This window comes from Amborella trichopoda, chromosome 5 (genome assembly GCF_054954075.1).
Source record: "Amborella trichopoda isolate Santa Cruz 75 chromosome 5, AtrichopodaSantaCruz75HAP2 v2.0, whole genome shotgun sequence".
Lineage (NCBI taxonomy): Eukaryota > Viridiplantae > Streptophyta > Magnoliopsida > Amborellales > Amborellaceae > Amborella > Amborella trichopoda.
In genome coordinates, this window is record NC_142340.1 from 3,009,505 (window position 1) to 3,126,955 (window position 117,451).

At 35.6% G+C, this 117,451-nt stretch overlaps 6 protein-coding genes across 43 annotated transcripts; 4 read left to right on the forward strand and 2 right to left on the reverse strand.

The window, feature by feature from the left end:
* Window positions 1–4,112: 4,112 nt before the first annotated feature.
* LOC18443361 (nuclear pore complex Nup85-like protein) lies at window positions 4,113–15,453 on the forward strand. The gene is made up of 18 exons (XM_006853553.4): window positions 4,113–4,816; window positions 7,413–7,515; window positions 7,899–8,009; window positions 8,120–8,203; window positions 9,340–9,411; window positions 9,542–9,598; window positions 9,722–9,841; window positions 9,918–10,118; window positions 10,980–11,090; window positions 11,180–11,217; window positions 11,443–11,599; window positions 12,601–12,702; window positions 12,828–12,884; window positions 13,331–13,477; window positions 13,671–13,741; window positions 13,835–13,946; window positions 14,714–14,770; window positions 15,096–15,453. Exons 1-18 carry the CDS (start codon window positions 4,440–4,442, stop codon window positions 15,288–15,290), a joined length of 2,172 nt encoding a protein of 723 aa, XP_006853615.1. The 5' UTR covers window positions 4,113–4,439; the 3' UTR covers window positions 15,291–15,453.
* Window positions 15,454–20,097: 4,644 nt separating this feature from the next.
* STT3A (staurosporin and temperature sensitive 3-like A) lies at window positions 20,098–39,805 on the forward strand. Of its 3 annotated transcripts, none has more exons than XR_016055591.1 (22): window positions 20,098–20,363; window positions 20,532–20,594; window positions 21,254–21,309; window positions 21,404–21,475; window positions 21,818–21,923; window positions 22,041–22,091; window positions 23,660–23,755; window positions 23,987–24,046; window positions 24,198–24,311; window positions 24,462–24,548; window positions 24,707–24,810; window positions 25,162–25,257; window positions 28,171–28,291; window positions 34,456–34,536; window positions 34,645–34,776; window positions 34,894–35,132; window positions 35,647–35,790; window positions 36,081–36,267; window positions 36,420–36,517; window positions 37,268–37,347; window positions 37,693–37,870; window positions 39,451–39,805. XR_016055591.1 is itself a non-coding variant. In XM_088866856.1 (22 exons), exons 6-22 carry the CDS (start codon window positions 22,089–22,091, stop codon window positions 39,511–39,513), a joined length of 1,887 nt encoding a protein of 628 aa, XP_088722982.1. In that variant the 5' UTR covers window positions 20,098–20,363; window positions 20,532–20,594; window positions 21,254–21,309; window positions 21,404–21,479; window positions 21,818–21,923; window positions 22,041–22,088; the 3' UTR covers window positions 39,514–39,805. The 3 variants fall into 3 exon arrangements, 2 of the variants coding, with proteins under 2 accessions (XP_088722982.1, XP_006853616.1); XM_088866856.1 differs by having other exon boundaries at window positions 21,404–21,479; window positions 34,890–35,132; XM_006853554.4 differs by having other exon boundaries at window positions 34,890–35,132.
* A 764-nt stretch (window positions 39,806–40,569) lies between these two features.
* On the reverse strand, window positions 40,570–48,854 carry LOC18443363 (elongation factor Ts (DUF810)). The gene is made up of 5 exons (XM_006853555.4): window positions 48,181–48,854; window positions 45,174–46,043; window positions 43,949–44,404; window positions 42,684–42,873; window positions 40,570–41,987 (listed from the first exon to the last, which is right to left on the reverse strand). Exons 1-5 carry the CDS (start codon window positions 48,652–48,654, stop codon window positions 41,065–41,067), a joined length of 2,913 nt encoding a protein of 970 aa, XP_006853617.1. The 5' UTR covers window positions 48,655–48,854; the 3' UTR covers window positions 40,570–41,064.
* A 19,008-nt stretch (window positions 48,855–67,862) lies between these two features.
* Window positions 67,863–72,191, forward strand: LOC18443365 (F-box protein SKIP2). Its single transcript, XM_088866857.1, has 2 exons — window positions 67,863–69,920; window positions 71,735–72,191. The coding sequence occupies exon 1, from the start codon at window positions 68,617–68,619 to the stop codon at window positions 69,697–69,699; it is 1,083 nt and encodes a 360-aa protein (XP_088722983.1). The 5' UTR covers window positions 67,863–68,616; the 3' UTR covers window positions 69,700–69,920; window positions 71,735–72,191.
* Window positions 72,192–77,191: 5,000 nt separating this feature from the next.
* Window positions 77,192–87,032, forward strand: LOC18443366 (YebC-like protein). 35 transcript variants are annotated; one of them, XR_016055595.1, is made up of 9 exons: window positions 77,192–77,320; window positions 77,605–77,762; window positions 79,035–79,130; window positions 80,846–81,002; window positions 81,135–81,412; window positions 82,415–82,535; window positions 82,975–83,091; window positions 86,313–86,531; window positions 86,692–87,032. XR_016055595.1 is itself a non-coding variant. In XM_088866868.1 (8 exons), the coding sequence occupies exons 4-7, from the start codon at window positions 80,937–80,939 to the stop codon at window positions 83,065–83,067; spliced, it is 558 nt and encodes a 185-aa protein (XP_088722994.1). In that variant the 5' UTR covers window positions 77,192–77,320; window positions 77,605–77,762; window positions 79,035–79,130; window positions 80,846–80,936; the 3' UTR covers window positions 83,068–83,091; window positions 86,313–87,032. The 35 variants fall into 35 exon arrangements, 23 of the variants coding, with proteins under 23 accessions (XP_088722994.1, XP_088722995.1, XP_088722996.1 ...); XR_016055600.1 differs by lacking the exon at window positions 86,313–86,531 and adding an exon at window positions 82,613–82,652 and having other exon boundaries at window positions 79,069–79,215; XR_016055593.1 differs by adding an exon at window positions 82,613–82,652 and having other exon boundaries at window positions 79,069–79,130; window positions 86,313–87,032.
* Window positions 86,194–92,979, reverse strand: CCD8 (carotenoid cleavage dioxygenase 8). Of its 2 annotated transcripts, XM_006853559.4 has the most exons (6): window positions 92,558–92,979; window positions 88,091–88,834; window positions 87,770–87,963; window positions 87,370–87,559; window positions 86,764–86,866; window positions 86,194–86,598 (listed from the first exon to the last, which is right to left on the reverse strand). In XM_006853559.4, exons 1-6 carry the CDS (start codon window positions 92,906–92,908, stop codon window positions 86,453–86,455), a joined length of 1,728 nt encoding a protein of 575 aa, XP_006853621.3. In that variant the 5' UTR covers window positions 92,909–92,979; the 3' UTR covers window positions 86,194–86,452. The 2 variants fall into 2 exon arrangements, with proteins under 2 accessions (XP_006853621.3, XP_088722984.1); XM_088866858.1 differs by lacking the exons at window positions 86,194–86,598; window positions 86,764–86,866 and having other exon boundaries at window positions 87,477–87,559; window positions 87,701–87,963.
* Between the last annotated feature and the right edge of the window lie 24,472 nt (window positions 92,980–117,451).

A 117,451-nucleotide genomic window follows, 5' to 3' on the forward strand; every position in this document is an offset into this window, starting at 1 on the left:
CAATAACAAATAATAATAAATATAACTACATGAATTACCCCAACATATTATCACTAATATCGATGATTCGTCTTTAGATCGAATCAATGAATTGTCAAACGAATTTAATCAATGGCACCAGCATGACCAATAAGAAGAATGACGTCGTTTGTCATTTTATTTTTAGATTGTATGCTAATAATTGTATGCTTTATTGTAGTCCATGTATGTTGATATACTTATTCTATGATAATTATATGTTTATCCTTTTGTGTGATGTAAATTAAATGGTAAATACTAGTTCATGCAGGGAAAGAACATATCAATATTCGCATATTCATGCAAAGAAATGAAAAATCTTAATGGAGTACCCTCAATTCTTATTGAATTCCTGAAAAATAATATTTATAATGAATTTTAATAATTTTTTCGGATTTTTTTGAAGCTTTAATCTGACCGATGCAGTCAATTTTCGATCTGGATCGCTGATTCATATATCCGGATCGATTTTTGAGGTGCCCGATGCGGGTCACCTATCAGCGTTTTAAACCATTGATCTAAACCAGTGGTTTAAAAAATGGATCGGTGACCCGGATCGGACATCCTAAAAATCAATCCGGATAGACGAATCGACGATCCGGATCGAGAATCGGGCCTAATCGCTCTAATCAAGCCTTAAAAAAATTCAAAAAAATTATTAAAATTCATTATAAATGTTGTTTTTTAATAATCCAATAAGAAATGGGGGTACTACATTATTAACTTTCATTGTTTTCATCAATTTATGAATTTTGAGATGTTATTTTTCTGTATGAACTTATGTTGACCTTTAAATTTACGTCGCACAAAAGAAATCATAGAATTATCATGGATTAAGTATATAATCATATATAGACTACAATAAAGAGTTGACTAAATCGATGAAAAATTGGCCACTAAAATCTCGAATTGGCGGAAAACCTAATCCGTTAAAAAAACCCAAATTATTACAACCTAACTAACTATAATATTATATACCAACAATATTTTATAATTATTTTATTATATAAATAATAACAAATCCAAAATATTTTATAATATCATCTAATTTAAAATGTACCATTGACAAATGTAATAAAAATAGTACACTACATGATTTATAATACAAAAATTAATAAATAAGATAAAAGATTTGGTTATCAATGTATAAATTATTACAATGCGTACCAATTTTCTTTAATTTTTTAGGTTTCTAAAATAAATTAGTGGAAGAGATTGTTAGTACTACTTACTAGAAAGAGAGATTTCAAATGGCTTCATTGTATGAATCCTATCTTTAAATTAATATTACTAAATTTATGTTAAAGACCATCATGTTATAAAAATAAAAAATATAATCAGACCATTTATTCCTAGGTTGTATTAAGAAATATTTTTTATTTTTTTGACAAGAAATACTTATTGTATTATCTTTTATTTTTTTTACAAGAGAAATATGATACTTGTTGATTATCTTTTTTTTTTTTTGACAAAAGAAGAAGATGTTGTGCTACTTTTTTTTTTGCTTGTTGTATTATTAATTTTTTTTTTTACAAGAAAAATAAAAAAATGATGCTGCCAAAATACATTTTATTTTTTTATGCCTTTTGTTTTATTGTTTGCAATAAATACTTGTTATATTACTTTGTATTTATTTTAAAAGAGAAATAAAAAAATGTTGTATTATCTTATTTATCTTTATCTTGAAAAGACTTTTATTTTGTATTTTTTCTATTTTTTTATAACATTATTTTCTGCTTTTGTTTATTTTTTCGACAACAAAAAACGCGAACTCGCGCGCACACTAAGGGGTTCGAATTCAATACTTCTCCCTTAAAATCGAAGATGTCAACCAACACTGCCACACCGCCTAATGTGAATGTATTAGCTTCTATAATAATATATATTCAATCGTATTGCTTTAATGATTTTTGTGGGAATTATCCCACATCGAAGGATGGGCTTTGCTTTGTTATCTATATATTCATGTGTAATGGATATTATATTGCACGTGTAGAAAGCGATGGGACCGACATGTGAGGTGAGTTACCATGACGACGTGTAAGACTCACGATTCACTGTTGGGAATCCGCCTGGTTCTCTCTAGACACGGGAGTGTAAGACTCACGATTCACTGTTGGGAATTCGTCCGGTTCCGTCGGGTTTTTTCTAGAAATGGGCATGTAAGACTCACGATTCACTGTTGGGAATTCGCCCCGTTCTCTATAGACACGAGCGACTCCCAGTTTTTTCGGGGAGTCGAATCGTAAGAGTTTTCAAACCCTGTTATAAACTTATCCAAATGCCAATCTAGCCATCTAATACGGAATTGTATGACCACCTCACGTATCCTAGTTTCAAGCGCTCCTTTTAACGGATCAAACCAATGGTTTAAAAAGCGGATCGGTGACCCTGATTGGGCATCTAAAAAACCGTTTCGGATCGGCGAATCGACGATCCGGATTGGGAATCAGCTGAATCGGTCGGATTAAAGCTTAAAAAAAATCCGAAAAAAATATTAAAATTCATTATAAATATTGGTTTTTAGGAATCCAATAAGAAATGAATGTACTACATTATTAACTTTCATTTTTTTCATCATTTTGTGAATATTGAGATGCTATTTCCCTGTATAAACTTATGTTAACCATTAAATTTGCATCACATAAAAGAAAAATCATAGAATTATCATAGATAAAATATATAATTATACATAGACTATTATAAAGAGTAGACTAATCAATGAAAGAATAGCCATTAAAATCTAGTTTCGGTGAAAAACCCTAATCCGCTAAAAAAATCCAAATTATTACAGCCTAACTAACTATAATCCAAAATTATTAAAACCTAACTAATTATAATATTATATAATGAAATTATAATTATTATTTTACATTTTATAATTATTTTATTAGACAAATAATAACAAATTAAAAATATTTTATAGCAATTATCTAATTTAAAATGTATTATTGACAACTGTAAGAAAAATATACATGATTTATAATGTAAAAATTAATAAATAAAATAAAAGATTTGGTTATCAATGTAAAAATTAATAAAATACGTACAAATTTTGGAAATAACACTTCAATTTTTCAAAAATTTATTTTTTTAGGTTTCTACAATAAATTTAGTGAAAGAGATTGTTAGTAGAAAGATGGAGATTTCAAATAGAATAAACTTTTTATGTTTTATTTTTTTATGTCTTTCATATTATTTAAAAAAATAATTATACCACTATATACAACAAAATTTAACTGTTATATAAAAAATTAACTTTTTTATTTTTTTATGCTTTTTATATTATTTACAAAAATATTTATACAATATATACAACACAAAAAAATAACACCTAAGGGAGGACTCCACCTTAAGAGGTTACATAAAGAAACAAAGGTCTTAACCACCACACCACCTCACCATACGTGATTATAATTTAATGATTAATAGAATATATTTAAATTCTTTTTTCATTTAATGATGTTTGGGAATTATCCGACATCGAAAGACGGGTATTTCACTTTGGTATATAAATACCTATGTAATATAGATTAAAATGCTTGTGTAGAAATATTAGGGCAACCTCACATGTGTCGCACGTGTGCCCGGAGGGAACCAGGCTGAACCGGACAAAACTGGATTGGAACAGGCGGTTCTCCTTTAGAAACAGGCGGTTTCCAATTTTGTATCGTAACCGGCGCGAGCTGTGCCGGTTTCCCAGCCGAATCGGGCGAGTCCAGTTCGGCTCGTCGATTTTTAAAACACTAGATCAAACGATGAAAAATTTCCTTTTCATTGCCACTATATGACTCCGTAGGACATTCAAATTCGGACAAAACCGGATTGGAACCGACGGTTCTCCTCTAGAAATGAGCGGTTTCTAGTTTTGTATCCGTAGAACATTCAAATTCGGACAAAATCGGATTGGAACCGGCGGTTCTCCTCTAGAAATGAGCGGTTTCTAGTTTTGTATCAGAACAGACACAAACTGTGCCGATTCTCTAACCGAAACCGAGTCCGGTTCGACTCGCCGATTTTTAAACACTCGATCAAATGATGAAAAATTTCCATTTCATTGCCACTATATGACTCCGTAGAACATTCAAATTCCCGCAGCCAGCTTCCCTCGAAATTATTTCCCAGACGGTAAAACCTTAGTCCATTTGCAGAGGGTGAGCGCTTACGGCTATGGCTTCTAAAGCTTGATAAAAGAACCGACTGAATCCATCTCCTGACCTCAAAACCCTAATTTCCTAAACCCTATAATCTGCCATTTTCTGGAAGAAGCCACCTGCTTTGCTATGCAGGACTGCATAATCCGCCATTCCTTCTCTGGTTTTCAAATCATTTTCCATAGCCTCATACCCAAACTCTAAAACTCAACAACAATAATACTGTATCCTGATTCTTAAACCCAAAGTCTTTTCTGGTCTCCTGAGATGCCTGGTAGAGCTTCAGAGTCGGCCACTACAGCCCTGGTTCCCTTTGTTCCAGAGGTCAAAGAACAATTGGTCTATCGCCTCTCTCATGGCGTCCAAACCCCAGCTTCTTCTCTCTCTATCTCGTGGTCGAGAGGGAACTCGCTGAGAGTTGCTATTTTTCGGCAGCCATCGCTAGAATCCAGCGAGGAAATGGCAGGAAACTCAGGCGAGGGGGACGTGGTGGAGTTGAGGATGGGAGTTGAAGATGGTGAAATCGATGAGGTCAGGAAAAGGAGGATTGCTTATGGCTCTGCTCCTGCTTTTGCTTTGTTGCAAAGCAGGAGGAACTTGGTCATGGCGTCTAATAGCTTTGGTTCTTCACTCCACAGTGACTGGTAAATGACAGTTTAATTTAGCTTGTTTGATTTGTTTTTAGTTTTGTTTTCTATGAATTAATTGTTTACTGGATGAGTGCAATGGTAATTGCTTTGAGTGGAGGGTCTGAGCTTTTTTTCTTTTCTTTTTCTTTTTAATTTTGATTTTAATGCCAAAGTCAATTCATTTTATTTATTTATTTATCTTGGATTTAGAGTTTATATCGAGTGCTTTGTACTGGAGCTATGAACTTTTAATAAATTTTCATTCACAATCACTAATTGTTCATTTGAACTAATTTCTAGTTTTGGGCTGTCGATGAATGGTAATCACGATGATACTGTTATTCCATTCTTCTTGTAATAATAAGTTCATTAGGTTTTCCGGGATTTGGTTATGGGATTGCATTTAGTCAGGGAATTCAAGATACACATTACAACCAAATGATTCTCATACATTTGAAATGATTTTCCTGAATCTTTGGTACTGGGATGTGTATTCTATCTTCTTTTTTTCAACCAAGGTGACATTATATTAGATATTAACTAGTATGTACAACCCACAGGTCAGGTGCTCACAAAAAGAAAACAAAGCAAAAGCTAAATAAGCCAAAAACGAAATAAAGAAAAATAGAAAAAGGGTTCTAACAGGAAAGGAAGAGAGAAAGAATGAGAGAGAGAGACGCTGGGATGAGAGACAGATAAAGAGAGAGCAGAGAGATGGTATTCTACCTTAAAAGAGTTTTTGGGTAAGTTTTAATAAAATGCTTACAAGTAATATTCTAGCAATGATGATCCTTACAATTCCGAAATTGTATCTGTAATTAGCTGTCTGGGTTTCAACAATTAAAATGGATGGCATTTTACACAATTCAGTATTTAAGACTGTAGCGTGAACACAGGTACTCAATTACAATTCCATAAAATCCATGGCTACAGATTCACACAACATTTAGAACCCCTATTATGTTCCCCTGAATTTCAAATTATCACCATGGTTATGAAATTAGCCGACCCAATTAGTTGGGAAAAGGCTTTGATGATGACGATAATCACGCTGATGAGATTAACTAGCAAGTTGGACTGATTTTATATACATTGCCATATATGTTAATAAGTGTGGTCGGATTTTACCCATTTTGGGATTTTAACTGGTGATACATTGCTCTCTGGCTTGAGTTTCTAAAAGTAAGCCGTAAATTAGAGACTGTTATTTTTTTTTAAAGTAGAAACGCAAAGTCACAACAGAGCTTCTTACAAGTCTTGAAGTTTGGGAACTGGAAAATGAGACTTGAAATTGCAATATTTGAAGTTTGGGAACTAGCATCAGCTGTAGCTAATATTTGAGACTTCTAGAGGGCTGAAATTGCAATATGAGCCACATCTCTATGTCTATGTCAATTTCTTTCTTAGGGCTGTTGGCTACCTCTTTTATTCATGTGAATTGGCTTTAATCATGTTATTCCCATCAAGTTAAAGTTATCTAATTGTGATGCAATTCAGCATTATCGTTTGTTATTTGCACTACAACATTGTGCAACACTACAGGAAAAGGCTTGAGTATGTTACATCTTTTTTCTCATTTCCTATTTAAGTGACCCATGAGTAGATCCTAATTCAAAGGAACAGTAAGATTTGGTTGGTGGGCAATCCATCACACATACACACACACACACACACACACACCCACCCATCCCCCAGACCGAAAAAAAGAGAACTGCATGATATTAACATTTTATTATTACTATTCAGTGTGATTCAGATTGGTACGGTGAGTGGATGATCCAAAACCTGATTCCAGGTTTCTATATATGGAAGGAGAAAATGAAGGTCTGACTCAGTTATCTATAAGAAAGTGCTGTAGTTCTCCACAATATGTGGAAGACAGGGCAAATTATAGGATTTGTTCTTTTACCTCAAACAGAACAGCATTAATTCCTGAATTGAAAATGGATGTATTGCATAAGAGCGTTATCCTTGAAGTAGCCTACCTTAAGAACATCAAATTCCAGAGCAACCAGAAGGAACACACGTATTTATTAAAAGAAAAAGGATTTACATTCTTACCCTTGAGTATAGCATGATTTGCTTTTTACCAAGAAAATTAAGAAAATGAAGAAATAGCATTTTGGCATTTCAAGTGATTCATTTTGGGTCCATTAAATGAAAAACCCTGTTGAAATTTTAGATCTTTATCTTATACAGTCGTGTGTCTCTTGTCAAATATCTGAGAGGTAGTTTGTGGGGTAATATGGTCCTCGTTTATATAGTAACAATAATCAATTGGGTGTCACCTACTGGTAAAACTTTAAAGAGCCACCTTGTTGATTGTGTTTTTAACTTAAAGTTAGCAACTGAGCATCTGCTGCCCTCTTTGAATTACATATGCACTTCTTGGCATCATTTTGTTATTTATTGATGGTACATTTTACTAGTTGGTTGCATGCAAAAATCCTACTTTATATCAGGACAAGTCAAGTGAGTTTCTATCTTCTATTTCAGTTTCTTTGGCTTACGATTTCTAACTTTTTTTTTTTAATTTCACCAATTAAAGTAATAAAGAAACTATTGGTTACTTTTCCTCTCGTGGATACGACATGCTGTCTAATGTCTACAGGTGGCAGCATGTTTTGGAGTACAGTAGACATATAAGGGATTTGCTGGGAAATTTGAAGTCTTCTCCTGTTTCAGTGATTGAAGATCCAAAAGCTCTTCTAAAGGTAATGCTGCAGCCTTTATTGGTTTTTTTTTTATTATTATTATAAATTTTAACCAAATATGAATCCACAACTGTACATATTTCTGGTTTGGATCTTGCACCAGGAAAGCTGTTTATTTGTTTTTGTATTGGGGAACCTGGTTCTATTGCAATATGCTTAAAATATGTTATTTTTTTGTTTATTTTGACGTTTGCAGATAATGGGTTATTGGTTAGCATTGTGTAAATTATACAAATCGATTGAACCTGAACCAGGCATTGTATTAACATTTGCTTTCATTTTAACATCAGAATGTTATACTGACAAGGGGCATTTTTTATTTCATATCTATAATATTTCCCTAGTTACATTCTATTATAAAATGAGAGGTTTGGTTAATGCAGTCATCTGAGAAACCGACCTCTTCGAAGGCTGCATGGGAGTTGATGGAATTTTTTTATGTGGATAAGCTCTCACTTTCTTGGCTTCCAGAGCGTCTTGTTGATTGGTTAGCAGTAATATTCTATCTTTCTGTTGTTTTTCCTGCACTTTCAGATTGTCTCTCTTTTAAAATGGAAAATGGTCATTGCAATTTCTAATAGCTAATTATGCGTTTTATTTGCAGGATTATGATAGTCTCCTTTCTGGGACAGATATGACTGTTCATTCAAAGCTTGCTTCTTTGCAAAAGAAACTTGTTGAGCTGCAGGTTTGACCCCCTGGTGATCTTTTCAGCAACTTCCGTTTTTTACATGGGCTACTTTCTGGCTGGAGAGTGCGACACATACAGTCCCCTATGTAAAATAGTAAAATGTTATGAACTTGCTTATAACATTGGGGTTGGGGTCGTGTTGGTAGCACCATTTGTACCCCAGCTAAGGTCTAGGCTTCTATTCTCACCTAACGCATTCAAAACCCCCCAGCTAAGGTCTAGGCTTCTATTCTCACCTAACGCATTCAAAACCCCTAAAGATTTAAAAAAACGGGTAGGGGCTCATCATCCCCACTGAATTATCCAAAAAAAAAAAAAAAACTCGCTCACATGCATGCATGGAAACTTGAGCAGGACAGGAAAGGACTTGAGACTCATCTAATTCCAGTTGGTTTGGACACCTGCCATGTTCTTGGAAGACAAATATAACTCTTTTCTGAGTTTAAGTGTTCGTAAAATTATTTTGAAAAATAGAATATAAAAAACAAAAATTATTTATTTAAATATTTGAGTTGGATAAGCCTCGGATGAGTTTGATCTTTTCAATTTTGAAGTGATTATTGATATTTTCTTTAATTCTGATGGGCTAAAATCAGTTAATTGTATGTTTGCTGCTTCATTATTAGTGTGTTACTTTATACTGTATGTGATATGGAGTTTTGTCTATTTTTTTTTGGGTGCGATTTGTATAGAGCCAATGCTTTAAACAATCAAAGTAAAGCGCACCTTCAAATAGTGTCGAGAAATGTGGTTTCAATACCGGAAGTCTTTATGATAGCCTTAAAATATATGTCCATCTTTAATTATAAAATTTAAAGCTTAAAAAATAGTGTAGATCGAGCAGATCTATGAAAACTTGAAAATCTTGAAACTTGGCGATCCAAATATGCGTTACAAGATGCGCCACTTCCAAAACTTGAAATCCATTTTTTTTCTCATGTCCATGCATCTTGATGTCGAGATGATCAATTTGAGGATATTTGGGCATTAAAACAACTCTTCTAGTGAATTTTTTTAAGTGGGCACTAATTTTATTGTTTTGAGCCTTGGCTCTATATAAACTTTTTTCTTGATTTTTTCCAGCTGTTGTGATATTTTCAAATATATGATTGTTTGATAACTCTGTTAAACAGTTCATTGAGGATTCCAAAGAGTACTGGGAAGCAATTGCATCTGCACTCGCAGTTGGATGGCTTGATATTGTGGTTAGTTTTAAAAAAAATTTCTAGTGTTCGAGTTTTTACTATTTGTTTTGTGAAGTGTGATCAGTGGAAAAAAATTTCAATTATGCAATGCTTCATTTCCATTTGAAGTTCCTGTGATGATTTCTTTTAGGTGAAATTGTTGAGGTTGCATGGATCTTATCAGCTTGATCAGATTGACAACCGCGAGGTTTGTACAGTATACTATGAAGCTGCAAAAGTTCAGTTGGAGTAACAAAACAAACAAGTATAACGTAAATTGGAAGAGAGGTGAACAAACCATCAATTTTCTGCTTGTGTATACTTGTAACAGATTGAAAATGGACTTGTTGAGGCCATTGCTGTTCTTGTTTCAACAATGCCACGTATGCGTCCAGAGTTACGAGCTGGGGGATTAGGACAGTGCTTTGATACTAAGCCTGATTTTGTAAAGGTATAAGGGTTTATGATGCTTGTGTGGCTCATACTTTCCTTTGTAAATGTTATGAATTTTGGTTGATGTTGTATAGGCTTGGGAGAAATGGCGAGGCCAAGTAGCTAAGCTTGATTGCAGTGCATTTTGGGTAAAATGTGATCATCGTCAAACCATGGATGGCTTGAAGAATTTGTTACAAATTATGCTGGGGAACTTGGACGATCTTTGTGCTGCCACTTACCAATGGATGGAGCTGCTTACATCACACTTTCTTTTCATCAGACCATTCACAATGGTTAGAGTGCCTATCAAAACCATGTTTCCCTCTTTTAACAATTTAGAGTTACCCGCCCAAAAAAATTCACATACGAGAAGGAACGTTTATGATGAGTGTTGTAGATTATTTTTGTACGTTTTCTCTGTTTAGGAGGTGTGGCCTTTCTAACGTATATATTTTATTTAGGCTTTGAGTTAATGTTAAGTTTCTTTATTTCATAGAACATTTGATTGAAGTTCTCTAAACTTATATTGTATAAATGTGTCAGAGATGAGGCAGATATTTGTACTCACCGAGATATTTGTTTAATCCTATACAATGTCAAAAACTCAAAATAAGTATGCAAAACATCAAAAACTCAAATTTGCAGTCTTGTCTTGTTATTTATTGATTGACCATTATTAATGTTTTGGTATGAAACTCATCCCTCAATAAATAAATGAATAAATATTTTGGTATGAATCCGTATCACAAGTATTAGAGTACTTTTAGTCCTTAAAATACAGCTTGCCATTAAGTAGAAGCCTAGAACGGAAATGCAACCAGCATACTTGGTTAATAGCTGCTTAACCACTCAGATATGCAACCAGTATACTTGGTTAATAGCTGCTTAACCACTCACATTGCCCCACTGTCTTGTAATTACAAGACCATTTTCACATTGAACATCTGTGCCGCGCTACACCCACCCTTCCCGAACGAGAAAGGAAGGAAAAAGAAAGAAGAAGAGAAAATTGTCTGGAGTTAGAATCCTAGAGCTTGTGAATGCATATTCTACTCCGTTGATGCTCAATTGTGTCCAGAGCCCAAGGGTTTCCTTTCATATTCTCATCTCCAAACTCTCCTCACTAGTGACTTTAGCTGCTTATTTTTTTCCAGGGTTTGGAAGCCATGCACAGTTTAGCTCAGAAGTGCATCCTGCTGAAACCCACATCAGATGGGAACCGGTTGATGGATCTTCTTCTTGGAATACTTGGAGATAATACTGAGGTAGTGTAAACTTTGATTCTTGTTGCTTCATGTGCATTTTATCAGGATTTATATGTCAACTAATGTGTTGATGTTTTTGTTTTCTTCAGGTTGTCTTAGCAGAATGCTCAAGAACATTTGGTCCTTGGTGAGCCTTTAGGTTCTCTTATAGCGGGCTATTTGCTTAGAGAGAAGAAAGACTGAAAGACATTTCCTAATGTTTGGGTTTATTTATTACAGTGAGTTTTTGGGGGTGCTGGATGACTGCTGTAACTTAGTGGTCATACAGATTACAAGCTTTATGTTAGTCATGCATATCATGTCTATTCAGAATTTATATGGCACTATGGTCTATGTGTTTTATGGTGTGCAGGATGGTGGTGCATGCCATAGAGTTGTTGACTGCCAAGAGCCACCAAGCAGAGGTTGTTTTGCATGAGCAGCGCTATAACTTGGGGGGAATTAGCATAGAGGAACTTCATCGCCTCGTATATGCTCAAGTTTTATCATCTCATGCTTTAACTTGGCAAGTGAGTATTCAATAGCTAGTGGCTAGGTTTGCATGCCGAGCCAACTGTCAAGTTGATGACTTGTGTTTTAAATGATGCTAATATCGTTCTCTTGCTCCTAGGAGCTATCCTGCTGTCTCTTGATGCTCGACTAGAAAACTACCATTTGTATTTGTGTATTAACTTAGGAATTCACTATATTTTTAATTCCAACAGGTGCGGCAGATAACAGAAGTGAATTATTTCCTAGTGTAAACTAGACCTGCTGCTATCCAGTTAGCATCTCTAGGTCTGCAATGCAGTTAAGCTCGATTCAGAGCCTTTTTTTTTAATCACTTATTTTGGAGTAGGTCATCATGGAAATCAAACCTGGAACATAGGTGTTTCTATGGTCAACATTGTAACCAATCAAGCCGGCGTCCCATATCCTAAGAAAGTGTAGGTTTCATGGGACAAACTTCAAGGGCTTGAACCCTTGACTTCCCTCACCAAACCTGGATGTCTACCAGTTGCACATGCACATCAGTATGCATGCATAACTGTACTTATATTTAAGAATTGGAGGTCATAGTTGATGAACTAACTCATCTTATCTTTTATTGATCGAGAAATGGCAATGAACATGATGTACTGATTAATGTCTTTAGCCTTACCTGTTTTAAACCCTGCATTATGCATTGTCTTATCATTTCTCTTACCTAGATGTTCCGCAAAATGATATTTACTTGTATGGGTTGGTATTTTTTAATCTGTGATTTTTAGATCTCTTAACATGTAAGTAGGTATAGTTCCTATTTATTTTGTCCATTGCAAGCTTTCTGTGGCATTCTTTGGTACTATTACAAAGAGATTATCCCTGAGAAAAAGATGTTTAGCGAAAATCTCAGCTGTTTGTTTTTGGAAAATCTTAACCACATTGAACCAGTGCCCCCAATTGCATACTTTGTTCATTATTTTGTCAATATTTTGGTCTCCTTCACCACTGAATGTCTGATATTCTAGGGTTGTTTATATCCATGCAGCTTGCTCCAATATATCTTGCAGCATGTCCAAAGCAGGGCTTGGGATTATTGGAACTTTTATTGTATAAGCAACCTATGCGACATAATCGCCAAATACTTAAGGTAGTTGTGCTTATAATAAGAGATTGGGCTAAGTTTCATCTTTCTTCTTTTCTCAGCTACTGCTAATTTATCTGTTTCTGCTATTTTTACAGTACTTAACTATGATGTGTTTGCTACTGGAACAGAATATTGAGATTTGCCGATTATATGAGCTTGGTCAAATCGAGTCAAGCATTATGAAGGTGCTTACTGTTCTTGTAGTCAAGTACTTACTCGCCCATATTGTGCAAAATGAAAAAGAAAAATATTCCTATAGGCAAGGACTGCAAGTTTGATGGGAAAGTATACGATGACCCTGTGGACTGTTGGTAAACCACAGTCCATTGGGTAATCAACCACTAATCATCGTCTATTCAAACGAATGATAATGGAGAGAGTTGGATCGTCCAGAACAGAACACAAACCCCATGGTGGGTCCAACTATCTCTCTGTTGCTGTCTACTTGATATGCAGTTATGACCACGGGCTGTGTTTTCGCATAAGATTATAATAAACTTCTCACAATTTGAAATTGTGGGCATTGTGTAACAATGGATGAGTAAGTGGTATATGCATTAATATTTTCAACTCCGAGTTTTTCTAGTGATCCGTTTGTTTTTGAACCCCAAGTTTTACTGCTCTTGGACAGATTGCTGGAATGCATCATTGGAAGCATGGCAGGAAAGGTGCTGGGATCTATTGGCTTCAACGAGCGGGTGATGAAGCTCGACTCAATGAAATTGCTCAGCAGCTATTTGGGCTTGTTGGGAAGTCATTTTCTGATGAAAGTTTTAGGGTAAATTCTTTTGGGTTTTTTATTCGATGTGTTACACAAAGTATCTTATCTTTTTTTCTTTTTCTTTTCAATATAGTTAGATGAGTTCCTTTTATATATACTGTCATTTATAATTAGTTATTCTATTGCTCTCAAGAGATTATGTGACTAGACTCCTACTCTATTATTTTAGTTTTTCATGTTGTTTTTACAGCAATGGGAACGATTGATTGAGTTGCTGGGTGTCGAGGGCGAAAATCTGGGAGGACTCGAGTTTCTTCATAAGTATTTACCATTGCACTTTGCTAGTATAATTTAGATAGTTCAGTAGGTTTTATTTCTATAGATGAGTAAATAACCTTTGAATGTAACTTTTAGGTACAGAGATTTCAAGAAATCACTTCAGATGATTCCAGATGATGTCAGCATTGAACCTAGTAATGAGAAAGCTGTCAATGCTGCTGTTCAAGCTGTGGATGCTCTCATACTTGTATGCTTCCTGAGGTTTCTTAGCCACAAAAAACTGCTTAATATAGTTTTTTTGCATTTCTACAAAAATAAAATGATTTTGTTTGCTTTTAAGTGAGATCTTGAGTATGTCAAAGATCACTTGCTTCTTTCAAGCTTGGTTCATTTGCCTGGTCGATTTTCCCCATTCAACATCCCCTAGCTTAGAACATTTGTAGAAATTCAGTGGTCTAAGCAACTGAGAGAGAAACTTATTTTCGTGGATCTATTATCACTAACTTTGGCAAATCAGTGCAAGATTTAGACTAAACATTTCTCAAATGTGATGTAATCACAAGGAAAATGATCTTATAGGCCCACCAGCCCATGTTTAAGCCCAATGGCTGGATTGAAGCATCCAGAAGTGACTGAACAATGTTGTACGTTTGATTTTTTTCTTTTTTTTTTCCTTTTAAAAGGTGGGCCTGTGGACCCCAAATTTTGCAAAAATGTGTGCATCGCATAGGCGCTAAAAAATGAAAAAATGGATACAAGTGCAAATGTTGGCAGAATGTGTGTGCCATTCTTGGCAGTCCATATCGCCCCTTCTACTTAAATCTGGGTTTTGAGCTTGTGCTACAGTATAAGCTCTTCAGCTCACAGAATCGATATCCTAATGACTATTTTCTTTTGTGGGAACAGCTTTGATTTAATCTCTGCCAGAATGTTTTTAAACTAATTTATATTGGTGGCTCAAATTTTAAACAAACTGTTTGGAATGCTTACTTAATCTGAACCAACTTTTTACAGCTCATGAAGAGCCCATCAACACCCCAACGCTTTTGGCTGCCTCTCTTACAAGATTCAGTGAGTAAATATACATGATATAGAAACTGTGTTAGAAATATATGCTTTTGCCATTCTCCTTTGAAAATGTCAGTGAAGCTTTCCCCATTTTGATGTGTAAGAAGTATATTCTAGATTACGAAACCCAAAAATGACCTTCTTTTCTTTCTCATAGCTTCCGTGTTGAAGATTATACTCGATATTATGAGATTTGTATCTTCTCAGGATTCTCACATTAAGATTTGATACTTTCTGTTTTATTTATTTTTATTATAAAAGCTACTATTATGACTTGCTCTGTCATCTGTCTGCTTTCTCCTGTCTCTAACATGAACACAACGTCCAGATGAAGTTGTTGAACTGGAGACACCGCCCTCTCCTCAATGTCTCTCAGACCAACTTGTTGCTGAACAAGCTTCAAGAGCTCTCTTTGGCGAGGCTACGCCCTGATTACTGTGATTCAGATCTTCCCCATCAGGTTCTGAGCTCCATCAGATTGGCACTAGCAATGAATCTTGGTCGAGCAATGATACAAGAGTGATAAAAATTTATTGGTGTCTTTAAATTAGTCCCGATGAGAGAGAGAGAGAGAGAGAGGTTTTTGCGGAATTGCAGTTTTCAGAAAGAAATGTGTTATGCATGTATTTTGTTGAAATAGGTGTTTTCAGATTCCTCTAATTTTATTTGAAATCTCTTTCGTCTTAGCTTTTGCTTTTCTTTGGCTGGATAATCTTAAGTACTGTTTGGGATGGCCTTTTTTGGCACCTAGAGTTGTGCCAACATGGGTGGTGTGCTTGATGAGTGTATCGTCATCATTATCATCTTAGCCTTATCAGTGAAGAAAAAATAAAAAACACTTTTACATGTTATCTAATGAAAATGTGGATATTGTCGGGGTTTGATTGGGCGTGTATTTTTACCCATGTCCTATAGGGTGAAAAAGAAGATGGAAAAAACTCATTATTGCTAGTATTGGGGTGTGGTTTGTATAAGGCTAAGGCCCGAAACAATCAAAGTGAGGCACACCTTCAAATAGTATAGAAAGATATTGTTTCATTACCGAAAATATAACTTTATTTTTATCTTTAGTTATAAATTTTAAAGCGTAAAAAATAGTGTAGATCAAATAGATTTATGAATACTTGAAAAACTTGAAAATTACCGGTATAAGATACACTATTTTCAAGATTCAAGGTTTTTTTTTAATGTCCACGTAACTCAATGTCTGGATACGGTTTAACATTGAAACAATCTCTTCTAGTGAATTTTTGAGGTGCATTTTAGTTTGATTGTTTAGAACTTCAACTTTATATGAACTTTGTCTTTATTGTTATATCCTCGCAGGTTTCGAGGGTTTGTATTTTGGGGCAAGCTTTTTATGCTTTCCCTACAACATAAAACTTATATATATTTTCCTTTATCCAACCCTCCATTTTGAATGGAGGGTTAAGATTGCCTCAATCACATTATTACGTTCGAACACTATTTTATTTTTAATTTTTTTTATATAAACTATTTTGATATCAAATTTTGTACGTCGAATTTTCTATTAAACTTGTACTACTAAAAAATATATAAAAAATATTCTCAATAAAATAAAATGATCAAAATACCCTTGAAAGTTTCAAGGGGTATTTTGGTTATTATATTTTATCTAAAAATTATTTTTAATATTGTTTATAGGTGCGCCTTAATGAGAAGATGACACGTACTAAATTTTATATCCATATAATTTTTCTAAAAAAAAGTTAAAAATAAAATAATTCGAGACGTCGAATTTAAGATCAAACGGTGAGTAACTTTTTGATCAAAATTGTACGGCTCGATGTTAGGGGAAGTATAAAAACCCTTGCCCACAAAAGTAAAGAAAAAGATAAAGTTGGAATGTAGGGGAAGTATAAAAACCCTTGCCCACAAAAGTAAAGAAAAAGATAAAGTTGGAATGTAGTTGTCATGGCATCCAAATGGGCCTTCAACTTCGCAAATTATGGGTGTATTCATTCGATATGCGTTTTTATAAGTAACATTGGCCACAAAGCATGCATGAACTTCTTCTTCGCTGTTTTTTTTTTTGGGTTTAATTTGAAACTTAGCGAGATTAAATTCTAGATGTCCCGTTGTGGCACTGTTTGACACAAATCCAATACAACACGAAGTGGAAGGTCAAAAAAAAAAAAAAGGGTCTGCCTAAAAGAACATAATTTCAAGTCGTAAAAAAATATATACAAATTTACAGTTTTATTGAGGTTATGCCCTTCACTATAATAAAATAACGAACTAAGATTCATATAGCCGATCCAAATTAGTTTGAAAAGGCTTCGACGATGATGATGTCACGTTGTGGTATTGTCACCCCGAATACTTCAGGGAGCCACATTCTCTCTTTGATTTTTACTTTTTACTAGGAGGGGGGGGGGGGGGGGGGGTTGTTTTAGGGATCCTTAAATCGTCTTGAGTACTTTGGGTTTTACATTTTGTTTTAGTTCTTACGTCTTAGTAATATATGGCCCAATCTAACTTGGGATCGGTGGAGCCAATCGGAATCCGACATCTAGTGTTTAGTGCCTGATTCCGATTTGCACCACTACAAAGCAACATGGTATGGTCTCGTTTGGGCGAATTGACATGCGTGATGTTAGAGAGGGAATACAGATGTTAGGGAGAGAGAGAGAGATGTTGAGACGCCATAAGAGAGAGAGAGAGGCACATTTTGAGCTTGAGACGCCATGAAAAAGATAGCTCGACTAAGTGGGCTTGAGATACCCAAGAGTACAAACAAAAGAAGCAATATACTCAGAGAGCTCCGCCTAGTGGGCTTGAGATACCCAAGAGTACAAACAAAAGAAGCAACATACCAAAAGCAAAGGAAAGTTCCATCATAAAAAGCTATGCGCCTGACTCAATTAATCTTAGGAATTTAAGCTCTTTACAATTATTTTTTCATTAGTTAATCTTTTATTTAAAAATAAATAAATTTAATAAGATATCTATTAGAGATGTATTATTTAACATTATATACGTTTGTAATTATTTCATATCACAATCATGCGTATTTTGATGGGTATTTCAAAGTTAAATTAGATAGGAACAGTATACCATGAGGTCATTTACCTTTAGTACAAGGTTGTCACAATTAATCTTGATCATTGGACGTGAAATTGGGTGGCATTTATCTCATTGACCTAAGCCCAAAGTTCAAAAAAAAGTTTCTCAAATTTAGGGACTATAAATTTGGATATGGTTTCTATAAGGTTGCAACCTTAAGCAATCCAATTAAGGTGCACCTCCAAATTTTATCATAACATATACTTTTGTTGTAAAAAATTCTTAGGATTATCTTAAAAACTATTTTCATATCTAATTATAAAATTATAAACTTAAAAAATGGTTAAAATCAAGTAAATCTATGAACATATGAAAATCTTGAAAATTGACGATCTAGATAATGTGTTATAAGATGCAATATTTTTGGGACTCAAAAACTTTTTTTTTTTTTTAATATTTATACATCTTGATGTCAAGATAATCAATTAGAGGGTTTTTTAACATTAAAACAACCTTTCTGATAATTTTTTAGGTGCATCTATGATTCTACATTTTAAGGTTGCAACCTTATATAAACTTTTCCCTATAAATTTTAGAATCCACTTATGGCAACTTGTTCAATATTTGAAAAAAAATAAGAAGAAGTAAAGTTTAGTTTATGAACTTTTAGATCTAACTACTAGAAATTGGATTATGTCATCATCATCGTCAAAGCTTTTTTTCAACTAATTGGGGTCGGCTACACGAATCATGTTCTGTCATTATGCTCTATTAAGGTTCATATCTCCAATGCGGTATAAGTACTTTCAACCATGTCCTTTTGGGGCTACCCTTTGTCCTTTTTGAGCTTTCAACGGGAACTAACTTGCACTTCTTAACAGATGTTGTACTGGGTCGACACCACACTTGGTCAGTCCACCGAAGTCTATTTTCGCTCATCTTATCACCTATTCATGTCATTCGTAATTTTTTCTAAATATATTCATTTCAAATTCTATCATTTCTTGTGTTGCCACTCATCCATCACAACATACTCATATTCGTTACATTTATTCTGTGGGTTATTGTTTTTTGATTGCTCAACATTCCGCTCCATTGAGAACAACTAGTCTCGCAGCTGTTCTATATAACTTACTTTTTAGCTTCATTGATATGTGGTGATCACATAAAATTCCAGTTACACAGAAATTAGAGTATGTCTAGGATGATATATTTTCAAGCACATACAAAGCGCAGCCGATTTTCTTTTTCAAGGCTGGTTGAAGAAGCTTCAGTCCATAGATAGGGTTTTACTTAAGGTAGTGAATGGTGGATATGCTCTTTTGAAATAATAAATGCTAACATAGGTTTTTCTGCACTTGCTAATTTGTTAAGGAAAAGTGCAGGATATGCGTACACAATTCCACATTTATCTCCCTGTCTATGGGACATCCATCCAAAAGATGGATGTGTAAAAATGGTGGTCCCATCAAAATTTGAAATAGATGGTCCTTAAAAAACATTAAAATATGAATCTTTATTTTTAAATTTTATTTAGTTTTTTATATTCGTGTTCTCCATGGTGGAGATTTTTAATCTTTAAAATTTTGAATCCAAAATCTATCTCTAAGATAGTTATTTGATGGGCAAACTCATGTAAATAGATGAGTCGGGGGACTCACTTAAAACTTATCCATTCTTCTCAATGAAATTAATGATTTTTTAATATTCCGAGTCAATTGTCCTATGCAATTATTCTTTTATTAATCAAGTTAGGGTTTGGAAACTAGGAATTTAGCACTCTTTTTGTGCACGACTTCACGTCCCACCTAACTCGCCCAAAAAATGGGGAAAAGTGAGAAGAAAAAGTAAGTTGGTGAGCGTTTTCATAATTTTTGAAATTATGTTTGGCGTCATAAAAATAAATAAAGCCTCACCTTAAATCCTTGTCAAGAAAGCACTTTTGGCAAATTAAATCTCCGTGAGCGAATTAAAATCAAATTTGAAAACCGACAATAACATTTCAAACTCAAAACATGATATAAAACTTGTGGATATATAATTATTTATTTTTAAGCTGAAATAAATGGTTTAAATAATTTGTTATAATATACATTATTTTTAGAATTTAAAGTCTTAATTTTTTCTCACAACCTTAATGTTCAAGCCGAGATGATTCCTGCAAGGTTTTCCGATGCTTGAATTCTAATTTTTGATGAGTTATGAGTTGAGGCTTTATATAAATTGATAAGGCGGCAGCCGTATCAAACCATTTTAATTATGTTTTGGTTTACATATGATATTTAACGTTTATTTCGGCCGTTGTCGACTCAGAGTCGCTTCCTCCATGACTTCTTCCTCTGCATTTCCCATGGAGTAAGGCAACCATGAAAACCCTAATTTTCTCTCTCTAAAATTCTAGGTTTCACCTCATTTTGTGCCCTAAAGGTTTCCTAGAAAACCTATTTCTTTGTCTGTCAAAGCTCTTGGATTATCAATGGCTACTCTCAGGGACGCCTTTGGGAACGTGCTCTCTGTCTTCATCCTCATTCTCATCGGTGTCCTTGCCTTCTCCATTCGACTCTTCTCTGTGAGCTTTCTTATTCATTTCATCCAGTTCTAGATCAGATCTACATTGACTGAACTTATATTTTAGTGGAACGTGAAGATTTTGAGTTGTTTCTGTCTGGCTGTTTTGTGAATTCGGATTATATTTTGGTGTAAAAATGCTTTTTTGGTTGCATTTTGTTGTTTTTAGGTTATCAAGTACGAGAGTGTGATCCATGAGTTTGATCCTTACTTCAATTACAGAGTTACTCAGGTTTGTGAATTCTGTTTCTCTTCTGTTGATTTTTCACTGCTAAGAGGTACAATAGATATATTTGAATGGCTAATGTGTTTAGTGATTGGGATGATTAAATATTTCTGATTGAAAATTTCAGAAATGTATACTAATTTGTGAAAAACAACATCAAGAAAAATTAGGACGATGAACATTTCTATTTAGAATTATTGATGATTTTTTCTTTCTTTCTTTTTGGTAACAACTGTTCACTGATCATTTTATAGTTAGTTGTTGGATTGCATATGCATCAGATATTATTAAAGGAGATATTTCCAGTTAATTTATATTGAACTTGTTAAATTGTAATTGCGTTTAGCCAGTGGATTTTGTGTGTAAGGTTCCTTATTCACCTGTTAATGTATCTATGGGATTGCAAATTTCTTGTTTATACGTGTTGAGTGATCTCTGCTTAGTTATTGTAGGTGTTGTTTTATGCTGGCATGCTTTTGAAATTAATGTGAAATTGAATCCAATTGTTGAAGCTCACACCTTCTGATGTTCCATTTGCGTAGCAGTAAAGCATGATTGACTCAGGCTAGTGTATGTGGGACTGCAATATATATTTGCTGCTATAGTGATGGAATTTTTACAGGTTTCGACCTAACCCCACATTTTCTTCCTTTTTTGGTGTCCAGTTTCTAACAAAGAATGGTATATATGACTTCTGGAACTGGTTTGATGATCGCACCTGGTAAAGTGATGTTGGAATAAGCTATATTTAATCTGGTTCTTTCATACTTTTGAGGTAGAGATTATTCAATTGCATTTCAATTTCTTCTCTCTAGGTATCCTTTGGGCCGTGTGATTGGTGGAACAGTGTACCCTGGTTTGACATTAACAGCAGGTTCCATATGGTGGTAGGTAAAGTTTCACTTGTTTTTCTTTTATTTGAGATTTTGGTAAATGTAACAACCAGTTTCCAGGGATCTGGTTTTTTAGCTGCTTGATGTATTCTGATCTCTTAGCATGGGAACATTTGCTTCCTACTTCTCTCTTGCTGGTGTTTGTTCATGGTGATGAATTTGTCTCTTATTTTCTTGCCTAGCATCCAATTAATGATTATCTAAGGATGTGAACCACATTATAGGTTTATTTCTTATTATTTTCATTTTGGAATTTTTTGCATGTGGCTATGGTTGGCTGTCAAGAATCTCAATTGAAGTTGCTCATTGTTGAGAAGCCTTGTTTACCTTTTTCAGGTTTTTGAATTCTCTTAACATTCCACTCTCGGTGGAAACTGTTTGTGTATTCACTGCTCCAATATTCTCAGCTTTTGCTTCTTGGGCAACATACCTTTTGACAAAGGTTTGTTCTTTACATTGATCTCTTACACTCTTTTCTGGCTCAGATATTTTTTTTAATTAACATATAATTGATGTTTTGTATCTTGACTTTTTTATTTTATTTTATTTCCCCATGTAGGAAGTCAAAGGTGTTGGAGCTGGCCTGACGGCTGCTGCTCTTATAGCAATGGTAACTTTCTTATCCTTTGTATTTCTATACATTTTTTCTCTATTTCAAAATCATACATCTTTTGGCAAGTTTGATAGGTCAGTTTCATGAAATGTTTAATTGCCTGGCATTCAGAGATTTTGATTGTAGCTCTTTAGCATGTCTGGTTTGATCAGCCTTGTTTCGGCTTGAGTATAGAATTCATTTCTATTTAAATATGATATTTTTTTCTTCCATGGTTTCTCCATTCAGATGGTTTTCTGCTACATTGAAAAAGGTTGAACTTCCCTCATACCCTTAAATCATCAAACTCTTTGATAAGTTTTTGTATTGATGGGTTGTCCCAAGTACTTATGCTTTGACCAATCTTATCTTGAATAATGTTGGTGACGTGCTATGGCTTTTGAATGGTGTCATACTCAAAATTATGTTTGGAAAAAGAAGTCATAGAGTTCTAAATTGCAAAAAATTACTAGAATTAAAATTGATTTTTAAGTGCTAAAGACCTTGCTGCCTGAATATCAAAAAATATATCTGGTTATTGCAATATTTTTTTTTGAAACTGTTTACTGCATTAAGAGGAAGAGGAAATACAGGATAAGACCTGGAGGCCCGCAGCCCGGGCCTCGCAGCAAAAAATTAGGTTAGTCTTTGGAGGGTAACCTGAAACCCTATACAAAAAATGATCGGGGCTTATATGAAATGCCCATTACAGAGATGTACAAAAAAGAGCCAGAGAATGGACGGGTCCTGGCGAGGGGACTAATTATCACCCCTGTGGTGGCCGAGAAGTACAGAAGCTCTGAACCATGCGGTCAGTGTTCCACCACCTGTGCGAGTTCTCCCTCTCTAGCCAATTGGTCTGCAAGGGTGTTGGATTCCATCCAAGTATGCCTCCAAGAGATAGGAATGTCCCTACGAATGTGAGAAATCTTGTCGAAGATCGAAGCAAGGTACCAAGGGGGTGTTGACACACCAGCAGCCCAAAGAATGATGTTTCTGGCATCTCCTTCTAGTAAGAGGGGGAGATCCCAGCCAGGGTTAAGCAATTTGAGCCCCGAGAAGGAGGTTTGGATGTTACCTAGGTGATCTCTGAATACCCCTCCTGTTCCGGAATGACTGACCCGTCAAAATTTTGTTTGACAAGGCCAGCAGGAGGAGACCAATTTTCTGCTCTCCCTACCCGATGTGGCTGGAAGTGGATGGCGTGCTCCCAATTGAGGACAAAAGACATTGCGGATACCCCTTTGAAGGCCTTATGATTTGTGGCCCAGAAAGTAACCAAGGAGGTGATTTTGTGGAATGGGGAAGGCAATTCATTTTTAACTCCTCTAAAAATCCTGGTTATTGCAATTGAAAATCTGAGGAAAGCAAACTTTTTTGAATGGTAAAAAATGTACTAATTATGGTTCCTCTTGACATGTGTTGCCCATAGGTGCCAATCATGTGCTTTTCTTCTCATGAAAATATCTCTTTTGATGTTTAATGATAGTGTGCTCTATTTCGGGTTCAGTGCTTGAAAGGGGTCTCTTGTCTTTGCTGCCATAGTCAACCTGCAATTTCCAATGACCATCATGTTTACTTTGCAGGTGCCGTCCTATATTTCTCGATCTGTGGCTGGAAGCTACGACAATGAAGCTGTGGCAATTTTCGCATTAGTTTTTACATTCTATCTTTACATAAAGGTTGACTTCATATATATATTATGTGTTTGTGTTTGTTCTCTTGTGTGTGTGTGCGTGTGTGCTCGCGTATTTGTGTGCATGTGTTTGTGCATGCGTGTGTTTTGCATTCTATCTTTGCAGACTTCTTATATTTTCTTTGTTTTTTGTGTGTTCACACGCGTTGAACATATGAAATATGAATTTTGGCTGTAGTATGAACTCTTGTTTAACAAAAGCTTCAAATGCATGCAGACTTTGAATACCGGATCTCTCTTCTATGCTACTTTGAATGCTCTCTCATATTTTTATATGGTAACTATTTCTTTTCTTCTTTTTTTTTTTCCTGACTTTTGTATATGCAGGGTAACTTCTGTTTATTGAAGACCTGAGGTTCAGGCTTTACGTCTCTTTTCTTCATAGTTTTTGAATGAGGAAATGTCTATTTTGCTCTTTACTGGTGTAGGTGTGTTCCTGGGGAGGTTATACATTCATTATCAACTTGATTCCCATGCATGTGCTTCTGTGCATTGTTACGGGGCGCTACTCTCCCAGATTGTACATTGCTTATGCTCCTCTTGTAAGTGTCTCATATCTTTAACTCTAGACTATATGGAATTTTCATTGTGTAATCGTTATTCTGGGGAATGTTCTCTTGATTTTGATTGATATATACAGCTTTCCATTGAGTTCATGTTCCTCCTTTCTGGTGCCTTTCCTGTTATTGTAGGTCATCTTGGGAACTTTGCTGGCCTCATTAGTGCCGGTTGTTGGGTTTAATGCAGTGCTGACATCTGAACACTTCGCGTCATTTTTGGTTTGTTCTTCCACACTTATATTGGAGACTTCATTTAGTTTTGATCAACTTGCACAAGAAAACTATAGTTTTTGTAATAAATGGAAAGCTTAAATAGTTTGTATTTTTTTGACATGGGTTATACTGTTCTCAGTTAGCTAATGCACTTTCTTTTGTAGGTATTTATTATTATCCATGTGGTGGCTCTTGTGTATTACATCAAAGGAGTTCTCTCTCCAAAATTGTTTAAGGTTGCTGTGACACTTGTGGTGTCTATTGGCATGTAAGTCATGTGGATATTTACCATATTACCATAGCTCTGACTAATGTACATAGAAGAAATCTTAGTTTCATAGTTGGTGTATTTGCATGTAGTATGGCGTTTCAATTTTATAATGTGACTGATTTTAAATAATGAGAAGGTTTACAACTGAATGTTCCAAAAATTGAAGTTAATTAGAGTTGGAAATTGGAATGCTGCATGGCTTTGTCAAAGGATTTGGTTCCTTACTTTTGAATGTAGCATAACAAAGTAACAAACTATAATGTTTTAATTGCTAATGGTTGCTTCTATTATTCTAGCTCATTTGAATCTCTATGTACGGTGAAATATGATTTCTGTATTCTCTTTCAGGGCTGTCTGTTGCATGGTGGTAGCAGTGCTTGTGGCATTGGTGGCTTCGAGCCCAACAAAAGGGTGGAGTGGCCGCAGTTTGAGTCTTCTTGACCCGTAAGCAGTTTTTTCAGATTCATTTTGCTTGATATTTTGTTACTTTCAAGTGAAGCTAATAGTTTCTTCTTGGTGGAAATGTGAAGTTTTGAAATATGCATTCTATTCTCACTTTCCTTTGTTGCTTCATATTGTTTAATTACCATTTGTTATTTGTCATATTTTTTTTGGGACTTTATAATTTACATTTATTATTTGTTTTTAATCAATTTTGATTTGCATTTAGATAACTTCTACTGTGTACACATGTTTTAGTTGAGGAATGTTGCCTGATACACATGGTTAATGACTTGTTTGCCATATTGGGTTTTTCTGTTTATAAATAAAAATTTAGACTAAACATAACATCAACTTGCTTATTAGAGCAACCAAGGCAACTTAACCCCATGGAGACAAAGAAAAGAAAAGAAAAGAAAAGAAAAGAAAAGAAGTAAGAAAGAAATATGAGAATAGTAAGTGTTTAAAAAAGGTTAATAGTTGGTGAGGAAATCCACCTTTCTATTAGCTTCCTTGAGAATATGGAAATATGAGATTCTTATCAAAAAAGCTGAAAAGGGAATCTAAGGAACGTCTCTTTAATTCTCTTGAATATTTCCTCTAGGGTGTTTTTCTCGGTAGGGACCCAACTAGTAGCGTTTAGAAAATTGCCTTCGACAACCATGGCCTGATAAAAAGTAGAAGAAAGCTCTGATGCATGTTAGCGAGGCCAGGACCAGTGTTTCAAAAAGCGTTGGGGGGCGTCCAGGCTGCCCAGCGCTTAGGCGGGTGCTCAAAACTTGGGCGGCCCAATAGGAATTTTTTTTTTGGGGTTTTCTCTCTCTAAAATAGGCTCTAATGGGTTTTAGGTTTCAAATGAACCTAAAACCCACAATTTTACCCCTTTAGTATTAAAAAAATGACCCAAAAATACCCTCAACGAGGGGCATTTCCGCCCCTTGGCGGGCACCTAGGCGGGTTCAGGTGGGCGCCTAGGCGGGTTCTCGGGTGCCGAGTTGGGCGCCCAGGGATATCTGCCTATTTTGGTCGCCTAGGCTTGGGCGATGCACCCAGGCCTTCTAGACCACCTGGGCGGCCGCCCAGGCATTGGGCAGTCTGCTTTTGAAAACACTGGCTAGGACTTCTGCCTCCGTTATGTTGCAAATGCTTACTAGCCTCACAAAAGTTTTGGTAGTCCTTTCTCTTGTTAAACCACCTGCCTCCTGGATTTTCCAGTGAGCTACTGCCAAAATGTTTCTTTCTACAATCATTTAGGGGCTTGGACTACAAGGGCCTAGGTTTTCTCTAAGGTTGATGATGTGAGCAACTGGCTTCCATTTGTAGGTCTGGTGTTCGAGCCATAAAAAATTTCTGCGACTCCAAGCCCACATTATAACAGAATCATAGTTGCCCTCAGTCTAATTTAAGCTGTCTTGCTCTTATACAAAAATTAATGTTTTCCTCTTTGTGAATGACCTAAAGTACGGCCAGGGATGACATACTTCAAGATTGTATCCCACTATTTGTGAGTACATTATTATCTTTGACATATTGTGTTACGTCATTCTATTGTACGTCAATTACATTAATAGTTCTTAAAGAATGCGGTCAAGATGGTTGTATATGAAATTCAGCTGGAGACTTGTGAACATGGTTGAAGATTAACGAAGTTCACTTTCCAAGCTTTGGTGCTCTTCTTCTCCTTTACGTTCTCTGATTCACATTTCATGATATTAAAGGGGCACCACTTACTCAGGGTGCTCTTGTCAAGAAAAAGAAACACGTACTCAGGGTGCATCTCAACAGACTAGTGTCCCTTCTGGCAAAACCCAAGGAATGGTAGATGAGTTTTGGAGCAATTTTTAATCCATGTTTTTTCTTGTGAACATTAATATTTAAGTCCTGTTGGCAGGTTACACAGTGAAAAAAAAATTCTCTCTTTCCAACATAAGCAAGCAGCATTTGGAATTTTGCCACTTTCATTAGTGAAGGTAATCTGCACTCTGCAGTATGGATCTTATCTAGCGCCTATCGTCCAAAGAAGGGGAAGTGAGGTGGGGCAACACCCTACTGTGCAAATGATTAATTGCATTGAAGGACCTATGTAATAGCTTTAATAGCATTTGTCCTAGATCATGTTTTGAATTTGGGTAACTAAAGACTTCGCTTAGCCCCTTATGTAATAGCAAGTAGGTTGCTTAGGAAGTGAATGCATTCCCTGAATGAATGATTTATAGAATTCATGTCCAGGATTTATACTACTTGTGGATATTTTTAATAGAAACGAATACAAAATGAGAAATAGAATCAGTTTGGTTATTCTTATGATGGTAACTCTTCTCTTGCCAAATGTAACGTAATTAAATTCCACTTGGAACCATCTTCCGTATCTTATTAATTGATGATTTGATTGATCTCTCTGAATTTTGAATGTCTGACAAAACATTGTTCTCTAGCAGAAATAATTGGCTTTGGGTGTGGTTGTGCAACTCCTTTTTTGTGATCTAAGTTGTCATAGTTTTACATAACTATGTTTTATTCTCATCATCACAGAGTGACGAATATTCAAAATTATCAATGAACTCATGTGGAAAATGACTCCAGAGACATGTCTTCCACAGTTGCAAGCGTCATTGTAATCTAATTTATTTTAATGACAGTTTGAAGCCATTGATGAGATTCTTTATGGCATTAGACACCTGGGCCTCATACGTGCTAGTTGGGTTTTTATGTTTTGATGCTGTAGGATTGATTATTCATTTGTTATTGTATCGTTATTACTTTTGTGATACTCAGAATGCTTGTCATTTGAAAAGCATTTCTTTTCAGCATTTGCCCGATGTTCTTGCATTTTTTATCTGCTAGATATAATTGACCAGTTGATGGAATCCAATTTCTTGCCTCTAACCTGAATATTCCTCTTTTAAAACTGAACAGAACTTATGCAAGCAAGTACATCCCTATCATTGCCAGTGTCAGTGAGCATCAACCCCCAACGTGGCCGTCATACTTTATGGATATCAATGTTTTGGCCTTCTTGGTTCCAGCTGGCATTATCGTGAGTAACTAGAACTTCGTATTTGCACATTAGAAGTCATACTAAATCCTTAGACCTTGATAACTTTGTAGATTGACCTTCTAAGTGTATATTTTATATATCATGGACCTTGGTTCTTTTCTCTGAAGAAGAGTGAAGAATATATTGGTTGAATGGAACTATTTATTGAGAGTTCTAATTATTGCCAGAATTTTGTAGTTCTTCAAATTTACAGATGTATATCACTGCCAAAACATGCTTACAACATTTTAGAATCTTCTGGGATGAGCTTGTAAGCTTGAAGCCAGAATCAGTTGCATAAGTATTAGCACTAGCCAAGAATGAGCACTTTGAATACACACACTCGCACAGAGGTATGCATAGAAATATATAACAAAAAATGGGTGAGAGTATTTATAACAAAATATATAACAACATTTTGAATACACACACTCGCACATTGGATTCATTTTTTGTTTTTTGTTTTTACCTTCATGGGAGTAGGATGCGATTAAGAATGTTTATGGTCCCTGAAGTCTGAGCTCTTATCAAGAACAGCCCTAGGCAGAGGCGGTCAGGAGGTCGGGAATCACAATGTGACATATAGAGTTCCATTCTCACTGAGGTCCTAGTTTAACATTCAATAAAGGAAAAGAAAAAGAAGAAAAAATAAAAAGAAAAAGACTGAGCTTTTATCTTATGATACTGGTTCAAAATAAAGAAAAGAGGAGAGTAAAGCAAAGTTATTTTCTTAGAAATTTTTACATCCTCTAATTTTTGCAATGTGGCTGTCCTGTTACCTTTTTTTTTCCTTTTGGAAATCATCTTGTGAATTCTCTACGTCAAAATTAGACTGCAGCATATTGAGTTTATATAAATAGCAACATATTTTGCTGTTTCTGGAATTGGCTCCTAGTAAGTTATACATGACTTGTGTTAGTTCTCCGAGCTCACATTTATGTACTTGCTAGAGTTCACTGAGTGTAGCCTCAGTATTTTTTTTCGCTCCGCTCCTGCAATGATCTCATTGAATTCAAATATGGGTATTTATTTCCTTTCCTGGCCTAAACCATTCAAATGCTTTTTAGGAGTTTGACATTAAAAGGTTAGTTGTGCCCTGGCATTGTTAAAAGGTTAGCAAATATTAGAAATCAACCATTTGTGCTGCCATCCAAATTAAAGAATCCTGTCTTTAACTGGGTTCTGGAAGTCATTTAGGCACGCGCAAGGCATGTTTCTATTTTGCAAAAGTGTGAAAAAATATTTTCTGAAAAAGAAAATCACAAAAAACAAAATCATTAATATTCAAAGAACAAAGTTCAGGCTTCTAATGAAGATAATAGTTCCCAAATTTGAAGAGAGCTTTTCTTTGTACATAATCCAGAACGCTTACTCTACTTTTTAGGTTTCTAATGAAGATTATAGTTCCCAAAATTGAAGAGAACCTCAAGACGTACATAATCCAAAGCATTTATTCTTTAGGTTTGGATGAAGTATTTTCTGAAGGGACTTCCTTTTCCCATCCGAATGGATTATAAGAAAAGACATGGATGAGTTGGACTAGGAGGTAAAATATCCTAAATTCCCACTCTATAAGGTTTCCTTGTACCCTATCCTAAAGTTTTTCACTCCACAAGGTCCTAGTCTAGTTGAATGCTAGGTGTTCCTGCCGTTTAACTGTGGCTTTATATTATTGTCATATATCTTAGTTTGATAGACTTTGTGAACCTTAGAGTCATTTCTTGTGGCGTTGCCTTCAACAGAATTATGGTCATATGATATTATCATCATCATCAGCCGAGGCTTATCTTATCTATTTAGGGTCAACTGCACGAATTGTGTTATGTCATTCTGCTCTAACAAGCACCATACCCTCAGTCTGACCAAAAGTCACCATACCTCTTCTCTCTACTAACATTCATGTTCTTTCAGGCTTTTGCCTTGTCCTTTTAGAGCCTTCACTCAAATTGCCCCTCGTAATTAGTGTTTTTCTAGGTCGACGTTGCACATGGCCAGATCACTTAAGTATACTTTCCCTCATCTTATCGCCTATTGGAGCCACCCCTAAGTTCCCTTGCATATGTTGCTTCTTTACAAACTGCAATCACTTTCTCCTTGCTTGGGTCTGCTCGGAACCTAGTTCCTCACACTCCTCCCCTCCCTTGGTGGATTCCATGTTTGTCGAAGATCTGGGTGCAGCACAGGTGACATACGACAAGTCCTCAAGGTCATGGGCTTTGAGTATGATGGTCTCGACGGCCCCTACCATACATGATTCAAGGTAGATGCTCAAACTCGGCTCAGGGTAAGTGAGAAAGGTAAAGATAAGAGGGAGATTTTCAATCTCTCCTGTGGCATCAACTACGATCGCCCTCGTTCAAAGCAAGCCCCCTACCTGCCATGAATTCTATCCCCTTGATAGTTTATACTGCTTCTCTGTTCCCCTGGCGGAATAGTTCTTCGACGCTCTTGGAGATGCGTCCCCTCTCTGAAATCCTCATGATAATTCTCTCATGGAATATCAGGGGTCTAGGACACCCTAACAAGAGCATAGCACCCTTCTATTCTCGCTCTCTCTGAAACGAAGCTTCCTTACCCCTCTCTTCAGCTCATCCATCTAGTTTGGGGTCGAAGACCTTGCCGTTGGGAAGCCCTGCCAGCTTCTAGGGCCTCCGGAAGCATATGGGTTATCTAGGATGCCACCCTTAATGACTTAATCTTTGCCCACTTATCCTCCTCAGTTACAGTGGTTTGGTGAAGAATTTCCAATGGTCTCCCTTGGAAATTCACTATGATCTGTGGCCCAAACTCTGAGAGTTCTATGGACCTCTTCTGGACAGAGCTTGATCTTGTTGCAGCTCTACCACATCCCTCATAGTGCTTAGGAGGGTATTTCAACATCACCCTGTGGTCATATGAATGCAATAGAAGCTCCATAATTTCCCGAGGATGCTCAAACTTTGTGAGTTCATCTCCAGGAATAACCTTGCAGACGTGTCCCTTCAAGGTGTCCAATTTACATGGTCTAACGTAGGGGTAGCAATGGGTCGGGTCCGGCTAGACCCTGACCGGGACCCAAATAGTATTCAGGTCCAAAATTTGAACCCATACCCGGACTCTTTGGGTCCCGGGTCTGATCGAATCCATTGCCACCTTGTGATTATGAGGTTTTTTTTTTTTTTTACCATCATATACTAATATACCTTATGACTGTAATCTTTACCTTTTATATAAAGTAAACATTTCTCAAAAACGATATACCTTATGACTATGACTTTCTTTTTTTGTCAATAAGACTATAAATGGTGCCAATATTGTCACAATATGAACACCTAGCACGCGCGCCTAAAGACACTTGATTGCCATCATATACCCTATGACTACGGGTACGGGTTGGGTCTGGCTGGACCTGAACCTGGACCAGGACCCAGACCTAAATAGTATTCGGGTCCAAAATTTGGACCCATACCTGGACCCGAGGTTGGGTAATACTCGTTGGGTCCCGGGAATTGTCGGGTCCATTGCCAGCCCTAATCTACCACTCCTCTCCCCTCTCTCTCTCCAAGCGCTCCCCCCTTCTCTCTAAGCTAGGTAGATTTCTCTTCAGCACTCAATGCGATAGTGTTTTTCCTGGCTCTCACTCGTCTGTTATCTCTAAGCCGACTTTCCGATCACTGTCCCATCATGCTTGATACTCACGTGCTTCTAGAGGCCCCAGACCCTTGGTTCAAGATGGCTTGGCTAGAGGAAGCCAACCTCCACGCCCTAATCCTCTTTGGTGGGAATCCTTTTCACCCTTAATACTAGGAAGGGCGGGCTTCTGACAACAACGAAAATTGCAGCTTCTCAAACAATCCCTTAAGAGCTGGAGTTGTCAACTCCCGAGGAAGTTCCAGTTCGTAAAGTCCCAGCTGCTTCAAGCAATCCAGGTCTGGGATATCCTTGAGGAAAATAGGGCTTTAGCCACCATTGAAAGCCACCAAAGGGCCCAGTTGAAACTCAATTACCAGTCTGTCCTCAAACAAGAGGAAATCTACTGGCACTAAAGGTTCAGGGTGAAGTGGCTCAAGTTCGGAGACTACTTAGAATTGCAAATTGCAGGAAATGAGATAATGCTATCACTCACATCATGGTCGGAAAGTGTATCTTTGAGTAACCAAAACATGTGGAGGATGCCATTATAGGTTACTTCAAAAACCTGTTCTTCGCTTCTAGTAGATGAAGCCTAAGATGGTAGACCTTTCTTTCCCCTCTCTAACCCACATTGGCTGGAAAGCCTGTCCTTTGAGAAGGAAATTCTCTGTGCAATTAAGGCCTTATGGCCGGATCGTGCCCTAGGCCCAGATGGCTTCCCCATAGCCATCTTCAAGACTTTCTGGCAGTCTTTTCGCATGGACTTCCTCTCCTCCTTTCAGGAATGTCACGAAAGGGTTGTCTTCCATAGGGCTCTGAATGCTTCATTCATTGCTCTTATCCCAAAAGTTGAAGGTGCTGAAGAAATGAAGGACTTCTGCCCCATTAGCCTAATTAACAACACCTACAAAATTCTTTCCAAGGTGCTTGCCACTTGGCTGATAGAGGTCCTCTCTTTGCTAATCTCTCTCCCCCTAAGGTGCCTTTGTGAAAGATCGACAGATTCTAGATGGAGTGCTTGTAGCCCATGAATGCATCCATTTTAGGCATTTCTCCAAATTCGCAGCCCTGGTTATCAAACTTGACTGGGAGAAGGCCTGCGACCATGTTGACAGGGCCTTCTTGACAAAACATTGTTAAGAATGGGTTTGACAATCGGTGGGGGTATAGATGAAAGGCTGCATCTCCAACCCATCTTTCTTGATCCTAATCAACAGTTCCCCTAAAGGTTTCTTCCCCTCCTCTAGGGGTCCCAGACAGGGAGACCCTCTTTACCCTTTCCTCTTTGCCATTGCAGTTGAGGTCTTCAGCCAATCCATTACTCAAATGTTCCAATTGGGATTCTTACATGGCTTCAAAGTGGACCGCATGGCCCAACGATTACATACCTCCAAAAGGTATCCTTTCTCAAAAAAAAAAAAAACTATTACATACCTCTAATACGCTTCTGCCCAGGTGGCTGACTCCCTCCATCTGTTTGTCAAGTGCTTCAAGTTTGCTATTGGTTTTAAGGTCAACAGGATCAAGTCCAAGACTATTGGGGTGTCCGTAGCCCCTCACTCTGTCCAAGAATTTGCGGATAGATGGGGATGCCAAATTGACACTTTGCCTTCCAATTGTCTGGTGTCGCTTTGCATTGATAAGCCCAAAAAGGGCAATGGGCCCACATCCTAGACAAGTTTGATCGCAGGCTTGCTAGATGGAAGGGTCGTTATCTTTTTCTGGCTGGTAGAGTTACGTTCATTAAGGCAACTTTAGCTAACATTCCCGTTTACCAGATGTCACTGTTTCATATGCCGGCTGCCGTGATACACCGCCTTGAACAACTCATGGGAAACTTCCTCTAGTCAAGGGAGAGTGACCAGAGGAGGTACCATCTCATTTCGTGGTCAAAGGTCTGTTTGCCCAAGAGACTTGGCGGCCTTGGAATCTAGTGTCTTTGAGAACAGAATTTCATCTTGCTTGGCAAGTGGTGGTGGCGTCTTGCCACCCAAAATAACCACCTTTGGATTGAGGTACTCCGACACAAATACCACATTCAACCCTCATTGCAGCTAACAGCAGATTCTCGGGGGCTTGGACATCTCTCCTGTCAACCCTCTCCATCTGCGGCTTAGTTATTCTGTTTTCAAATTTTTTTACGTGAATTTCTAATGAATAATGGCTCACTCCTTTGTATGTGCTCCTTAGAACCGTGCACATTGGTAATAATTTAGCTTTCCTGTTTGCATTTATATATTTAATGTGTCGTATGGCCATTATTCTGCCTTATGTAGTTAGCTTTACCTTTACCTCAATTTTCAGTGGATTCTGTTTGTTGCTCACAATTTATTCAATGCAGTCTTTATCTAGCAATATGCAGGATCTATGAAATTTTCTGTGGCATGAGTTCTTGTTCTCACAATCATTTACAATATTAGTTGTTGAATGGTTATAGTTTCAAAATAATGTTATTCATTTGTTGATTTTACTTTTATGACCCAGAGATAGTCCTCCCTTATTGATATATCTTTGATTTCTGTTTCCTGACAGTGGTGTATATGTGTTTTTAGGCATGCTTTTTACCCTTATCCGATGCCAGCTCGTTTGTGGTCTTGTATATAGTAACATCAGTTTACTTTTCAGGTGTCATGGTGAGCACCTCAAGCAATGGTTTATATCAATTATTGAGAAAGACTTGTTGTGTTATATGTTTTCTGTATTTTATTTTCTGTTATCATTTACAATGACCTGATTTTCAGGTACGTCTTATGCTTGTACTTGCTCCTGCTGCTTGCATCATGTCTGGCATTGCTCTTTCTGAAGCCTTTGATGTGCTGACACGATCAGTCAAATTACAATTACCTGAATTGGTAGAGGGCACCGCCTCCACTGTAAGCAAATCTTTGATGTGTGAACACTAGTATTCTAGAATAGACACTTCTCATGATCTAGTATTATTGCTTTTTGGTGAACATTTGTGGTTATGTTTATATAATCTTTCAAGGCAGAGGATACCCCTTCCGGCTATGGATCTGTCCAAAATGAAGCAGCAAAGTCTGAAAGTTCTTTAGAGAAGTTAGATGACAGCTTGAGGGAACGACCATCGAGGAAACACAGGAAGAAAGAAAAGGAAAATGTGGAGAAGGCTTCGTCGAAGCCCCGGAAAGAGAAGCGACTGCTTGTTTTGCCTTTGGTGGCTTCTGCTGTCGCCATTTTCCTACTCATTATGCTCGGGAGCTTTTATGTGGTATGTGATGACATCTTTACTTGAACTGATATACTTTGTTTTTGGAGAACATCATCTAATCCATCCAAACAAGAAAACTATATTATCCTAGAAGTTAGGACCAGATAATAATGGCCTCATTTGGATGTACCATTTATTCATGAATAATCCTGTTCTCCTTCCACTTCCCCTCATGTAAAAAAATAAAGAAGCAAAGAAATAAATAATTGTCTTTTCCATATTCATGAATTGTATCATTCATGAATATATTTGATAACCGTCCAAACTGTGCCTGTGTCCATGTACCTACTCCTAGGGCCACCTGAGTGTCAGAAGTTTATATCTGATAACCTGCATATGTAAATGATCTGTCTTTTTACTGTACGAGTTTGTAACATGTTGATTTAAGGAAGTACTATTAAGATGCAGCTTGGTTGTGCTCGTTCATATTTGCTCTAGAATTTTCCCCTGCATGTTTCAGCTAATGGGCCCTTTAAAGATTTTTGTAAAGGCTAAAAGAATATTGTTTATGCAGGTTCATTGTGTCTGGGCTGCAGCAGAAGCTTATTCAGCCCCTTCAATTGTCCTAACATCTCACTCACATGATGGATTGCATGTCTTTGATGATTTCCGTGAAGCTTATGCATGGTTACGTCATAATACCGAGGTGGATGATAAGGTCTGAATTTTTTCTTTGTTGCATTCTCATCTTTGTACACTTACATATATTGTGTTACCTGGAGGTCTATCTGCTTGTGATATCATGGTTCTCTTTGCTTTATATTTAGTTTATCTTTGGTCAAGTGCCATGTCTAAGAAAATTATGTGCATCACATTCAATACGTAGTTTCTTCCATATCTTGGGTTATGACTGATTCACATTATTAGTATTCCAAAGGCTGGTTATATTTGGGGCAAACCCAACATGAAGCATCAATGCTTAAAACTTACCATAGTAACTTCATACAGGTTGCGTCATGGTGGGACTATGGATACCAAACAACTGCAATGGCAAACCGGACAGTCATTGTCGACAACAATACCTGGAACAACACACACATTGCTACTGTCGGCACAGCCATGTCTTCTCCTGAAAAACCTGCTTGGGAGATTTTTAATTCCTTGGATGTCAAATATGTTCTTGTTGTTTTTGGAGGTTACCTTCTGTCCTCTTTTGTAAAAGAGCTGGACTATGAAACTTTGCTTTCCAAATTTTTAATGATTCTCAACAATAGAAGCTTTATGGAATGTAGAAGGTCTTACCAACCAAATTACGGTTTTCCTCAGAAGGTTTACTGTGATTTGCAGGTCTCGTTGGCTATCCGAGTGATGATATCAATAAGTTCCTATGGATGGTTCGCATTGGAGGAGGAGTATTCCCTCATATTAAGGAGCCGGATTATCTTGTAAGTGATTTTTAAGGTTTTAGCAAGAATGATGGGGGCATGAGGTGGTATACTGAAACTGTTCCCTGATCCATTATTATAGTGTCTTTTTTTGTAAGTCGTTTGTAAATTTTTTTTTCTGAACACTATCACAGGAAATGTGATTCTTCTCTAATTTATGATATTTCCCTTCGTGAATTTCTTATATTCTTCTGCAAATGGCTTTGGACAAAGCACTTTATGAATTTGATAAAATATTGGTTAGACCCTATGATAAATTAAATACACAACTTAGTTTTAAAAGAAACTGGATACGATATTTTTTTATTCTTCTTTTGCTACTATTTAATTTCTTTTCTACTTATTTTTTTAAGTTTTCCATTTCTCGTATGTTCTCCAAGATTTTTCCTAGAAATGCCAAAATTTTCATGGAAAATTTGTGATCTCCTGCTTTCTTCAATCTCTTATTGGGTATTTATAGATCTCTCATATGGCCTGCGCAACCATATATAACTTGGAGAGGTTATCATTGCCTCTCAGTTTCAGGCTTTCCTGTGGTCCTGCATTCGTGCATTGCCTCAGGGTCACGGAGCTAAAAATCCATATATTTTCAGCCCTTTGCTATCTTCTATCTCTGTTATAGCAAATTGCCCCTTTTTATTTTTCTTGGCAATTCTAGGTGTTCTTCATTTTCTCTTGGATTTTTCTAATTATTATTTCTTTCTTTTTCTTTGATTATTCTGATACGTTTTTTGATGTCGTTATACGAAGAGGGATGGGCAATATAGAATCGACTCTCAGGCCACTCCAACCATGCTTAATTGCCTGATGTACAGGCTTTCATATTACAGGTAACTAAAACCTTAAAGTATACTATAATCCAATGACTATGGTATGTGGTAATCTAAGGCTATATGCAGTCTACTCCACTGATGGTTATTGGTGTGTAACCATTCCATGGGTGAATATCTCCTTGGGACCCACTCCACTTGGTCATGAATAATCTAGCAGTTGAAACAGATAGTGGATGTATCCTTGGCTTACCATATGCCATAGTTTGTGGAGCATGGTATGCGTTTCCATCGTTATGGCTTTACATGGCTTCAATAATACTCTGACAAACCTTAATTTGACTTAATCTCTTAAAAAATGAGAAACCTTAATTTAGTGATTTTGATTTTATTTTTCTTTTTCAGATTTGTGGAGACAGATGGTAAAGGATTTGATAGAGTTCGAAGGACCGAAATAGGGAAGAAATATTTTAAGCTCACACATTTTGAGGAGGTTTTTACGACTCATCATTGGATGGTGAGGATTTACAAGTTGAAGCCTCCAAAGAATCGGATTAGAGGAAAGACAAAGAAATCAAAATCGGTGTGTAGCCATGCCTTTTCATTTCTCTCGACTATTTTATAGGGTATCTTCAATATTGACAAATTATCATCAAAGCCTTTTCCCAACTATTTGCGGTCGGTTTCATGGAAAGTTTTGGTAAAGTATTAAGTTGGTTGCCTACCCAACACAACCCACCTCCTTTACCCAAGCTTGGGATGGGTTAAGGGAAAATTTAAGGTCCTCACCCTTCTTAAGCCAATTGACAAATAGTCACGTGTCAAAATTTCTTATCAAAATATGATCTCTCCCCCAATTCCTTGTCCTTCTCTGCAACTTTTGAAAAAGAACAAATTATACCTAGTATATAAAGGGCAAGCTTCTATGCTTCCCCTATATCATAAAACTTATATACTTCTCCTTGTCCAACCCTCCGTTCGAATGGAGGGCTAAGATTGCCTCAATCACAATGTCACATCTCTCCACTATTTTATTCTTAATTTTTTTTCTATAAACTAATTTGACATCAAATTTTGGATGTCCAATCCTTTATTAAACTCGCACTAGTGAAAAATATTTTCAATAAAATAAAATGACCAAGGGGTATTTTGGTCATTATATTTATCAAAAATTTGTTTTTAATATTTTTTATAGGTGTGCTCCAATGAGAATATGGCACGTACCAAATTTCATAGTTATGCAATTTGTATAAAAAAACTAAAAATAAAATGCTTTGAGACGTCGGATCTAAGATCAAACGGTGAGTCTCTCTTGATCAAAATTGGACGGCTGGATGGTAGGGGAAGCATATGTCTTCCATGCTGTAGGGGAAGTATAGAAACCTTTCATGTATATAAAACCCTATTTAGTTTTCCTGTGCATGAAAGGCAAGTTACAATAATATTGAAGAAATAAAGTTAGGAACTCATCCTGTAGGACCAGGGCCATAACATATTCATATAAGTTACTATCTCATCCTTTGAATCTCTCTATTAAGGATAGTGGTAGACCATGTGTTGCTCAGCACAAAGTCCAACATCATCTGTTGTGTGAGCTAAAGGATCATCTCTTCCGTCCATGGTAGGTGCTGAGCGGTGGATATTGGTCCAACGAGATTTTTCCCTGCTAGTATATCTTGTGGAGCCGGGTCTTACAAGATAACTTCCCCACCTTTAATTCCCTCACTTTTTAATTTCACCACATTTTTTTTGTAGTTATTCTGTTTATTTATTTTCCTTGAGATCTTCTTGAGAACAAACCTCAGAAAATCAATCCTTGAAATTCCCTTGAAAAATTAGTCACTGAGGAATTCCTGAGAATGGGATCCCTCATTTTCTTTTGCTTCTTTTTGCCTACATAGTAATATACGATAGCTAAATTGATGAAGATTAACCATGGAAAGGTGTCAAATTGTTCCTGGTTAATCTACATCTAATCAATGTTTCACTGATTCCAAATTAGATATATCCAATCAGTTTCATTCTTTTAATGTGTACCCATGTGATTTCCTTATCCAAAAGCATTTCATTGCCATAATTAGCTTTTTCTTTTTGAGCTCTCATTTTATTGTAAGGATTTTTTGCTTAATTCTTGTATTTATATCACTATGCTCGTTATTGCAGAGTTCAAAGTCCAGCAAGTCATCCAGCATAAAGAGCACCACAAGGAGAAATCCTTGGCATTGATATATAAAGAGAAACAAATCATAGTTTTCGGCTTGTTTGATTATTTAATGTACGTGATATTAGGTCTTTGAACGAGGCCATGCAGTCTTGTTAAATGTTCTGCATTTTGACTCACCTAGAAGATTTTGCAGCTTCATTTTCTCTTGTGGAGGGGGAAGAAACAAAGAGGACAACGAATTTGTGCTGTATAACATGTTGAGCTCTAGATGATTCTAACGTGAGAACGGAAGTACATCTTGAAAAATAGGTTGAGGGATATGTTCTTAATGTATGCAAGAGAATTCTCTTAGCACATCTAGTTGTTAAAAATCTCTCTTCTCGCGCGTGCCTCAAATGGGAAGGAATTTGTCTTAATCACTCTGAATTATCCGTACATTGACTCAGTACCATACTTTATGAATGGGATCTGAAACTGCTGATTTTAGGTAAGTACAAAAGCAATACAGAGAACCAGAACCTCTCTCTCTCAAAGACGAACACATTCATTCATTTTGAAGGGATCCAACCTTTCTGAACGGTCCATTCATGACTCTAGTAGGATTATGATGGTTACTTTCTACAGCTCGAATCCAGAACCTCTATAAGTGACGTATATACCCCTGCATGGTTCATAAATGACTCAATAAGCTTGTGATGAATATACCCCGTTGCCCCAAATAACCCCCTGAAAGGTACTGTAAAGATCCCGATGCTTATTCCCAACAATTCAGGAACTCCTTCAACCTTTCCCTTTGTACTTCTGGTATTGAAAATAAGCCTCTCTCTCTCTCGCACAAATTTTCCTAATTCTCCCCCATGATGAAGCAAATTGTGCAACTTCCAACTACATGAACAGAAAAGCATCGGGGCAACTTTTGGAAACTTTTCTGACTCCCAAACATGAACCGATCAAAACCTGCTGAGTCATGACTCTGGAACAGCAATATGCAGAATAAAAGGGCATATGTGCTGTAGCCTTAATCAATAGCTTGCAGTGGTTTCCCTGACATAGGAACGTATGACTCATAATTTACATTTAGCATACTAAACACCTGCCCACAAAGCCAAGACCTGTAATGCAAAAAAATAATCCATCTCGGAGAGAGAGAGAGAATCTGATGTTATTTCAGAAAACTGTACACAACCACAAATGAAGAACTAAAAGCCGTCCAAAATCACAAGTTCCAGCGGCTCATACTCAATATCGAATTAAAGGACAGACAGCAAGAAGGTTATCCATCTCTAACTATACTGAGATAAATCGAAGGGATCCTCCAACCCAATACATTTCTAATTGAATGTACCTTACTAGTTCGTGAATAGGAGAGAGAATCCTTCCAAAGAATGCTGGCTATACTGCTTTCAAAGAAAATACTTCCAGAAGGGCACTCAAGCTTTCTACCGCTGTGGAAAGCCCAAGCTAAACACAACAGTTCAGGCACATGAAAAGAATCAAAAGAATCCACCACCCTAAGCCCCAACTAATATATTACACACACTCTCTCAAACACACACAATCTCTCCCTCTAAAAATGCACCGTAACCTAAAAAAACTTCCACTTGCTCAAAACTCTACAGCTTCTTGGGCAGACTGAAGGTCTTCTTGAGAAACTTAGAGGCTGCTTCATCATTCCGATAACACAGAACCCTAAGAATTGTGTTTGGTTCATTGGGGTTCCAATTCCCTGAAGTGGGGGGCAAAGGAAGCTTCGACTTGGCTGACGATCCAAAACTATCCATACTCACTCTCCTAAACCTCTCAATAAGGGTCTCTGTATCAGCTCTAAAGAGGGTCAAAACATTTGTTACAGGAGTTGCTGCTTTCTCTACTAGTTCTAGTGGCAACCCATCTCCATCGGCCACATAAAGATCCTTAAGAGCCCTAAAATCATCCTCTATTATCTGAGAATCATGACGAGTAAAAGCTCGACCAGGCCCCCCAGCTAAAAGAACCAGCAAGAATCCATCGAAGGACGCCTTCATTAGAGCAGTTATAACACGATTTCGCACCCTATTGTGCACTGTACCAGAGATTACCTCTAAGCTTGGCTCCAATTCTCTAAGAAAAGGCTCAATTCTAAAGGAATTTGGATCTCCCACATATAAGCTATCCCAATAAACACGACCCAAGTCATGAAAAATCACTTTGTAAGCAGTGGTCTCACAAAGGTACTGTATTCCATCTTGACAACTAGCTGCCGAGAGTTCAAATTTTGGAGTCTCACCATTTGAGGTAGAAGAGAGAGAAGATGGACTGTTTCTTAGACGAGTTGTTATACTTTTCTCCAAAACTTCAAGCTCAGTGCGAATCTGGTGTAGGGTGTTCATCCGCACACAGAGCTGAGGAAGCCCAAATGAGCCATCCCCATTCATTGTCCCGACCTGAGATTTCTTCATAAGGGAGATAGGAGACTTCTCCTTCTTCTTGAAGAACTTTGAGCCAGTTTTGCACCTGGTGAGTGGTGGGAGAGTCGGCATGTAACTATTCCTTGTTCCTGAAAGATTCATAAGAGAAACAAATCCATCAAGGAAAGGAATTTCCTACAATCATCTCTCTCACACTCATGTAGAGAGAATTCATGTCCGATTTCTTATATTTTTCAGATTCAACTGATTTGCATTAACCACAAACCGTATTACTCAGCTATCGTTCAAACTATACTCTCAATCTTCTATCTTCCTGTCCAGTCCAAAATGTTGATTAAGTTGGCTTATATTACAAAAAGTATATTAAATAAATTATGTGAAATTGGAATTTTATTATGTGAAATTCAAATTTCACAAATCAAAATCCAGCTGGTTTTGGCTCAAAGAAGCTGATTTCAAATCAGTTTGAATCATGCATCCACCAGAAACTGGTCAAACCATCCACGCTGAGGCAAATTATATTCACATTAGTAAAACACATTAAGGAAGAGTATTGAGATCACTATCGCTTTTTATAGGTTACCAAAAACCCATTAAAAATATTGATTTAAGATTCATGGAAAGTTTTAACAAAGCTTTATGTTGGTTGCCTACCTAACACAATCTACCTCGTTTACCAAGGCTTTGGACAGCTTAAAGGAAAGTTTAATGTCCTCACCCTACTTAGACCTCCATTAAGAATATTGATAAAGACCTAATATATGATATTTAGCAACCCCATTAATAATTAGATGGAGACTCTATTTAAGAATATTTGGACATACCACAACCAGATTTTGCCTTGAATATGTAATGTTGCAGGCTTCGATCGAGCCCAGTAAGCAAGTCTGGGAGTAGGTCCTGGTGCATTGATATTGGCAGCTGAAAGAAGGCATCCAATGTCTCATCCATCATTCGAAGAACTTCCACCACAGAAGGAGCATATCTCTCCAGATTTGCTCTTGGATTCCAAACCTGGAAAAATAAGGGGACGTTAAGCAATAACCTTTGCCATACTGCTACAAAGTAAACTATAGATGTTCTTCCATTTGTACCATAAACCTCTTGTTCTTTTTGTAATAAAGATGTTAAACACATGTTACCCCTGCTGAATGTTCCCAATGCTCAGGGACCATTTCTTTCTTTTCTTTTCCCTTAAAGATGTTTAAGGAACATTTCGTTAATGGGTTTTTTGAGAACCAATGACAAGTTGGGATGTGGTGCTTTCATATATGGTGCTTCCTAAATAGTCTTATCAGGAAATAAGAGCCCTGTTAACTCGAATGAATATTTTGAGGGACTGAAGGAGAATCTTGGCAAAATTAAATTCAGTAATATGCAAAGAATTTTATGTGAATAGCATTTTATTCTTTTTCTTTATTTTTTTAAAAAATTATTCCTCGTCTTCTGTAACTATTATTCTCCTATAACTTTAATGGTATGCATCCTGATGGTTCCTTGGAATTTTTACTGGGAAGAAAAAAGTAACAGTTTTAAAATTAAAGGCAGATGAAAACCCATAAACTAGCTTGATTGAACAACTTTCCGATAAGTTGAGCCACATGGGCCAAATCATTACTTTTGAAGAAGGAAGGCCAACAGGAATGATTCATGGATAGTTTTGACAAAGTTTTATATGGGCTGCCTCCCTAACAGAACCCACCTCTTTGAGCCGGGCTTGGAATGGGTTAAAAGAATATTTAAGGTCCTCACCCTTCTTAGATCAAGGAACCCTTCTTAGATCAAGGAAGGCCAACAGGGAAAAACCAAAATTTTACCACAAGCAACAAAATTCTCCACTTAGTGAAAATTATGTATTTCTTTTATAAATGTGTGTAGGACATGTATGTGAGCATGCAAGTACGAAATCACAGTGGGTAATTTAATGTGGGAGAATTTCAAATCTAATATTCAATCTGGCCTTTTCTAGAGAAACATTCTAACTAGCCTGATTTTATTTATAATACAAAATTTGGATCGCTATGATCTTTCAGCTAATTCAAGGACGAGCCAGGGCATATCATATACCGATGGCAAGAATAAAGCAAACCTCTTGTTGCAAGTTTCGATCGGTCCACTCCTTCAGTCTGTCTACTCTTGTTTTTATCCATATTTTGGTCAGGTCAGCCATTGCAGTTTCAGCCTCATAAGGGGGCATCTCACGAATTATGGCCTTTCCACCATCCTCACTATCAACTGAATCCTCTACAGCAATCTGCACAAGTTCTTTTTCTAACTTATCGGCAGATTGCAGTACTTGTAAAGCATCAGGGGTCATCTCGGAAATACCCAACATGAACTGCTTTAGCTCTCTTCCATAACATGAATGGAGAGTAGCAACAGCCACTCCTGCCGCAAAAGGGTGCCATCTCTTCAATATGGGACTGAATACTTCCTTTTCAGTTCTTGCGAGGTCACCAATATCCTTTGCTAGGATTGAAAGAACTGGAGGTGGGTTTGGCTGGTTTTTTAAGGATCGCTTCCTTGAATCTACTTGCTCCATTCTCTGTATTAAGATTGAACGGAAACATGAATAATGGCCCAAAAAGAAACTTGAACCTTGGCGTGAATCACTCCATAAGCAACAAAAAATATATAACACTAAGCATGCATTTTTTTTTTCTTCTGAAAATGAATACTAAGCATGCATATTCCTCTTTCAAGTTGTAGGGAGACCTGATGCATTCATCTCACAGGCTATATGATGCAACTACATTGCTCCCTACATGCACACTCATGCACACACAAATGCACATGGACAGACATGCACACTCTCTGTCTCTCTCACACATACACACCCCATTCCCTCCATCTCATTCAAAAAGTGACCAATTTAATATTAATTATAGGTTTCATTCTGACGGATTTGAAAGAATCAAAGCATCCAAATTTGTCTCAAATCACAGACATCCAGCAGTTTGGCACTTTGTCCAGTATGCTAAAGTCAAATATGTCTTCCATTCCAATTTTATTAAATGTTCAGTTAATTCTGGAAAGGAATAATAAACAAAAAGTCCCTTCTTTAGGTTAAGCATCAAACAGATACATGTAAAATGGTTTCTTTGTTGCATTTTCATCTTAAGATCAGATTCATGTGCCCTTAGTTCTTCTTTCCCCACTATAATTTACAATTTCTCTATTTCGTAATAGTATTCATGCAACATACATGCAAATGAACTCTAATAGTATTCATGCAACACACATGCAAATGAATTCAACCGAATGTAAAGTTTAAAGCATGATATCATGCGAAATACGCAACGGCACACACTTGCCTGAGCGAAAACAGTGCGAAGAGAAGACCGAATATAAGTGTCAATCCTATTCCGAGCCACATCAACTTCATCTTTCCTCTTTCGGCGATACTCATGAGATATGTCCTCAACCAATATCTTGGCAGCTGATACCCCCAAGGAGACAATGCTCTCCATGGAATCCCTATTTTTGGCCTCAAAGGTGTCATGGTAGGCAAGAAGCCTCTTCTCTGCCCAACCCAAAATTGAACTCAAAGTCGAGTTCAAGACCTTGCAATATAATGCGTCCTTAGTACTTTTTGCATCTTTTGCAACCTCGCCCAATTGGGTTTCGGCTGCCGACAACAAATCGATCTCCACCTGCCCTGTAACAACAAAGCGATGGAACAACACCCAAGAAAAACACAGATTATGGAGCATTTGATTCATTCCAATAATTATCCATGTCTTTTTTATCAGCTCTATGATCTCATCCACCTCCTCTATAACTGCAGTTTCTTCATTGATATCAAAGCATGCTTCTAGTAGCGTTTGATATAGCCAAAGGTTCAATGGTGGCCCATCAGCCCAATGGCAACTCTCAGAGGGAAACCCATCAAAAGAGCGGCATGCAAGGGTCATCACAGCGCTACGAAGTGCTTGCATTGATTCAGAATTTTTGCCAGTTTCAATGGGCCTTTGATAAGCACTTTGTATGATTTGTCGAAGCCTTTGTGACGCCAAATTCGTATCTTCCAAAGGCAAAAAAGGATGCAAAACAAGACCAGCCTCAAGAAGTTTCAAGTTCCTCCTCTGCCAGGCTTCATACTCTTTTGGATCGGAGAAATCAGAGGACTTGAACTGCTGCAATAGCTCTAAAGGCAGCACCATGGACTCGATGCGCTTCCCAAGCTGTGATAAAATAACCACCAAACTACAGCCACTTAATAAGAAATTCGAAACAATTATGAAAGGGAAGTAGAGTTACTTAATAAGAAATTCGAAACAATTATGAAAGGGAAGTATTATCCAAAGGCCGAATTCTTGCAATAAAGTCATAAGCAAGGAGTACATATATCAAAGAGAAACTATATTAAGTGCACCAAAATACAATAGACTATTGAAAAACCACAGTCCATCCAGGTCATCATCAAATGAAATGATGGGAAGGTGATAGAGATGGAATGGGAGGTGGTACAGGGCAATTTTCTTTTCTGCTGGGCTCTCTCTCTCTCTCTCTCTCTCTCTCTCTCTCTCTCTCTCCATATCACAGCCTACATGGGATAGTGATGATCCCAACAGACTAAGGGTTTATAGTCTGTTGGATTAGAAAATAATTTCCTAGAGTAAGGTATATCTATATCGTGGTTTGAACTTCTCAGAAACGAATATATCATGGAATCAAATTTTGGAGAGGCTTTCATCCACAAAAAGGTAGCCTCTCCTGATATCATCTTTTGTCCATCAAAGGCTAAATTTTATTAAAGACCAACCAAGAACCCTTTTTCATGTTTTGAATATGATATTCGGAAAAATCAAAATGTCCCTTTTTCCTTTTTGGTAAAATAAAGGAAAAAGTGTAAAAACTAATATTGGCATTTACTTGAGAGAAAGACGAGGGATCATCAGCATTTTGGCATTTGCTAGTTTTAGGTGTAAAGTCACACAAACCACGATCTATGAATAGATGATTGCAGTTTTGGCAACTGAATTGCCACAACAAGAAAGTACCATGAGTTGACACTATGTTACAATTCAATCATTTATGAATTTTTCAATCTTCAAAAATATCCCTAAAGATTTTGTCACACGTTTTTTTTTTTTTAGTAAGATTTTATCTTATGTTTTCTTAAAGGAAAAAGAATTATTTAGTCCATTCTTCTTGAAAACCCTCACAACCAAAACCATGGTATAGTCAACTACAACCGTTCTAACACGCAGATTATTATAAGTAAAGCTATTCACTTCTATCTTCCATTACTCATTGACTATTTTAATGAAGAGAATAGAACTGATATACGAAAATATAATCTTTAATGAAGATAAATGTTTTAGTTTTTCAGAGACATTCTCATAAAACAACTAGCATTTCATCTGATAGTTATCATGTACCCTAAATGTCAATTAATTTCCTTCAAGAAACAAACTCTTGCCATGGTTACTTCATGGATCAGAATCCCACAAGAACTCAAATTGAATATCTTTTCCAATCAAACACAACAGCATAAAGATTTCAGACTGTTGGCCAACTTCAACCAAAAATCTTCAACACTAACAATGAAACTCAATTTTATTTATTTTTAAAGTAAAAAAGAAAGTGGAAGGCTTTCTCACTGATACAATGACAATTCATATGCAAAAAGAAATAACCACGAATAATAAGTCCCTAACCCACAATCAATGACCTGGAACAACAGATCCATCAAAATTTAGATGCAAAAGAGCTCACCAAAATTAATATTACATAAAATAATTCATACTAAACTACGAGAATAAACAAACTAGCTCTTCATTATCCATGAAATAAATAAATTAGAAAGTTCACACAATACAGAAACCAGAAACTCAAAGATCAAAGCAACTTAACATTTTTGTAAATTTTAAAAATAATTTAATCAACAACCAACCCTAAATTCCAAGTCCCAATTGCCACCCCTTAAATAGCAGATCCACTAAAAGGTGACATCACAAGACACAAAATCTGTAGTTATATAAGCACTACCGAAAAACTAGTATAATCAAATAAATGCGCTCAAATAACAAGCCCACAATCTGAGTTGTAGCAACTAATGTAGAAAAGCCAAATTTCCAAAACACAGATCCATTGCAAATCCAAAGGACCCAATGGTTACACCTCTGTGAACAAAATGTACAAACAGAAACCAAAAAAACCACAATATAAAAAGATTCTGACTTCAAATAAATGAATAAAAAAAATCCAACAAAAACTAAAAAAAATGCTGAAAATCTCTAAAAAAGCCAAAAATCAAATAAAAACAAAATTAAACAAAAATTTCAGACCCAACAAAATTACTGAACAGAGACTCACATTCGTCGAAGCGATCCTGAGAAGTGCGCGCCTAACCAGACCATCAGTTTGCTCTGAGACGTCCATCTGAACCCTCATCAATTCCCCAACAGTCGCAGGCTTTCTAGCCTTCGAAGGACTACTATCTTTCAAAGGACTGTGTTTCTTTGTAGATTTCAAACCTAAGGCCTTCTTCATCTTACTAGCTGCACTCGAAGTAATAGACCTCTGAAGAGATGGCGATGAAGAGAGAGAAGGAGAAGAAGAAAGAGAATTCTTCTCTGGCTTATCCGCAAACCTCTCAGACTGAGGAACATAGGTTAATGGCTTCCCCCCACTTGGCCTACAAGCTGCTACGAAGATCTCATATGCTGTTTCTCTCAGTTCAGAGTCTGAGATTCCACAACCCAATTCACCAAATGGGGTTGGGAGATCAAGACACATCGTCTCCTTCTTGGGTTCAGCCATGGCCCTGACTTTGGACGAAGGAGCCATGGTGGGTCGTTTCAATCAGGGAAAAAAAAGGAAAAAAACTAATCTTTCTTCTTCTCTATCTAAGAAATCGTCTTCATACCCATTGCTCTCTCAATGGCAGGTATTCTCTCTATAAAAGAATTCATCTTTATCTTTTTCTCTCTCTGGGGAGAAATAAGCTTACCTCTCTCTAGAAAAAGAAATAGATGAATTAATCTCTCATTCTCTCTCTTCTTTTCTTTCTTTGATATTCGGTGGGTGTTGCAGAGGTGTGAAGGGGAAGAAAAAATTGGGAAAGGAAGACTGTGGAGGAGGGATGGTTAAAATAATGGTGAATGCGTAAGCACGGTGCAAGAGAGAGAAAGTGGGAAAAGTAGAGAGAGAAAGTGAGAAGGAAGAAGCACGGCGGTGGAGTGATGGTGCCAAGCGCGAATGACAGTGAACATAGGATTTCTCTCTAGGGCTTACAGTTTTACCAGAGCAGACTAGAGAGTCATTCTTTAGAGAGATGAAAATATTTTAGGGTTTTGAACGCGGAAGTCGGTGTACCTCGCATGAAAGAACCTTATCATCTTTTGTGAATATTTTCACCAAGTTTTGGTAACGCTTTTTTAGAGAGGGGGGGATTTCTCTATATTGTTTGAGAGAGACTAAAGCTAACCTTAAAGTGATCAATACTTTTTTATATTAAAATATTTTTTAATCGTAATACAAATTTTTTTAAACATAGATATTTTTGGTCATTTAGGAAACCTAGAATGAATATTTTTATAAAAAAACAATGACATTTTATTAGTAGTTAAAAACAATTAATGTATTTTGTGGGTGATGTCACATGTTATATATGAGATATCATTGTCTATTATGGTTAATAAATGTTTTTATTTTTATTAGAAATTACTAGTTTACTCTTATTTTTATTAGAAATTACTAGTTTACTCTTGATTGGTTATTTAAAATACCTTTAAACAAAAAGTTATTGTACGATAGGATAAAAGTATATAAATATCTAAAAATATTGAACATTTTAAGGGTCTAAACCTACACAACAAGTGGTATAGCCTGACAAAACCTTGAATAAACTGTAAAAACACCTCATTATCTTTATAAATTCTTTACAAAAGGTAAATCACTTGGTTTTATTTTCTATAATAGATTTGAAGATGAAAATTTTTTACAGATTTGTGAACACTTATTTTTTGGATAAAGTAGACAGTCTAGATAATATGTCATAATATATGTTATTTTTAAGGTTTAAATTTCTTTTCTTTTTTTACAACCATAGTGCTCAAAGTAGAGAATATTGATTTGAAGGTTTTCTAACATCAAAAGTACAATTTTTGTGAATTTGGAAGTGAAGCTTTACCAATTTCAACCAAACTGCAACCCAATCAAAATATTTTCTTTTTCAAAATCTATGCTACAAAAATACAAAGTCCAATGTGGACTATATCTTGAATTGGGCTTTCTAATTCTTCACCACTTGGTCATTGATGTGTTTATTATGGACATCTAGGGTTTTGAACCCAGCTGAAGGATCTACTTGACAAAATAAAATCCAATCTTCTGAAGATAATTGTTTGCAACTTTATGGTTGCTCCCTTCATCCAAAAACATATATCTCTCCCTGTGTGAAAGTTAAGAAATAGTTCTCTTAAAAATCAAAATATCCCTCTCTCCCTGAAAGTTAAGAGATCTCTCTCTCTCTCTCTTGTAATTTAAAATCTTTCTCCTTGTAAGTTAAACTATAGCTCTCTGTCTCTCTCTCTCTGACCCATGATAGTCAAATATAACTCTCTCTCTCTCCCCTTGAAAATAACTTGAAAGTTTGAAAATATAACTTTCTCCCTAAGTTAAAATTGAACTCTCTATCTTTACTTGATAATTAAATATTTGAAAGCTACAATACAACTCTCTCTCTCTCTCTCACAGTTAAAATATCTCTTCTTGAAAGTTACAATATAACTCTCTCTCTCTCTCTAAAATTGTTTGTTTCCCAGAGTTCAAATTTCATATGTTTCTACCTCTTTGAAAGTTAATGTGCAGTTGTTGTCAAGTTTCAATTCCAAGTGCTTATCTCTCATACGCATTTAACTTGTTGTTGACTTCTTCTTGGATTTTCTCTCACATCTTTTTGTAGCCTTGGAAAAAACCAAAATTCTACATTTTATTCAATTTGAATTATGATTTGGATTGTGGACATATTCAAATCAATAACATGTGCCAAACAAAAGATAACCAAAGTCTAGCCAGCAATTTTTTATTGGCAATTATTTATCTCATTCAATCAAATGGAGCTCAAAAATCAAATATTTTGGCCTCCTCATTATATATTAATGTGGTGGGGGAATCTCATAAGTATTTTTTTAAGTATGAAGTTTCTATAAGTCCTAAGCTTTATGGAAACAAAATAAAGCTTCATCTCAAATTTTCATTTGGAAAGCATGTTAGGCATAAATTTTTTTTATGATGGCTTTAAAATCAATTTTCAATGCAGACAATAAAATTTGAAACTCAAAAAATGATATAGATCTTGCGGATCTACCAAACATTTATTTTTAAGGCGAAATGGATGGTCTAGATAGTTCTTGCAATATGCACTATTTTTACAGCTTGGAATCTTAATTATTTTTTTTTCGCAAACCTATGTTAAAGATGAGATGATCGATTTAAAGGTTTTTTTACACTTGAATTGCAATTTACAATGAATTGAGAGACAATGCTTTACTTATTTTAATAGGATTGAAGCCCTATCGAACCATTTTTTTTTTTTTAATTAAAATGATTGATGATTTGAAGCATAGAGACAAGGAAAATGCCCTTGAACAACCAATGCTCACTAGGATGTGCCCTCCCCATGAAGCCTTCACCTAACGAAATTAAGAGAGAAGAGAGAGAGAGAGAGGGGGTAATGTGTTACAGAGAAAAAGAGTGGGCCATGCACCATAAAACTAAGAGAGAGAGAGAGAGACGACGTGAGAGAGAATACTGTGCTCAAGAGATACTATTGAGCTAGAGAGAGGTATTGTGTTAGGGGAGAGAGACCAAATGAGAGAGAGTACTGTGTTCAAGAGATAATATTGAGCTAGAGAGAGAGAGGTATTGTGTTAGGGGAGTATTGTGCTAGAGAGAGAGAGAGATTGACTAGGGCTGAGGAGGCGGGCTAGCTTGCTTGCTGAAGGCGCCACTGGTGCCTAAGTCGTCTCCTTAACTTGCTTCAATCACCCCATGGGGATGGTAGCCATGTTTTCTAGTGGTTTTCGACAACTGGGTGGGGTTGAACTGGAATTGGCCGGGTTACTCGGAACCAAGGACTGGCCGGTTTAACAATCTTATTTTTTAAAAAAATTTGGTAAAACCAACACCAATTTAAACATTCGATTAATAACAATAATAATAACAATAACAAAAATAACGAGGAGAGCCCGCAGTTATTGCAGGTTGATAAGACTATGGATTTTGGTAGTGGGGCTGTCAGCGTGTTTCAGGGATACGAGGAAGATGATTTGTGGACGTCTCGTAGTTAGACTGGCATGCTTGCATCGGCAAAATCTGGGCCATTCATTTCAATTTGGATCCTGACGGTGTTGGGGAATATTCTTTATGTTTTTCTTTTTTACCCAACTGTTGAAGTTGAGGGATTTTTGTGAACGAATGTCAATGAGCTTGTTTGGATTTATGGCTCGTGATTCAAGCGATCGGAGCCATCCATTTGAAACTTAGAATGCCCCAAATTAAAAAAAAGACAAGAGATAGTAGTGATGTTAGCCGACCCCAAATAGTTAGGATAAGACTTAGATGATGATGAAAAATAATAATTTTATGATCAATGAAATACAAATATGGTCCACATGACCACCGTAAGAGCACCGATATTGTCAAAAAGAAGAGCACCGATATTGTCAGAAAGATTAGAAGTAAAATTAGTGAGGACCATATTTGGTAGGACCCCACTTCCTCTGTTAGCATCAAGCTTATTAATTTGACGGTGATGCATGAACAAAGAATTGTGCTTATGGAAAATGAAGAAATCATCATCATTAAAGTCTTTTTACAATTATTTAGAGTCAATTGGAACATGCCAGAAATACGAATGAATAATAAGTACAATCTATGTAGGGCAAGCTTTTTATGTTTATCCTACATCATAGAAGTTCTATCTTCTCCCTTAACCAACCGTCCATTCTGAATGGAGGGTTAAGATTGCCCCAATCGCAATGTCACATCTCTATACTATTTTATTTTTAATATTTTTCTATAAACTATTTTAACATTAAATTTTGGATGTCCATTCCTCTATTAAACTCGCACTAGCGAAAAATATATAAAAAATATTTTCAATAAAATAAAATAATCAAAATACCCGCGAAAGATTCAAAAGGTATTTTGATCATTATGTTTTATCGAAAACTTATTTTTAATATTTTTATAGGTGCGCCCCAATGAGAAGATGACGTGCACCAAATTTCATATTCATACAATTTGTATAAAAAAAACTAAAAATAAAATACTTTGAAATGTCGGATCTATGATCAAACGGTAAGTGGCTCTCTTGATCAAAATTGGACAGCTGGATGGTAGGGGGAGGATATAACTTCTATGCTGTTGGGAAAGCATAGAAACATTTCCCATCTATATAAGGCATCCGCCTAAACAATAACAAATTGTATTTCCAAAAGCCGCTAGATGATATGGTTATGGTATTGAAAACTCTTTATGACAGCTTGAAAATTTGTTTTCACCCTAAACTCAAAGGTCAAAAAATTGTTGGGATTGAACACATATGTAAATACTTGAAAATATTAAAAATAGATGGTCCACATAATGTGTTACAAGTATTTTTTTAAAACTTTTCTTTTTCACAACCAGTCTAAAGGTCGAAACAATCAGTTTGAAGGTACTTTTATGGTGTGCTTCATTATGTGATTTCATAAAAGTTGATACCCTATATATATTTTCTTTATAACTAATATTGCAATATTTTTAGCACGATTTCATTTGGTCTTTTTGGTTGTTGGATATGCTTGTCAATTGAAGCTTTACAATGAAGGTCATTTAAGGTCCTTGAAGTCATTAAAGAAGAGGGGAATGGTACATGTTTGGTGTATCGAATCTTATTGTAGTGCACCTCGAGCTCATATACATAGAGAGAACCTCGTGCTCATATACATAGAGATAACGAGAGAGAGAGAGGGAGAGCCATGCAAGTGGAAGAGAGAGAGAGAGCTAGCAAAATGGAAGAGAGAGAATATGATGGAAGTGAGAGAGAGAGAGCTCGCAAGATGGAAATGAGAGAGACATAGTAAGAAGACGAGGAATTGGGTTTAAGCTCGAGCAATTAGCGGTTAACACTTAGTATAACTACATCTCAAATTTGATTCCTACCACTGAATTGCTCAAAAAAAAAGAGCTCACAATAAAAAAAATTGAAGGGGGAGAAATAGAGAGCAAGAAGATTTAAATGGAAGAGAGAAAATGGGCAAGGTGAGAGAGAAAGAGAGAGGTTACAAGATGGAAGTGGAAGAAAAAGACCTCTAAAGTGGGAGAGAAAAACCCTAGTGTTGCAAAATGACAAAGAACATGGCATATATTCTTTCATGTAAATGGACCAATATGAACCCCTTTTGAACCCAATAAGCAAATAATGAATAGTGATTCCCTAAACCTAGTGAAAGATTCAAAGTCTCCAACCTACCAATCATTTTACACTCAAAAAAGAGAAAGAGAAAGTATTTTGTGGGGCCGCAGTTAAAGAGAAAGTATTATGTAGGGCCGCAGCTTTATAAAATCGCACCTTAAATTACGCCATAAAAAATGGCACTATCATGTTTAGGGGTGGCAACAAGTTGGGTCTGGACCCGATGAGTACTTCCAAGTGTTCAAAATTTGGATCCATATTTGGATTTAAAGTCAAGTCTATCCGTTCGGTTTCGGTCTGGTTGTGTCCATTACCACCCTATGACCAAGAGTTTTTTCTTCCTGACCTTTTTTTTTTTTTTTTTGTTTTGTTTTTTTTCTTTCCCTTGCCATTATATACCCATATTATTGTTAATATTTATAGTATTTTGTAATATTTATGAATATACGCATTTTACATCTACTTATATTCTTAACTGTTTTATATAATAACTGAAAATTCTTAAGAAACAACGTATTGACAACATTTAGGAATACCCACAAATTATCCATATTATTTGGGTTGGGTACGGCTAGACTTGGACCCGGACCTAAATGGTATTTGGTTCCAAGTTTTGGAACTAGACCCGACCTTTTAAGTCCAAAATTTGAACCGATACCCGGACTCGAGGTTAGATCTACCCATCACGTCCCGGTTCTAGTCGTGCCCATTCCCACCCCTAATCATGCGAGTCTATAATAGATGATAATTCCCTAATAAGTCTCTGTTGGCCCCATTGATCAGTCACAAGTAACATGTACTCAATTATGGAATTTATAAAAAATAAAAAATCAAGCCCTAAAATTTGTAATTTTTAATGTACTTTTTTGGACTTTATGTTTTGTAATCCGCCATATCTAATTTGCCGATTTTGTATAGTTTTGGAGCTTTAAATTCTACTAAAATAAAATTGAGGGCAGGGTTCTTGATACTGAAACTACATTTTCTAGTGGGTTTTGAGTTGAAAATAAATTTGTAGGCCGTCGCAAGGGTTTAAACAGTGAAACTGCATTTTCTGGCGGGGTTTGAGTTGCAACTTTACCAAGATGAAAAGCCCTACAAACATAGCATGAAGCAAGAAAGGGAAAGTTGGTGTAGGGTAGTTGCCTTTTAAAGCTGAAACTTAAATCTGGTCATAAGCATAAACAAAAATCATCTGGACTAAGACAATCAGGAAAAACACGATTTTAAGCTCTATGAAATTGTGTGCCTTGTAAAACACACTCCATAGATCCGCCAGACCTACCGCATTTCATAGGCTTCAATTTTCATAATGCAGAATGGCAACATATTTTAAGGTTATCCGGCAGTCCGGCCAAGAGAATGGGCCAATAACATATAAAAATAATTGAAAAATAAAAATAAAAAATAATAAAAAAACATGGCTTACCTGTTAAGATTTTAGAACCCTCTTAGATGCGGAAACAAAAATCTAACAGGTTGGATCCTACCAAGATCGTGTATTTATCCAACTAAAAATCAAATATGAGAGAGCACGAGCCATAATACGAAACATAAAACTCAAAACATGCACACCACAAGAACATAAAGATTTACATGGTTCACATCTAGATGGCTACATCCACGTGAAATCTGCTAAACCACTGTTCGAAAAGAGATCATCTCCATTGTAAACTACTATCAATGAGGAGAACTTTGAGAGCAATCGAGACTTTATCTCTCTAAAATAAATCATTTTTCTACAAAAAACCAACACCTCAATCTACAAGAGGCACATCTATGGTGTTTCTCTCTTCTCTCTAAAGAGAGAACCCACATCTCCCATGACCCAAATAGGGCACACAAATTCTTTGCACATTCATCCCATATATATAAGATTTGAAATCCACATCAAATAAAAAACTTCTTATAGATATTACATATATCTCAAGTTTGTATTGTTATTTCTTTTAGGGTGCATTTGTTTTTCGTGAAAGATATCTTCTAGAAAGTTGAATGTTTTGCTCTGGAAGATTTAAATAAGCTATGGGTATTGTGTTTGATAACATATACATATTAACCATATAAATATAAATATATAACATATATATAACGTAATCTAATATATAATATAATATATTTTATACATTTTATTAATGTATATTTGTATTATATATAACATATAATATAATATTTATTACACTATAATATAATATAAGATATTTATATATTATATATAATATATCGTATAATATAAGAGATTTGTATAATATTTATATTATTATTTATTATATTATATATAATATATAGCATAATATAAGATATTTATATATTATGTATATAATTTTAAATTATAATATTATATTATATTATATAATATTATGTTATAGTAATATTATATTATTTCATATCATATTAATAATTTTAATATTATGTATTTATATTATACATAGTGAATAGTGATCAACAAAAAGGTTACGAAAGATAAAGTTTCTACTCATTTAGGAACTTAATCTTTCACTTTTTAACAAATGAATGAGAACTTTTGTTGAAACATTAGTTTCTTAACTTTTTATGGAAAGTGTGAAACAAACGTGGAACTTTTTCAAAATATGAAAGAATACTTTCAAAAAAACAAACATGCCCTTAATAAACTTATCAATATCAATCCCAATCCCACATAATATGGCATGTGATTTCCTTATATGGGTGATTTTTGGATATCACCATATCCAACATAACCGGCTACTTTCTGGTTTTGCGAGAGAATCAGTTGGTTCTTAGTGAGAAACCCCAAGATTCCTGACATATTGAGAGAACCTTAATGATTCTCTTGAAAACTTATCTAGATCGGGCGGTTCCTTGAATCGTTATTTTTTAAAGCATTGCTTGTAACTTTTGGGGAGGTAGGGTAGACAATTTATTAACAAAATTAATCTCTGGAGAGCCAAAATCTCCTTCTAATTCTACTGTAGCACATTGTAAATCTACAATAGAACATCTACCAGTTTACTTGATGTCCCTATTTAAACTTATAGTGAAAGTAGCAGAACTCCTAGAAAGCATGAAGAGAAAGTTTTTTGTACTTCAAAAAAATGCACCCTTCTAAGCTGGAGCAAGTCAAAAGAGAAGGTGGGTTGGCCATCAGGAGCTCAAAGACAATGAATGGATACAAAACTATTAAGTGGTGGCGGCGAAGCGCAACAACAATGAACAAATTATGGAGAAAGAGGCCATTGCCTATCAGTGTGGAGTGGATGCATTGGGGCTCTTTCATAGGAGTGTGAGGTGAAATACCAGGGGCTCGGCCGATTAGAGATCCATAGAGGCATGCTAGTCATTACTTTTTAGAGGTAGTCGGAATGCTGGATGCTTGTCGAAGATGGTGCTCACATGTGTTTTTGGACCTACAAATGGTTTAGAGTCTTTAGACCATATGATCCCTATCCAATTTTTTGCCTCGAAATCTTCTCAAAGGCTCTCTGTCAGGATGTCCTAGTGAGCAAGATCGTAGAAGGCACGAAGCATCGCTCGTGATATACAACGGAGACATAGACAACCGAGAGATACAGAGATGGAATACTTCATGCAGTAGCAGAAAAAGCTGCACCAGCACTATTTGTGCCCTACCAGACAAGATATGATCATTCCAGAACCTGATGTTCGACTAATGTGTAATTGCTTAAACAAGCAGTAGAAAGATCTCTTGCTTCGCTACGCTTTCACCTGAAACCTCTGGTCCTATGTCCTAGCGCCTTTTGGTCTGTTTCTTTCGATTGAACAGTTCTGTCCCATGATCCTCTCTCCCATTGCCAAACCTTGGAAAGTGCCATGAAATATCTTTGAGGTAGCTGTAATTTGGAACCTCTGGTTGCAATGGAGCAAATAACATTAGACAGTACTATTCCCACAGCTAATATCTCCATTGAAGGCTGCTATCATATCGTGGGTAGTCAAGTGAAAAGTTTCAGGGATATGTTGCCATGGATTCTAAGGCTCAATCTGAATCCAATCTAGTAATAGAAGGGGATTTGGGAAATGCCATTATCTGGGGGTGTCCATGAAAAATCTTCTATGAGATGGAAGTAGATCCTCATACATATATGGGTTGTTTTGTTCTTGTGGAAGTTCTCTACTAGAAAGAGCAACATACATTAGATGGTTGGCCTGTGAGAAAATGGGTACATACCACTTTAGGTATATGTGCAGTTTCTTAGAAAATAGCAATAATAGAGGGTTGCATTGGAATTATGGATAGGCTCACTTTCCTATGAACTAAACATAGAAAGTAGTTTACTGTCTTTTTTTGGTAAAAGCAATGGGGAGACCATTTTTTCAAATAGTTTAGAAGTTAGGTTTATGAAGGTATTAGAGGGATGGTACGTGGTGACTGTTGGGTTTATGTAGCCTTTAAAGGCCTTATGAGTGTGTAATGAAAAACATAGTAGAATATAAACTCAATTGGAGTGTGGTCCCTCGGGGACCATACTAAGCAAATGATGTTTGTTGATACCGAACTGTGCTTGACGATCTAGGCCAGTCGGTTGGAAAACCCAAGGTACCTGGGTATATAGAATAAATCGAGAAGGCCTCTTTGTTATCCATTGATGAGGTCGGAACTTATGCTTGGATAAGTGAGCCGAGGGACTATGTGACCCTTGTATGTGATGATAGGCCTACAAAGACGGGGGCCAAAACCTCATTCATTATCCATCACACGGCATGCATATCGATAGATCGTTCGAAAAAGTTAGGTATCCAACTTTTAGGGTAAAGCGTATGCATGTGCGAGAGATACCCCCCTATGCAACATATAGCTGTGGCCGCATCAGGTTGTGGTGACCTTGATTCGTCTATAGGAGATGACCTGTAACCCACAGACTGGGATTGTGACCCTTAGCTCATCAGATAGATTTTGGTGACCCGTTAATGAGCCTTTGCTTAGACTGTGGGTGTAACAATCCTAAAATTTCAAAAAAAAAAAAAAAAAAAGAAGAGAAAAGATGCTTTTAAATAGGTGATGGTCTGTTTGAGTATGATGGTCCTTGGGGACCATCCCTATTTTCAAAAATTTTTACTTGGTTTAGCTTTTGCTTGCCTGCTTTTGCTTGCTTGCTGCTTGCAGCTGGCAACGTCCTTTAGCGGACGTGGTTTTCGTATGTTAAAAGCAGACGTTTAACGCGACACCTCAGGTATGAGGTAGAGCGTAATAAAATATTATAATAATACGTTCTCAGAATTTAAATAGGGGAGGTGAGCACTCCTACCCTAGAAAATTTTGAGATCTCTCTCTCTCTGGTCGAAACACAGTGAACTCCTCTCTCGAACCGAATTTTTATCGGAAGCTCCCTCTCAAATATTTGTGTGTAAGTGACATCGTCTTTCTGAAAAATAGTCTATTTTTAATAAATAGTGGTATTTCCGTCTAGGATCTTTATTTTATCAGTTTTATGTGCAAGTGACCTCATTGTCTCGAAAAATAATCCATTCTTTTTAAAAATAAAATGAAATAATTATTTCTGCTTATTATTAAGAAATTAGGTGCGATAAATTTTATGCGCACACGACCTCATTATCTTGAAAAATAATCTTTTTAATAAAAATTGTGATATTTTATCTATGTTAGAAATTTTAAATGCTGTAAATTCCTAGAAAAATAAATTTATTTATTTATTTTGGCTATTGTTAGAAAATTTTAGATACTATCAAATTATTAGAAATAAATGTGATATTTCTACTTTTAGTAAAATTGTGATATTTCTTTCTACTGTTTTGAATATTTAGACATTGTAAAATTCATATGCAAATGACTGCCTTATTATTTAAAAATTGACATTTTTGCAATTGAGTATAGTATTGTTGTGAAATGTTTATTTGTGGATTGATATCCCATAAATTGTGATAATTCTGTATTCTTGAATTTCTATAAGAGTTTTTCTATACATATTAAATTGACAATTATGCTAGAATGCCTTTACAAACTGCTACCTTTCTAAATTTCAGCCCAAAATATTTGATTGGTTATTTTTGAAATGTTATAGAGAGTGACTGTTATTAATAGTTTAAGTGAAATTCATATTAATGATTTCAGTGATATGTTGAGTACATGATATTGCTGCTTTCGAATGTTTAAAGAGATTTAGAAATAATTTAAATATGCAAGTGGACTCATCCGGTTCACCGGTGAGGTATAAGTGGACCTATCTGGGACGCCAGTAGGGATTAAGTGGACTCATCCGGTACGCCGATGAGGTATAAGTGGACCTGCAGGGATTAAGTGGACCTATTTGAGACGTCGATAGGGATTAAGTGGACCCATCAGGACGCTGATGGGGTATATAAGTGACCTACTTGGGACGCCAGTAGGGTATTTTGTGAAATCCTTTGAATTATGTATTGCCGTTAAAAATGTTATAAGCATTTCAATTACTCGGATTATACTCAATTATGTATTTATTGAAAGTGAAATTGTTGATGCATTTCTGTTAATAGATCTCATTTTGGAAAATATTGATATCTTTCAATCATGATTATTTTTAGGATTATGATGATCACTTACTGAGTAGCCAAACTCATCAAACTATGGTAAACATTTTTCAGACTGACTGCGGATTCATTTTGAGTGCTAGTCAAGATCAACCTTGGAAGATACTGTTATTGTGCTAGCTTTCTTTATTTACTTTGTAAGACCTTGCCACTGTAAATTTGTCATATCAATAGATGTATGTATGTTTTGTCTGTCACATCTCAGGAATAACAGTATTGTAAATTATTAGGGTGTGACAGTGGGTCATGGGAAACAGTTGGTCGGTTCGATAAAACAAGTGTGGTCTGTAGTCCACAGTTGAAGGTGGAGTACCTCATGATCACTGATCGAATTCTTAAACCATATGGATCCATTTCCCACCAAAATAATTTAATTGTATTTGTTTTATGATAGAAATTATTTTCGAATTATTATTTGAATTTTTAAAAATCTTTTAATATTTTATTTATAATTTTGGACTTATAAAAATAAAGTTATTGTTTGTACAAAATTATAAAATTCAAATAATGTTTTAAAATTATTTTATTAAATTTTAAAATTATATAAAACCTCATGGGGCACATGGGCCCACCATGTGACAAGTGGCTGGGGTCCACATGTGCCACATATGGATGGCACTCTCAACCCCTTGCATGCTTCATTCTCATTGCATTGGAATCAAGAAATCTAATTTTTGGTAAGTATATCTTGATGCATTTAGTCAAATTGAAATATGATATATATTGACCATATCTTATCCTAAATATTATAAGCATGTATTGACTTGTTATTTCTTATGGAAAATATGAGATGGATTATGCAATTTTATGGAATGCATAATATTTTCAATAGATTTAATTTATTTAAATGGGAAAATGGTTTAAAGAAAGGGTGATAAGATCTATGCACTTTCCATAATATTGATAGTCCATCTAGGAATGAATGACTCAAATCTCTCACCCCACAAGTCACCTTGATCAACAGTCCATATTCAATCTCAAGAACATGCAAACTATGAGACCTCAAACCTAACTTTGCACTATAAATCGGGATATACCCTCCCCTATTCTCAACACCTTCTCTCTCCCACAACTCTCTCTCATCTCTCTCTTAGAGGGGTACAACCCACTCTCTCTCCTCATTCTCTCTCTACCCTCTCTCTCCCCCCTAAGACCCATAGGGAGCACGCCCCAACGTTAGGCCTCCTACTTTATCTCTCTCTGTTGACATAAAGATATTAAGGGTTGGGAAATTAGGGTTAAGCCTAAATTATTTTTGAGATTAGGGTTTTGTACAGATTTAAGGGTGCTTACTCAGTTTGGCCGAAATTGGCTTTTCTAGTTTGAAATTGAAGCTAGATCGCTGATCCTGTACCATCGGATGTTTGTAACTCGGTATGAGGTGTAATAAGCCCGGTTGAGATAATCTTCGGCATCTTCTCCTTTTATTTCTTGATATTTTATCTTTATATTATCAAGCATAGTGTTTAGTTGTCTAAATGGCATCAAGTGATTGCGTTTTATTTTATTGTTATGTTGCTTTTATTTTGAAATATTTATTGATTGTAATAAGACCATCTGTAAGTGATCTTTTTGCCAAAACAAAAGGGATGATTAAAAAAAAAAAATTCACTGACAAAATATCACATAGGTCTTTCTTTCAACGATTAAGGTTTTAAGGTGTTACAAAAATTATCATAAATCAAATAAAGTCTATTGAAACTAATGATTGAAAAATCGGCGGAGTAGCTTCTATTTAGCACTCAGGCCCTTGCTGAGATCGAGTTGTCCCGAATTTTATTTATTTTTTATCATTTTGGCAATATTGGAAAGTTTTTTTTGGGAAAATTACAAAAACCTCCCTCAAGTATACTATCTATGTAACTTATCTCGCAGCTAACCTTTCTTCTCACTTTTTTCTCCACAACCATCTTTCCTCGCAAAAACCCCTCCAAACCAAAACAAAAGAAAAGAAGACTAAACTACCCCCTTCTCTCTCCTCTTGGTTTTTACCCACGACTCTCTCCCCATGCGCTCCGACATTCCATTAAAACGCTTCGGCAATGAAGACGCGAGATCCGGCAATGCAAGGACTCGTTGCGGCAGGACACCTTCTGGAGCCATAGCGCTCCAGCAATTGAATAGGTCAGGTCACTTCGGCAATGAGAACATACGCTCCGACAGTACAAAGACGTATGCCAGCAGTACACCTTCTAGTGCCACAGCGCTCTGGCGGTCGAATAGATTGCTCCGGCAATAAAGACAAGCGCTCTGGCAGTACAAATACACGCTCCGGTAGTACACCTTCTGGAGCCACATTGCTTCGACTGTTGAATTGGTCGCTTCGACAATACACTACTTGGGACAGTCAATCGACTATTTTTTTTGTAAGGGAAGGGCATTTCTGTCCAAAAAATAACAATTTTTTGTCTTAGGGGGTTTTTGCAATGAAAGGTGATTATGGGGAAAAAAGTGAGAAGAAAGGTTAGCTGAGGGGTAAGCTGTATAGATAGTATACTTTAGGGGGGTTTTAGTAATTTTTTTTCTTTTTTTTAGCCATATATACTTACTTTTACATTTTTCTATCTTTTTGAATTATTTCAAAAATACCCCCAATCACAAGTTGATTTTTAAAAATCTATTTTAACATCATTTTGAAGTGTTTTGCTTAATCTTGCTTTACACATTCATTTCCTATATATATATATATATATATATATATATATATATATATATATATATATATATATATATATATATATATATATATATATATATATATATATATATATATATATACAAGTAAAAATGAGCCCAACGGCCCAGATTGAATCTGGGCCGATCTGACGATCACGGATGCCTGATAGTATTTGAATTTCAATTTATTTCTACAAATTCAAATCACTTGAAATTTTAGGTATGTGTTCTTCTCATAGCGCCACACCTAATAAAAATATTAAAAAAAAATCTGTAAAAACAAATCGACCAAAATACCCTGAAACTTTATGGAGGTATTTTGGGTAAGTTTTTTCTTGTAAAATATTTTTTTTGATATTTTTCAAAGATTCACCCATTTTTTAATAACACGGGCCTAAAATTTCAAGTGATTTGGATTTATATAAAAATAATTAAAATTCAAACACTATCAGGCATCTGTGAACGTCAGATCGGCCCAGATTCAATCTAGGCCGTTGGGCCCATTTTTAGTTGTGAGCCAATTGGCTCATAGGAATATTTTTCATATATATATATATAAGAAAGGATCATGTTCCCCCAAGTGCGTACTGCTACAGTAAACGCCCACGGCCCATATTGAATCTGGGTCGATCTGACGATCACGAATGTTCAATAATGCTTGAATTTTAATTTTTTTTTCTACAAATCTAAATCACTTAAAATTTTAGGCGTATGTTATTAAAAAATAGAAGAATCTAAAAAAAATATCAAAAAAAAAAATACATGAAATAAATTAACGAAAATACCCCCAAAAAGTTTGGAAGGATTTTGGTCAATTTTGTTTTGTAAATTATTATTTTTTATATTTTTATTAGGTGTGCCTTGATGAGAAAAAAAAACTTCTAAAATTTCAAATCATTTGGATTTATAGAAAAAAATTAAAATTTAAACCCTATCGGACACCCGTGAGCGTCATGTCGGCCACAAAATGAGATTCAATTTAGGCCATTTGGGTATGAGCGTACAACAGTGACTCCCTATATATATATATATATATATATATATATATATATATATGAAAAATTCTTTCCAATGCCTATAGGCGAAAATGAATAGTGATTTCGTCTACCCTTATCACCGTTAAAATTTCATCGCGTGGTTATAATTGTCCGGTAGTGTTTTTATTTTTATTTTTTTTCTACAAATCGAAATGATCTGAAATTTGGAGAGTATATACAATTTACTAAGGTGCATCTAATAAAAATATAAAAAAAAATTATCCGTAAATTTTTTTGACCAAAATACCCTTGAAACTTTTCATATGTATTTTGGTCCAATTGTTTCATATAAAATCTTTTTTTTTATATATTTTTCAAAGATTCCACTATTTTTGATGAATACATAATCCAAATTTAAAGTCATTCCGATATTTAGAAAAAAATGAAAAATAAAACACCACGTTCACCGCACGATGAACTTTAGGCGGTGATGGGCATAGACAAAATCACTGTTTATTTTCGCCTATAAGCGTTGGGTAGTGTTTTCCATATATATATGAGAAATGATCCTATAGGACCCTCCTCCATCAATGTGTATATGACCCCAAAGGATCACCATTAAATTTGACACAGATCTAGAGAAAAATCAAGTCTCACATCCATGTGATAACTTTTTTACAGATCTGTGTCAGCTTTAATGGTGATCATTTGAGGTCCTACACACATAGGTAGAAGAGAGTCCTATAGGATCATTACCCTATATATATTTATTGTTGCTATAGTTATCAATGCCTAGCAATCGACTCGGGCTAGGATTGATTTCAAGGAGAATTACGCAAGTCAAAACAATAGTCCTACAAGCCTCAAATTTGCACGAGTCGTAGCTCATATACTTACAAACTTGAAGTACCTCAATTTTGAAATAGAAATGAAATTGTATTGTTTATTTACTCCCTCAAATTAAATCCTAATATGGGATTATTTTTAGGGCCAAAATATGGGTGTGGTTTGTATAGAGCTTAGGCTCTAAATAATCATATTCCAGCCTACTTTCAAATAGTATCGATAAATGTGGTTTTAATATTGAAAATCTTTGTGATAGCCTAAAAATATTTTTTTATTTTTATTTATCAAGTTTAAAGCTTAAAAAATAGTGTAGATTGATAGATCTATGAAAACTTAAAAATCTTAAAAATTGACGGTAAACAATGCATTACAAAATACACTATTTCCAAACTTTAAAATCCATTTTTTTCTCATGTCCATGCATCTTGATGTTGAGATGATCAATTTGAGGATATTTGGGCATCAAAACAACCTTTTCTAGTGAAAGTTTTGAGATAGGGTCTAATTTGATTGTTTATAGCCTCGGCTCTATATAAACTTTTCCCCCAAAATATTCCATACCCCGCATATGAGAGTAATCTTAAGAGTATAAATAGTACTTCGTCCCTGTCCTTCGCATAAAACACAATCTAAAAGTAATTTTAAGATATCAAATTTTGGGGATACAACTTCTTCAACCAATAGACTAACTTTAGGGTAAAATATTATAATATCTTAAGATTGAATAAAGACCAACTAATTTTTAGAAAGTGAAGTAAGTGTTAACAAAATCAAAATTTCTTTTTTTTTTGGAAAATAATCACCAAAAATTGTAGTATCTTGAGATTGAACAGAGACCGTTTAATTTTTAGAGAATAAAATATAAGTGTTAACAAACTCAAAATTCAAATTTTTTTTTTTTGTGAAAATAATCATCTAGTGATTCTTATGTGGTTTACAAAATTTTAGATTGAGAAAAACGTCCTCAGTAGGTCTCCTCACCGAGGGTGTACATCTACTCTATGCTCCCACAAGAGTGTATACTCATTTTTGGATTCCGAGCCTGACTTCCACGTGCACTGTATTTAAAGGGTGCCGTTTGACCGTCTAAACAGTCAAAGTAAAGTGCACCTTCAAATAGTGTTGTGGTTTCAATAATGAAGATCATTGTGATAGCTTTAAATTATTTTTATATCCAATTATAAAATTTAAAGCTTCAAAAATAGTATAGATTTAGTAGATATAAGAAAACTTGAAAATAGACGGTCCAAAGATGCATTACAAGATGCACTATTTCCAAAACTTGAAATCCATTTTTTCTCACGTCCATGCATCTTGAAGTCAAAATGATCAATTTGAGTATTTTTTAGCATAAAAAACAACCTTTTCTAGTGAAAGTTTTGAAGTGCACTTTAATTTGACTGTTAGTTTTGACGTGCACTTTAATTTGACAGTTTAGAGCCTCGCACTTATATAAACTATTTCAGTATTTAAAAAGTTGGATGAGGGTTCTACACAACATAGGCTTTGTGAAAATAAAATAAAGCCTCACCTCAAATTCTCGTGAAAGCACTTTTGACAACGAAAATCTCAATGATAGCTTTAAAATCAATTTTCAACATTGACAATAAATTTTGAAACTAAACAGTGGAGCAGAACTTGCGGATCGATGAATACTTATGTTTAGAGCAAAATAAACGGTCTAAGATAATTTTACAATATGCTTGAAAAGGAGAGGCTTTGTTTATTTTGATGGGACTGCATCACTATCAAACTTTTTTTTTAGAAGTTGGGGGGTATTTTTGTAAATTTTGCTGGTAAAAATGTTGTTTGTTTTAGCTCCAAGGGTACATAAGATATTTGAGAAATAATAGGATTGGCTGCAATTGATTTGGATTATATTGTTATATTATCATTGCCACATAAGTCAAAAGACCTTGCTAGATTTTTCCTTGCTTTTTATGAGAAACCCTAGGTTTTATAGAGAAAGGTTTTTATACTTTTTTTCAAGGAGGTTTATACGTTCCCTACCATTCAGCCCTCTAATTTTGATCAAGAGATTTATTCATCGTTTGATCTTAAATATGATGTTTCAAAGTATTTTATTTTTAATTTTTTTATATATAAAAATATGAAAGTTGGTACGTACCATTGTTTCATTGATGCGTACTTATAAAAAATTATTAAAAATAATTTTTTAATAAAACATAATGATCAAAATACCTCTTGAATTTTTTAAAAATATTTGTGTTATTTTATTTTATTAAAAATATTTTTTTTATAATTTTTGTTAGTGCGAGTTCAATATAGGATTGGATGCCTAACGTTTGGTGTAAAACTGGTTTGTATAAAAAAATTAAAAATAAAATAGTGTAAGAGACGTGACATTGTGAATGGAGCAATCTTACCCCTCCATCCCGGGGCAATCTTACCCCTCCATCCCAGGGCAATCTTACCCCTCCATCCCATTCAAAGATGGACGGCTGAATAAAGGGAAGTATATAAATGTTAGCTTTGGGAAAGCATAGAAAGCTTGCCCCGATTTATAATGTTTACAGTTACAAGTTACAACTTGTAAAGTGCAAGTTGATTTCAGGCATTTGATTTCTTAAACCCTAGTTTTTTTTTAACGTATTTTTCCCATTTATGAGTTATGATATCTATGGAAATTGGATTTGGTGCCGTTTTCTGTTGTAGAAATTGATTTTTATGGAATTTTGGAGATGAATAAAGGGATCATGGTTTTGGCTGTGCTGGATTAGAATTTTCTTTTAACGGAAATATTTGGGTTGATGGATTAAAGTATAGTTTATAAATTTGAATGAATGGGGTTTGACTATTCTGGATGGGGATTTGAATTTATAAGCTGAAACCTTTGTGTTGTGAGACATTTGATGATGGTGTGGATTACTGCATTGAGATGAGTTTTGATGGGTTTTATCATCTAATGGATTTATTAATGGTTTGATATTCTAAAAAAGACGATTAAATTTTTTCTGAACTTTTGGCCTTGGGAAATTGAGCTTGGAATCTGATTTTATATGCCATCAAAGGTTTGGAGGGATTTATCTGGACTTGATAATCATGCAATAGTTTCCACTTCATGAAAACATTGGCTTTGATGAAAGGTTATAGATTATTTCAATCATGCACAGTATTTCAATGCAAATTTTTATCGAAGTCAAGCTGTTCTTAAAATGGACAATTTATGGAAACTCGGGGTCGGTGAAATTGGGAATCATCAATCAGCTTGGAAATTTGGAATTTTAGACATTTAGATTATATACCATCCAGGACCCTATATATAGCATTTGAAATTTTGTCTGCAGTTACATTCATTTAATGGAAAAGTTCGGGGACGATGAAGTGGGGTTATTGTTGAAGATGGTCGCAAAACAAGATCGAAAATCCTGTTCCCAAGTTTGTAAGCAATGGAAGAGAGTTGAGGGGTTAATGAAAACATATTTGAGGGTTCTTGAGCCAGAATCACTTCGGAGCTTTTTGCCCAGGTTTCCAAATTTGTTTATGCTAGAAGCTGAGAAAGGGATCACTGATCTAGACCTGGAATTCATAGCTAAAACTTGCCCTAATCTTGAGGTTCTTATGTTAATCGAAGGCAAACACAAGGTATTCGAATCCTCTGAGGAATTAGTTCTAGATGCTATCAGTGATGATGGGTTATGTGCAATGGCCACAGGGTGTAGAAGACTAAGGAAGGTCTATCTAAGAAGAAGAAATTGTATTGGGAAACGTGGTGTGACTGCACTTATTAAATCTTCCTTTAATCTGACACATCTAGACCTTTCATGCTGTGGTAAAATTACAGATGAGGCTTTGGAAGCCATTGCAGCTTCTACATCTCTTCAGGATCTCAATCTTCATGGTTGTTCCCTTATTACTGATACGGGTTTGGCTTCTCTTGCCACTGGTTCATCCACTAGAACTTTAAAAAGACTGGACCTTAGTGAGTGTGACCAAATTTCAGATTTTGGGGTATCTCTCTTGCGGCAATTGACCAATTTAGAGGAGCTGTCTCTCTCAGAGTGTGGCCCAAAACTCACAGATACAGGAGGTGTGGCAATTGGGGCCCTTAGTCACCTCCAGTATTTGAATTTTTCATGGCTTATAAACATCTCGGATATCTCGCTCCTTGCCATTGCACAAAATTTACATAATCTTGTTCAGTTTAATGCAACTGGTTGTGAGCTTATTACTGGAGTTGGGATTCGTGCATTTTCTAGTCATAAGTCTTTAGAAGGTCTAATTCTGGTTTCTTGCTATAATGTACTGGGGGATGATATTGAGCAAATGGTGCTTCAGTGCCAGTCTTTGAGGTATGTGTGGCTTGATAGAAGGTTGAGAAGTTGGATGTCTCACGAGATGCAAGTGAACATCAGTAGGACTTGTCGAATCATTTGGAGATGAATTGCAGAGGATTAATTGGTGTGGATTTATTATTATTTAGATAAAGAAAGTATAGCACAATCTAGTGGAGCACTCCATATAGACAATGACTATTGGCGATAGACCATAGTGGGCCATATTAGAATCACTCCCAGGTGTGGTTAATCTGCATTTTTCGTCCTCAGGAAATGTCGGCATACATTGCATCTACTGCACAGGGTTATGCTATACTTTCTCTTAAGGTAATTTACCCAAAAAAAGAAAGTTCATTTACTTTTGTTCGTAGTGGAGCAATGTGTGTACAAGATTTGTTTGCACTCAAATCTCATGAATCTGAAATATCTTTTGTTTAGAATAGTTCCTTTTGTTTCTGCATATGTACAAGATATGAGTTTCTTGTGCATTCAGTCTCATGAATTTCTGCGCAGCTAACCAAATGCATACACAAATATTCTCCTAGATTATTGTGCATAAGGGGATACAAAAGAAAATGTGGATGGCTCTAGGAGTGGTTTGCATGTTTCATATGCAGGCATGCATAAATTTTTCATGTTTGCATAGAACCTTACCTAAGTGCGTCTTTTTGGCTAAATTTATGGTATGTCATGCACCAGTTGCATCCATCATATTTAAACTTGTCATATTGTGTCCAAACACCAGCTAATAATCATCAGATTTAAAAATTCAAAGTTGTATGCGTCTGTAGGCCATTGACTTCTTGGATGCACATGGACATCCATCCATCCGTTCATGCACATGTTCATGCTGAATTTTGGCGTTTGGGTATTTAATATTTTAATGTACTGAAATTAGGTTTTATGGAAATCCCAAAAAGTTGATCTCATATTTTTCAAAAATATAATAAAAAGAGAAAAGAATAAAAAAGGGAAGGAATAAAAAAAAAAGGGAAAAAAAAGAAAGAAAGAAAGGAATTAAAAAACAGAACGGGTCCCTAGATTTTAAAATCATTTTTCTCCACCCAGTTCATCTAATCAAGGAAAAAGGGTTATGTAGTCCAGTGGGACCAAGTTGTCGATTTGCTCATCGGCAACTACTTAGGGTTTTTGATGAACCCCAAAACTCTCAAAATCATGTTTATAACCCTCTTAAGATCCTTTTTTTTTTCTAAGAACCATAATGTGCTCCAAGAGTTGGACCACACATATTGATGGGCATCGGATTTGGGAAAATTTGAGCTCAACATCTTTTCCTTCTTTTTTTTTAAAGCATCTTTGGGATGTGTCAGAGATGTTTGAGAAAGTTTAAGGCCATATGAATTTCCCCAATCTAGGTGTTTTGGCCATGGGACCAGATGTGCAATTTGATCCATGGAACCATTTATATTTTTTTGGGAACCATTATATAGAATAGTTGATGATCAAAACTGCAAAATTACTATTTTTGACAAGTCAGAGACTACTTGGTACCTTGGGTGTTTTTTGTTTCTAATCATGTTAATAAATTGAAAAAGTGAAACCTTGAAAACTAATCCACCAATACAGGCCTCTTATGTTTGTGATGCTCATTTGATGTTGTGAAACATGCAAGATACTTCTATGATAATCTGCTGGACCCTTTGATGGGAACATGTAAGATACTTCTATCATAATCTGCTGGACCCTATGATGGAAGATACGTATAATATGTGGTTTGTGTACTTGATGTAAAGATTCGAAGCAATACTTCGTGGTTCCCAACATGGAAAAGTCCCTATAATGAAATAAACTTGGAAAATACAAAAAAAGACAGTGCACCACCTTTTTTACAAAAAAAATTTCATTAATTATCGATGTTTCAGCTGGGAGTTGGGAAATTAGTAAAGGAGCCCATGTACTATGAGAGTTCTGCATTTAGGAATTGAACTTGAGACAATGTTGCGATCTTTGATGACTAACCAATCAGGCCTGAGCCCAAGTCCTTGTGTGTTGGTTTATTCTAATATTTTATCTGTAGCATATTGCATTTTAACATTGTAACTGGCTGGCTTCCTATAACTGTTTCTTATGCTGATGGCAATCTCATCCAAAATCTTAAAAAGTTTTCAAAACAAATGCAGCTTGCTCTTGTGATTCGTGTTGCCGGCAATGTCATCAGGTGCATATTTTATTGATTGCGAGCATGACAGGCAAAGGCATTACTTCCGCAAAACAAAAGGAAAATGCTTGATATGAGGAATAAAAGATTCAGGTGGAGGGAGTGAGATAAAAAAACACTGGTGAGTGGGGAGGTAATCGGGAGGGAGAAGCAAGAAATAAGAGCATAGAATGAGATGAAGAAGAGAAACAGAGTGACACTGAAATTCTTATTGAAACAAAGAGAGAGAGAGAGAGAGAGAGAGGAGAAAATTTTATGGAATTAAAAAGAGAGAGAAAAAAAGAGAGATTCTTGCTGCTTGCACCCAAATGTTTATTTGTAACCTGATTGTTGATCTCACCCCATGGGCATGTGCGAGAGAGACCATGTTGATAGCCAGATTGATTAGCAATGAATAACCGCAATTCATTATCATCATCGTCAAAGCTTTTTTTTAACAATGAATAACCACAATTCATCATTCCTTTTCCTAACAATGAATTACCACAATTAATTCTCTTAATTTCTATTTCACAAGCAATGTAAGCCAGGTGTTCCCTATTATGTTGTTGATTTCTTACATAATTTCATTTGAACTCACTATTTAAGTGGTTTGGATTAGGGATGAGCAAACTTTTGCTGTATTGTATGCATTTGACATTCCTAATTCTTCTACTAAGGGTTAGGTTATTGAGTTGGCATTGCATTTAAGAATATTTTGTTTATTGTCATCTGATTTGTTATAATAAGATGATAATAAATAAAGAAAATTAAAAAAATATTATCCTCTTATGTATTATGATCTCTCTCTCTCTCTCAAAATTTTTTATTCCCTTGTACAAAACATAAAAGGTGCTCTACGCAAGGGGTTTTATTTCAGAGGCCCACCAAGGCAATTATGATGCGACCCGTGACTAATTTATGTTTAAACGATTGGTAGAAAGGAATAATTTATGTAAGGTAAGACCTTATAATGTAGAAGTAAGGCGCATTTTAAGGTGGTCTCGACAATGTAAAGGGCAGTGATTTCACGCAAAGGTGGTAGTATAGTATAATGCAATCACATTTTTAGAAAATCATGTTTGTGGTATTTGTATGACTCAAAATTTTGTACACACTCTCTTTATTTCAATAATCAATCCCCCTCAAAAGAAAAGTTCAATTTGAATATTAGATATGGACAAAATGAGTTCCTTTCAACAACGAATCTAGACTGTTCATTTGGTGAATTTCAAGATCTTAGCCTTTACCAACTTAAGATCCCCGAAATTAGTCATTTCGACCTTAAGGTGTATGGATATGAAAAAAAAAATGTCGGTCCGAATTGGAATTGCCCAATCCCGACCATGACATGTTTAAAAAAATGTCAGGAGTCGACAGGTTCCTCCCACGACACGGTCAATTTTGTCAGAGCTAGAATTGTTTTTGTATTTTGTTAATATCTGGTTAAGTATTTATAGATTTGCTCGATCTACCATTGTTAGAGCTTTAAATTCCTATAATAAGTAGTGAAAATAAATTTTAGGTCATTGTAGGGGTTTCTAATACCAAAATTACATCTTTTAGCAAGATATCGATGCATACCTTATTTTAATGGGAAATGATCCAATGCAACGGTTGTATAGTAGTATAATGCAACCACACATCTAGAAAACCATTTATTTTGGCATTTGTATGACCCCAAGTTTTGCACACACATTCTCTTTATCCTCATAATCCATCCTACGGAAAAAAATATTTCAATTTGTACCCTAGATATGGTCAAAATTAGTACCCATCTAACGATGAATCATGTCCATCCATTTGGTGAATTTCAAGATCTAGGCCTTAACAAATTCAAAATCACTTTTTTTCCTTTAAGCATTATTAATCTAATGATGATAACGCTATAAAAAAACTTTGGGAATAAAGCAATGCTTTTAAGGCCCATACCTAACCATCTCAATAAAATGGACTACTTATATTAGTTGGGCTAGAATGAAAACTTTCTAGAGCATTTTTTCAAAATTTTTTATTTTGTGATTGTTCTTCAAAATGAAAAGAGTGTAGATTTAAAATTCATGTGAAACAAATGTCTCTAACATATAAAATTCATGTGAAACAAATATCTCTAACATAGTTTTTTAAGATGGTTGCAATATACTACTATACAACCGTTGCATGAAATCATTTCCCTTCTTTAATTGTTCAAGGTTGACACCTTACAAAACCCCACCCTTATTATAATTGCATTTTGCTAAAATTGTTACGAAAATATATGGAATTAAAAAGGCCCCACAAGGCGATTTGGAATAACATATGACAAATTCAAGTTTTAACGTTGGGTGTGGTTTCTATAAGATTGCAACATTAAATAATGCAATTAAGGCACACCTCCAAATTTTATCATACCATATAATTTTAGTGTACAAGTTCTTAGGCTTATCTCAAAATATATTTTCATAATTAAATATAAAATTGTAAACTCCAAAAATGGTTAAAATCAAGTAGATCTATAAACATATGAAAATCTAGATAATGTGTTGCAAGATGCACTATTTATGGGACTCAAACTCTTTTTTTTTTATATTCATATATCTCGATGTCAAGATGATCAATTAAAGGATTTTTCAACATTAAAACAATATTTTCTGATGGATTTTTGTGGTGCATCTTTAATTCTACATTTTAAAGTGGCAACCTCATATAAACTTTTTCTTTTAAGAATCGTTAGAATTGCATTTTGTTGAGATTGTTATGATAATATATTTTTTAAAGGATTTTTGAGGTGTGTCTTCAATTCTACATTTTACGATGCAACCTTATATAAACGTTTTACTTTAACCATTGTTAGAATTGCATTTTGCTGAGATTGTTATGATAATATATGGAAAAAAGTGGAACAAAGGTCTACTTTTAATGAATTCAATAAGAACTTTTATTGTTGAAACTGACATTTGAATACTTAATTAGGTGAATTCATCATCATCATAATAGGTTTTTTCTAAATCAGGAATTCAAAATGTAATAATTTATTGTAAAGGAATTGTTGACCATAATACTCGTAGTTGGGATGACCATTTCTACAATATCTTTGTTGCGAACGAGGTGTGGAATTGGTTACGCAAAAAAGCTCACAATGATATATTTTTAGATTTTATATTTCTTTCAGTAATTTATACACATATCCCAGTGCCTTATTTAAAAACAATAGACAAAATTACAAAAAAAAAACTCTCAAAACAATACTTTCTATACAACTTATCCCCAACCTAACTTTTTCTCTCACTTTTATTTCTCAAAATCAAAACAAACTTTCTATGCCAATACCCCCAAGGAAAAAAATTCATTTTTAGAGAGAAATGCCCTTCCCGTATAAAGAAATTATTTTGACCAGATTTGATGTTGACTTTTGGACCCAGTAGCACATTGCCGGAGCGCAACATCGCATTGTCGAACCGCCTTTACAGAAACTAAAAGTACCGGACAACCTTATCTGACCGAAATTGTGTACTGCCAGACCGCCCTTTACCGAAGCTTTGAAATCCCGTAACATTTACTGTCGGACCACCCTTTGCAATTGCCAGACCGCAAACATCTACTGCCGGACCACCCTTTACAGAGTGTTATACTGCCAGACAAAGTGTTATACTGTCGGACTGCATTTACACAGTGCCGGAGCCCTATTTTGGTGGGGCATTTACACAGTGCCGGAGCCCTATTTTGGTGGGATAGATGAGATAGGCGTGAGTAAGGTAAAAGTAATGGAGGTAGTTTAGGCATTTTATTTTATTTTTTTTGGTTGGGGTTTGCATAGAGCCGAGGCTCTAAACAATCAAATTGGAGCCTATCTTTAAATAATATCGAGAAAAGTAGTTTCAATATTGGAAATATTTGTGATAGCCTTAAAATATATTTTTCTATTTAATTATAAAGTTTAAAGCTTGAAAAATACTGTAGATCGAGCAGATCTATGACAACTTGAAAATCTTAAAATTTGACGGTCCAAAAATACGCTACAAGATGCACTATTTCCAAAACTTGAAATCCTTTTTTTTTTTCTCATGTACATGCAACTTGATGTCGAGATGATCAATTTAAAGATATCTGAGCATCAAAACAACCTCTTCTAGTGAAATTTTTGAGGTGGGCTCAAATTTGATTGTTTGGCGCCTCGACTCTATAAACTTTTTCCTTACATAGACAGTGTATTTTTTTTAAAAAAAAGTGAGAAAAAAAGTTAGATTGGGTATAAGTTGCATAAAAGGTATAGTCTTGGGTTTTTTTTGTAATTTTCGAAAAACATACTCCTAACAATTTGAATATTATGACCATTACTATTCTTTTACTCTCTTTTTTTCATGCTGCACTTACTTCAAAACTTGAAGGGCAAAAAATTTATATTTATATTTCTACCTTGTATAGGTTTTCTAGATGCAAGTAGAACTTCGAATTTTCAAAATCCAAATTAAATGTTCACTCTAGCCTCAAGCCAGCAAGCATACAATCACAAGCTTATTTGATGCAAATAAAACTTTAGAATTTTACAATCCTAAGTTCAGATAACTTTGGAATTTCAAAATTTAAAGCATTTTTAAGCTGCTGTATAACCACCTAAAAGGAGATCATAACCATCATCGTCAAAGCCTTTTTCTAACTAATTGGGACCGATTACACAAATCATGGTCTGTTATTTTGCTTTATTAATGACCATACCTTTAGTGAGGCCCAAAATATTTGTATCTTTTCTTACTACTTCTAACCATATCATTTTGAGCTTACTTTTTGCCCTTGTTGAGCTTTTTACTTGAACTAAATCATACCACTTATCAGGTGTTGTATTGGATCTATGCCACACATAACCAACCCACTTAAGTCTACTCTCTCTTATGTTATCATCTATTGGTGTTAATTTTATTTCTTCTTATCTTTCTACTCATCTATCTCAACAGCTTCATCTCCATTACACTTATTCTATGGATATAGTGATTTTTTACTGCCCAACATTCCACTTATAGAGCAAAGCTGGTCTTACAGTTGTCCAAATAAATTTTCCCTTCAGTTTCATTAATACGCAACGATCACATAAATTCTGATTGCATATTTCCACTTCACCCTCCCTCCCATCTTTAATTATATGCGCAACACTTTTTTCGATCATTTTATTTTATTGGATTATTGACCCAAGATATCGAATTGCCTTTTCCTTCTTCTTCTTTTCTTTTCTTCTTTTATTTATTTCTTTATTTTATTTATATTTTTATTTTTCGTCTGTATGAAGTTCTTTAACTTCGGATATGTAGCTAAACTACTCTTTCTTTAGGGGCATGATGTTTGGAGAGAACAAGGTAGGAAAGGCGGAGATTCTTGTACCACATCATGCAATATAGACCGTCAGATTTAGAGCGCAGAAGCATGCAAAGTGATTAAAACTCCACTCCCAACGCCCTTTATGGTTTGCAGAAGAGAAGAGAGGCGTGATCCATGGCTGCTGCTGCTTCTTCTCTATTAATTAGGGTTTTTGGAGCTGCTCTCCGCAAAATCTCAACTGGGCTTCTCTCTATTCACCCCAATTCCATGCCTTTGAAATGTATTTGCGCTCTCTCTCTCTCTTCTCTCTCTTCTACTACTACTACTATTGCTACTACTATGAGTGTTGTGTTGATTACTTTATTCAAATGCTGTCCATCTCTCTCTCCCTCTCTCTCTCTAAGCTCTCATATTGGACTCTCATTTGCATGTTCTCTCTCTCTAAAATCTCATATGGGTGCTCTCTCTCTCTCTCTATCTATCTCTTCTTATATCAATCTCTCTGTGTGTTCTTTGTTGTGTTCCACTTCTTGCTGATTGTTTGATTGTTGTTTTTACTTTCAGACATTGGGTCACTCGATAGGAATTTATATTCAACAAATGCATTTCAGATTCAAATGACTCATCAAATTAGAGGGGAATCCTTGATAAGGGCTCGGAAGATTTGGGTCTCCTCTCCATTATGCATGGGAAGGCGCTCTTGCAAAATTGCAACAAGAAAGGTATTTCATTTTTCATAATTATAGGTTTTCCAATAGTATCTGAGAACAGAATACTTGGTTTTAGTAAACATTCAAAAACATAAACTTGGTTTTAGTGTTAATTATTTCTTCTGTTCTGGTTTGATACTTATAGCTGGTTTATCCTTATGGTTTTTCTGTTCTTTTTATCTGTATTAATTGGAAATGGTAATATGGATAGCTTTTTATTGCTGGTTCCTATAGTGGGAATAAGATCTGTTTTGAAATTCTTTAATGTTATGGGAAGAATTTCTGAATTCTTTTGTGATCCAATCATGGGCAGTTCTGGTTAGTATTTGTATGTGATATGGATGGTATTAACAGCTTGATTTTAGTGATATTATTCATTTTAGGAAAATTATATTGAAAAATATGAATGCAATGAAAATTTTGGTATAATTCCGAACTTCAAGAGGTTCCTATAAGACAATCAATAGGCTGTGTAGGGCTAAAAGTCTAATCGCTATGCCTTTCTCCTCGCTCTGTGATTGAATGCCCCCCAATGAACTTGATCATCAGCCATAAATTATCAGACTGAAACAGTTTATAAAATTGGTTAAAATATAAATTCAGTACAAATTGCTTATTGTGCTTGTATCATACTTATGGTTCCAGCCACTAGCTATGAGACATCCCTTTTGTGGGGTCATTATCTACCGTGATGCTCATTATTGGACATAGAAGTTTCTAAGACAATGTGATATGAGTAAACTAGAGATTGATGTTAATGATGTTTACATTGTTGATTTGTGCCCTAAAATATTTGCAGTCTAAATAAACGTATAGGAAATGAGATTGGCAACTTCTTGTTTTACATATGATGGTGTTCTAGAACTATGTACGTGGACTGCATTACTTAATTTTGAATGAGAAATATTTCTTTAGTAATTCTTGATAAATAGGAATATCAGCATGGTATTTTCTGATTGTATGGAGAGATTTGCTTGCCACTTAGTTGTGGTCAATTCAGATTGAACTCCTACTTTAATATAGTGTCTTATAATTTCTTGATGGCTACATCTTGTCTAGTAATATCTTGATGGCTACATATTGGCTCTGGTTATTGAATGAAATAATGTGCGAAATGTGGTGTTTATATTTTGAGTTTTTCTCTCCTTTAATGATTTGGTACGTATCAGAAAAAAGGAGCAATTTTTCTCCTTGGGTTTTTTGTATAGTTATGTTTACAACTATTGTTGTTGAATGTTGTCATTGTTTTACTCATTGACATTATAATGGATTTGTGGATTCTAGGCTGCTAAAGTTGCCATATGTGCCATGACCACAGGGGGCTCAAGATGCAAAGAAGTCAAAACGAAATGGGAAAATTGGGAAGGAAATCGTATCTGCGTGGGTGCTTCAGCTCTAGAATTTTTTATTGGTGTTTAGTCATTTGGATGCTAACTTAAGTATGGTGAAGAAATTTGGAGCTCTGGTCAGTCCTTTTGTTTTAGGCATGTTTAAGAGTTAAAAAATTAATGCAGGGAGAAATAGTTTACTCGTTTGGGGTAGTTAATTAGAGATTCTTAATTGACTTATTTTAAAGGGAAAATTAAAGATACCCCCTAGATTGTACTTTCTAGGCATGCCCCCCTCCTCCCCACCGCCACAATATTTTTAAATCACACTATTAACCCCATTCGCCAAGTAAAAATGTTAATTTTTTTTTTGGTGCCAAACACCATCCCCAACACTCCCCCTCCTGCAGGGAAAACCCCCCCAGGGGATTTTAACCCGCTTTTCTCTACCAACATGCAGCCCGGCATATAGATGCCGGGTTGGCTTCTAATCTTCAAAATGTGGCCAGACTGGCACAAAATGTGCCGGACTAGCTTATATTGAAATTGCGTCAGTTCTGCACAAAATGTGTCTAATCAACTTCTGTGCTCAAGTTGTGTTGATTTGGCACATTTTGAGCCGGACCGGCTTAAAGAGAGAATGTTGGAATGTGATAAGAAAAAGAGAAACATAGGTTAAAATGGATGTGTTTTGGTAAAAGAATCAACCTTTTTACTTGGGGGATAGATGCAAGAAAAAATAGTATTGGGGTTAAGTAGTGTTTTTTTTTTTTGTTTTTGGGGTGGCAGGCCAAGAAAGTACAATCTAGTGGGTATCTAAAATTTTCCTCTATAAAACAATATATGCAGTATAGTTGTTTATTTCTATGAGTTGGAAAAAATTATAGAAGCTCTGACTATTTGTTGTAACCCTTCCCTATAAAATCCTAAGTTGTTCCAATGTACTTGCCCTTGTTCGTCCTTTTGCTCTCATATTTGCAACACATATTTGCGGCTTGGGTAGTCAATGTTTGAAGCTTGGTTGGTAGAACAGATGTGCTGTCTGAAGTTCTCAGCTCTGGCTAGTTTGGTTAAGTATATATAGCTTTGCCGTTCAAAGGAAGAGCCTGAACATGTGCTTTTTTTCATAGAACCTGATGGTTTTGGATTTTCACAATGTTCCGCTTGTTTTGGCTTTATATCAGAATTCTTTGGGGCAAACACGATCCCTTAGTAATTGCAACCTCCCAAATTAGTGGAAGGTGTGCAAGAAGTAAAGCCGTCTCAATTTTGGCAAAGGTGTGCCTGCATATCTCCGTTGCTTGCAAGCTCTAGCATGTGAGACAAATGGGCTCATGATCTTTGTGTGCACCACTTTGACTGTCACTTGGATTTAGAGGAGAATGAGTTTCTCATGTTTCTAGTGACCATCTTATACTCCACTTGAAAATGGTAAAGCATGTTCATGTTGTTGAAACTGCTTGTATTGCCATCTATTAAATTTACCATTCGGAATGTGGCTCTTTTAGTAGTTGGTTAGCTTATGCACAATTGCTTATTGATCTTGTGAAATAAATGCTTGTAATCCCAAGTGGTGCAAGTACTCCTATTGTTTGTACTTTGTTTTGTTTTTCCGTTTCAGTTGAGCTTGAGTGTATTCTATAGCCTCTTGATGTGTTTATTTGTACGCATCTTTTTTAAAAGTATGCCTCTTACATTTTATTTTGTGCTCTTCTCCTACTCCTTTTATACCAAATGGCACATTTTCTTATTGATACAAAACTGCAGTGTCAAGAGAGGCGGTCCAAACCGAATATCGAATGCAGTCTTGGCTGCTGTGCTAGAAAAGGCAAAGGAGCTTGATGTGCCGAAGGAAATAATGGAGCGGAATATTAAAAGAGCTTCTGAAAAGGGACAAGAAGCTTACATTGAGAAGTTTTACGAGGTATTTATGGTGCCATACTGAGTGTTAAAGTTTCATGGCCATTATTTTTCCAAAAAATATTCATCTAGTTTTGAACCTTTTAGTGATTAATACGCATAATTGCATATTTATTGGATATTTTTTGGGTACTAGGTATATGGCTTTGGTGGCGTCTGTATGGTAGTTGAGGTTTTAACGGACAAAGTAACTCGATCGGTTGCAGTTGTCAGAACAGTAGTGAAGGATTGTGGTGGGAAAATGGCAGATCCTGGATCAGTTATGTTCAAGTTTAGGCGAGCAAGAGTCGTAAATATTAAGGTTACCGATGTTGACAAAGACTGGCTTCTAACTGTTGCACTAGATGCTGGTGTTGAGGATGTTATAGAACCTCCAGCATATGAAGATGATGATCCAGAAGATCAATCAGAGAGGTGAGGGTTACGTTGTTATGACTATTATGTTTGGTAAATAAATAAATAAAAATGTTGCATTTGTTACTTATTTATATAAGTTTAATATTGTTTGGTAGTTTCTTACTGGAATTTAAATGCTTGTATTCTGGGATGGTATACCATGGTTCAACTCCAATGGAGTATGAAAAACTGTAGTCAGTTGGGGTCATGATTGTCACATGGAGTGATGGATGGTGATGGATGGAGTTTAGGACCTGGGGTGATGTCCTTTTCTATTGAGTCTTGCTCTCTCTCCACCATGTCTGTCATTCTTCATTAGTGACCTCAATGAACCGTGATTTTTCCATAGATCATTAGATTATTATAGTACCCATTCCTTTAAAAAGTTTATTCTTAACTTCCTCGTGAAGGTTTTTATTTTTTTGAACTGTGGACCATCCGCCTTGTGGATTGCCCATCTTTCTGATCAATTTAAGGTTAACATTCTCAAAAAAAAAAGTTTATTCTTTGGAGAATAAATCATTTTGTTGGATGATGATACTAAACCAGATTGCCTTCAGTTGGAGTGTTGGACTGAGCTGTAGGTGTGCTTTGCACCTCATGAGGGTTGATGATCCGATCAGCACACTGCGGGCCCAAATATATTTTGTAAAAAATACTATTTCACGTTCACCTTCCTAGTTCCCCTTTTTTTATAGAAATTTCTCTATTTCTCTTTCACATATTAGGTTGGAATTCTTTTGCATGCTTGCATTAGTCTGCCTTTTTTGAACACTAAAGAGAAAAAATTTTCATATCCAAGCAGGAAATTATCCAATAATAACTATTTGTTCCAGTATATTAATTTTGTTATTAACTTTTTAATAATATTCTGTGTGTATTGACTCAATAAGAACAATCTGGTTGTTATGAAATGGTATTATACGATGCTAGTTATTGTTACCTGTATGTGTATTGGGCGCCTCTTTCTTTTACGTAGTTATATAGGGAATGGGGTCTAATATAATATTTGTTTGATAGATATTACAAGATTGTAAGCCCGGGTGAAAATTACTCAGATTTACTGTCTAAACTACGAGAGGAGGGGATTGCTTTTGAACCAGACAATGGTTTTGAGCTTCTGCCATTAACAACTATTGAGGTATGTTATTATTTGGCTCTAATATCTTTGTATCATTAATGCTATCACTTCTTGTTGCTAAAGACTTCTATTTTCAGGTTAGAAATCGTTCATGGGCTTGATCGCCAGTCCTTGTTAGTTAAGTCTCCAAAAACATCTAGATGCAAAAAGTTTTCTGTGCTGAACTATTTCATTATGTATGAGAAAATATAGGCTATTTATGTTTTTTCTTTTGTCCTTTCTGTTACACTGGCATAACCGATTGTCTTGATGTAAAGGAAAGTATTTTTTCAGTAAGAGGGTCTTTCCAGTGTCTATTTTTCTGATTTCCTTGATGAGTCACTGGAGATTTTTTTTAAACATCTCTATTTCTTACATATTTTTCGGGCCCATTTATTTGTTCTTATATATTATTACTAAGCGTCAGTGTGTTATATATTACTTGTTACAATGGATACAGGTGGATGATGAAGCCATCGACTTAAACAAGGAGCTTATGTACAAGTTACTTGAGCTGGATGATGTTGATGCTGTTTATTCAGACCAGAAATGACCGACATTTTTTATATTTCAATGCGTGAGTCATTGGTCTCATTTCGGTTTGATATTTTACCCCACAATAAAAGTATACATGCCAAAAATCACAATTAATGTATGTTATGTCAAAGGAAGGCTTTATCTATATGGGCTGAACCATTCTGGTTCTGAAATTAGATAGGAAAATTGGGTATTTTTCCCTGATGGAGAAGAAAGACAAGCTTGAGGAGGATACAAAGGGGGCATGGTGGTTCTCTTATTGTTTTATCTAATATAATTGCCGAAATTTTTTCCTTTGTTTGATTATTCAAGTTGGGATTTTTAATAGGAATTATTATTGAAGTAGGAAATGAGAAAGGCATGCAATTTTATGCATAAATATCATTGATTGTCAGTTTATTGATGAGTTAACAGCTTGTGTAATAGACAATGATGATCTCTTTTGGAGAGAAATTTGGTGAACCTATAATTGTTCTTTTGAAGTATTCTGGACTGGTTTGACTTCTTAATGCTAGAAGATTCCCTTTGATGAAATGATAGTCTCAACCTTTTAGCATGAAATTAGGGCAGCAGCTAGGCGAATCGTCTAAGAGCTAGTTTCAATATCAAATAAAAAAAATCTCATTATTGGAAAAATTGCAAGATTTTCAGATGCACATTGTAAAAGATCTGAAATTTCTTTTCTACTCTTAAATAATTGTTTGGTTGGATGTTTTGAAGGGAAAGCTTTCTATATGCCACTAAGAATAGGGAATTTATATATGCCACCCATCTCCTAGTTGTTTGATTTGAATGGATGGCTGAGATGACATCAATCACAATGTCACACATAAATACTATTTTATTTTTAATTTTTTTAATACAAATCATATTGACACCAAATTTGGCATGTCCGGTCCTTTCATAGGCTCGCATCATGAAAATATTATTTAAATATTTTTTTTAGTTGTGTTCCATTGAGCTGATCACACACCAAATTTCATGTTCATATGATTTGTAAGACAAAATTAAAAAGAAATTACGTTGTTTTGTTAGATTTAGATCAAACAGTCAAGGCTCACTTGTGACATTATTGCTGAAGGTATTCCAGCCAGTCATTCAGATCGACGGCTGGGCTAAAAGAGGGTGGCATATATAAATTCCTTACCTCTGTACCCCATTGAGAACGTGTCTTGCTTCGATAGAACTTTTTCTTAGTAAAATCACAACAAAAACACCCCACAGAATCCCCAAGATATAAAATCCCACCTGAGATGAGAGATGACAACGACCAAGCCCACACAGAAGGAGTGATGGAGAGATGCACATGGCTGAACCTTAGAGAGATAAGGCACTTGAACATCCTTGTCACTACTTTGCTCTCTTGTTGTTTAATTCCTCAATCTTTCTTTCCACCTTCTCCCTCCCTCTTCCCGCTCTCTGATAGTTTTCCCTTTGCTCTATACTTCTTGTGTTTTAGGGGTAGCAGATGGGTCATGTTGACTCGTAGACCTGGGAGGTTGACCGGAACTGGGTCTGGGTCCTAGTGTTGGATCTGACAGGTCGGGCTGTGTCCAAATGACTAGACCCCACCGTAATCGGGCCCAGGTCCAAATGACTGGACCCCACCAGGTCGGGTTATATAAGTTTAAAAGTACATAAAATACATATATAAGATATGATAAAATACATATAATAGTTTTTTTATTTTTTTATTTCTAGGATCAGACCCATCGCCCTGGTGGGTCGGGTCTGGCTCGGTCCGTCATTGCCACCCCTATAGTGTTTCCTTGCCTCCTCCTTGTTCTTGAGCATCAATTATCTGCATCCATGGCCATTGCCAAACCCCTCAAGTTCTCTCTTTGCTCCTCTCCTGCAAAATGAGGATCTCAAACCCGTTCTCAAAGCCTGGATTCTGGAAAGAAAGTCTTCACGCAGGCCCATATCTAGATCAAGAACACCCATTCTCACTCTATTATTGTCTAGCTCAATTTGCCCCATGTCTATGGCATTTAGCTCTTTGGTTTTATCAATGTCTTCTTTCTGCACTCTCCTTTTTCCTCGAAATTGTGGGTGATGGCTACCATCTTCACTCTCCTTTTTCCTCCAAACTTTGGCTCATGGCTGCCAAGAGGTGTTGTGCATCAGTCTATGCATTTTTGCTCCTGGATGAGGAAGATGGGGTTGGATTTTTACATGGAAGAGTCTCCCAAAAGGAGAAGTCGTGAAGAAGATTGTCTCCAATGATGACACTGAAGATGGATACGTTATTTTCCAATGATGACACTGAAGACGGTGATGTTATTTTTAACATTTTTCCCATGAAAGTTTTAAAGAAATGATTGAAGGATTCAAGACCTAGGGTTGAACAGAAATTAGGGTTTTAAATAAGAGCACTATGGAGATGCGGACAAGGATTCAAGGGAGATAGGTAGGGGCAGAGAATGTATGTCATTTGGATCCAGGGGAAATAGTTATAGAGAGCATGGCATGTGATGGGTAGGCATGGGAGTTGAGAAAAGGCAAAACTTGTCATCTGAACAATTAAGTCTTGACTTAAAATTTTCCAGATAGGACTTTTTCTTAGATTTCAGCCTGGTGATCCCTATCCTTTCGTTCACATGTCTCTGATCGTCACATTCCCCACCATTGCCGGAGTTTTGGCCGGAATTCTCCCCATCGCATACTCTGCGCAAGTCTCCCACCTCTCTCACTGCTCCTTGCGGGACTTTGTGCTGGGGGTTTCTCCCTTTGTGGTCTGTCCATGCCTTTCTAAAAAACTTGATATCCAAACAGCCTGAATTACTTCTCACTAGATTTTTGAATTATGATCCAAAAATCTGCTAGTTTGGGTTACACCCAAAGTAGCAGTAATGCACCTGTTTCTCTTCTGATCATTATACTTAGGAATGGAAAATATGCTCGAGTCTTAGTCTATGGAAGACAATGTCAAAGAGGCTCGAAAATTTGATTGTTGTGCCCAAGCTTATCATTTGGATTGTTCCTTGGCAGCATATAGCTCCCTTTTTCGATATATTACTTGAATAAACTGTGAAAAGAAGAAACATATCTCCTAACTCATCCAGGTAAAACCATGTTTCCATGAAAGGAAAACCACCCAATGTAGAGGATGCCAATTTTTGCTTGTTTACATACAATACCATGACACAGAACACAACTCATTTTTTTTTTTTTTGGTAATGCCAATTTTTGCTTGTTTACATACAATACCATGACACAGAACCCATATCTAATGTTTTTTTTTTTTTGTATCTAACCTAGTAGAAAAGCCTCAATCTATGATAAAAAGGAAAACAGTAGAGCTATCCACACAAGTAACAGTTGATGAATTCTGTGAGTACAAGAAGGAACTTGTCTGGCCACTATGAGATCTCGTCCAAAAGAGATCTGTTGGGAGGATTTCAGTTCTTTGGGACCCAGCATCCATGGAGGCCATATGGAAGGCCGTAAGGAAATCTTGCTCTAGCAATCTCTTCAAAGGTGGGGCCATCAAATAAGATTGCATATCCTCCGCCTTCTTTGTCGCTTACCATGGAAATCACCACACCTACAGCCAAATCCATCACAAAATGTTCACTTGCTTTGTACATGTATGTATGTATGTATGTGTGTATTACGATACATGTTTGTATCTATGCAGATAAATGCACGTGTGTTTATCTATGATGAAAGTACTATCGAGGGATTTTAGAGATGGAGACTAGCAGCTGACCATCATCTTCAGCTGTGGCACCGGGCCTGGCTACGAAGAAGGGTTCGGAGGGTACACCACCCTCATCATGCCAGTTTTTTGCTGTCTTGATCTCCAAATCAATCTACAGTAATCAAACACTCGTCAAACAAGAGCATCATCATAAACCAAAGTTTTCCTATTCTAGAACACAACTATTGAAATGTTGTATTTCAGCCGAGCGCTGATGAATGACCCAGGTTTTGGTTGGGCAGTTTAGAGTAATGCTAATTAGAAATATTCCATGGCTCTCCTGCAAATTCCATTTATACTGTCTGCAAATTCATTCTATACGGCAATGTAAGAGCTTCAGCTCGTACCGCAATGTAAAAGCTTACGCAACACAAAACTTCATAGAAATTTGGCCAAAATGAGTCAAGAGACTTGAGTTATGAGCCAGTTTTCCTTCAAATCCCATGCTTAGTTAAAAAAAGAATAAAAGAAGGAAAAAAGTAAAAGAAATTCCACAGAAATTTGGCCACCATGAGTATAGAAATTTGAGTCATTAGATAGTACTATTTCAAATCCCATGCTTGGTTTAAAAAAGGGGAAAAAAAGTAAAAAAGTAAAAAGAAATTATAAGCTTGCCTTTGTAATTGTGTTTGGGAAGTTACAGGGGCGCTTGGCTCCAGATGCATAGAGGTATCTGTATTTCTTGCCCAAATAAGCAGGATTGAAGCTGCACATATCCATCCCTCTTCCATGTTGATCTGGGTCCAAGGCTGCCTCCAGCTTCCCCATTGGGCTTCCATCCAATGGAATTGTAAATCTCCCAACCCTGCATGCTCAAAAGTCAGTCCTCCACATCTTCTCACCTCTACGTTTCTTAAGTTCAAGGATAATAGGCATGAACTTCTTGAATCTTAGGCAAGTTTCTAAGCTTTTTGAAACCCTTGAAGATTTAAGGTGGTAAAATTACCTGGGGCAATATTGCAAATACCAACAGCTTTTCTAAATTCTTGTGTGTGTGTGTGAGAGAGAGAGAGACCTGGCATCTGGTAGTACATCTTTGCCAGAAAAGGATCGTAGGTTTTGCAAGGTAAGCCTTTGAAGAATTGATGCGTCTGCATTGTGCTCGCAACAATCAGCAATGATCGCAGTCACGCGCCCTTCCTCGTCATGCTCCTCATAGGCATTTACGAAATGAAACGTCACGTATAGTGGCACCTCAACGCTGGCAACCTGGAAAAACAGAAAACTGTATTGTAGATTGATTGCAATCCAACATGGACCTGATTTACATGAATCAAGGTCATAAAATGTTATGAAATGGAGAGAGAGAGAGAGAGAGAGAGAGAGATCGACATACAACTTTGCCACTCCTCTTGCACATGACATGCATGAATCCCTTTGACTCGGGGTGCCACTCGAACTTAAAGAGTGGTGTTGGCTCCGCCTTCAGTAAGTTCTGCACACAGTATCTCAGCGGCATCTCCGGCACTAGAATGTAATTCTGTGTCACTGGGAAACTATGCACCCACCCTGGAGCTGGGCCTCCTCTACAATCCACTCTTCCAATCAACTCTCTCTTATTCGAACCTGCAACCATCCTAACCACCCTATATCCAGGGTAAACCAAGTCTGGCAATAATGTCAGAAACTCCTCGTCAGTCACAATTGGATGAGCAGAGTGTATGAGCCCACCCAAGTTATCAGTATATTCAAATTTCCCGATTGTTTTCAGAGTGTTGGGATCGACTTGTATTGACCCTTTTGTTGTCTCTGTCATACAAACGACCCGACCATCACCTAGTTTGATGACACCAGTGTTGGCATTGTCGGTTAAGGATTCTCCAGAGACTAGGGAGGCAAGCTCGCCGATGTACGCGAGGAAGTTGGCGGTCTTTGGGACCTCGGAGAATTCTCGGTAGCAAAGGCGGCCATGTGATTTGGCGGCCCTGTAAGCTTCTGACTGAATTTGGCTGTGGCCTGCGATGAGGCGGCCGTTCTCGAAGTGCAGGCGGATGAGGGTAGCATAGCCATCAAAGAGGTGCCTGAGTCCATAGTCCCCAATGTTGAACATGCCTGGGCCATTCCTCAGGTATGTGCCACTCTGTGAGAAAGATGCACGAATTACATGCCTGGGCCATTCCTAAGCTAGGAATATCTTTTAGATCCCAAATTTTAGGGATATAACATTTTGAACATGGGAGAACCCTCAAAAAAAAAAAAAAAAAATCAAATCCGACACTCTACTTGCTTGAAAAGAAATATCATCCCAAAAATGGACCGTCCAATCTTTGTAGAGCATGATCTAAGTGTTGAATAACTCAAAGTCCATTGTTATTTGATTAAAAACAGTCATCTGATTCTTGGGCGGATCCCAAAGTTTCGAATAAAAAAAATCCTCACAAGTAGCTCTTTTGCCCAGGGGAGTTAATGTATAATATGCTCCATATAAACAAGTTATATGCGCAATATATCACTCCTGTACATAAATTTACATTTTAATGAGTAAGCTAGCTTGGTTTGAATGGGTTTCCAACCAGAATAGTAGAAATGGAGTCACATCACTAAGGCAAAGGCTGGAATCCATAGTGGAAGATTTCATGAAAAAGGATTTCGAACTTTTTGTGGAAAACGAGGTGGGTGTGAATTTAGAGAGAAGTTTCAATTTTCATTTTTAGATTGATAGCTTTGGAATCCAATTTGACTGAGAGAGGTTAAAAGTTGGAAGTTTAAACCCTTGAAATTTCTCCTAAAAAATCTCTTTTGATTTTTTTTTTTTTTTTTAATTATAATTTTCTCAGTTGTTTTTGGTCATTCCCCTAAGTTTCCATGTGAACCAAGTATTTTTTTCCACAACAATGGACTTCTGTTTGAATGCTAATATTTTTTTATTTAAAGATTTAAGCTCCCAGTTGAATGGGAAGTTGTTATCCTTTTTCAGCCTCTTGGTTCATGCCCAGCTACTTCCCTCGGTGGAAGAGATTTTTTTTGTTTTAAATGCTTTGTCAAGAAAGTTAATGAGCAGTTTTGTTTCTATAATTTAAGGAAAGGTATACAACAAGATAATTTACCTTCGGTGGGAGGAGGACATAATTGCCTGGGGCCCTTGGATGTGAAATCTAGTGGCTAGGAATTTAAATAATTTTTTTTTGAACTTTGTAATCCACTTCAAATTATTAGATTTTATGGGTAGAAGTGAATCTGACCTCTTTGTACTAAAAGTAAATAGTTACATAGTATACAATCACGTAATTTAAAGATTCTTAAAATACTCTTCACGTAATTTAAAGATTATTAAAATACTCTTTTTTTGTATGTACTGTATATCCTATCCATAATTATCAAGACCGGATCATACATGTTGGCTCGACCTGTGCCTTACTAGCACCCATGTTAAATATGCCTACAACCAAAAAAACTTAACAACACCCATGTTTTACTAGTTTTGGCCAATGGATTGGTCAGTTGAAAAACAAAATTGGGTAATGCATTTAACCATAGTTTACATTTTTAAATTATAGTTCTTATTTTTCTTTACTTTTTATAAAATCTGGGCCAACTGGCTCGGTTGGCCAGAATTCGAACTGATTTTAATAGGGCCGAAGTATATCCTATCCTAATAACTATGATCTTGGATCTAATGTGAAATTAAAAAGATCCAATGTGCAATTAAAATCTCGACTGTATAAAAAAAGAAACAATTTATATAAGTGCGAGGCTCTAAACAATTAAATTAGGGTGCACCTCAAATTTCATTAGGAGAGGTTATTTTGATGCCCAAATATCCTCAAATTGATCATATCTACGTCAAGATGCATAGACATGAGAAAAAAAAAAAAAAAGTTTTGAAAATATTGGATCTTGTAATGTATTTTTGGACTGTCAATTTTTAAGGTGATCAGTTCAATCTACATTATTTTTAAAGCTTTAAATTTTACAATTAAATATAAAAATATATTTTAAGATTATCATAAAGATTTTCAATATTAAAACCATATTTATCGGCACTAAAGGTGTGCTTTACATGGATTGTTTAGAGCCTCATACAAACCGCACCCTTTTATATATGGGGCGGTCTATTTCCCTTTCAAATCAAATAAAGAGGTCACTTTCATCCTTTACCTTGGACTCCACGAAAATCATTTAATGGAATAATTTTCAAGGAAAAGGGTAGTTTGGATATTTTATGTAGTTGAAAAAGTCTAGATGGTGATGATGATGGCCGACTAGACCAACCGAATCAATTGCGACAACTTTGGTTGTCGGATTTTCTTGGGAAAATAGTTATAAATTGTTGCAAGTAAGGGTGTAAATGTTTTAGGTTGAATTGGGGTGGACATGAATTGGAGGGTGGCAATGGGCTGGGTGGCCCGGCCCGTCATACTGGCCCAAAATAAATTAGGGCCTTTGAGGGTCACGCTTGGGCTAGGCCAAGCTACACCCAAACCAGTTTCATGAGCCCAGCCTTTATTTTCTCTTTTTCTTTTTTTCCTTGTTTTTCTTGAATTTTACTTGGTCGAACCTGACTTGATAGGGCTAGAGCCGGGCATGAACCGGCCTTCAGGGGTATAAAGCCGGGCTTGGCCCAATGTCAGCCCTAGACTGGGTCCTAGTTGGAGCCTGACCCAGGCCGGTTAGGTCCATTATCTTCAAATTCAACAAGAAAATATAAATTATTATATATATATATATGAAAAAGTTTATATAGAGCCTAAGCTCTAAACAATCAAATTAGAGCCTACCTCAAAAATTTCACTAGAAGGGGTTGCTTTGATGCCCAAATATCCTCAAATTGAACATCTCGAGATCAAGATGCATGGAGCTAAGAAAAAAAAATGGATTTCAAGTTTTGGAAATATTGTAATTTGTAACGTATTTTTGGACGGTTAATTTTTAAGTTCTTCAAGTTTTCATAAATCTGCTTAATCTAAACTATTTTTTAAGCTTTAAAGTTTACAATTAAAGATGAAAATATATTTTAAGGCAAGTTAAAGATTTCCAGTATTGAAACCGTATTTCTTGACACTATTTTAAGGTGGGCTCTAATTTGATAGTTTAGAGCCTCGGCCATATATATATATATATATATATATATATATAGGAAAACTCTAAAAAATGGCTGTAGGCGAAATTGAATAGTATTTCACTCCGCCACGGATCTACGGGAGCCGTGGCAGTTTCTCGGTTTCTTGTGGTCGTTTCCGTTGCGGTCTTTTAATCTACACGATCCAAAAAATCGAACAACGCCGAGCCTATGGGCGAAAACACTGTTCATTTTTTCCCATAGGCATTGCGTAGTGGCTTTTATATATATATATCCTTGATGAATCCGCACCTGAATCAAACCCAGATCGGGTCCAAGTCAAATGGACCAAGACTCGAACCACAAGGTTATTTGAGTACAAACCTAGACACATGCCAGTTTGACTTGCTAGATCACTGGGTAAACCCGACCCAACCTCATTGCCACCCTTAACTTTGAAGGCATACATGTAACTAAAAGAAGCGGGCATCCAAGTAAGGATCTTCTTGTATCTTTGTAAAATTGTGACTTGGCTTTGGCTTCATTATTTCTTAAGCAGCCTTCGGTGGATGAGATATTGGAATTTACCCCTCAAACACCAACTGAGAGAGAGACACTTAGAATATTTTCCTGTGTGTAGGTGACTGAGATATTGGAATTTGCCCATCAAAGACCAATAGAGAGAGAGAGATAGATAGATAGATAGAGAGAGAGAGAATATTTTCCTATGTGTGGGTGGTTGAGATATTGGAAGTTGCCTCTAAATAATCAAAACACAGAGAGAGAAAGAGAGCTGTTACATACCAACCAGAGAGGAATTTGGCCTTGGACCTCCAATTCTCCTTCCCATCTCTCTTGCCTTATGCTCTCCCACGCTACATGCTTCTTCCTCACCTCAGTATCCCTCACCAGAACAGTATTAGCCTGCGGAGCACCACTAACTCCTTCCAAGGCTACATTCATAACCCTAAGTTTCAATGGCAAATTCATCCCATGAGAGCCTTTTTTTCCATGCCCTGAAAGCTTGCTATCTCCTAACTTTGATGAAACAATGTTGTTTCTGATCACCCCAAAGCTTGTGAAAGCCATGAGAGCGTGAAAAAGAGAAGGTGAAGGCTCACAAAGGCTATAAACTTCATGACACAAAGCTGACATATATATATGGAATGGTTCATGGAGGAATCTTGAATGTTTTGAATTCTTTTAGAGAAGGAACACACTCAATATTTACCCAAAAAACAAAAAAAGGGACAAATCAATATTGTCTCCAAAGCAATGATAATTGATGACTATATTGCCCCTTATTCTATTCAGGACACTGTTTCTATCAATCCATGAAGAAATGAGTCATCCCTTAAAAAATTATTTTTGAGATGTATTTTCGACTTAATTTTTAAGAACATGTCATCTCTAAATTGGAGATCGTGAATACAAAAAAAAAATAAACTTTAAAAGTTAAAAATAATAACTCTATTGAAAAAACATTTGGACTGTTAATTACAATTGTTTTTAAATGGATCGCATATTTCTATCCATCTTTAATGTGGATGCTTTACACTTCGAGGACGGCAAACGTGGAATGATGTCCCTGCCGCATGAAACAATTTTCTTTCTATTAATCAATGACCAAAAGCATAACTGCACTAAATATTCCTCAAAAATTACCAAACTTCCCCTTGCCCATTGGAGTATTTCAGTTGGAGCTTGCCCAACCAAGAGAAAGGTGATCCTAGAGAGAGAGAGAGAGAGAGGGCTTGCCCCACAAAAGCGGGGGTGGGAGCTTTTTTTTTTTCTTTTATTTTTATTTTTATTTTTATTTTTGGGAGAGTTTTTTCTGGATCGAGTGAGAGAGAGAGTAAATAGGAGCCTGCCCCACCAAAGGAGAGAGAGAACTTGGGGAAGAGAGGCTTTTGAAGGTTTTTTTTTTCAATGTGGAGAGAGAGAGAGAGAGAGGAGGCGTTTAAGGCTTCTCCGATAAAATACTGTTTCGTTATTATTTTTGTGTCCCCTTTGTAGCCTCCAAAGTTAAATCCAACCCATCTTTATCATTATTAGATATGCAGATTAAACTTCAATTTACACAATAAAATATGTGCTCTTCAAATCTAGACCGTCTATTTTGTATTTGTACAAATTAAATATTGAAACATGGTCGTCATCATCATTACTGTTATCATAGCTTTTTTTCAACTATTTGGGATCGGCTATATGAATCCTAGTCTATCATTATGCTCTTTCAAAGGGCATACTCTTTGTGGGGCCAGAAGTCCTTATGTGTTTTTTCACTATTTTTAATCATATCTTTTTGGACATGACCCAACTCGTATCTTCTAACAAGTGCTATACTGGTCAACACTACATATGACCTACCCACCTAACTTTCTCTCATCTTATTACCTATTGGAGCCACATCTAAGTTTTCCCTAATGTATTCATTGAAAATTCTATCATTTATTGTCTTGTCGTTTATTCATTTCAGCATCCTCATCTCAGCCATGCTTAACATATGCATATATTGTTTCTTGACCATCCAACATTCTGTCCATAAAGCAAAGTTGGTCTCACAACTATCCTATAGAAGGGTGAGGATCTTAAACTTTCTTTTAACCCATCCCAAGCCCGGATAAATGAGGTGGGTTGTGTTAAGTAGAAAGCCAATACAAAACTTTGAGCCAAAACTTTACATGAAACCTTAATCTAAAAAATCTTGAAAGGTGGTCCCTACTTATTTTAACAAACTAAACTGGCATTTGAATTAGCCTCAAGGAAAATGAACAAAACAATTTTCTTACGAAAATAAAAAAACAAACACATCACATTTGATTCAAGGGCTCCACAATTATTTTTTATTTTTTGACAAAATTTATATCCTTATTAATATCAGCATATTACAAAACAATTACAGAAAGGATGAAGCATCCTCAACAACAAAAACATTCGCCATGGTTATATTGTGCTTTGCAAGTCCGATCTATCACGACATTGGCCTCTCTAAAAATATGTTTGAAAAGGAAAAATCAATAGAATCACAATTTTTCACAACAGATAACCCCAAAGAACACAATATCCATGGGATTTCGTATTGCTTGTTACACCATTCAAATGATATTAAAGGAGTTTCCCTCCACCAACAAGTGCCATTGAAGTTGTTTCTAGTTGAAAATATTGAGACCATGAAAGAGGTTTGCTTGATTTGCAGTAGTAACACCTAGCAAAACAAAACATTGTGACCAAGTCAGTTCCTAACAACTGCCCAAACACCTGTTGGCTCTGGATTCCCAAATAAATTTCCATCAAAATTCAGGTTATAAAAACCTTCAAGAGGAATATAGCTACAACAAACAGGTCTAGCTTTAATTATCTGTTGCTTAACTAAATTCTCCAAATTCAAAATAACATCAGACACAGTAACCCCCCATCCTTCTTTAGTCGCATAAAACCAACTTCATAACAAATGCAGAATTCTTGTCTTAACACTTGCAGTGTCTCTAACAATCCCTTCGAATGTTCGTGAATTCCATTCCCTCCATAATTTCCCACAATATAGCTCCACACGAAAATCTTCCAAATAACCTTCCCCACTTTAACTCTATCTTGTAAAATGACATTGAAAAAAATAAATGGTCCCTTGTTTCTTCGTCCCATTTGCATATAATGCAAATATTTACGAATATCTTCCTTCTTTTTTTCAATTTATCCACCGTTAACATCCTCCCCTGCAAAACAATCCACACAAAAGCTACACTTTATGTGGTATGGGCCACTTCCACACTTTATTTAACATAGGCAGTGACAATCATAGACGGTCGTAGCCTATATGCCGATTTCAACAAGAAAATTCCATCACTTTCCACCTCCCAAGCCACCTCTTCCTCGGAAAGAAGGTAACAATTTCACTTTCTTGCAGCTAATCAAAAAGTTGAGTAATAACAACATTCGGCATTCTATTATACACTTTGCAATATCAATAACCACTGCAATTAAATTGTTGTGTTGGTATTGAGCAAAGCCAGAAGATGCATGTTCTTTTTTCCTTATTTTTTTTTAGTAAGTAAGCGAAGCAAAAAGATTATTCACCTGCGGGAGCATATTTTCCATTCACATATTTGGGTAAAACCTTATGCAAGAATATTTTCAGAATTTGATATTTTGGTGTCCTAAGTTCTTCTGCCTAGTATCAACCTCAAAAACGACATAATAAGCAATCTGTAAAGGCCTAAAAAATAACAGCCTAAGATTAAATAGAGAACGAGTGTTTGAAAACTCAAAATCAATTTTTCTATTGAAATAAATTTAGTACTTCATTATTATCATCAGGGAGTCTCATAAGCTTAAAATGTTGAAGAAATACGTAGGCATTAAAGAATAGAAAACAATTTTTTTTCTACCATTAAAAAATAATGAATAAACCCTTGGCTTTCTCTTATGTATTGTTAGGGGATGAAGATTTAGGGGTTTATATTGAGGGAGACCTTTCTATGTTCCTCCTACAACATAGAAGTTTTATCCTCCCCTACCATCCAACCGTCCATTTTTTATCAAGAGAGTTACTCACCGTTTTTTTTAATACAACTTGTCTGAATATGAAATTTGGTACGTGCCATCTTCTCATTGGTGCATACCTATAAAAAATATTAACAATAAAAAATTTTTCGATAAAAAATAATGACCAAAATACACTTTGAATTTTTCAGAGTTATTTTGGTCATTTTATTTTATTGAAAATATTTTTTTTTAGATTTTTCGTTAGTGCGAGTTTAATAGAGGAATGGACGTCCAAAATTTGATGTCAAAATAGTTTATAGAAAAAAATTAAAAATAAAATAGTTTAGAGACGTGTCATTGTGATTAGGGCAATCTTAGCCCTCCATTAAACAATTGACGGTTGGATAAGGGGGAGGATAGAACTCCTATGTTGTAGGATAGTCCTACAAAAATGAGTTAGCGTAAGGGATGTAGGGTCAAACTCTAAATTTGTACCTCTTTCATCTGCCGACATATGCCAGCATGGATTTAGGCTATGTAATATGGTTGGATGAGCATGTATATTATGCTATTTAGGGAGTGTACCTTATTTCTACTCCCTCGGTCAAAAGACTTACTTGGCAGGATTTTCTCAGTCTGAAATAGAGCCACTTAAGAATCGCTAGATGATTATTCTCAAAAGAAAAAATTTAAATTTGAGTTTTCTATCGCATAGATCTCTCTCTATAAATTGGTTGGTTTCTATTCAATTTTGAGACAATATTTTTATAGATTTATCTTTAGGGAAATATCAGGATTATATTTTTTAGAATTAAAATATAATCTCAGTATTTATAAATTTTTAGATTTTTTTTTTTTGTCATTTTTAGCCCAAAATATTTCCAGCCGATACCTAAAGTACCGGACTACGTAGTCGAAGTACCATATCGAATTCTCTATATTCCAAGTGGAGGAACGACCTTTGCAGAATTTTTTTGCATGGAGTTGACCGATCAGCATTTGAAGTACTAGACCATTCTTTAAAAAGGCAGTTATGTACTTCATGTGCCGGACCGACTTCTCAAAAGGTTGTTCAAACCCTAAATTTAGGAGTATCTTAAAAAAAAAAAATTCAGACGAAGCAAAAAGACGGGCATAAAATTGTAAATATTGGGATTATTTATTTCAAGAATAAGGATTTTACATTAATTTCCCCTAAATTTATCTTATCATGAAAGTTTTTGTTTCAATAATTGGACCAAAGGCTGGTTGCATCCATACTTTTTGTGATTAAGGAAATGCTAACTCCAAATAGTTGGATAAGATTCCGATAATGATGATGAATTAATTAATTTTAAAAAATTTGGGCTGCGAGGCAACAATGTAGTATACCAGAAAATAAGATTTTGATAACTTAAAAAAAAAAAAAAAAAAAAAGCCTGTTACTATAAATAAGAGAAAGAGAGAGGCGGGTGTGAGGGCAGTTGCAACACTACTGGTTGTGGATTTGGCAAATTAGTTCTCTTTCTTTCATGAATGTAGGGAAGGAAGCCTATGAATTGGGTGATACTTTGGCAAAAAAAAAAAAAAAAAAAAAGGTGCTCCACTCTCTTCTGTGGTGGCGTCTTACAATGTAATTTCTTTGTTGTGATACGATGATTGTAATGTTCTGATATAGACAATAAAAGTTTTGAATATTGTCAAGAGAGAGATATATCAACCTGATCAGTGATACATGAACAGGCGCCAAAAATATTGAAGTATATGATTTTAGAGAGAGGTGACCTCATTGCTTTCGTCACTTGAGATAGAGAGATGTGGCCTCAAGGGTTTCATTTTATTGGACATCTTTTAGTTACAATGGGGTCAATTAGTGCAATTAAAATAAGGAAAAGTTTATATAGGGCCTACGCTTTGAACAATTACCTCAAAACTTTTACTAGAAAATGTTTTGATGCTCAAATATCATCAATTTATCATCTCGACATCAAGATGCATGGACATGAGAAAGAAATTGATTTCAAGTTTTGGAAATAGTGCATCTCGTAACGCATTTTTAGACTGTCAATTTTCAAGATTTTCATGTTTTCATAGATCTGTCTGATCTACACTATTTTTGAAGATTTAAAGTTTATAACTAAAGATGAACATATCATTTAAGGCTACCACAAAACTTTCCAATATTAAAATCATATTTCTCGACACTCTTTGAAGGTGGGCTCTAATTTGATTGTGTAGAGCCTCGGCTATATACAAACCGCACCCATGAAAATATGCACCCAAATGATCTTTCACGAGTTGGCACTTTGTGTGATTGCGCGAGCATTTAGTTGGCTAGTTTGGATTGACCACTAAATGAGTTTTGTATTATTATCAGGAATAGTATTATGAATCTCCTTGCATAATAAATGATGCAGGATAGTGCGAGTCAGACATGCATTTAGTTTTGGACAATTGTTTCATGCGGGCTAAACCACATTTCTACATATGCGGTCTATATGCGGTCCAGCAAATGTGAAGCATCCATCTTAAAGATGGATGCAAGTAGGTGTTCCATCTAACAACAATAGAAACTAATAGTCCAAATGCTTTTTTGCTATAATTATTATTCTTATTTTATAAAATTTATTTATTTTTTCATATTCATGATCTCCATTTTAGAGATTACATGTCCTTAAAAATCAAGTCTTAAAATCCATCTCAAAAATAGATTTATTACGAGGCCCGCATCTCTGCATATGTGGGTTTGGCCGCGTAGAAACCGTGTCCTTTAGTTTTAGGGCCAACTATGACGGAACACTAAATGAGTTGTGTGCTATTAAAAAAAAATCTCCAGTTTGAACTGGAATAGTCGAGTTCATATTGGAATCGGTAGCTGAGCAATCCGGTTTTAGGGAACCCCAAAATCGACTAATTTAATTTTCTTTTTAAAAAAATTTAATTTTCTTTTAATGTTCGTGCACTAATGTCACTCAAGATTCGCCCAAGTTGGACCAGGTGCACTGGAATTATCCTATTGCAATTGAGGGTCTAATTATGTGTTTTAAACATCAATTGTACAGAAAAACAACCTAGAACCCACTCATATTTGAAAGCACTAGCAAACAGTGCCTATCTCAGATACATAGAACCTACTTTTTATTTGTTTTTTGTTCTATAGTACCTGAAGGAGGAATAACCCTATAGGAGCAAGGTCCAAGCTGACCCTTTTGGACTGGAGGGGACTGGGTTGGTAGCTTTTCCTATCACATATTCTTAAGTGGAGCCTCTCTCTTTGCCACCACAATGGCATATGACCATGTAACTTTTCTTGGAAATGGTATTATTTGGCACCTCATGAAACTTCCATTGCTAATGGTTTGTTGCATAACAATTTGCAGAATTTTAAATCTTTCCCAAAAAGGAAAGGTTTAAGGTGTTATTGCATGGAAAGCCCCACCATCCAAGGCGGTATTTATATAAAAAAAAATTTCCTTGAGGTTCAAACACTAGATTCCATGAAATGATGATGTTGGCTAGTGGGCATACAAGTTTTAGTTGTCATAGGGACAACAATTGGTGCATCCCTTGATGAGCATGATGAAGTGGGTATCCTTTACTATTATATATTTGTAAAAAGGGTGATGCAAACATAGGGGTAGTGCTTCTTGTTGGCATGATATCATGCATTTTGTTGTATGCTACCTTTTTTAGAAATTGGGAAACATTATTTATAGTGCCCCTTGATATGGGTTTGTTTTCTTGTAGGGTCAATGCTTTGAAGTGGGTACCAAAGAAATCACTTGAGAAAACAAATAGGACAAAAGTCTAGGAAATTTAATAGGAGTTTCAATCAGTGTTATCAAGATTAGACCGGCCAACTATCAAAACCGATTTGCTCTAGATTGGATTTTTAAAGGTTAAAAAAATAGGTCCCAAAATATAAAATATATTAACAAAAAAAGTCCAAATTTGTTTAACCAATTAATCCAATCCTATCCGGTCAAACAATGGGTTTGACCAATTTGACAAAATCCATTTTTATTTTAGACTAGAACAGTCAAGAAACCAGTTGCCACTCTATCTGGTTAGACTTGGCAATCTGGTCCCATCTTGATGGCAAAGATTGCTGCTGTCGAGAACTTCCGATTAAGGGCATGTTTATCTATAGCACTAAATGGAAAATATACCTTTTTTCTATGTTGCTTATGGGAATATTTTTGCATCTCACTAGTCCCCATCTTTTTTTTAAATGGCCGCGTATGTGAAAAGGGGGAATAGCATGAAAAGAAAAAAAAAGTAAAAAGTTTATATAGGGGTGAGACCCTAAACAATCAAATTAAGCGATACCTCAAAAATTTTTTAGAAGAGGTTGTTTCGATGCCTAAAAATCCTAGAATTTATCATCTTGACCGCAAGATATATGGACATAAGAAAAAATAGATTTTTAAGTCCTGGAAATAGTACATCTTATAATGCATTTTCTCTACTATCAATTTTCAAGTGTTCATAGATCAGCTTGATCAACACTAATTTTGAAGCTTTAAATTTTATAATTAGGGATAAAAATAAATGTTAAGGATATCACCAATATTTTCAGTACTGAAACATCTTTCGACACTATTTGAAGGTGCGACTTACTTTGATTGTTTAAGGCCTCAGCCTTAAACAAATTACATCCCAAAAAAAAAAAATTGTTACTTCCCCCATTATGAATGCTCGTAGGATCACCATCCAAACTCGCCTTAAGAATGTTAGTCTATCATAAGAACTCCTGGTGTAGGCGATTCTTTTTTTTTTTTTCCTTTTAAAGGGTAGATCAGTGGGGATAAACATCCTTTATCCATAATAGAAATGAAATTCAAAACATCAAGTTGTGACAGCCACCACCTATGCTTTTAGTCCTTCCTGTATAAGTGACTCTTCAGCATTGTATTTAGTGAAGGGGTTTTTCTAGAGTTCTACAATAACAAATAGCCAATTTGAGCAACCTATTTTCTCAAAAAAAAACCTACAAACACTCAAAAAAAGCGTATGAAGTTCATAGTTTATACCACAAATTTGGGGTAGTTTCATCGGTTTGAGTCAAGACCTTTGTTCACAAAATCGCCTGATCTAACCGCTAACCGTCCTGTTAGATCGTGGCCGGTTCCGGTTTTGGGCAGTTAGGGTGATCAACCGGTATTTAAAAAAAGAAAAGAAAATATATATATATATATATATATATATATATATATATATATATATATATATATATATATATATATAAATTTTCGAAAATAAAGAATTTGATTTGTGATGCATTTTAAGATATTCTTTACATTATGGTAAAGATTAAAATTGCTTTGGTCATTAATACTCACTTTTATATTTTCTCATCTTTTTTAGAAAATTTAAAAAATAGCGTTTGAAAAATAAAATGGGTTAAAATCTACTTTTTTTTATTAATTTTCAACTTCATTTGAATATATTTTATTTTAATCATTCTTTATATGCTTTTCATACTTTAATAGATTTTTTTTTTGTATTTTTTTGTCAACACTTTTTTGACCGCCTAGGACTTGCCTGGTTAGAGCGGTTGAATTGGTCGGTTTACCGGTTAGGCCGGTTAAACCGCTTCTAAACTCATGTCCGGTTAGCTGTTCTTATTCAATTTTGCGAACACTAGTCAAGACTCAAGAGCCTCGATGTATTTTTCTATTTGTTCTGATTTGGAATTTGTGATAAACCATTCAAATTGTCTTTTTATCATGATGTAGTTTATGAAACCCATGATGTCAAGATGATGTCAGTTTTTTAGAGTTTTTTTTGTTAGGCAAGCTTTCTATGCTTTTCCTACAACATAAAATTTTCTATATTTCCCCCTATCCAACTGTCCATTCTAAATGAACGGCTTAGATGGCCCCAATCACAATGTCACCCTCTATACTATTTTATTTTTAATTTTTTTATACAAAATTTTTTTCCATAAGAATTTGGGCATCCAATCCTCTCTTGAACTCATACCTATAAAAAATTATTTCCAATAAAAAAAAATGATTAAAATGCCCTTGAAAGTTGCAATGGTGTTTTGGTCATTGTATTTTATCAAAAATAATTTTTAATATTTTTTTAGGTGCGCCCCATTGAATTGATGCCATGCACCAAATTTCATATTCATATAGTTGGTAAAAAATATATTAAAAATAAAATACTTTGAAGCATGGGATCTAGATTAAATAGTTAGTGATTCACTTTATCTAAATTGGACTGTTAGATGAAGGGGAAGTATATATCTTTTATGTTGTTATGCTGTAGGAGAAGCATAGAAACTTTTCCTTTTTTTTTATGTACTTGTGTCTTAAATTATTTTAAGTATTAACTTTATTTTAAGTATAGATTTATAGATGTACTTAAATAAAAGTAGATTTATAGATGTACTTAAAATAAAGTTAATTTATAGATGTACTTAAATAAATTATTCAGTCAAATCATAAGTCACTGGTGAATTGATAATTAGCTAGTTTCATCTATAATTTGTGGATGCTTATGAAACTTTAGCTAAATAAGGGCACTTATATATTTACCTCAGAAAAATAAGGGCACATATATGCCAGTTTTATTTAGGCCAAGGAACCATGTTCGTGAGATGCCAAACCATAGGTGCAATGCCTTGTAAGCATGTCTCAACATAATGTCCCACCCTCCATTCGCATGGTCTACATATTAAAAAAAATAAAAGGTGATGTCTATGGTGCAATGTCCCTCCCTCCATTCCACTGTTAATATATATATATATATATATATATATATATATATATATATATATATATATATATATGATTATCGGTACTAATGGTGTTACGGTAATTTTAGCCCACTAAGAGAGGGAATATTTTCTACGAAAATCAAATTAAGGGTAATTTTTTGAAAGAAAAATATATTAATAATTAGGTTTCTATAGATAGAAAGAGGTTTTCTGTGGGTGAGGGAAGCAAACAAAAAAATAATAAATAGTGGTTCAAATCATATGTTTCTCTCTCTAGGTTTTTGCGAGGTGTAAAGAAATTACAAAGGGTTTCTTTTTTCATAACTCTCAAAAGGTTTTGTGCTTCATATGGTTGAAGCTGGAATTATCGATAAGCTGGAAATAAATGTTTCTTTTGAGAAGGAGAAAAAGATATTGATATCTCAAAGCTAATCATATGTTTTTCTAGTTTATTGCTCTCAAATTCTCAAGTTAGGATTAACTAACTTGGAAATAACTATTATGATTATTTTATTAAATAGTAAATTTCATGTGTGGTGCCTTGTGGTTTTTCCCTTTGTTGTTATCATAGGTTTCTAATTTCTTGTGAGATTGCATATGTTTATTTCTTTGAGGTTTGATATTTCTTTTTGATTCACAGGTCACACATAGGCAGGAAGACATCGCTTTCTAACTTAGAACCCCATTGGATTCTAGTTGGACAAGGACCGGACCTAGACCTACGTCGGGTCCAAGTTATTGGACGGATCTGGTCTAGATAAAAGGAAAATAAACTTAATTACAAATATTTCATCATTTATAGATAATGTTGCACTATACATATATGTTATAATATAAATATTGCGTCAGGTCGATCCCGACATGGACACGCATGACCTAATAAGGTCTAGGATGGACCCAAACCCATATTCGACTCACAAGGACTAATATTTGGGTTCAAGCCCAACCCATATTGAGTCAAGCCTTCCAATCAATGGGTACCTGACCTTGACATGGACATGCATGACCTAATAGGGTCTAGGATGGACCCAAACCCATTCCCGACCCACAAGGTCTAATATTTGGGTCCAAGTCCAAACCTATATTGAGTCAACCCTTTCAATCAATGGGTTAACCAGACCCAGCTACCATAGTAATGGCTCTAAAATAAGAGAACCACCAAGAATATCTCTCTCGTATTTCTCTCTCTAACATTGTACAGGTAGAAACTTCAATTTTATTTTTATAAGTATCATCTGTCTGTTTGATATGGAGTTTTTGACAATGTCGAACAACCCTAAAATCCATAAAGTGTTCGATGTCAATGATATCAAACATCTTCAAATCTTTGCCTTTAGGCTGTTAGATATTTTCATCACATGACAGGTCTCTTACCGAGGGATGAAGTGTCTCGTGTTAGCAACATCAAACCCCTTAACATCTCCAAATCCTTGTATTTGGGTTGTCCGAAATTTTCAATACCAGATGAGTCTCTTGCCAAGGAATTAGGTATATGGATTTAGCAAAATTGGACTACCTAACATCTCCAAATCCTTGCCATCACATCGGATGATAATAAGTAATCGTAACTTCCCTGTAAAGAAGGTAAATGGTCTCATTGTATACAATTCTTTTTTTTTTGGGTTTTGCAATTAGAATAGTGATTTTTTTTTCTTTTCATTTTTAAGCATAAAAGATAGTAAGTTTGACCCATTCCTACTAATTCAGAGTGATTTGAAGGTATGTACTAGCTTGTCTCTTAGGTTTTGGTTTAGTGGTAGACATAATGACTTGGAAAGGAAATAGAGGGTTCTAACTCTTGAAGTTTGTCTAAAAAAGCCCAAACAAGATGTAGTATAATTTTTTTTATAGAAATTAAGATTGAGGTTGATTGATTAGTAGTTGACGTTTGCAATATTTCTAACGTTGAACTACTAAAAAAAAAAAGAGGTAAATGTGCTTGAGCAGTGGGCTTACTAAAGTGTGCAAACATAACCTCACTTAGGGCATGAAACATAATAACTTGGGACCACTTTGGACTGGCTGCTTGTTGAGGTGTATTTCCATCCATAGTTGTCAAGACATGTTGAATTGGTGGTATAATTAGTGGTATAATTGGTGCTTTAGCTGGTTTGGTTTAAAAAAAATATCGATTTTGGTTAAAAATCGGTTAAAACCAGTATTCGGCAGGTTTTGACCAATTCAACGGGTTTTGACCAATTTGACAACCAAACAGAGTTGGGCTACACTTTTTAAATATATTTTGTATTTTAAATTATTAATCATATTTTTTGTTTATATTTTAAAATCTACTCAAAGTGGGCTGAATGATGGTCACACAAGTTTTGACTAAATCAGTTCCCTCACTGATTCACTACCATGTCTGATAACACTACTTCCATCATTTTATTTGAATTAATAAATAAATAGAGTTTTGGGATTCACATATTCAAATGCCATCTTTTTCAAGAAGAGTTGGATTACAATTTTACAAGTTGATAAATCACAACCACCGCGATAATGAATCTAAAAACAAGGATTTTAGTCCTTATCAATTGATTATTTTAAACTTAGGTCTGGGTTCTTTCATTGGTGTTAATTTGTTTCATAACACCACTTATGCACTATTTTTTGAGTTGCAAAATCACACATCCAAGGCATCCATTTCCATGATAGATTTTTGCACCGGCAACACATAGGTATATGACCTAATCTAAACATTTCCTTAATAAAAAGAGAAGTTTGGTACTTTGGTTTACTCCAGTTCAATGGGAGCAAGTTTGAATTCAAAACAATATCTTAGGGGATTGTATACTATGATACCATTTATCTTTGTTACGAGGAGTTACAATTACTTATATCCATTAGATGTCAAATTATATGGCTTGAATGTGTCATGAAGTTCAAAAAATTGTTTTTTGAAGTTTGAGTCTGATTGATGACACTTTAACAACCCCGCTTTGAAATCTGATGGACAAAAGTGCTTTTGACCTCCTTGTAACAAAGGTAAATAGTTTGTTTTTATACTTTTTTATATCTTATCTCGATCCCATATTAATAAAATAAAATTAAAAAAAAAGAAGGAAATATCATCGTATGCCCTATTTCTTGTTTTCATATCTCAATAGACCAAAATATTCAAAATATATCTCCCAACTTTCTGACGAACTTTACTCATTTTAACTATTTTTTGAGCCCTAATAAATATAAAACAGACATGCTCATTCTAAACTCTTCATCTCTTTATGCGATATATTTCCCCCAAATTTTTCTATCTCTCTAACATTTGCTCTCTATGTCTCTCTAACGGGGGAGTGAGAGTGAGAGACACGGGGAGAGAGAGAGTGGGAAAATAGGTAGAGAGAAAGATTAGAGGAAAATCACGTGAACAGAGAAAAATGATGGTATTTAGAAATGATATGTCTTTTTTATATTTGTTTTGGTCAAAAAAATAAGTTTAAAGGGGATAAAGTTAGCTTACGAGATTTAAAGATATAAAACTTAAAATTTTTATGACTTAAGATATGTTTTGAAACTTTGAGTCTATTGAGATATAAAACATAAAAACAAGGAGTACAAGTATTTTCCCTAAAAGAAAAAAATGCTCTTTCCTCTTTCATTGACACCGAAAATCATAGATCATCACACGGACACGCTCGTGCGAAATAACCCTTTATGTGTCTCTCTACACCCCAAATTCCAAAACCACTTAATATCTCTACATATTAATTAAAGAAATCCATAAATTGAGTGAGCTTGCTCAAAAGACACAGCAATAGCAGTAGCAGCAACAACACCATTAGCATCATTAACAACTCCATGTACTCTGCCATAGGCTTCGGTTACAAATCTAGGGGATATCTTCTTCATCATCTTTTTCAACTTTACTCCTAATTTTATTTTTATGCATGCAGCCGCACCATGCATCCAATACTTCCTCTCAGTGTTTTTGGACCTCGCCTAGAAACCCGGCCTCACCCTATTAGTGTGGCGAGTTGGGTGCCCAACTTTCTTCGCACACAAATACGGTTAAAAAATATAAAAGAATGTCAAAAAACGATGATTTTGATAGTTTTTAATATGATTTAGGAACTTTTGTACATTTTAAAATAAAAAAAAAAAACTCTAAATTACTCAATATATAAATAAAAAATTTCAATAATCTATCTTTTATATTTTTTTTTTCTTATTCTTTAGTTTTATGCTGATTTCTATTGCAGCTTTTAAAGTTTTTTTTTTCTTCAACTATTTTTATATCTTTTTTACTTTTTAAAATTTTTATAAGTATTTTAGATGTGCACATAGCTCGACCTAAGTTACTCACCTCGGCCAAGGGCCGATACTTAAAATATTGCTGCCTCTTCCTACCACCTATGGTAACAATAATAAAATAAATAATCAACAACATAATAATCAAGTGCCGCTGTTCCCCACTCTCCACCCCCTCTCTATGGTGCTTCCTTAGTTGGTCCCTTGTGGTCCCTTAGTTGGTCCTTATGCAAAGGTTTAGCTTATGTCTGGCTTAGAGTGGCTGAATATGGTGGAGTATTTTTGCATAAAGCACTTGTACTCTATTTTTGTGAGAGCATAGTGTATAATAACTCCTTAGGCAATTGTGTAACTTACAATAAATTTTTTATCCAAAATTTCGGATTCATTTAAGATATGAGATGATTATTTTCATGGAAAAAATTAACATTTTAAGTTCTTAAGAACCTAGATCTTGCCCTTCGAAAATTGAGTGGTTCTTGTTCAATCTTAAGATATTTTTTTGAGACACATATAGAGGCCTATTCAATTTTTTTAAAGGTTAGTTAGTAGGGCTACATACCCAAAACTTTGTGTTAAAAAAATGTTGCTAAGATGAAATTTGCCCTGAGGGAGCAAATACACAATACCCCCGTGACAACAACTTTTTTTTTTTCACATTTGTATAATATATTTTATATTTGGAATCTCTTGAATATGCCTATTGGCCTACAAGAGGGAACATGTCCAACAACCCAAATTAGATCAGTGTTGTTGGATGATGAAGGTTTATTTTTTATTTTTTACTATTGTTCAAGGCTTTATTGATAGAAAAATTACACATACACAATTACATCATCAGAAATAAGAAGAGAAAGAAAAGAAGTGCTAATCTTCGCTAGCGAGTCGGCCACCTCATTGGCCTCCTTGAAAATATGGTTAAAGGAGATCGTGAGTGGTAAGGGGATGGATCTACCTCGTCCACGCTCCCTCGGGGACCTAGGTTCAATCGACCCCCTCTCGAACAGTCGCCTTGACCTCACGAGTGCGTATGTGGCTCGTGTGTTACGTGCGGATATGTATGTCCAACTATAATAGGATTTTAAAGTGATGAAGAGTTGAACTCGAGCACCTACCTCACCGCGGTTTGAGTTCGTGAGATAAGCTCGGCCTGTTGCCTTCTTAGATAAGTGAACAAAAGTCCTCCATCTGCGGCCCCTATCTAAACTCAACACTTCACCTTAAATATCACTTTAAAAACTACTAATGAAATCCAAATATAATGTATTCCTCTTTGTTGTGCTTTATGGGTTAATGCTCTAGTTTTTGGGGTAGTAAGAGAGAAGAGGGAGAAGAAAATAAGAATAAGTACTAGATGAAAATTTAGAGGTGAAGAGAAGAAGAAGAAGATGAGGAGGACAAAGTGAAAAGAAATGAAGGGATGATCCAAAGAAAATTGGACAGCCACTCGGCATAACCTCTCCTAAGAGGTATTACTATAGACAAAGAAAAGTACCAGGCATAAAGTCTTGGTACCCGAAGGGTTTGGAAAATGGAGTTACTGAACTGAGCCTATAAGTATGTCACTAAACCAAAGAGCCCCTTAAAAGCGATCAACTGAGAGAAGAAAGTGAAAGAGAAAGAGAAAGAAGGAGATAAGAGTCTCTCACCACTCAAACACTGTGTGACATGGTGGTTACAGTAGTGAAAGGATCGGAACTCCAAAGGAAGTTGACCCCACCTGAGTGACCGAATGTAAGAGAATCAACATTTCTAATAACCCGACTTGACTGTATGAGATGGTTGTTAGAGTAGCAAACTGAGAGTTAGAACCCTGAGGCAGTATCTCAGGATGACCCCAAGTTGAGTGCTCAAGAAGTGAAAGAAAGAACAATTGAAGAGATAAATACGAAAGAGAGATAAAGAAATGATGAATTAAAAATAAAGTAAGGTAAATGAGAAGTTAAGTGTGAGTTCAGGAGAGAAGAGAGTATTTGAAAATGGGAGAAAAGGGGATGAATGGGGTCAAGGGATGATGGACCTGCCTATGGTGCAGGTCTGAACTCTAAGGAAGTATGGGATAGTAAAGGGGTTGAGAGAGAATGAGGAGCAGATGGGGCTAGTATGAAGATTTGTGGGGAATAGAGTAGTGTATAGAGTGTGGGACAGATAGGGTGAGTAGTGAGAGAAGAGCGGATGGGAGGGTGGGACAATAAAGAGGTGTGTGAAAGATTAGGGCGGTTAGGAGGGTAGGGCAGATAGAGGTGTATGAGAGAGTAGGGCAGATGGACGTATGTGAGAGAAAGTAGGGCGGATGGAGGTACGTGAGAGAGAGGTGGATAGGGTATGAGATGAGAGGGGCAGTTAGGGTGTGGGATGAGAGGGGCGGTTAGGGTGATAGAGGAGAGGAGCGAATAGGGCTAAGGAGAAGAGAAGGCTGGATAGGAGTGAAGATGAGAGAGGGGCGGATAGGGTTACGGAGAAGAGAGGGGTGGATCGGGTTGAGGATAAGTGGGGGGTGGATTGAGAGATGGTGAGATGAGGGGTGGATATAGAGAGGGATGAGAGGGACGGATTGGGAGGTATGGGTGAGGGAGAGGGGCATATGGAGATAGGAATGAGATGAGGGGCAGATTGGGAGAGAGGATGAGAGAGGGGCGAATTGGGAGGTATGGATGAAGGAAAGGGAGGATGGGAGAGGGAGCAAGAGAGTGAAGAAGGGCACATGGAAGAGAGAGTATGAGAGGGCGGGAGCAAAGAGAGAGAGAGACGGCGGATGGGAACACAAAGAGAGAGAGTGAGAGAGGGAAAAGAGAGAAAGAGGTTGGGCCCGCCCTAGGTGCGGGTCCGGGCAAGGGACAAGAGATAGAGAGAGAGGGAGAGAGAGAACGAGAGGGAAAAGAGGGAGGGCTCGGACCTGCCCTGGGTCCGAGCAGGAGGAGAGAGAGGGAGAAAGAGAGAAGAGAGAGAAAGAAGGAAAAGAGAGAGAGGAGAAAGAAGAGAGAAAAAAGAGAGAGGAGAAAGAGTAGACCTAGAACGAGCTTGATCCTAAGTATACCTTCATGGGTTCCTTTGCATGCACATGAGAGAGAAGTCTTGGTCTTGGTGGGTCAAGACTAGGGTCCAAGGCTTAGGTGTATGGTTTAGGTAAGTTAGGTTGAGGTGTGGTATATAGGAACTAGGGTGTATGGTACAGGGTAAGGTATAAGATAACTAAGGTGCATGGGATAGGCTAAGGTATAGGGTGCACTGTAGTGTATGGTGTAGGCTAACTAAGGTAGGGGTGTATGGAGTATGGAGTAGTTCTAAGGTGTATGGAAGCTAAAAATTCTAGGGAGTATGGGATTGGGAGTTGGAACTTTGAGATTCTAGGAAGAGTAGTTTAAATGTAATTTCTCTCTCTAAGAAATGTTTTTCTCTCCTCTCATCTTGAGTCTTGAACTTGAAAGCAAAGCAAAAGAACAAGCAAGAATTTGATTGCAAATGACTAAGAATTCAAGAGAGTTCAAGAGTTTACTCCAAATGTTCAAGAGAGTTATTACAAATGACTTGAATTCCTTATATAGAACAACCACAAAACAAGGATGGAATGCTAAAAAACTACTAAAATTGTAAAAAATGCACATTTTATGGCTTAAAATATTAATCCCAGTTTTGGCCCAATTGATCAAATACCCCAAAGCACATTTCATAAAATGACAAAACTATTCGTCAATGAGGGGCTTCCTATCATTGCTACGCCTCGGGGGCTTTTTCGGATGCTTATGGTGGTAATTCGGGCTATCAATCATCGTAGAATCGATGCTTGAACTATTGCGCATGTTTTGATACAGATTTTTTAGGAAGAACCCAAAATCCGGCCAAGTTCCATAAACTTGTGATTCTTCAACTACCAATTCGGTACGATCTATGACATTCCAAACCTTCATTTTCACCACAAATTGAAGATGACACTATCAAGATCATTTTGCAATAAATTTCATTCATTTTGGTATCTGTTTGAGTATATTCCAATTTTGGGAAGTTTGTCGGAAAATGGGATTTCGCGACCGAAAAAGTATGTCATTTTCGACCTTAAAATTTGCGTCATTTGGCCTCCAGTCGTTCATAAAAATTATATCAAACTATAGTTCTTTGAAGCATGGTCCCAACGGACTCATACTTGCAATGATCTGTCATTGGGATCATGAGCTATGACCTCCTCAGAGAATTTGATGTTATTCTTTATAAAATATAAATTTTTATGTTTTGAGCTCATTTTCTCTCTAGAAATTCTCTCGTTTTGGGCCACGTCATGATGTATTCCATATGTCAAAACGATCGGGTCATCGAGATTTAGCTCATGTCCGAATTTGAGCTTAATTGGATTCAAACGGATGAGTTATGCACATTTGAAAATCACCCCGAAATGAGAGAATATAGTTTTTCATTTATGGAAACGAGTTCACCGAGGCTGCATTGTAATGGTGTAAAACCCATTCTTTTATGGTCAGTTAGGCTCAAAATGGTCTCGGAGGGTCCAATTGAGCCGAAATTTGGTACCTAACGGTTTTTCGATATTTCGAATCCAATAGCGGTGGTATGATACTGTTTTGAAACCCAGAAAATAGGGATATAGTTATAGGGTCCATTTTCAACATGAAATAGACTGGATTTGAAAACCAAATTTCGTCCTAATCATATCAAAACTCTTTAGACCGTGACAAAAATTTATGGGTGTCATTATGGTATCTGAAACTACACTCTCATGCAATTTGAGGCCATTTTGACACTTCTTAAGAGGTCATGCAATTTTAGGTTTATTGCTACCGCGTTCCCGTGGTCTGACGGCATCTTGGGCACCAGCAGGACCAAGTTACTATCGGCTCTCTACTTATTCCCCTCAGGGGATACAAGTATGTCAAAAATAACTTATCACAGTGAGGGTTCTTGACATATCCAAGATTGGGAACCAAACCAACCTTAGTTTCCAGGGGACTCACTGCTCCCTTTTATACCACTTAATCACATTCAAAGAATCTCCCTCCAAGATGCATATAGACCCCAAGTTCTTAGAAATAAAAATCTTAAGACCATTGAAAAGAGCTAACAGTTATGGAGGAGAATTGGATCTCCACCTGTTATGGAGGGAATTTGGATCTCCACCTGCATGGTGGTTGAAGAATGAGTCGGCAAATGATAGGCAATGACTTGGTTAAGAGAACCTACTAGAAAGTGAGTCTTCATAGGGCATTTGTAATTTGTAATTGCTTGTGGACTCGAACTATCTATTACAAATAATTCAATTCTTATAAGCAAATGCTTAATATCCAAGTAGGCCTATAATTTTGATAATGACCACGCGAATCATTTAGCAACACCTCATTTCACCACTAAAACAAGGTACACCCAATAAAAATATTAAAAATAAATTTAAATAAAAAATTAACTAAGCTACATTAAATTAAATTTTTAAAATGTTTTTGTTGGATGTACTTTATTTTAATTAACAATGCCCCCAATTTTAGGGGTATTTTGATAAAATTTTCAATATTTTTATTACGTGCACCTTGTTTTAAATAATAAAGGCCCAAATTTTGAGTCGATTGGATTTACATAAAAAATAAAAAAATAAAACACAATGTAGGATGCACTCACGACATTCTCCATTAGCTTGCCCCTCAGCAAAATGGTTTGGCCGTCAATGAATCTATGCATGCTCTTCTATTCAGTATGCATGTATCTCAAACACCTTGGGCCGTCATTGTCATGACCGCCAAAGTATTAAAAATAATATACAATTTGGATAATTGGGCATACTCTATCTTGTATGCGAGTGGATATACAAGAGGATTGCCTTTATATATATATATATATATATATATATATATATATATATATATATATATAAATAAATGCAGTCCAACTAGTTTACTACTTAAACTAGTGGTTATACTATTTTTTATTGGACTGGCTTTCCACTGGTTTAGGGTCAATTCAATCTTATGTTATTTACAATATTTATCCAAAAAATAGAAACATATATTGTAAGATGCCCCCGGCCCGACGGGCCCTTATTGAACCTCATTTGGATAGTTACATGGAGTTAGTATTTGGATTTCTGGGGTTTTTTTTTTTTTTTAAGGTATGAATATGATGGACTAAAATTCCAAGGAAGTATGTGCCTCACCTAGGACCAACAAAAAGGAAATTACCCAAAAGAAATTTTAGGGGGCAGGTTTTGGTATGTGCCTTACGCACCTATTCAACATTAGCCTCTTTCAAAGTTCATTTTAGGGATTTTATGACCTATTTTATTTTCCCTTCGTTTGAAAGCACTAGATTTTGTCTATCAAATTGGGAATTTAAGAACCTCGCCGATTTATTGTAGTAGCTTGACCTTCATATCTGTATTGGAAAAATATCTTATAAGTATGAAAAATAATGCGATATTGTAAACACGAATATTCACAATCGAAGTGTACAATAAGACTATTAACCTTTGGTAAGAGGATCTTGTTTTTATGCGGCCAAGCCCGCATATACAGAAATGTGGGCCTATTAATTTTTAAGGACATGTAATCTCTAACATGGAGATCATGAATATGAAAAAATACGTAAATTCTAAAAACTAAAAATAATAATTCTAGTAAGAAAACATTTGGACCATTAGATTCCATTGTTTTTAGATGGAACGCCTACTTGCATCTATTTTTAAGGTGGATACTTTGCACCTTTTGGACCGTATATGTACTCATGCGATCCAACCCGTATGAAACAATTTTTGTTGGCCCCAATCATTTTAAATCCAAACCCACTCCTGGCACCTCAAATAAAAGAAAAAAATAAAATGACAATTCACAAGGTGAAATCAAATAGCTAGGGCTATACAACTCACTCTACACAAAACCCAAAATGCTTTTCTCGAATAGGGCTAGGGCTGATAACGGGCTAGGCCAAGCCAGCCGTGGCCCTAGCCTGGCCTGGCCTCTAAAAGGTTGGCCCAAGCCTGGCTGGCCTTCACCATGTGGAAGAAACCTTGGGCCAACCGCAAGCCAAGCCTCTGGCTGAGCCAGGCCTTTTACACTTGAAGGGAAAAAGGAAAAGGAAACAAAGAGTGGCCTTGTCATGACCATCACACAAGCTCGCCCCAGCCCTACTTTCGAGCCATGGTGGCTCGGGCCATAGCCACAATTTGTGGCCGAGGCCCTGGGTTTACAATCTCTTGTCTATAGCTACTACTAAAAAGTAGTAGTTTTCTAGTAATTGATATGCAACAAAATGCAAAATATAAGCAACCATAACATTCTAATTAGAGAGTTGAAAACAATAGGCAGGCAACGTGAAGTACCATTGAATAAGGAACCTAATACTCTTTTAACGTTATAGATTACTTTTATGTTGGGAAGTAGAATTTTGGGGGGTATTTTGATCCAAAATTAGATTGTAATGCTTGTACCATACTACTCCCAAGCAATTGCGGGCTAAATATTAAAATTTTGTATCTATATAAATTATTAAGTACGAAAATATAACTATAGTTCAGATAGTGTATTACAAGATACACAATTTTTAAAGCATGAAAATCTATCTTTTTTGGAATGTTATTTATTAATTGGTTGTTAGCTTATATAAGGTTGCAACCTTAAACAATTCAATTAAGGTGCACCTCCAAATTTTATCATAATATGTATTTTTGGTGTAAAAAATTTTAGGATTATAAAAAATCTATTTTTATCTCTAATTATAAAATTTAAACTCCAAAAATGGTTCAAATGAAGTAGATATACAAACATATGAAAATCTTGAAAATAGACGGTCTAGAAAATATGTTGCAAGATGCACTATTTATGGGACTCAAAATTTTTTTTTGTAATATTCATACATCTCGATGTTGAGATAATCAATTAGAGGGTTTTTCAACATTAAAACAACATTTTCCAATAAATTATTGAGTTGCATCTTTAATTCTATATTTTAAAGCTTATTGATTTCATTAACTAAAAAAATACATTTTTTTAGCCAAAACTAAAGTCGGGGTTTTGAGGCGTTTGCGATTCCAGAATTGCGTTTTTCAAGGATGGAACAGCTTCACATTTGATCATTTATATATGGGTGCAGTTTGTATAGAGCTTAGGCTCAAAACAATCAAATTAGATCCTACTTTCAAATAGTATCGAGAAATGTGGTTTCAATACTGGAAATCTTAGTGATAGCTTTAAAATATATTTTCATTTTTATTTATAAAGTTCAAAGCGTCAAAAATAGTGTGGATCGACAGATATATGAAAACTTGAAAATCTTGAAAATTGACAGTCCAAAAATGCGTTACAAAATACACTATTTCCAAAACTTGAAATCAATTTTTTTTTCATGTCCATACATCTTGATGTCGAGATGATCAATTTGAAGATATTTGAGCATAAAAAATACTTCTTCTAGTAAAATTTTTGAGATAGCCTCAAATTTGGTTGTTTAGAACCTCGGCTCTATATAAACGTTTCCCTTTATCGTAAAGCTCATTGCCTCTTATAAACTTATTTGTTTAAGGTGAAAAGATTTGCTGCTCTAGCAGAGCATACTGTGAATTTGCTCCCTCATGATAAAATTAGTGTTAGGAAAATTTGTTGGACCCCAATGGGGAGTGTAGCCTCTAGACCTGACAACCAATATTAAAGAAAAAAATAAATAATAAATACGACTTTCTGTGCTGCAAAAAAAATCAACATCCCAAGATTAAATATTAATTGTCCAATTTTTGAAAGGCAAGATCCAGGCATATAGAAGGGAAAATATCTCCATATCTTTCATTTTTAAGTTTCATTTCGTGATAAACCAAAAGTTTCAAAAAATATCTTCTAATCCTTTGACTACTTTAAACTTATTTATTAACCTACACAAATATACTATTAAACCTATTTTTTAACCTAAACAAATGTGATAAAGATATACTATTTCTAAACCCAATCATTTATCTCTTTCACTTATATACCCAAAACATTTCTCTTTCTCTCTCTTATTACTTCTCTCTTACTCTCTCTCTCCTCCCATGTTTCTCTAAACACCTCTCTCTCTCCTCCCGATAACCTCTCATCTCCATGATGTCTTTCTCTCTCTAGAAGTTTGGAAAAATGACTTTTAGAAAATACATGTCTTTTTAGATTTGTTTGGCCTACAAAAATAGGTTTAAATTAACTCAAGGGGTTAGAAGAAACAAAATCTACAATTTTTATGCCTCAAGATATATTTTAAACCTTAGGTTTATTGTGAAATGAAACTTAAAAGTTGAACGAATGAAGATATTTTCCCTATAAAGAATTTAAAATCTATTTTTTTCTTAAATATAATAATGTGAAGTTACTTAAAACGGATCCTAAAATTTTGGATGGAAAAAATATATCTAAAGTTACTATTTTGCCGGAGGGAGTTGTTGTAAAATATACTCCCATGGGAGGATGCTATACGCGGTTTGGAGGGTCCACAAATGAATTTTTCGTCGGCATATAAAGTAAGTTTATGCTTATTTACTAAATGATTGATGATTGATATTTTAAATTCTTATGTAATTTATTTCGAAACACCTGCTTATTACTAGTTCTGTTAAGGTTAACGGAAAATATCACTCAAATTATCAAATTGTCTCACAAAAATATTAAAGTAGACACATGATCCCATTCTTCATCTTCAGGTTCTTGTTAAAATTTTTCGGATTACTTGGTTGAGAACTTAACCTGTCAAGTGCTTTTGGTAATTGCGCTTATTTAAGAGGCTCGAGCTAAGCACAATTACCAAAGCACTAGAAGTATTATTGTCAAGGAATGGGTTCAAGGCTACGTGGTCAGGGTAGTAGGGTAAAGAACGGGCCTTAAGATAATTTCATTTGGCTCAAGCTACTTAAACGAGTCAAAATATCAAAATACTCCTAATTATTTAGATCCCCCACCTCTATCTAGGAATTTTTGAATCTTTTTATTAAGTACCTTGGTAAAATGAAAGCAAAAAAGTAAACAATACATGGTTCAAATTAATAGTATTATTAATCACTATACTGGTAAGTACTACATTGGTATTTGAAATTTAGAAATTTTTCCTTTTTTTTTTATTGGAGGAGGTACCTTAATAAATTACAAAAGTTGAAAAAGTAAGAATACCATAGTGGTTAAGTAGAAGGAACCTTTCCACACACCACTTTGTATAGGAAAATCCCATATACTACCTATCCTAGCCATTTGATCTAATTAGATGAGATGGCTTCGGTTGGAAAGTCAATGCTTAAATATTATTTTATTTTTGATTTTTTT

Bases quoted from the DNA above. Each gene is read 5' to 3' on its own strand.
- LOC18443366 (XM_020673074.2), top strand. From the start codon at position 77,215: ATGGCTGCTGCTGCTTCTTCTCTATTAATTAGGGTTTTTGGAGCTGCT. The intron at 77,321-77,604 runs GTATTTGCGCTC...TTTTACTTTCAG, and splicing joins CAATTCCATGCCTTTGAAAT to ACATTGGGTCACTCGATAGG. The intron at 82,536-82,974 runs GTATGTTATTAT...CAATGGATACAG, and splicing joins TGCCATTAACAACTATTGAG to GTGGATGATGAAGCCATCGA.
- LOC18443365 (XM_088866857.1), top strand. From the start codon at position 68,617: ATGGAAAAGTTCGGGGACGATGAAGTGGGGTTATTGTTGAAGATGGTC.
- CCD8 (XM_006853559.4), bottom strand. From the start codon at position 92,908: ATGTCAGCTTTGTGTCATGAAGTTTATAGCCTTTGTGAGCCTTCACCT. The intron at 88,835-92,557 runs GTATGTAACAGC...TCTTTCTCACAG, and splicing joins GCCAAATTCCTCTCTGGTTG to AGTGGCACATACCTGAGGAA. The intron at 86,599-86,763 runs GTCAGCTGCTAG...ATTTGGCTGTAG, and splicing joins TGCCACAGCTGAAGATGATG to GTGTGGTGATTTCCATGGTA.
- LOC18443361 (XM_006853553.4), top strand. From the start codon at position 4,440: ATGCCTGGTAGAGCTTCAGAGTCGGCCACTACAGCCCTGGTTCCCTTT. The intron at 11,091-11,179 runs GTAGTGTAAACT...TGTTTTCTTCAG, and splicing joins TACTTGGAGATAATACTGAG to GTTGTCTTAGCAGAATGCTC. The intron at 12,703-12,827 runs GTAGTTGTGCTT...CTACTGGAACAG, and splicing joins ATAATCGCCAAATACTTAAG to AATATTGAGATTTGCCGATT.
- LOC18443363 (XM_006853555.4), bottom strand. From the start codon at position 48,654: ATGGCTCCTTCGTCCAAAGTCAGGGCCATGGCTGAACCCAAGAAGGAG. The intron at 42,874-43,948 runs GTTTGCTTTATT...TTATTTTTCCAG, and splicing joins ATCGAAACTTGCAACAAGAG to GTTTGGAATCCAAGAGCAAA. The intron at 41,988-42,683 runs GTATGTCCAAAT...TGAATCTTTCAG, and splicing joins CAAGGCAAAATCTGGTTGTG to GAACAAGGAATAGTTACATG.
- STT3A (XM_006853554.4), top strand. From the start codon at position 20,271: ATGGCTACTCTCAGGGACGCCTTTGGGAACGTGCTCTCTGTCTTCATC. The intron at 21,924-22,040 runs GTTTGTTCTTTA...TTCCCCATGTAG, and splicing joins CAACATACCTTTTGACAAAG to GAAGTCAAAGGTGTTGGAGC. The intron at 35,791-36,080 runs GTCTGAATTTTT...AACTTCATACAG, and splicing joins ATACCGAGGTGGATGATAAG to GTTGCGTCATGGTGGGACTA.